Source organism: Channa argus, chromosome 20, assembly GCF_033026475.1.
Source record: "Channa argus isolate prfri chromosome 20, Channa argus male v1.0, whole genome shotgun sequence".
Taxonomy (NCBI): Eukaryota; Metazoa; Chordata; class Actinopteri; order Anabantiformes; family Channidae; genus Channa; species Channa argus.
In genome coordinates this window covers 3,373,750-3,490,173 of record NC_090216.1, presented here as the reverse complement: position 1 = coordinate 3,490,173, position 116,424 = coordinate 3,373,750, and the positions used below count along the sequence as shown (strand labels likewise).

The 116,424-nt window shown below is 42.4% G+C and overlaps 4 protein-coding genes across 8 annotated transcripts; 1 reads left to right on the top strand and 3 right to left on the bottom strand.

Moving 5' to 3' along the window:
* Nucleotides 1-2,700: 2,700 nt before the first annotated feature.
* Nucleotides 2,701-25,720, bottom strand: LOC137105268 (vesicle-fusing ATPase-like). Its single transcript, XM_067487221.1, has 22 exons — nucleotides 25,609-25,720; nucleotides 23,344-23,429; nucleotides 22,926-23,022; nucleotides 22,157-22,196; nucleotides 19,396-19,562; nucleotides 19,112-19,225; nucleotides 18,803-18,878; nucleotides 18,091-18,246; nucleotides 16,137-16,336; nucleotides 14,316-14,481; nucleotides 14,083-14,157; nucleotides 13,132-13,319; nucleotides 12,041-12,136; nucleotides 10,876-11,032; nucleotides 10,573-10,706; nucleotides 9,636-9,702; nucleotides 9,418-9,497; nucleotides 8,051-8,185; nucleotides 7,561-7,674; nucleotides 4,462-4,517; nucleotides 4,190-4,262; nucleotides 2,701-3,211 (listed from the first exon to the last, which is right to left on the bottom strand). The coding sequence occupies exons 1-21, from the start codon at nucleotides 25,618-25,620 to the stop codon at nucleotides 4,232-4,234; spliced, it is 2,247 nt and encodes a 748-aa protein (XP_067343322.1). The 5' UTR covers nucleotides 25,621-25,720; the 3' UTR covers nucleotides 2,701-3,211; nucleotides 4,190-4,231.
* A 1,150-nt stretch (nucleotides 25,721-26,870) lies between these two features.
* On the bottom strand, nucleotides 26,871-35,212 carry psmd11b (proteasome 26S subunit, non-ATPase 11b). Of its 2 annotated transcripts, none has more exons than XM_067487223.1 (13): nucleotides 35,071-35,212; nucleotides 33,924-34,025; nucleotides 33,621-33,817; nucleotides 31,451-31,508; nucleotides 30,935-31,129; nucleotides 29,833-29,977; nucleotides 29,659-29,723; nucleotides 28,780-28,838; nucleotides 28,505-28,630; nucleotides 28,303-28,338; nucleotides 28,163-28,214; nucleotides 27,911-28,053; nucleotides 26,871-27,830 (listed from the first exon to the last, which is right to left on the bottom strand). In XM_067487223.1, exons 1-12 carry the CDS (start codon nucleotides 35,159-35,161, stop codon nucleotides 27,911-27,913), a joined length of 1,269 nt encoding a protein of 422 aa, XP_067343324.1. In that variant the 5' UTR covers nucleotides 35,162-35,212; the 3' UTR covers nucleotides 26,871-27,830. The 2 variants fall into 2 exon arrangements, with proteins under 2 accessions (XP_067343324.1, XP_067343325.1); XM_067487224.1 differs by having other exon boundaries at nucleotides 26,871-27,825.
* An 845-nt stretch (nucleotides 35,213-36,057) lies between these two features.
* On the top strand, nucleotides 36,058-41,665 carry cdk5r1b (cyclin dependent kinase 5, regulatory subunit 1b (p35)). 2 transcript variants are annotated; one of them, XM_067489011.1, is made up of 2 exons: nucleotides 36,058-36,401; nucleotides 37,582-41,665. In XM_067489011.1, exon 2 carries the CDS (start codon nucleotides 37,822-37,824, stop codon nucleotides 38,728-38,730), a length of 909 nt encoding a protein of 302 aa, XP_067345112.1. In that variant the 5' UTR covers nucleotides 36,058-36,401; nucleotides 37,582-37,821; the 3' UTR covers nucleotides 38,731-41,665. The 2 variants fall into 2 exon arrangements, with proteins under 2 accessions (XP_067345112.1, XP_067345111.1); XM_067489010.1 differs by having other exon boundaries at nucleotides 37,579-41,665.
* A 1,881-nt stretch (nucleotides 41,666-43,546) lies between these two features.
* myo1d (myosin 1D) lies at nucleotides 43,547-111,578 on the bottom strand. Of its 3 annotated transcripts, none has more exons than XM_067487305.1 (22): nucleotides 110,967-111,578; nucleotides 95,689-95,897; nucleotides 95,243-95,336; nucleotides 93,957-94,122; nucleotides 93,789-93,842; nucleotides 93,396-93,491; nucleotides 92,807-92,923; nucleotides 92,098-92,301; nucleotides 91,554-91,699; nucleotides 91,341-91,455; nucleotides 91,000-91,170; nucleotides 83,784-83,854; nucleotides 82,720-82,794; nucleotides 81,252-81,384; nucleotides 80,620-80,786; nucleotides 78,053-78,260; nucleotides 69,437-69,660; nucleotides 68,613-68,751; nucleotides 67,532-67,636; nucleotides 67,204-67,317; nucleotides 60,901-61,055; nucleotides 43,547-47,218 (listed from the first exon to the last, which is right to left on the bottom strand). In XM_067487305.1, the coding sequence occupies exons 1-22, from the start codon at nucleotides 111,059-111,061 to the stop codon at nucleotides 47,062-47,064; spliced, it is 3,015 nt and encodes a 1,004-aa protein (XP_067343406.1). In that variant the 5' UTR covers nucleotides 111,062-111,578; the 3' UTR covers nucleotides 43,547-47,061. The 3 variants fall into 3 exon arrangements, with proteins under 3 accessions (XP_067343406.1, XP_067343407.1, XP_067343408.1); XM_067487306.1 differs by lacking the exon at nucleotides 110,967-111,578 and adding an exon at nucleotides 103,432-103,712; XM_067487307.1 differs by lacking the exon at nucleotides 60,901-61,055 and having other exon boundaries at nucleotides 47,083-47,218.
* Between the last annotated feature and the right edge of the window lie 4,846 nt (nucleotides 111,579-116,424).

Below are 116,424 nucleotides of genomic sequence, written 5' to 3'. Positions count from 1 at the left end.
ACCAGGGAGAGAGATTCATATGTGAATTTATGCATCAGCCAAGCTTTCGCATGCCTAATATTAACTCCGGTCTACTTTAGAGTTTTTTTGGTTCTTTTATTACTGTAGAACGACACCAAGGGGGGCATGTGACGACATGTGGAGACCAGGGGGCAGAGTAGGTTCTGATGGGCATTCACCAGTCACGTCCCTCTGTCCATATTTCCCTTCACCTGGACGCTTTGGTAAACGTTCACTCCAATGGCTGAGGCGAAAAACGGGAAAGTAGCTGTGAATTTTTAGAGTGGACAGTCCGTGTAGATGCTAACAAAAATAGTCGTTAGGTCATGAAACTTCATCAGGAGCTGGATAGCTTACGAATGCAACATGTGCATGGAAAAACAAATGGACGGAGGGATGGATGGCAGGCAGGCAGGCTCTTCAGGACGATGGAAGAAACTGTGAGAGATTTCCACACAACATGTTCTGACAGTCCCACCTGCTTCCTATTAATTATATTCAACGACAAAAATACATGTTACCCAGTAGTGTATAGGCTCTCTGTCCGCTCTCTGTGACATAGCTTAGCATTTGCGTCATCACCTACACAGCCCTCCCTACCTGGGCCTATCATTCTGTGTTCAGTTCCCCCTCCAACCCTCAAGCCCTACAACACCCCCCCCCCTCCCCCACCCGCTATATCCAAAGTTTTGTACAAATGTTTTAAAGTGAATAATTCCCTTTTTATTTTATAATCGTAAATGTTATGTTTTTATAAATATTATTTATTATACAATGTATATATCTGTATGACTGAACTAAGATTATATATTTGAAGAACAAAACCGTCTCATGCTTGTTTTGCTTGTTACTTACACACACACGCACACACACACACTTCATACCTATAACTGGTCACGTTGACCTACGGGGGCCAATAGGTCCAAAACACAAAAACATTTTACAAAACACTACATTTCAGAAGAAACAACAAAACCGGAAACACAACGGTAATATGTTCAAAAATAAAATGCTCCCGTTGGAGTAGTGTTTGTTAAAAACTACAGTGCCTGGGATTTTTTATGTCTTTAAACTTTTTTTTTCTCCCTCCTTTGGCCTATCACATAAGAACCAGGATATTGATTTGGCAGTTTTTTTATCCTGGAGGAGGGGAGAGGGGGAAAATCAGTGTTAACAATAAAAAATACATGAAATAATGTCATCTCTCAGCTAATATTTCTATATTGACAGTTGGTGTGAGAGCGAAAAACTACTGAAAATGCAGTGGATTACTGTTACATTTTAGAGGAAAGTACGAGGCGAGAGAATCCTGGTGAGCAAAAACAATGGTCAAGATCATAAAAGATCTGCAAGGACCATGCATACACACAGGAGGAGTAGCAGACACCTAAAACAAGCTTTTTGCTACTATGAGTCACATTCATGGAGGACTGGATGAGGAAATCTGTAGCCAAAGCTTCCTCTGCAGCCAACCCAGACGTGCTGCAGTAGCAACTTGGTAAATGGCTGACAGTGTTTTCTTGCTGAATTGTACAATCATTGCTCAACATAGATGTTTTGGAGGTTAACCTCAAAATGTCTGAGTAGGTTCATGTCATTATGAGATGCCACATTTTTTTTCAGAATCAGAATCAGATTTATACATGAAAGTACAGAGAATTTAATGGGGCCCAACCTCAAAATAAAGCTCAACATCAGCAAGTCAGTGAAATGCACAGAAAGTAGTAACAGTAACAATAAAGAAATGAACAACAGTGGACTATCTAGATTCAGTGGAGTGGGGGGTGACGTGTGTGCAAAGAAGAGTGTGAATGTGCATAGTGTAAGCAGAAGCTGCGCACCGATAACTAACTGTGCAGGACAACTATTCACATTACAGACATTATGGGAACAATATAGTGACGAGTGTCGCAGCCATGTTTCAAGATGACAAAGTGGTGGGTGGTCACTGATTTGGGGGCTCTCAGTCTGTCAGAGAGGGGTTTTTGGAAGAGGGTTAGAGATGATCATTAACACTCGCTTCCCAACCACACAGGGGTCGACGTTATACAGAGGAGGGGTGATGATGCAGAACCGGACCAAAACAATAATGGAGAAGATGAGATATTCAGTGATACCAGTGTAAAACTACTCCAACGTTACTTATGACACTGAACTTTTTCAGCTGCCGTACAAAGTGCCAGACCATCTTGGTGATGGAGGATATGCTCATGTCCCATTTGTGGTCCTGTTGAATGGCGGATTTCCTAGGAATTTGTGGGATTTTGCTCGGCCGACTCTCATTCCGTAAATCAGCAGTGGAAGGGGAGGAGAGGGCTCGTTCCTCCCGAAGTCCTCTCCACAGTTTTCTGTGTTCAGCTCCACGTTGTTCTCTCAGCCTCTTTCTTTCCAGTCATTACCAGCCGCACTTTTTAATTATTTATTTCAACATGTCACAACATAAGACGAAAACCTGAAACTAAAAGCTTTCTTTCCTAGGAAGTTGCACAAGCACAGTCCTACTAATCGTGGTAAGTAGAGAGCAAACTGAACAGCATTTCGACTAAATCACACACTAAAGACCCACCATGTCCCTGTGTGGATGTGAGAGATAAACCAATGAAGACGTCTTTCAAACCGCACAAGCCCCAGCTATGCAAGTAACGTCCCTTTAAAGTGTTGTCATTCATTTCCCATTAATTCCAGACAATATAGGGCCTCTCGTTAGTAATAGAATTAATTTATTCATACAAATAAAAAGGTCAAACCAAAGGAAGTACACAACATTATAAGACCTTCAAGAGATGGAGCCACCACGTTGTGGAATGATCAGATAAATCTGTGCATACAAACAAGCTTTATATAAACAGTTTCAGAATTAGTGTTTGTGCATGCACATCCAATTGCCGTAGAAATTAAGTTTTGCCTCAATACTTTTATATCTAACATTTTAATGGACTGCTTGGAGCATCACATGGACAGTGCAGCACTAGTCTTCAGAAAGCCGATGTGCACACATACCACAAACGGCTCCCATTGCTTCTATTTTACATGTTCACATAGTGCTGAAGAGGAGGAGGTTGCCTGCTCGGTCGTGCTGCAGAAAGCTGCAGTGCAGAGAGACGCGTGCTGAGCTTCAGGGATGGGAAGGAAGGAAGGATGCAGAGAGATGGAAAGTGTCTCTCGCTTGCTTCCTCCTGCCAGCTTCTTTCAGGCTTCCGTTCCTCAGCAACTGAGTGAAGAGAGACAAATAAAAGTGAGAAGAGACAGGCAGGCAAAGGAGACACGCTGCCACATGAGAGCACCTGTCTAGTCGACCTATTTTTAGGCACGCTGTGTGTGCCAACTATACCATGAGCCTCTGAGGCTGCGATGAGAAGCAAAGCTCTCGCTGCAAGTTGAAAAGTTGTTCCCCTTTTTGGTTGTTCATCACCGTGGGCAGCCTGTCCTCCTGAGGTGCGTTTCCAGACTTAGTGAGCAAGTTTGGCAGACGCCGTCGAAAAGGGTAATATTATCTGAAACTCTGCCCTTTATTAGCCACTTGGAAAGTGTGAGAATGAATTATATGAACAACAAAAGCAGCGTGAGATAGAAAAGAATCATTTCACCTTTACCAGAAAAGTAAATGTAAATTTAACCAAAGCTTGTCTCTTACACTGAAGCAGAGCAAGATGCAGTCGGTGTTTTTACTCAATTATGGTTTCCAACATCGACGCCACGGTGGACATCCACGCCATTTCACACCATAACCATTTGTATTCTTGATTTGCTAATTGCGCTCGATTTAACAGCAGCTTTTTCTTTTCTGTTAATCTTTCGGATTTGAAAGAGCTCAGTTAAAGGATACAAAATGACAGCAATAAAATAGACAGCTTTTCGGATCTAGTGGTAGAATCCCAATTGCCTAAATGTATTGTAGATTCCTTGTAGATTAGCTGCACAGTGAGTCCTTTGACTGTGCAGTTCACAAACACACTGGATGATGACTCAGAGCAATTTTCTTGTGGCTCCTACCCTTTATGACTAAACAATTTAATAAAGCTCACATTCTGTTAGCTTTTATCATGCTGTGGTTGGACTTCAGCTTGACATGACCTGCACTGAATAACGCTCACTTGGTGCGTTATGAATTACTGCATGAATACACCGTTTACAAATTTACCATCGCCCCTGGTGAGCTGAGCACCATGTAGCCTGATGCCTGCCTTACCAGTGAAGGATTCCTCTTTCTCACTACGTGGCTCCGCCGGGTCTAGATGGCCATCAATTTATTAAAACCAAGTCTGCAGGAAAGAAAGACAAAATGTCCATTATTAATCACACTTGATACAATAATCAAAACATTGTGTGCTTTGCTTCTGACTGGGTTTTTCCTTCCTTTGCTACACACAAGGGACAGATGTGTGCGAGTGTGTTCAGTGTCACCGGTGATCCCACTTTGCTCAAAGAAGTAACGGGGGAAAACAGGAAAAGAATACTTACGCTCTTTCATCCTTCAATAGACTCAGGAACTTGGTTACTCTGTAGCCAGGATCCATCTGAAAAGGCAGACACAGACAATTTTTAGTGCCTGCATGCATAGACATTTTTTGGTACAAGTATTGGTTTCATCTCAAAATCCAGAAGTGTTGAAACACTGAGCAGCTTGAGAATCGTTACAGGTCCACGACTTTATGGTTCAGTTTATACAAACGGGGCTGTAGAGAGAGGGAGGGAGAGGAAGTCAAATTAATAGCAACCTATGCAATAACTTACAGTATGTGTCTGGAGTTGCCTGTAGCTACTAGAGTGAAGACATGAGAGCAGTCAGAAATGTTGGAAAGAGAGGAAAAAAAGATAAAGGGACGACTGAAGACCAAGTACGCGTGTGCGTAGCTGTGCGGCTGTTTGCAGCGTGTCTCGGCAAACACAGGTTCATACTTCTTGTGGCTGTTGGACGAGTGTGTGTGTGTGTGGTGGGGGTGCAGGGTGCAGAACATGGCTGCATTTGTGCATACCACAGCAGTTACACAGCATCCAGCCTCAACAAACAGGCCGTACATATCACTGACATACCACAGACACACAGTCGGGGGGAGAAATTAACACCAGCCTGCAGCCAGATTTAGCTCAATTTCTGCTGCAAGTCTGCCACCTGTTTAGTCGGTTAAACATTATTTGGAAGCTACTGGAGCAGATTTCTGATGAATTAACCGCTGTGGGCTGCCGAGAGAAGACAAAAAGGTTTTTGGATCTCTGACGAAGAAGCTGCTGTGGACCAAAGGAGCTTAGGATCAGATAGTTTGTATGGCACAAATGGACATTACTGTAACTGTTGGAGCCAAAGTCATTCCAGAAAAATTAAGCATTTGAAACATTAGTCCAGCAATGTTGGATTAAAACAAGACTGACAATAATGACTTTCAGTGGCCTATTTGGGTTTTCTAAAGGTTCAATGCCAATTAAAAAAAAACAACAACACGTTGTGCAACAGACTTTCAGTCACGAACAGTGTCTTCACCTATGAGAGCAAATCAAGTGTTTGGGAATCATTTGCATGCAATGAGCTCTGACTCTGCACCGAAGAATTACAGCACTTGTTTAGATGGAGGATGCAAAGATAACCACTGACTCCTACTGAATACAAGTACTGGGTTATAAGCCATCCAGCGAGCAAGCTTGCTTGCACATAAAGTAGCGTTACCTCTAAGAATCCCTGTCACCGAGCTTTTGACTCAGACTACGTAAAACTGCAGACCTACAGTACAGCTTCACGCAAAGCTTCCTGACGAGGGAAGAATGGCTGCCGTTTGGCTGCAATGGCTCAAACTGTTCATGTTTGCAATTATACTCACCTGCTTCTAGTTCACCACACACAGGAAGTAACTCGGCACAAAGTGGCCTGAGATCATCATATTATGATGAGCATGTGTATCTGACATCTGGTCTTTGTTTACGTCTTTAGACAAAAAAGGTCATTTGTTACTTTTTTTACGTTTGATATCCAAGAGAACCGAACCAAACAATCCACATGTCTGCAGCTCTGTGAGGATGCACTTGCGTTAAACCCCAACATCTGATCTTTGTTGAGTATAAACCTCTTTGGTGATAACGTTCACACTTGCGCTGCCACCTCTGGATCCCTTTGTTCCCAATCTGCCGCTGAACTAAACTCCGCTCTTCTTTTGCACTGCACGTGCTTTTTATTGAGGAGATGGGAACTGGAAGAAAGCTACTGTGACCACAGGCTTGTTGAGCAGATGCTTGTGACGTAATAAATGACAGTGAATGAGTATTTTCAGGAAGCAGCAAATGTATGTGTTGGTACACGTAAACAGAAGCTTCCAAGAATCATTCATTGCCTGTAGGAAACTCAGGCCTTCATCAGTCTTTATGAACCCTATTCACTATGCACGGCCTCCCAAGATTACTGCATTTTGGAAAGTGATGTGTGATCTGCTTCATAAAACTGAAAATCTTTGTGGAAATATAGCGGTCAGGGAGCCTACGAGGGTTTCATTTAATTTGGGTACAGAGCAAACAGCATCAACATCAGTTTCAGCAGTGACTCTCACTAAAGCACAGTTCTAAAGACGAATCCCTAAAGACGAAAGCTTAGTTTTTGCTTCCACAGTTGCACTGGGTTTAATGTACGTGCCCCATCGATTGGCCCTGGAATGACTGATCCACACTGTAACTACACCAAAACTATTAAGTGCGTGTGACTGATGTTATGACCGTCTTCCCTTCGATTCAGAACGTAACTTGGAAAGCTATTCTAGAACATTGGTTTCATAAGGATGGATCTCAAGCGTTATGCTGAATGGTTTGTGAACTACAAATGTACTGGATCCTTCTGCTCAATAAATCATCAGCAAAGCCACAGAGTTTTTCACTCCAGCTGAAAGATGACAGTTTTTTGTGACAGAGACGGATTCTGTTGACTGTTGAGAATGCCGGCCAGATGTGAGGACGAGGGGGGACAGGCTGCTCGAGCTCAGACCAAGCGATTAGAAAAACAATTATACAAAGGCTGAGCCAATTTCAAATGTGTGTTTTGATTTAAAAATGCGATGAGCCAGAGAGAGACGAGTCTGTCACGGGTTCAACGGCCTACGTACCTACACCCAACTCTGCTCGCCCCTTTTCATCATCTGACAACACCAGTACTGGTATTATGTTTGTCATAAGACCACAGAGTGAAAATCTGATTTGAACTTCTACCGACCAACTTTTGTTTCAGTTTTAATCCGACTTTTAAAAAAGGAGACTTAAATTTGAGGCGGCATCACTCTTCTTTCACTCAGCATATCACATACCAACATCTTACTCTACGCTCTTGCCCTCTCTGCAGTCTTTTGTCCTGCACATTTGCTCTTGTAAAAAGCCGACTGGACACCTCGTTACATGTATACCTTGCAAAGAAATCTGCAGTGTTCAGGATAAAGCTACCTGAGGACATCACGTTTCCCACTCCCCTCCCCAGTTTCAGAAATCTGGTTTCCTGTCTACATGCCAGTTAAGAAATCCCTACACACTAAAAGTTCCAGAACAGGTCAAGGCAGGCATTCTGCTAGCACAGCCAACATCTGGATTTCTCACCTGTGCGGACCTTTCAATCAGCATGAGCAACTTTTTTATGCCGATGGACAGGGACTGGCCCGTCACACACTGGGATATGGTGGCCCGCTCGTTCTCCTGGAAACTGCCCAGCAGCTGTCGGGATCAGACAGAAAAAGGATGCACATGAGATTGAATCCTTTGAATCGGAAATGCACTCAGAAACTGTCAGTGAAAATGGCTCAAAGCATGTTCACACAGCAGAAATGCTGCCCAGTGTGAACATTTCTAACCATATTGCTGACAAAATAAAACGGTGATTAAGAATTTTGAATTTCAGAGGTGTATTTATGCACTAGGTCACATTTTATCTGACAGATGCATCTCCACTTGGATATAGAGTAGAGTACTTTGGAGACATCTATGTGTAAACATCTATATGTGGATTGGCATATATGTTTATTATTAACTAGTTTTGGGTTTAAATGTGCTGCAGAACTCATTCTACATATGCAGGTGTGTGCCTATTAACCTCCAGGGCCTCGACCAGGTGCTCCACCCTTGAGATGTTGGGAATATGGATGGTGGTGCTGAAAGCATCTAACATCTCCATCTCCTGGAGGACATCTTTACGGCTTGTGGTGCCGATGATCAGCAGCTTACGGCCCTGAAAGAAAGCAGATATTAATTCTAAAGAACTAATGCTTTCCCTTTAACCATGTATAGCTCAGATTCTTCTGCCGCCTTGTTCATCAGACTCAGAGAAAACTGGATTAAATCCCAGCATAGTTACGTTATTTATTATGTCAGGGACCTATAGTATAAGCTAATCATATCTCCACTCAATGAAGAGTCTTGTTCATAGTGTAATTTTTACCCAACTCTATCTGATTATACACAAGGACAAAAGATGGTAACATGAGCATGAAAATTATAAATAAACTTATACCTTATAAATGTATCTCATAAATAAGATAATCCTGAAATTCACAATATACCTTTCAGTTCAGGGTGTGGTTTAAGGAGCTCACACAACAAAACAAGACCTTGAGAAATCACATAAGTACACTAGACCAGGCTGGAAAACTGTTTGGGGATTTCTTTAAGTTAGCGCGACGCAGATTATGGAGACAATAAGGAAAGAGGAGAGAGAAAGGGAAGGAACAAGGAGAGAAAGCTACACAATAGGAAACAACAGAAGACAACAAGAGAGACGACAAACATGAGCAGAGGAGAAAGAAGAGAAGCAAAAGAATTGGAGCTCCACTAAGCCGATGAGCCGGGGAAGGACCAGAGGAAGAAGAAGACGAAGAAGGAGAGGCAGAGGAGTGGCGAGTAGACAGGGGGATTATGGCTGCCGGCTGCCCCCCCATGGCGTGGGGGGTTGTGATGCTGCATGCAGATGAGGTGCCACACAGGCGGTGGTGCTGCCAGGTCCTGGCTCTCTCACAGAGCCCATTCTCTTCCGTGTCCCCCTGGCCTCCCCCGGCCCCAGGCACCCCGCTGGGCCCAGCGCTTTACAACCCCAGAGGAGCACTGCAGCCAGGCATTCAACACCAGGCCCCGTGCCACTTCTCATGCACATACAGCCATATAGTGGGCTATACTCTCATTCACAAACCCATCAACAACAGACACACAACTACAAGCAAAGAAACTATGAGAAATGGCTCTCTACCACCACCATTCAGTCTGAGCACAACGGGCCTGGACTAAAACACTAGCTAATAACCAAACACACACACACACACACGATCCCACATGCCAGTCGAACCCAAGCAGACCTCCAGCAATTTCTAGCAAGACTTTGCACTGGCATCTATAAGATCTGCTGCCCTCTTTCTGCCACATGAGGATTGACAACAGTAGGAAAGAAAACCCCAACAAAGTGTTTGTCACCTTCGGTGGAGGTTTCTTCAGCAGCACCAGCAAAGCTTGTAACACCAGGTTGGAGAAACGAGGCCCGATTGGGACATAGTCTGAGGAGATGGATGATATTTTGTTATCAGTTTTCTCATTTCATATTAAGATATATTCACTTTAAAAAACAATAATTATTAGGTATAACTTAAAAATCTGTGAAACTATACTGCGCTCTTTAAAAACTGCCCTCTTACCCAATAAACGTTCAATGTCATCCACAACCACACAGCTCAACTGGGACTTGTAGGCATCTTCAAATATCTATCAGAGGGGAAAGCAGAAAAAACAGGTCCTAATCAAAAGATAATAAGAAAACAATAAAACAAATGATTGCCTTCCGATGGTATGAGTAACTGACAGTCACTCTCAATTTTCAAATGACCGGCATGTAAATCTTTTAAATGTTTTTAAAGCTGTTAAATTGAAATTTAACTCAAACATTCCCGTTCTACTTAATTTGGGACTGAGGTGTTAAAATCAATCCTGTTAGAAGACGGAGAGACATTTTGGATTTACAATATATCATTTTACAACCCTACATTTAAGAAAAAATGTAGATATAATAATAATAATAATAATAATAATAATAATAATAATAATAATAGTTTGTTTAGAGTCATTCTGTGGGAATACATTCAGGTCTTCACCGACCTATATTTCTAGTTTATACAATTCTTGATGTTTTTAATTTCCCAATTTGTTTTTGTCCAGACGATCCTTTACTTACCTTTAAAGTGAACGATTGTCTTGTTGATGTATTTTTGTTGATGTATGTATTTCTTGTTGATGTGTTTTTTCTATTTCTTCTATGGTTTTCATTTAACTTTATTTTGTGATATACACTTATTTTGTCAACTCGTGATTACAAAGGCAACATCCTTTAAACGTTGGCCATCTATGTGTCCTGTTAACTACCCTGAAGTTGAAACACACTGATATAATAAAAGAAAATCCTTCCATTAATCAACGAGTGATGCACAGTTCTTTTTATCTCTAAAATTAAAATGGCTTCCACCTTTCTTCAGTCAGTTTGACATGTGTTGTATGCATGTGCCCTGGCAGGTACATGGTGGAAATAATAGAATCTATCCTATATCTCAATTTCAGGATGTGGTCAATAATTATTTTTACCTTTTTGATGGCTTGGCATTTGGCAATCTCAGAGTATCCAATCATCTTGTCAGGGGAGCAGATCTTGATGAAGGGGAACTGGGAGTCTTCCGAAATCTTAGCTGCCATTGCTGTCTTCCCACTGTTGGGTGGGCCTGAAGGGTTGGGAACAATCACAAATTGCTCTGATGATGCTAAATATCTGGACAAACTGTGCACTTTATATTGGGCTCTTTCAGCAACTGTGTGTTCAGCTTTTGTACAATATGCAGACTGAGGATGTTTGGCCTTCAGTGAAGGCAGGTACATGTGTATGACTCCTACCTTCCAGAAGCACAGAGACCAGTGGTGTGCGGTCGCTGTCCTTCGTCTGCTTCACCAGCAGCTCCCCATCCTCTAAGACAGCTGACACCGGGTCGCCCCACCGGATGATACCGTTCATGATGTAGCTAGCATAATCCTCCTGGTTGGTGCCAAATGCCTGGAGAAGAAGGAGAATGAGATAGAGAAGAAAGAAGCAGTGAGCTTGACTGCGAAAGATTTTCCCTGTGCTTTCTGTGGAGGACATAACATTTTTGGAAGCAACCTCCAAAACCTTTATCAGGGAAGGCTGCATTTAAACAGTTTAGTTTGTACATTTGCATAGCTGAAACAGAATTAGGGTCGATTCAAGCAACAAGTGCAAGGAACAAAAACCATTTTCATTTACGCATAATTTCAAACAGAGTATAAAATGAAAAAGCTACATTTCTGTTCAAAGAAGTAATATATTCACGATATATCCACGTGAAACTCACGGGTCAAGGTGTTAGTGCAAAGATTGGAGTTTAAACTTATTGGTGCTGTGCTGGCTGCTACGTTCAGAGCAAAATAGTTCTAAACATTTCTAGCAGGAATAATTATTGTGTTTTGGTAAGTTTTCTGTAATGACAAAAGAACTACACCTCTTAATCTAGTTAACCCAATTAGGAAGCTTTTGTAGCTCCCGGGCTTTGTTTCTACTGGCCCTGTGGTTGCTCATCACAGCACACACGAGTTCAGCTAGATGGAGTTGGAAAGGCCAGCAAGAGCGCAGACCTTATTCCAAAAGCTGACGTTTTAGCACTAGCATGCACACCGTGCTGTTAACATTTAAATAATTGAACCTACCTAACGGATACAGTCTATGTAAAGCCTTTGTGTGTGAAACTGGAGTGTCCTGAAATCACACTTTGAAGAGGTTTTAAACCAATGATCATTCAGTGACTGTCGAGGGCTGCAGTTTTAGAAGAATGATTTGTGTTTTCGTGATCTTTTATACGTCTGCTGATAGTTTCAAGAAGTTGGAGGTGGGAGTTAGGGGATGTCTAGCAAATTGTAAACTCTGAACTAGCTTTTACATATTTTACAGCCTATGCATTTCACATGAATTCACTGTATTTTGTAATTTGTGATTTTCCTGCCAGAGTAGCAGAAGATGAATGGAGGACAGATATATACGGCAACTTACAGGTTTGATGTCGTTATTCAGTGAGGTGATGAAGTCAAGCCGGCTGACCTGCAGCATCTCTGCTGTCTCAAGGTTTACCTCCACTGTGCTGCTTGCCTATGACAGACACACACACACACACATGCACACGCACACACACAAAGTTGAGAGACAGCAAATAATGAGTTATTTTCATGACTGGATGAACTCCATGCCCCTTGCTAGTAAAATCCATTACATGAGATATTGCACATTTAGGTTGCACAATGAGACGGGAGACAATGTGCTCCCTCAGAGCAGAAAGGTCAGACGCAGAGAAGGAGGGAGAGAAGAGTAAGTGCTTAGAGGAGTGAAGGAAGCGTCACAGCCATCAGACATGTGTAAGGCCCCTTGTTCGTCATTTATCATCACCCTGCAATATCGGCTGCTCTGTGTGTGTCTGTGGGGGCAGAACATTTAACAGATAAGAACTTCGCCTTATCTGAGTTATATACAGATTTGAGACTAGGCACCTGATAAAACATTTACTGTACGTTAGGGTGCACGCATACAACAAATACATACACACCATACGGATCTGTAGGCAATCCTTCTTCGCCTGGGTGGCTAGTTAACCTGGCACTCCACACAGTAATATATCATGTTCACCTGGTGTGTGTGCTACACCTTGCACCAAACAAAATAAGACACCATTTCTGTCAACCTTTCATATAAAACATTTCGAACATGTTATAATAGAGTCCATGAATATTACAAGATAAAACATTCAAGTTGTAATTCAATAATTCGAGTTATTACAAGCAACCACTGAAGTTTTGAAACAATTGACTTCAATGCATTGACCTATTAAGGCAGCAATAAATCCTGAGTCATACATTTTTCATTCACAAAGATTCCTCTAGTGAGACAATGGTAATTTATTAAGGTAAAATCCCCAAAATTCATTGCTTTATCCTCTCACGTGTGGGGGGGGAAATGTAAATAACAAATCTTTAGGCTGGGGACTGTTGGGGCTGTAAGGTGTTGGAAAGGGCAAAGACTAAGTGGAAAAAGCAGCCTGACTAATCCTAACTCAGAGATGAACTCTTTTCCAGTTACAAAGAGTAAAGTACCTTAATATGTCTGTTCATCGCAGTAGACTGTGCAGCCCTGACTAGACCTTCCAGTTCGGCACCACTGAAATTCTTCGTCTCCACGGCCAGTTCGTTAATGTCTACGTCGGTGCTCAGCAGCTCATTCTGACGCATCCTTGCTGTGTGGATGTTGAGAATCTGAATGCGGCCCCTTTCATCCGGTAACCCTGACAGAAGAGAGGGAGGTGAAGAATTTAAAACACCCTAAAAGTTGGAAAAAAAAACAAAACAAACAAAAAAAAAAACTGAAAATGTAATTTATTTCAGTCTGTAAAACTGTGCATAGAACAAAAGCAACTTTTGAAAATATTTTGAACATGAATAACACAAGATCGACAAAAGGAAACCATACTGTTAGATCATGTTTTCTTAAGTTACTTTCTCGGATTTAAAACATTTTGGATATTTTATTGCTACCGTTTTACTTTCATTTCTAATATTTTCATTATCTACTGAATATGATATGATAACAAGCATATAAGTTCTTTATCTTTCTTTGAGAGTGAAACCAAGATTGTAATAGTGCTGTATACTCAGAGTGAGCAATACAATGTATGCACGTAAACTAATTTGGGAAATATTAAATTTACAATACTATAAAAATTAACACATGGTGGGTTTGTTATAAAGGTTCTGTACACAAAATAGAAGTGTGAAGCAGCCAAGTTGCGTGGCTGAAGTGCATTTCTTAAGGACACTAACTGGAACGCTGGATGGAGAGGATAATGTCATATGTTTACTTTGCCTGTCTAAACTTCTATTTGATTCCTAATTGGGTAAAAAAGGGCATCTGAATAACTATATTGTTAAATCTACAAAAGACAAATTAAAGAAGTGGTATGTTTTAATAAATCTTAACAACAATAAAGCCAGAGATAAACTGTGAGAAGGGCGTGTGAAATCTTATCTTCCTGTTCTCTCCCTTCTTACCAATCTCCATTTTCACCTCCAGTCTTCCTGGCCTCAACAAAGCCTCATCTATCAGGTCAGGCCTGTTGGTCATACCTGAGGGAGGAACAGATGCACAGATAGTGAGGAGGAGGGAAAGCAAAGAAAAAGATGAATGAGGGAGATGGAATGAAGTGCAGATGTAGAGGGATGACACTAGAGCGTCCGATTTTACTTTGTGTAAACAGGAAAAAAAAGGGGAGTTATGTTTGCACCTATGACCAAGATATTGTTGAGCTGTTCCACTCCATCTATCTTGGACAGCAGCTGGTTTACTACAGTGTCGTGGACTCCTGTGCTGCCTGCCATGCTGCCACGCTGCTTACAGATCGCGTCGATCTCATCAAATATGATAATGTGAAGGCCACTGTTGGCGCCGAGCTGTCAGGGAAAGAGAGGAGGAGAAAAACGAATTACAGAAAGAAAGAAAGGTGAATCAGTACCTGCTAGAATTTACCTGATTTCATTATAGCTTTTTTAACAAATTGGGATGCTTGTTGCAAAGTTTTTACGATTTTTTAATTTGCAAGGTTTCACAGAATTCATGGGGGCGCTGGTTGGTCATCATTTGCCAACACTTGCAGTCACATTGTCTTGTCTTCCATGATGCCAGTTCTGCCAGTTCGAGAAGCAGTGGGAAGAAAGGACCATATGGAAGTGGTGTGGCAGGCAAACCCAGGTACAGGCCAAATGCCAGGAGTTGGACGTAGGCCTCACTTATCCAGTCTGACACCTGGCTTTATGTAGAGTCCTGAAGTTTAGAATTCCGCATCATGTCTACTTATGCTCTACACCAGGGACACAGTGTTGGACCACGGAACCACTCTATCCTAACTTAAGACACTCTTTTTGTTTTGTAGTCTCAAAGGTTTTTGGGACTATTTTTTGGTCATTTTATTTAGTTTCAGTTTGATAGATGAGTATTTGTATCAATTTTATTTAAGTCTTTACAGTAAATTTGGTTTATTTTGATTTCAGTATATAATTAATTATTACTTGATTTTTGTTTCCTTTAACCACAATAAGCTTGGTGATGAATGTGAGAGAAAATAATTTGTATAACTACTTGTATTTTTAGCGTAGTTTGTCTGCACTGCCTTTAAAAAAAACTTTTAACAACTTAAATTCTTAGTAATTTTTGGCCCACAGTTCGATAGGAAGAGAACTGGGAGACGTTACACATGGACCTTCTGGTTTTGACATTATAAATCAACAGAAGAAACAAGATCAGTAGCAATTGTTTCTGACATGCTTTCTTAAGCAAGAAATTCAGTTTGACACATGGACCCAGTATCCTTCTCATTCTTTGCATTGGAGCAAGCAAACACTGCAGATGCTCCTCATTCATTGAAACATCAGTACTGACCGTCGACAGAGAGACAGATGGAAAAAGTGACAGAGCAGCAGGGTGGGGGGTTATCCCTCCATCTACAGACCTGTCAGTCTTAGGCGAAGCATTTAAAGCAGGTGTGGAGTTGTCCTTATTACACACTGGATGGAGTGTGTGTGTAGGGACATGTCATAGGAGAGTCAGAAACGTCCCAGCCCCTCATTAGGTGGTGAAGAGTGAGGCTCAATGCTAGTGTCTCACTGTCCAAACCAACCAACATCAACCATCTCCCTCCCTCCCCCAATCACACAGAAACACACCAGAACTTTACCAAAGTTATTACAGCTATGCCCGACTAAAGGGCAGATCTCTCCACTCCTGAAGAAATGAGTTTTTGTCTGTTTAGATAGACGGAGACCTTATCTCTGTTTGGTGGGGACGAAGGGAGAATACCACCATTGAGAAGAGACTCTGAACAAAACGACCTTTTTTTACCTCACGTGTAGATAGTAGGTTTAGCAAAGTTGGAGAGTTACATGTGGCAGTAACTTGTAATGGAGCTATTATTTATGTGTTAATGCAACAACAATACGGTTTTAAGGTATCATAATAAAAAAGGAGACTTTAATTTTTTTAAAAAGAAGTTATAAAGGATAAACCCTTGTAATAATAAACCCACATGTACTGTAACACACCCTGCACTCACCCTCTTCTGTTCTTCCTCTGCGTCTGCAAAAAGCTTCCTGACGTTAGCCTCAGACTCTCCGACGTACTTGTTAAGAATCTCGGGGCCATTGACAATCTTTGGCTCCCGGGCCTTGAGCATCTTGCCAATCTGTCGTGCCATCAGGGTTTTACCACAGCCTGGAGGTCCAAACAGCAGGATTCCCTTCACATGTTTACAGCCTGGAGACAGTCACACAACAAGAAGGAGCAGAACTTGTGTTAAATTGAATAATTTTTACAGCATGGAGATATATACACACACACACACACCGAATACGCTTCTCCAGGCTCTAAAAGGTTTAAAAAAAGAGGGTTTAACCCAACATGTCAAACCTCAACAGTTTTTTATCTCTATTGCCAATAGTGATCCAATAATGACCATGGCAGAGCACACAAATAAAGTCACCAGAGCTTTCAGCCAGTGCATTTGAAAATGAAAATGAAAAGACAGGAATAGACAGAATAGTCAGCAGTTTGTCCAGCTGTCTATATGCACAAAAAAAAAAATCACCTGACTGTACAACACCAGGCTTATACATTTTCTTCTTTTATTTCTGTCTCTACAAACATCGAATATGCCAAGTTCTCCACTAACTCCAGTTTTTGTTGTCGCTCTTTTAATTGACTTTTGCACCTGCTTAATGACATTTAGCCCAGACTAATTGAGAGGCCCCAGATAACCATCTGAGCTGCCATTTGGGCGTGCTGAAGGAAAAGCAGCCAGGATGACAGGTGGGGGGTGGCTTCTCTAGCCAGACTTGGAAATGTAAGGTGTGTTGTGTCAGGGTTTGGGAGAGAAGCACTGGAGCTTCTGTCTGTCTGCTTCACCTCTCTGGTAGCAAAGGGGAGATGAGGTGAAACTTTTAAACGTTTGCTGCAGCACACACACACACACACACACAAGCCGCGCGATGTACACATACACACTCCCTCTCTGTCAGCACTTGGACTCCCTGCTCATCCCGTGCCTGTCAATTATACCTTTGCCTTTCGCTGGATGCTCTATCAGGGCATGCCATCTCATTAAAGCCACCAGCTGGCCACAGCCAAAGGCCGACTGCTGCGAACAACCACCAGGCTAAAGGTCAGCTCACACACTGCAGAGCCACAGGCCCGCAGCACTTTGTACCACATTTAAGTAATGTGTGTTTATGCCAAGCTCACATTTCCTTACAACAGGTTTTCACAAGACTTCTACGTCTGGGAGCAGGGATTAGGCCCGATGTGAATGTGTGCGTGTGTGTGGGAAGAGAAGGCTTTGTGTATGAGTCACAAACAAAAAAACCTACCTGACGGGCTTTCATTAGACTGAACTACTGCCCTTTGAAAAGCGGATCATCGTTGTCGTCTGACAGCTGTCAAAGATATATTAATGACTGTATACAAGGATCACTGGCAGGGGATGCCTGAGTTTTTAGTCACAGTCGAGGCACCACAGATGAAAACTGCATTGGCTGTTAATTATGCGTTTCTGATACATATTCCACAGCCTGCAATGGCATGTTGACTTAAGGACCACAGGCTGAATAATACCTGGAAACAGTGATTATATTTGGCAGGTATTAAAAATACGTTAAACCTTCAAAGAGATACAACAATGACTGCATAGGGCTCTATGAAAATGTGCCCATTTCAATATTTTCACTCACAAAAAAACTAAACTAAAAACTAAAAATTTTTTGGTTAATGAACTGCTGGGATTTTCATGTTGGTCACTCTGCGATACAGGCTGCAGAACCTGCAAACCATGAGTTGACGAACACTCATTGGTGAATGGTTAAACAGCTCTACTATGAAGTGGAAACACACACGCGCACCACAAATGTAATCCCCACCACACTCTCAGCAAGATAATAAAAGTGGGAAGGTAGGCACCAAAAAAACGGGATTAAAAAAGTGATGGCGCCAAAGACAGAGAGAAGAGTAGCACTCACCCATCTGTTCTACTATATCTGGAGGGAAGACTCGGGAGGCGAAGGCTCTACGGAAGATGTCAGAAAACTCTTTGTCAAGGCCGCCAATACCCATTTTCTCAAAATTCCAGTCTGGGCTGATGATGGACTGCCGTGACCCCCCGGTCTTGGCTTTCCCTAGGAGGGTGACATACAAGCACAAACACAGAAAAAACACATAAGAGCGGTTTAAAGCCTGGTCATCTACCATTATTTCTACAGTGGCGCCGTCCGGCTTTCTTCGAATTCTTTTCAGAGTTCAGGTAAATACAGTGCTCTGAATAAACACACAAATATCCTAAACTCCAGCTCGCCAGATACTAATATAACAGAATTTATCACATTGCATGCGAGGTGACCACCGGATTTAAAAACTGTTCCTCTACCATACAGATGTGAAAGGGAAAGCAAGCCGAGCAAAATGTGTGAAGTGTGCCACCTTGTGGTTTTTATACAAAATCGCCGATAAGACCGACTGAAGTAAAATCATTTTGGTCTTTTTATACATTTGTGTCAGGTTGAGTGATGCTGCAACAGTTCACTAGCTCTCATTTTATCAGCTTTTGCAGCTGTATTTTCGTTTGCAATCACTGGTAAACGGAGATTACACCAAAAGATAGAAAACTAAAACCATTCCATGATTACACGAGGCTAATTTATTTATACAATAAAATAGCAAATAGCTGACACTCACCAAGCAGGGTAATGGAGGAACTTTCTGACTTTTCAAAAATCACCTGACTGTTTGCCAACAGCAAACCGATGTCAATCTGAGAAAAGAAGATAATCAGGTGGTGTCACAACATAATTAATACTTATGTATACGCTGTTGGCTTGAAATCACAGAGGAATTGTTTAACATTTAGCACTTTGATAGCACGGTAAAGGTTTATGGTAATATACATATATGTTTATTAATAATATCCACTTCCCTGCTTTATACGTAATCATCTGATGGTAAAGAAGCAAGCTGTGAACTTCATAGCGGTTATTCTCCACATACCTTTGGCTTCTTGCTAGAAGCAAGAGGCTGTCCTCCTCTGAGGATGCTGGAGTCCATGGCCTCAATGTCCTTTATAACTAAGCTAAACAGCTTTTCACCGAAACTCAATACCAGCTAGAAAGAAATTGATTTTAAAGATTTTAGTGGACTGACAAGCACAACCACTCAAACTCAACGCGGCAAATTTCACTGAGCTTAGATGTTTTTAATTTAATCTATCATTAGTTCTTGCACAGTGGAAGGGAATTTTTGGATTGGCACATTATAAATAAGGCCTAAGTCACCTGCTGGCCGACACTGAAGGCCTGGTTGTTAAAGTGCTGGACGAACTCATTGGCCATCTTGTCGGAGTCATAAGGGTTGCTGTCCACATTCTTCTTCTGCAGGAAGTCTATCTCCATTGTCATGGTGCTTATACATTGTTTGGACTTGTCAAACTTGTAGTTTGTCACTATGTGTGAGAAGAAAATGGCAGTTAGGTTTATAGCTTAGACAGCTTCTCTCACTGAACAGGGTCATTGACTGTTTCAGCTTCTCATAGACCAGCTATCTAAAAGATCAACGGCTTTTAGCTTGTCCCCTTTAAGGGGACAACTTGTTCCGCACGTTGATTGGCATGTGTCCCTGCTGCAACCCTCCCATTTTTATCCAGGCTCGGGACCGGCAGCGAGGTTGCCCTTGGTGGCTGGGTGGAGCCACACCTGATGGGGTGGTGTTGCGAATCCCCGGCCATCTGCATCCAAACCCAATGCTCTACCACTGATCCACCAGGCCCCCTAGAGCCCCGCTATCTATTACACAATCAAATTATACCGTGTGTCCTCTAGGTCCTCATTTGAAGCTGTCAAAATGAAATTGAAACTGCACTAAGTGATTTATGTGGACACAGGTGACGTGAAACAAGCTTCAGGGTAATAACCTTAACAGTTGTTACAGTGGGTGGGGTATCAAACTTATTTACCCATACAGGAAAGAACATATGTGGTTTTGTAGCGTGTCCATCCAGTTTATACATAAGGTACTGGCTATCCAGTTACTGTCTGTCTGTCTGTCTGTCTGTAATACGGTGCTGGACAGGTTGTGTACAGTGTGTTTTAGGCCAGAGGAGCTACAATAAAATGCTTCATACTGTGGAGGGGATGAAACTGCAGAAATTATTAACATTAATATTTTTGTGCAGTCATCTCTATTTTCAACACCTTTCTTGTGATATTAGTGTAGCCTTAAATATGATTTTTTTGCAATATGCATAAGTGTGCAGTGTTAGGGGAAACTTAATCCACTGCACCTTTTCCTTTAATCAGCTGGGATGAGATCGGGCGTGTTCAGGGTGGTATGGCCGTAAGCCTTCCTTTAATCAGCTGGCATTTTTAATAAATTAGGGCATCGTTTTCCCCTTCGCAAGAATACCTCCTTCTACTGTACAAAACAGCTGATTATCACAGTGTCTCTGACATGCACGGCCTGCTTATGTTCAATTAGACACCAACTAAACCTCAGGGTCTAAGCTCATCAGTATATTTGGACTGGTTACCAAATCAATAAATGCCTCATTACCAAGCCATTATAATTGAACAGTGACTCAATTTACCGTTAAATGTAAGAAATAACATCTGCAGCACAGTAGGCAGCTTCTGATTTGGACATGATTTGTAGCGTCTCTTCATTACTCAAATGATCTGCATGTTTTCAAACCTCTGCTAATGCCTCATTATGGAAATGAGATAAACTGTTAAGTAGCTTCCTTTCAGATTGAGCTGATACTTCCACCGCTAAAATTGGACCTATTATTCAAGTGAAATGTAATATTTATTGCATCTTTTCAATGGCAGGCTTAAACATGTGGACAGGGCAGTACGACCAGTTATAATAATAGTGACGTATAATAGAGTGGCCTTTATTTTGGGGATCACCTTGGCCTAAATGAGCTGAGCAAAAATCTTTGTCTCAAAAAATAAATCCTCTCTCTCTTTCTCTCTAGATGTTGGCCAGGTTCTCAGACATATTAGCCATGACATCCTTTCAACCAAATTGTAATGCAGTCGCTCTTGCTGCTGAGCAACTGATGGTCCCTACACCCCCTCATGACTTCTAAATAATGGCAAAGTGCCCATAAGCTCCACATATAATTAAGAATCAAAAGTCAGCATGTGATGTGTGTCTGTCAGAAAGAAAGACTACAGCTTTTAAAGTCAGTCACACTAGTAAGCTGCATGAATCTTCAAGAGTCTGAAAGTTGGGTTTAACGTCAGAGACTCTTGTGTTTCTACTTTAGTAGGGTGTCTGTGACTGAAGAAGCCTTCAGTGATTAGAGAGAAGAACTGTCAAGCACTGCTAATCTAAAAATGTCAAATCAATGGCAGTCATCACAAAAAACTGAATGGAATTCTGTGCAGCCTGTAGACACATGTGAGACACTGCTAACATATTACCAACCAACCGTGAACATAAATTAATTTTTCCTTTAACATCCAAAAACCTGGTGAGGTTGGATCAGACTCATTACTTCTGTAAGCTAAAATATCTGTAGTTTCATACGGTACATATCTACAATTCACCACAGAGCAATCCATTAAAACATGAACGCATCAATCAGTTCAGATGCAGCTGAATATTAAAGGGTTGTGTTCTCAAAATGTCACCACTCAGTGTGGCAAAGCACTGTGGGGAAATTGTATTGTGTGTGTTAGCCCTGCCTGAGATCATCAGCTATAAATCTTAGCCCAGTTGGTTTGGTTGACTAGGGCCGACCCCCAATTGTGCCAGCTGAACATGCAAATTCTTAATGCAGGTATCACAAATATGCATTTTCAGTAAATATAAATAGATAAAAACGGGTGGGCAGTGCAATGGTATTCAATCAGGAAGTAATAGGACATTTGTCAGCAAACATAATTCTTGAATAAAAAATTATCAGGATTTGGCTGCACAAACAATTCTTCTTCTTTCAGAAGAATCTGTGAACTGTTGCTTTTTTACAGGATTTGTTGTGAATAACACAAATATAGAAAATTACCAGTCATATGCAATCAAGAAGAAACTTACCTTCAACATCTTGTCCGATCAATAGCCCCGCCCATTTTCTCTGTAGACATAAACCGGATTTAGTTTAAATGTCTCATCATTTTCTTTGCATTAGGACACAATATATTGGAAGAGAACAAAAAGAGTGTATCTTCTTCTACAAGACAAAGCACAGCCTCACAAATACCACTACACATTTCACAGAAACATCAGTGCAATGGTCCTCTGTAACATGGTCTTATTTCACAACTTTTCTTTACTCCGAAACAAAATTTACATCTAAATTTAAAACTTCTTGCATGTCCATACACAAGCCGCCTTTCTGAAATGGCTAATATGAGTCAATATGGAAATGTTAATTAATGAATTACTGTGGTAAAATAAGACCATCTTGAGGAGGGCACAGTAGTACCTGTGTGCCTTTGTGGCTGCCAGGTTTAGAGATGGAAGAAGAACATCAGAGACAGGCAAAGAGGAGAAAGCAGTAACACAGAGATTGAGACAAAGTTTTAAAGAAGTCCATGCAAAGAGGTAAATGGTCTGCACCTATATAACACTGTTCTACCCCCCCCCCCCCCCCCCCCCTTTAATCAAGGATTAAAGAATAATGATAACTTACATAGGTCAACAACATTTGAATTATTTTGTCTAACAAAATTTTATAAATTGTGACAACATCTGCAGGAAACAGGTTAAGAGCGATGCAAAGCAATCATCAATCGTCAGCAGGAACAACGTTACTGAGAACATGGGGCGGAGGCCATTTTGTTCACACAACACTGAGGCCTACCTGTGGCAGACTGAAGGCGATACTCCCGATGTTAACACTGGGATGCCTCTTCAAGGTGAACACATATTTGTGGGCTAAAATTCGTACAGTCACGTGTCTTCAATGGCATAAACAAATAGGAGACACAGAATAGGATTAAGTGAGTTGCAGACCAAGTGTTGACTTGACTTAGATTTTTGCTTGCCTTGTACCTCACTTGTAAGTCGCTTTGGATAAAAGCGTCTGCTAAATGACTAAATGTAAATGTAAATGTAAATGTAAGTGTGAACCTAGTTGTTTGCCTTGTTTTAGTGGAGCAGGTAAATGATAAATGTCCCTTTCACATCCCTCCTGTAAAGCCTTTTGCATTTGCTTTTACAATGCTGTTTTCTACAGTGCTGTGAAGATCTACAGAGTGATCAGGGGAAATCTCACTTACTCTTCAAACTGTTGCTCCTTCTCATTGATAACGGCACAGTTGGTCAATGACAGGTCATCTGTTGGGCATTTCGCCACTAGCATATTCTAAAAAGAGAACGAGAGAAACGGATTATCTATAAACAGTATTTGAAGTAGAGCTGCATCTAATTGTTATTTTAATTATTTTCAATTATTATGTGGCACTGACAACTGCTCAGGCCTCAGTAATGGGTTCAATGGGTTTATTTGGTAAGATTTGAGAAGCTGGAACCAGAGAATAAACATTGTTACTTGAAAAATGAAATCAATTAACTGAAGGGTGTATGCAGCTCAATGTTTCATTAAATTATTTGATTTGCAATGTAGGCCAAATAGGAAAACAGTACAGTATATGATCTGCTAGTGCTACTGCTGAATTACTATACAAGCCATTATTGTGGAGTAATTAGTGTTCGGGTCTAAAACAGTTGTACAGCAACATGCTGTAAGTAGGCAAATTGCACAGGTCAACACTCGTTGGGTCTTTGCGCTAACTCCCTGTTCGTAGAGAGCTCAAACCCGCACCAAAACACCATTACATGCATGTTACTAAGGACAACTCTTTACCCTGTCTAGACGTTTAGTAAGGCTGTGTAACTGGTTCCACCAAGAAAACTCCCACCAGATATGAGGCTAAATAGAAATCGGAACACTTTCTGAATGATACTGCCAGCAGTGTATAAAAGGATGATATTAATAAATTCATAGCAACTGGCAACCAGGGTTTCCTGGTTACACTTATGTATAAGTGTATGACGATATCATCAAGGACATCACATGGCTTCCTCCGAAGTTTTTTTAACTGGTTGTTGAGAGAAGAATGTAGATAAAAGGTTGGTTACGAAAGATTCAGCTATTGGAGCTAACGGGGGGAACTGACTACATGGTTGTTGAGAGCAACAAGGTAGTGGTGGAAAGTTAAGTGTATGGGACTCTGTTTATTCTTTAAAGAAGAGTGACTGTTAACGTCTTAATGCTTGATTGTAGGGAACTTCACATTGGTTTTCATTACCTGTTAATCTGATAAGTTATTAGAAGTAAAAACACTATCAGGTCTTTAAACTGCTTATTGTTATGGCTGTGCATAACATTATTCTCATTATCATAATCTTAGTTAAGTTAAGACGCCTTGTTCGGTGAAATTGATTTGTGGGACGTGTACTGTGCAATGACTGTTAGCAGCAAGCAAACAATCTCTGGACTGAATCATTTTTTGGACCACCGGACACGAGTAAACCTATATGTACAGATAAAAACTGTAAAACTGTACCCCTGTGTATTCTAAAATTGGAGAACAAACAGATTATGATAATGACAATAATGTTATGCACAGCCATAACAATAAGCAGTTTAAAGACCTGATAGTGTTTTTACTTCTAATAACTTATCAGATTAACAGGTAATGAAAACCAATGTGAAGTCCCCTACAATCAAGCATTAAGACGTTAACAGTCACTCTTCTTTAAAGAATAAACAGAGTCCCATACATGGAGGTAAGCTCGGCGAAAGTTTCCTTGTTGACTCAAAGTCTGCATTAAGGAAAACACAGAGAAGTAAAAACTCATTTTTTGAGGGAGGGGCTTTAAAGATGTCAGCACTAATGGCAGGAGTGTTGACATTGTCTAAATAACTTTTACTTATAGGTGAACCTAAATGACCTATGTTTATAATTAACTCGTATTTGTAACTTATATATATATATGCAGAGAACGGATATAAATAAACGTGCACCTGCAGCTAGTGGAAACAGCCACTGGGTATCACCACAGTTATTATCTGATCAGTATTGTTCTTCCTTTTTATTATTCACTGTTGCTACACTTCCTTCATTCTACCCAACAGCCACCGTTGATTTAGCCTTTAAAACTGAAGCTATATTTACAACTTTTGGCAGCATATTATAATTGAAGTCAGTGACACTACTAATCCTCGCAATTTAGCAACTGTGGCCCCCCCGGGGACAAATTAGCCTGGCTGTTAAATAGATTGTCTTAGAGGCAGAACAACAAAAGTAAAGCTGCTACATGCTAGCATCCTCAGAGTGGTCATAAGATACTCCGTTCCACTTCCGGGCTGTGGACGACGTTTTGAATGACACTTGATTCTGCCACAGAGGCTAGTGCCGCGCTAGCTCGCCTAACGCGTAAAAAGAGCCTCTATTCCTTTAACTAGACACGAGGTTTAGCATTGTATATTTTTCGCTCTTAGCAGACATATGTTTAAGTATCAATACATGTACACTCACCCGAGTAGTCATCTTTGTATTTTTTTTTTACTCGGTCAAGTGAAAATCAGCATAAGCGCTACGTTGACAGAAGAACTCCAGAAATGAGAAAGTGCTGAGACGTGGGAGGCGGGATCTGCTGACGCGACGTGATGTCATCACGCACTGTATGCGTAGCGCATAAGAGAAAACACGACTTGTGAAAATACATTATATCTAACAGGGAACTTTCGTTTAAATAATGTGGATGAATTTCACATACGGACATTTTAAAGCTAATTTAGTATTGTTCAAAATGAGAGAGTCTAAGAATGTGGTAAAGACAAGGCAGAAAGCCTCTGAAACAAGCCAATCCTTGAAGTAAAATTTTATCAAAAAAGTAGGTTTTATAAAATATAATTTATCAACTTCATGTTAACTTACAATTTTAAGGGACTTAAGGATTAAAGCTGTCAAAATTCCTCTACACACAGTTTATGTTTGCAGCTTTGAAACAGTTGAAAACTTTAGATTAAATTTAGTTAGAAGACTATTATCTTGTATACTGTGAAAATAAGACTGAAAAACTTTACTTGCACAGCAGAAAATATCTAAATCATGTCCAAGCATGACAGTCATAGTAATAAAAATGTTTCCTGTTCTTTTCTCGGTACAAGACTTCTTACAATTCTACTTTATGCATTATCATACTGACCACTTTAGTGTTTATGTTTGTATTTATCATAGCTAATCTTGTCTGTGTTTTGCCAAAAGTTGATTCACTCGAACATTTAATAAGACTTTTTGTAGGATTATTGTAAAAAGAACCAATAAAGAACCTTCAAATATTTAAAAATAATTTCTCACTGTATATTTGCGTATTAAAAAAAGGAAGCAAGTGGACAGCTGAGCCCTATCAATATTTACTAAGGTACACTGTGGATAGGATTGGAAAAACCTCAAGTTTGAATATTAAATGCTTAATGCTCAGAGCGAAAGGCTATAAGATGCCAAAGATGTGTTGGTCTGAAATTTGAGAGTGATTCGTCATTGCAGCAGGAAGAAGAGACTTGAGTGAATCGTGTATCTTGTTAACATATATTTCTGTGGACTACTCCGAAATATTTGGATCACTTGCCATTGATGTTTTCTAAGGACAATGTCAGACATACTTCCTCCATATTACTGTATACAATTTCTGGGACATTCTAATCAATAACTGCATTTCAAAACACTCTTTGCAACATAATACTCTGAGTTCTCTTGACTTCACATTTGTTTTTACAAGACTCAAGACAAAATCCTTAAAATACAAAATATTTATTTTTGAAAATGTATTTATAAGAGAAAACCAAAAAACCAAATTTAAACCATACAAATTGTTTGGTTACTAGCATACCACACTAGTGCTAGGAACTAACAATGGAGAATTGCTCACTCAGGGATGAATCACAGACGCTAAGAGGCAATATCCACCTCTGCCGTTTGATTTTATATCGCACCCAAACACTGAGGCAAACTCAAGCGCCAAAACAGTGGCACTAGTGGTGAAATGGCATCCTGTCTGTTCTAGTAACTTATTCAAGCAAAAGGGGCAGATATGTGGCAACCATTAAATTTTTCTTTTCAAACAACACAAAACAAAAAGAGTTTAATACATATCTGAAATACAGTGGGGTCTTAATTGTTGGCATTGATATGGTAAGGAAGAAATAATAATAAAAGCTAGAGGGAGCTGCATGACCCAAATTCAGAATCCCAAGGTGTATACCAACGTTCGCAAAACTGAACAGTGTGCTTCTGAAAGATATGAAGAAGAAAGGAGAAAGCCTCATGTCTGCTTCCACAATTGGTAGCAGAGTCCAAGGCTACAGAGGTCAATGTTGCACCTTTGAGGTTGCAGTGGAGTCAGTTTAAGGCCTGGTAAGCCCAACCTTGTAGCAGATATAAACATATATGTATTCTTAAACTTTTGTATCTTTTTTATTGTGGTTGTACAATATTCCCTGATGGCCTGATTTGGCCGCTGAGTGTTATACAGAATCCTGAAGAGATATCAAAATAAAAATGAGGAAAACACAAACGAGACAAGTGATGAAATTGTCCGTTGAAGGGAGAGGAGGGGGGAGTTTGATGGGAGGGGGATCCTGTTTGTTGCCGTTTGTGGGACTTCTTGTTGCTCTCCCTTTGTCCCTTTCTTAAAATATTAAACACGCTGGTCAAAGACACACAGTTCCTCCATCATACTGCCATGGGAATCTGCTCTGAGGAAGAAAAATAAAAAAATAAGCACAGAAGAAAATGCAAATAAACTATGCTTCTTATCTTACAAAAACAGTTTTACCTATGTCAGCTTCTTGGCTTTGTTGTAAAGGGAATCCACGACTTTGCTCATGTTCTGAATTGTTTCCAAGGCTGCGTCATATGTCTTATCCACTGGGGGCTCTTCAAATATGATCAAGACGCCTTCACCTTGGTCAAGGATTCCTGCAGCAGTACCATAAAATATGTATTACAGCACACTGAAGACTCTTGCTCTGCCAGTGCACTGCATGTGTCTGATATTTGTTTTTACTGGCAAAGACAATGCAGTTACCATGAAACTTTTTGTCCAGAATCATCTGTGATAATTTCCTCTCAACATCCCCCTGTTAAGAAGAGAATGGCAGATTAATAAAACCCACTTTTCATAGAAACAAAAAACACAAAAAACTAGATCAGTGCAAATGTATTTACCTTTGATAATTTGATTAGACTCGATATGTGTTCCATCTGAAAACAGGATCAGAAGATTGTCAAATAAATGTCAAAATAATGACTTCACAAAAAAACAAAAAACAAAATAATGCTGAGGTACGAAAAATGTAAAGATTTAGCACTAACAAATTTCTAGAAAGTTTCCTAAGGAGTGTAAACCTAGGCTCCAGTGGGTCCTTACCTGTACTCTGGAAAAGGGTTCAATGACTCGAATGAGGTTTTGTTCCAGCAGATTGTCATACAACTTGGCCAGATGAGTGTTAATAATTGGATCGTCCCTCAGTTCTGCTCTGTAATCTGTTAGGGCCTGGAAGATACAGAACTTTGTTTTCAAAAACTTCCAACTGTGAGGCAGTGTGGAAAAATACCAAACATCATCAAAATGCATTACATATCTGTATGGAAAAAAAAAAAAAACACTTACACAGACTTGATAGTCCCTGACAGGAGTCTTACCTTTTCAAAGTCTGCTAACGACCTGTTCTTGCAGGCCAGGGCAACACATTTCAGTGCATCTGTCTATATGGATAAAGACACAGAGAGACGACCCTGAAGAAAATTTCTATGCACCAAACATACATACAGGGTCCTTTTCATTTCAAATGGTCACAAATGAAGTAGACAGATTGTTTAAAAACATCAAAACTAAACACAGGTCATGTCATAAAATCCTAATATCAAGCACAAAAACATAATAAAGCTAAAAGCTTATTATAATTCTGGTCTTCCCAAGGAGAAAGGGAGACAGATGGCAGAGGTTAACTAAGGCAAGACAGGTCAGAAACACCTTTAACACTAAATACGGAACAATACAAGCAAAATCCAAACTTAAAACTAATTGTTCATCAAGCACTTATTTAGATCAAAAACCCGTCTCTGCTGACTGTTACTTTAAATGTCCTGAGAAACAGTTCTAAAAAAACAGTTGATCTTTGATATAACTAAAACAGGTAAATAAGCAGGTTCAATCAAAATTACTTTAAGGAGAAAATTACATATGATATCATGTAATATACTATGTGCTTGGATTGAGCCACTCTGCAAAAACCAACAAAAGTAAAAATGTAATTTCAGTGTGGACAAGTTAATGACTTTTGTTATTCACAAATTGTTTCAGAAGGTTTTTGTTTTGTTTGTTTTTACACACAACAGGAGCAGTGGGGAGCAGCTCTGGCCTTCCAAAGTGGTTTGTATTTAATTTAGGTCTAGTGATACGCATCACTGTTCAGGTCTCCTAACCAGACCTCCTGCGCAGCAGGAGCAATATTCAGGAAAATTCAAAACGCTTGATATTTGCCAAAAGTTAAAACATAACATGTCCAAATTGATTAGTACTTGCCTGTCTGCCGGTGTACCGCAAAGCCAACTTGCCACTGATCAGGGCTTGTACCTCCTCTGGTCTAATACAGAAAAGTTACAGAGAAATAAATGGATCACATATATTAATTTTATACTTTGTCATGATTACAAAGATATGAATGCAATAGCAGAGTTTTAAGCTCTACTCACAAATTGAGAACAATTTTGCACAGAAGCATGTATTTGAGTGCTGTGATGGCTCGTGGACTATCAATGGAGTCATAGCCTTCAAAAGCCTCATAGAAGTAGGAGTAGGCCGTCTTCCAGTCCTTCTCCTCTGCTGCATGGATGATCCCTGTAACAGAAATTACACAGCACAATAGTTACTACGTATGGCAAAGACCACCACGTCAAATTTTCTCCTCTTCAGACGCAGTTCAGCTCAGCTACTGAAGGCAGCAGTAGAGACACGATAACTGGAGCACAGGAACTAACTAAAAGATAGTGGGGGAAAGATACAAGGTAGAAGTGAAAGGTTCCGTGTGTGGCTGTGGAGGCACACGGGTTCTTACAGAGTTCTGTGGGTTCAGCCATACTTTGGGAAACGGGTTTAGCTATACTTTCAGAAACAAGTTCTGTGGGTTTAGTCATACTTTGAGATGCTTGTTTGATGAAACTGTTTGTGAGATTGCTGTACTTAAACTTCTACGTACAATTGGTCCGTCGTCGGCTAAGTTGAGAAGCAAATACAATAAATGTTCCATGTTCATCAAACAACGATCTCCGGAGTTGTACAGAATACATTCAATAATTTGAATAAAATAAAGAGGGCAGATTAAAACCCATTCGTAACGTGCGTGACACCATCAAATCTACACATAGATTTTAGGCTGGACGACTCACAGTGACAGCATGGACAGTAATAACAGATATGTCATACTTCTTTCTTTGCTCATTGCGGTATGGCAAAGGCAGTTTCCTCATCAATAGACCCAACAAAATAAACCTTTTCTACCATTGCCTTGAGAAAATCTCTACTTTGTTCTGGACCACAGGCAAGTCACATAGTCTATGAATAATTTGCAGGTGTTTTTTTATTTTCTCTACCAATAATAATAATAATAATAATAATAATAATAATAATAATAATAATAATAATAATAATAAGTAGTAACATAGTTCATAGTGTGACTGCTAAATTGTCAATTTCCTTTATGTAATAAATCATACTCCAGTGCTTCTCTATACAATAAAAGTTGAAACAATTTAACCAATGTAAGTTGTGGAAGTGAGAACAGCAAACAAATCTGACCTGACTGCATGTCCAGTGCTGCCTGGAGCTTTGGAGGACAGTAAATGGCGTTGGCGGTGGTTCTGGCTGAGGTGAGGGCAGCACGGGCCTTGGGCAGGTTACTGAGAGCATGGTACGTCTTACTTTCAAGCAGCTGAACCTCTACCAGTAGAGCTTTGTCATCCATCTTTTTTAGCTCCTGAAGCAACTGGGAACCTGAATGAATGGTAATAAGGTTGTGTATCATGCACATTAATTATTCCAGTGACTTTTTCCAACACTTTGTAAACAGCTAGGGAGAAAATGTAAGACTACAGTCCTGGTACGTGCTGTTATATCTTCTCTCTTCCTAATCAACTGCTTTATAAAGCCTTTGTTTAAATGCTACCATGGTCATATTAGATTAGTTGGTCTGACAGGCAAGTCAATTATCAATTTGTGGTTTTCCTGCATAACAGCATATAGTAATATCTGCCTATATGTAATCTTATTGATGTACGATGTACTGGAGGAAAACCATAGTTTCCAAGCACTCACCAAGTGCCAAGGCCTCCTGGTACCTTTTGGTGTCGAAATAGAGGGAGATGAGTCGTGCCTGAAAGAATAGACAAGCATAGAACACCTGTGTCAATCAATTGCTTCAGAAGAGGTGTATTAAGTAACACAGTCTCAACATAAATTTAAAAAATGGAATCTTAGCTTTCATGAATTGTGTCATTGTAATCTGTCTATTCATTCTCACTGCACTTCTGATCAAGAGATTATCTGAATGTTTACAGTTTTAGAATATGACTTAATCATATTTCTACAGTTCTACATTATTTTGCCACAATTTTTAATATCGGCCACATACAAGTGCCAATTATTGTAGTTGAAATGTAGCATCCTCAAACAGCACTACATTATTCTCTTATCTTTTCTATGAAAGGTTTAAGTTTGAAAAAAAAAAACTTTTGGTCTTTGTTTTTATGCGGGTGGGGAAAAGAAATGTTTAGCACAGTCGATTTACCTTCCATACTGTGAAAATATCTCAATTTAATTCTGCCTTTAAGAAAAATTCCCCCAATCGTTGCAGAAATACAAATATATTTATCCCTAACAGCAGTTCTTCAATAACGGGGTTTGAGGGTTGTTCTTTACTTTAGTATGTGGCGACTCCTGAGCTGATGATACACACAGTACTTTCTAAACAGAGTTTGTCATTTTTGTAACTTATGCCACATAGGTAATTTGACACAAGGCAAGCTGTGTCCTGTGGCACTCATCTCATCAGTCACTCATTTATACATACCAGTGTTAATACATAGTATACATCTACATTTTATATGGAAAACTAATACATCATCTTTTTCAATCATTACTGTGTACAGTATTACCAGCGTGCAACGTTTTCCACATTTTGTTGTGTTACAGCCATATTCCAAAATCTCAAGGATGAGCAATGGAAACAGGATGCACCAGAGATCAATTTTGAGTGTCATGGCAAAGGTTATGATTACTTATGTACATGTGATTATTTTTTTTATTTTGTTTTGTTTTTTTATTTAAGTTTGCAAAGATTTAAAACAAAGTTCTTTGTCAAAGTTCTTGTTGTTATGGAGTATGGTTTGTAGAACTTTGAGGAAAATAATCAATTTTGAAATACGGCTGTGACATAACAAAATGTGGAAGAAGTTCAGTGCTGGGAATACTTTCTGGATGAAATGCAATTGTAGCCACAAAGAGCATTTTGGCAGCTATATCAGGGTGATGTCATTATAGATAATACAGTAGAAATAGTGGATGAAACTCCGATTGTGTGTTTTTTTAAAAGAAGTTGCTTTACTATGTTCATCAAGCTTCTTATTTTTATTTTTGTTTTCACCAAAAGTAGATATTTCCACTTTTCACTGAAAATAAAACGCTCCAACATAATCTGTGAAATCACAGCGTCTTCCACGCTATGGATCCAAACACATTTTCAGCACAGACGCCATTTGTGTTTGGGGATATCACTTTTGCTTTTATTATCATAAGAGTCATAAAGGGCAGTTACTGAAAGCCAAGTAAGGTCGGGTGAGCGAACAAACATCATATAATCAACTCAAAAAGGGCCTGTTTTTTGACCTCTACAACCTCAATTGCACACATGGTTTTCTACAAGTTGTTATGGTAGATTTTTTTGGCTTATTAAGCTTTGCCTCTACAGCGTCATCAAACTCCTAACTAGCACCTCTTCAGAAGATCTCATCTGAAACCTCTCTACATTATGGTTATCCACATGTTTTCTGTTCTTATGTTGTACATGGCAGGAAGTAGGAAAATTTTGATCTACTGACCAGTGCTGTCAGTTCTTCAATTTTCTCTGTCGTTATCTCAACATTAACCTCCTCAAGCGTTACCACGGCTTTTGTTTATGTTGTGAAAAAGAAGAAGTTCTTAAGGAAGAAATGCTGTTGGTCGGCCAAGAATGATAAAAATAGAGTGGGGCCCCCCCTTGTGGAAGACCTTTTATTTCCTCTAGGAATACACAAAGTACTAAGTACTACAAAAGTATGTGAACAACAATACAATATGAACATGAATGATGCTGCTGTTTTCTAATGCTACGTATAAAAACAGCAAGATTTACCAACATCAATGATTGAACATTATATATGTTGTGAATAAAATTATATTTTGTGGGACTGTGCACTAACACCCAGAATATATTTGTAATCCTCCTTACCTCCAGAGCCTGTCGCAGGAAGGTCCTTTTCTCAGCCTTGGCCCACTCAATGCATTCAAGACACAGCTCTACCTCCTGTCCTGTTGCTGCCTCCATGTCAAGAAAGAGGTCTAGCAGAGAACGGACCAGCCGAGCTGCCTTTGCCTTACTGATAGAAATTAGGAAGGGCCTCACAAATTTCAACAGACCCCCTAACTCTGGAGATTCAGCATGGAAACATACCAAGAATTAGTTATATTATAGTATCTTATAAGTCAGGCAAGAAATAATAGGAGCATAGATCAAAGCCAAATTGTACAGTACCTGCAGCCTGTCCTGTCTTGGCCAGGAGTGACCCCAATTCCAGGATGCTCTGCTCTTTAACCCTGACAGCTTCCTCATCGTTCTCCTGAACATCTCTCCTCACTGTAAAGGAAGGTGACAGCTTAAAATTAGAATCCATCATTGAAATTCTAACCATCTGTGAAGAACCATAACGAGCCTACTTTACTTTCTCCTCACGTTTTCAGTGATCTTAATATTTTAAGAGCTTTATTGTCACATAATCCGTGTAACGAACAATATCCCAATATGACCTTAATAATATTCAACATTTAAATATAAGAAAAAATGTTCATTGTAGTTCATTTCTGTGTTGGGTTGACAAAAAAAAAAAAAAAACGAACCAGCCAAAGCTTAAAGATTAGCTACACGGATTTAAAATTTAAAAAAGCAGCCAATTGTCACGACTGTGATGCAACAACCAGTTTAATATATTACCTACATCATTTTGCTAGAATCACCTTCTTTATAACTAATAACTTTAACAATTTACCATTTCATAACAACTGAGAAACACCTGAGGGGACCGGTAAACAGCTAGGGGCCTGGTGAGACAAGGCGATTTTTGGACAGTGGAAGACCTGTTTACATTAATCCCATTTTCTATTTTTGCCCACGTACATATGCCCACACAAGAAAACCACGGCCAATTTCTCATCACACTGATGATGAAATTAGCACCAGCTCTGTTCACAGTCAGAAAGCTGCGTTTTTACATTGTTGACAAGACATGTTAGATGCTTTTGACAACAGGCTAATGACGTTAGCCACAGCATAACCCTGCTAACATGGAACACTCACTTTAAGCTAATGGTAGTTAGCTTGGAAATTACAGCCATAGACGCAAGGGCAGAAAACACAACTGTTCACTTAAACACACAGCATTAGTGGTCCCATTTCTTAAAATTTCCCCCTGCGGCCTGACGACAGCAGAGTGGCTAAGGAGCTAACTAGCTAACAACCACTAGCAGACACCGTTACCCACCGTTCAACAGTGAGTCAGCACCGGCTCTAGCTAGTGAACGCCACGGGCTAGCAAGCTAGCACCGCTACCTTCTACTGACTGAGAAATAAACTACTGTGGACGGAGGACTGGTGTTCATCTACAAATCCCGAACACAACACCTACCTATTGAATGGAGAATGTCGATAGAGGCGTTGCGGTCCGTGCTAATGAGAGACTGCGCTCTCTGAAACTCAACCACTGCTGCAGCCGCCATCTTCGTTATTCAAATGCTGCTTGAATGAAAATTACGTGCGGAGATTCTACGTTGCTACGCGTGGGTGACGTCAGCGCATCATTTGCATGTCGGGATTTAGAACATTAGGGAAATGTAGTCTTTTTGTAATGAAGGCCCTACACTGTAAACATTTCTCAGCATCCCATCTCTTACACGTTGAAGTTACATTGCGTTTTGTATCATTAATGTGTAATTTCCCTTTTCCTCCTTATACTAGAACAAAGCAGGTTTATACTAGCTGGAAACATTCATTCTCAATTAGACAAAGAATGAATTTGGACCTAATAATTGACTAAAATATAGTAAGGTAATAGCCATATGGAAAATTAACATAGGCAACACTTTTAAAGTGGCTCTGCAGAATATAACGTTTAGAATTTTGAAGGCTAAACTCGTTCATTACAGTACACAGATGTTTTTTTACATTTCAAATATTGTTCGATTTTATATTTAAAAGGTGTCACAAAAATGATCAGTGAAAATAGGCTAATTAAACACTAAGGGGAATAACAGGATCTATAATTGTATGGTTCTAACCGTAAAAAAATGAATTATATTTTAAATAATAGTGCATAGAATTGCAAATTGTTGTAACTAATAATTCGAGTTTTTTCGAGAATTTGTAGCCTAATGGAAAATTATTATCTGACCATATATTAGATGCCACAGACACAGGCACAGACTGAAGTGATGCTATACACATTGATATGGCTCCTACACTGAGATGAAATAGGACAATCCTTTGATGCAAAGGTCCTTAATGCAATGTATAGATCTATAGATTTGCCTAGATACCGATTTTGGGTTCCGTTTGCATGATGGCGTGCAGTGCGTGGCCACAGGTGGAGCTGTTTCTCAGCAGAGACAGCAACGCGCACAGAGCGCAGAGCGGCGCCCCACCACCGCCTTTGCGTCAACCGTCCTCACACAGCCGTCGCAGCATCCGCATCTCGCGGCCAGGAGGACCAGAAAGCACATCCTCATCTGAGCATCCATTCCACAACTGCCCACCATCGTCTGCGCACCGCCGACACCAGGCGTGTTTTATCCGCAGTTTGCTTTTTGCCTCGGCTCGGATTATTTTTCTTTGTTTGTTGCATTTACATCCACCGAGATGGTTTTATGCTTCAATCCCGTTTAGTAAGGAAATAAAACTGCCTCGAGACGCGGAGCATCATCTGGACAAGTTCGATTATTTTCTCATTAGGCTGGAGATTAGGTAAGTTTGAATTTCGGCTGTGTAGCAGTCTACTTTAGGTTGCAGCTTTATCCATTATATCTGCAAATGCGCAGCTACGAATAATGAACGAATGAAAATAATACATTGAAAAACACTGAGATGTGAAGCGGTTGTGATCAATATTCACTGAGATGATGTGAAATAGCAATAGACAAGGGGGGAAAGATGAGGATTCTCTTTATTTTTAAGCCACCGCCTATTATGGCAGCGTTTTCATTTCGACGCAGACGGTCAGTTTCAGCACCATGGAGAGCACATCTCCTCATCAGAGCAAAACGCTCAATAAAACCTTTTAATTACTCCAGTAAAGTCACAGTGAAAGCAAATCATTAGAACTTTCCCCCACATTTAACCAATTACTCGTCGGACTGTTAACAAGGTGACGACGGATCGAGCAGCTTGCATCCTGCGCAAGTGAGCAAAGTCGATCCATCGACCGTCTTTCATGTGCACAACTACTGCAGTGAGAAAGAAGATATAGGTCGTGCAAAGGAAAAGAATTGATGCCATTGTTTATCTAGATTTGGTGGAGCTAAATTGAATGACCTTGGCTTTGTGCTTCAATATGCCGAGTCCTGAACGCATCACAGGCGACCTTCACCTGGTAATATGATGTTTACGTTTCAATCTTCCATTTTAGTGCAATGGTGGCGCGTGGTGCACCGTGGCTTCCCGGCCATAGCCCCTAAAATAGGGCTCTCCCATCGTAAAATGTTCACATTTTTACCACAGAGAACCCGTTTTCAACAGATGTGGGCTGACATTCCTGTTTTCCTGTGCGCTCTGCTGCGATTGAGCATCATCTGCAGCACAACAACAATTTCAGTGTCGGGGTGCTGCCTGTGTGTTGCTTGATTGCAGCAAACGAGGGTTTACACTGTTCAAATTCGTTAGAAGCAGCTACAGGCTGATCCATTCCACCTCTTACTGAGTCCAATCAATACTGCCAACAAGCCTGAGCTACTGCTGGATAAACCACTCAGGCACACGTTTATGAGCACATTACAGGGGTGAGACTGTGATACTATCTGCTGTAAGCTGAACAGCAGTGCACCGAACATCAGATCGTTCCGCTGTCTGTCAACATGAGTGGATGATTCAAAGTCAGTTGATCCTTCACCAATTATTTCTGATTATCGATCTTCTCTGTTTCCAGCAGTGGCCATCTGGAGACGCAGAGGGTGAGCTGACAGAAAAGAGAAACCGTTCCAGCGATTGTTATCCGCTCAGAGAGCTGTTTACAGAGCTTCCTCCTCCTGGGCTTTACATGCTTAGAGGCAGACTTTAGCCCAGGACTCTCCCAGAAGCACTGAGGCTTTGAGACCCTCAGGATCTCCCCTGGCAGACGTTCTTCTGACCCAGTGCGGCTAAAGCCCGTGGACGCCTCTACACAGTCACCATGGGAACCGTTCTGTCATTGTCACCTAGCTACCGAAAGGCAGCTCTCTTTGAGGATGGACCGGCCACCGTGGGCCACTACACAGCTGTGCAGAACAGCAAGAACGCCAAAGACAAGAACTTGAAGCGCCACTCGCTCATCAACGTGCTCCCGTGGAAGCGGATCGTAGCGGTGTCAGCCAAGAAGAAAAGCTCTAAGAAAGTGCAGCCCAATGGCACCTATCAGAACAATGTCACCCACCTGAACAATGAAAATCTGAAGAAGTCGCAGTCCTGCGCCAACCTATCCACCTTCACCCAGGATCAGAGCACTCCATCTCTTAACAAGAGCTCAAACAACACAGCATCGTCCGTCAAGAAGGCCCCCCAAACCAACTCCAGCGTGGCCCCAGGGACCCCTAAGAGAGTGATAGTCCAGGCCTCCACCAGTGAGCTACTGCGCTGCCTCGGGGAATTTTTGTGCCGGCGTTGTTACCGGCTGAAACACCTGTCACCCACTGACCCAGTGCTGTGGCTGCGCAGCGTGGACCGCTCCCTCCTGCTCCAAGGATGGCAGGACCAGGGATTCATCACTCCTGCCAACGTGGTCTTTGTCTACATGCTGTGCCGTGACGTGGTGTCCTCTGAGGTGGCCACGGAGCACGAGTTGCAGGCCGTGCTGCTCACCTGCCTCTACCTGTCTTACTCCTACATGGGCAACGAGATCTCTTACCCGCTCAAGCCCTTCTTAGTGGAGAGCTCCAAGGAGACCTTCTGGGACCGCTGCTTGTCCATCATCAACCTGATGAGCGCCAAGATGCTCCAGATTAACTCCGACCCGCATTACTTCACTCAGGTGTTCGCTGACCTGAAGAATGAGAGTCAGAAGGAGGAAGAGAGGAGCCGCCTGCTCATCGGCCTGGACCGGTGAGGGGATGTTTGGGGGTGGGGGGGTTGCAGATGGGTCAGAGGAGGTACTCCAGTCTGGCATTTTGAAAAGTTTGTGATGCATTTATTTATTATTGTTCAAACTGCAGTGGGACTCAGATAATTAGGAAATATTTGACAAGTTCATATCTAGTAAGACTGACGTCAAACACCTGGCGGGTGTTCACTTCAGATGTTTGCATTTCTTTTCTTGGCCGGTCACAATCAAGACTAAATTTAAATTTCAACCGAGCAACGAATGAACCCAACGAGTAAACCTGAGAATGAAAGCTTTTTTGACAATGATATCTAAACAAAAAAATGCCAGACTTGGGTAAATCCTTAGCCAACATACAAATATATATCTTTATGAAATACTGTAAAGTTAAAAAACTAAAAAAAAACAATTCAGAGAAAAGACAAAACAAACAAACAAACAAAAAAAAAAAACATTAGAAAACGAAGCATACATCAACAGCAATGAATGTGGACAGGACTGAGGCTGCAGCAGCCTACCAGTGACCTTCTGACTGACAATGTGATGTGCACTGCCTACTGCAGGAGGGTGAGGGCCATCGCCTGACGGGCTTTCTTAATGCATCATGGATGAACAGACATCCCTGGCTACAAACCTTGGCTCTTTGGAAACGCCAATACCCACATCCCCCCCTCCACTAATGTGGATACAACTGGACACTTTTTGCTGCAATGCATATCTGGCCATCTAAGGGAAGAACACCATCAGTGGGCTGTCAATGCTGGATCCATAATGTTGTGGGTTTCTGTTTGTGGCTCTATGAGACTTACACACAAAACAAGGGCAGATTGGACGGACATGCTAAAAAGAACAGCCAGAGGACGTGGGGGCTATGACGAGTGTGTGTGTGTTAAGAAAGACCTGCTTTATTTTCATCTAGAAAAGAATAAAAACAAGTTAATGGATGTTTTACTCCCCAGAGGTTTACACCTAGGGGAGCTTATTTATTGCTTTTCCGGAACAAGTTTTCTTTGATTCTTCTTGTTCTTCTTCCTTTTTTTTTTTTTTTTTTTACATAGAAATGTAATGTTTTGCACGTGTGCCATGCAATTTTACACAGTTTCTGGAAGTGCTGGAGCAATGATTCCTTTTCTTCTTTTTACTTGATTTGTAAACTAACTGCATCTGCATTAGAGAATGCTTTGAACAAAGTTACACTAGTTTATTTAGCTATGCTTGCTAAAATAGGCTATTTGTTTACCAGGGACTTTCTTTTTGTACTTTTGTCAGTAGGTTGTGTTTCACTCTGGAATGATGTTTGATTTTGTGCATATGATTCAGCAAAGAAAATGTTACAACAGTGCCATATCTTTGATGGAAATCCCACAGGCGGGACCTCTCTGAGATACTTTAGGCTACTGTTTAGGCTACTGTCCAGCTGTTGAATGATGGGGTGGATTTTCATCTACTACGAACTACTTGCAGACACCTAATTTATTGCCATTTACATCTTTATTATTTAGGCACATTTAAAGTAAATGAAAGATGTCGACGAGAGATGTTAAAAGGGGAAGGACACAAAGAGCAGGTGGGCTAATCTTTGGTGGGAATGAAGATTGATCTGGTTTATGCAAATTGCAGGGATTCATCAGTGAACATCAAATTAAAAAGCCCTTCGATCAAAACCAATGTTAAATCTGACCAAGTCGCCAAAGTGACACCATCAGAGACATCTTGTACTTCGGGAAATGCCCTGAAACGTTTGGTTTTGCGTCCAGCCGCACTGTCCTGCATGCGGAGCTAAACACATATCAGAAAGGTAACATGCACACGTTTCCAAGGGGAATAAAAAAAATAAAGAATTCCCACGACAGTCACTGCAGAGAAGCACAGCTTCACCTCGAGGGGGTTTCCTTCAGCATCACCTCTGTGCAAAGATGAGACAACTTCCACCAGGAGTTTTCACATCTGCTAGATGTTTCAGTGCGCAGAGAGAAAACCCAACAACAACCAAAACAGAAGTCATGCATAGCAACTAAGACATGTAGCTTTTTATTTTCCTTGAAGAATATCTGAAGCTCCTTCACTGCAGTCACTGTGATGACCGCAATCACAGGAGAAGCGACAGTATTTCCACTCAGAAATGCAAAAGAGAAATGTATTTAGCGGTCTTCACATCTCATGTCGATACAAACAACTTTTCTTTGCAGCAGTATTCTGAAAATGTGTCTAAAAAGCTGAAAGGACTGCTAGTGCCAACGGGAAGACTTCCGTAGTTTCTCAAAGAAGTTCCCAGGTCTCTCTGCCACTGTGTTGGCGTGGCCCCCTCCGCTGTGGGATTTTAAAGAGTTAAATCAGCGGGAGACAGTTCATTTGGAGTGTTTGTACTGGCACAATAGAGGGACATGCACTTTGGATGGGCTCCTGCTCCGGCAGGAAAAATAAACCAGGGAATCGGGGCTAAAAAGCCTCAAACAGAGACCCGGAATCTTTTTTTCCTCTTTGTCCACTTGCCCCCCGACACACTTGACATGTGCCATTTTTTTCCACTTTGCATTATTAAGTAGTTGTTTGAGAAAGTACTTTCAAAAGATGATTAAATATGATAAAAAAAAAAAAAAGACTCAAGTGATCGTTGCAGATTTCTGTCAAATTATTTTCTGTATCTTGTTGCGTACTTTGTAGATTAAAAAATGAAACAGTGGTTCAGAATTTCAAAAAGAGAGCTTGATGGCTGCATGTGTGGGTGAATGAGTGTGTGTGTGTGTGTGTGTGTGTGTGTGTGTGTGTGTGTGTGTAAGGCAGCATTTTATTTGTACAGATGAATGTGAGACATGTTGTTTTCTTATGAACAAGGAGTATATACCAACCACACCGGTATAGGACTAAAGAACTGGGGTGAGGGAGGGCTGTTGAAGTGGTTCAATAAAAATGTTCTTTTTTCGAAAAAGACAAAAAAACATGTTGCTGTAATTGATTTTTTTCCCACTTCATTTCTGCTTATTATTTTAATTTATTTTTGTACTGTGATGGAAAAATAAAATGCACTGATCGTTCCAGGCCTTCACCTGTCTTCTAGTGCCTCCAGCTGTGGAGTGACGTGCACACGCTTCACCACCTGCACTTTGCAAACGCAAGACTTTCAACATGTGTCTTTTGAAAAAAACAACAACAAAAAAACAAAGCAAAAGAAGATTTATCATGGGAAGCTGCAGAACTGGCAAACCAAAAAAACAAAACAATTATATATATATATATATATATATATATATATATATATGGATCCCACCCAAAACTTTTTTACGAAGACAGCTACAGTTTATATGTCCATAAACCTCACACAGAGTCCCTATACAGTACAACCCTGCAGCCCCCAAACCCTCTAAAAGAAGCCCCTTCTAGCTATTGTATGACATCTGAACTCTGTTAGGGTCTCATCCCACAGCGTCACATAATGATAATTCGTAAGGCGACGCCATGGTAACGCACAAAAGCTGCTTTAGGGTACGTTAGTGTTTGGCACAAAAATGTTAAATTACAAGATAAATGACATAAAACACACACACGTCCTTATTATGGTAACGTGAGCCACATTGAGCCACAGTCCTCATTAAAGCGCACATCTGGTCTCCTGTGTCCGGTTGTACCAACCACCAGACCGTCCACCTCCTTACGATACCTTCTCTACATCAATGCTCCAGGCGTCGACTATTGAAGCGTCTGTACTACGCTGAAAACTCAGAGTGTCGATAACCGACGCAAACAGGTTCCCTGAGCGTCAGCAGGTTCTCCTGGCCAGATGTCCTCCTGCACTGGGAACAGAAGTTTGCAGCCCTCCTTCTGCACTGCCCCTGGATCTCCTGCTGCCCACATGCCTTTGAAGAATGACACCGAGACCGTGCACCGAAATGTAGAATGTGCAGGTTAAGGTCAAATGTAGTGGTGACTTTGGACATTATGCTTGAGATAATGGTAATAGGATTGTTACTGAAATGTCCAGTGGTTCTGCAATGTCTCCTAAGGACCCTGCTCTCTCTCTCCCTCATTTTAGGGTCCTAATAAATGCCAGACGTCACCTGTAGATGACTTGTCTCCAGCTGGTTTCCATTTTACTGATTGGTGAAAGTGTAATGTTCTGTATGTATCTGTTGGAATCAAAGGTTAAACACCGTCATTTATTGCTTTTGATGGCACAAGGCTGAGACTAATCAAAGCTCACAGTCAGGTTCATTCATAGATCCCGAAGACACAAACACATTTGGACATTCTCCGGTCTTAGATCCTCAATTTGGAGAGAATGGAGACCTACTGTGTGTTTTGGTCAACAGTCTTTGTCTGAAGTACCTTCACCAGCACCACTTGTCAGGTTCCAAATGGTATTTAAATTACTTTTTAAGAGAGTTGATTTGTTTATTTTTGCCATTTTTGGATCATTTCATGTCTTGCATACCACTTCCTGCCCATTTATTTAGCCACCAGGTTACTCAGTGAGTCCAGTTCTCTTTAGTCACTGCACTAGAGGAGTCATCCTTTTCTGCAACAGATGATCATTCATCAGCCAGTGGATTATAAAACCCCTGCTGGGGTAGCTGAGCACGACTGACACAGTGGCAGTGGGAAGCAGCGTGGTCATGCCGACTGCAGGGGTTTCAGCCGTCTCGACGTCACCCGTCGAACCAGCTGTTGGTGGGTGGATTAACACACAGCACTACCCAGCTATTACCACTTCGCACGTTAAGAGAGTGGGACTGGCCTCGGGAAACATCTCAGTCAACAAATCATCCGTCTTTGCATTGATTCACTGAATATCACCATAACACACACACACACACAGTCTGAAAAGGACACTGGAGCAAATACATTTATTAATAAAACAATTAATGGAATATATTTCATTATGGAACATCAGAAACTGTATAACCTGCATTTATATAGAATAGCGCTACTGTTCCCTTTAGACTTGTTCTGGACACATCAGTAAATCCATAGCATGTATTATTGTATTAATACACAAATATGCAAAAGAAAAACTTCATATATAATAAGGCACATACTAAATAAACGGAGCATACATAGAGATTTTGCTTAAACATTATAAATTATGGAACGATAACGGAACTTGTTACCCTTTGGCTATTATGGACAGGCTGGATACTGAAGCCACATGTCTAAGATGATTGGAACAAAAACCAAAAAAGTATAGGAAAGTGCAGAGAATTTGAAGAGCACAATGGCACAAGTCTCCTTGGACTAACATTCATATTTGACATGGCTTTATGCCCATTAAAAGGGGTAATAAAATAAAAAAACTATTGATTTGCATTGCAGCTGTTAGTCAATATAATGAGATATGATCATTGATGAGTGGATTTGCACAAAACCCACAAACCCAACTGGGACTTGCTAATGAGGATGACGCCATCATTGAAAACCAGGTTTTCAAAGCACAATATTTACATTTCTTTTAATACAGTAAATTGCATCTCGTTTTTTTTTTAAACTCGAGTTTCTCAAGCTTGGACAGGAAGACAAAGAAGATAAACAAAAAGCAGAAAACCAAAACCTTCACTGCCCTGCAGGATGGTAGCATCAGCCTAGACGGGTGAGGAGCCAAGTGATTTGGGGGAGAAGACAAAGAGGAAAATGAGGAAGGAGAAACAAGGCTTTGTGTGCACCACCCACATCCCCCAACACCCCCCGTCTTTGCCTTAAGGAAGCAATGAGAGAAGCATTGAAGTGAGAAGCGACATGCAGTCCATCCTAAAGACGAGCGGGGAATAGCTGAGCAGAGAGGAGAGGAGAGGAGAGCTGTCCTGTCCTGTGGGACATTGCCATGCTGGAGGATATGGAGGGCTGCAGTGCTGTAGTTCTCTCTCTCTCTCACACACACACACACACACACAGACACACACTCAGTCTGAACTCCACTGAAAACCGTCTAATAATGCTACCAGTGTCACGTCCTTAATCCACACTATGAACGCACCAATTTCCCCCAAACAAGTCCTGTCTGAGTCAGAGAGCGGGATGAGGACGTCCAGCACAGGAAAGAACAGGGGCCTCTTGCAAACTAATTAAGATAAATGGCTCGTTCAGACAACACTCTGGCACAATTAGAGCCTGTGCTGCTGCTTTCAAAATGACCGCTAACACGTTTACCTTCCTGTTAAAGTGAAGCCTCCGACTAAGCCAGACACTGAGGGCGCTCTGATTCATAGCCGCAGGCTGACAGTCAGTTTCCCTCACTTAGGCTTCACACAGACAACGCAGAGACGTCTCCGTGGGTAGGAGGTGATGCAACACGGGTCACAGTGTTTAATGTCCCATCATCATATCTACCATAGCAACAATTAGTTCTGATGAGTTTTCACTCCGAATGCGCTTCCTGCCGCAACCTCACGTTTTTATCTGGGCTTTGGACCAGGGCCTGCTGCATCCCAACCCAATGCTCTACCGCTGAGCCACTAGGCCCCGTTAGTATTGACAACAGTAATAATGACAATCATACTGATTTAAAAAAAAAAAGAAAAAAAAAAAAGGAGAAACCCACAATCATCTCTGAATAGTGAAAACAAATAGTTTGCTTTGAACTTTTTTTTTAATCTACATACTGTTTTAAATATTACAGCAAATGAAAATGGCCCAAACAATAATAATAATCACATTTAGCCAATTTAGATTGAAAAAAAAAACAAAAAAACAGCACTTTTCTTTTCCTTCAAACACCAAGTTATTTCAGAGGCCATTGCGAGTCTTTTTTTGTGTACACTACACAAACAAAGATAATTTATGTACCTCCATTTTCTTCTTCTCTGATTTTTTTTATTACTCAATTGTGAGGCCAGGTCTCTTCATCTCGTGATCCTCTGTGCTGCCACAAATCCTGCATTCGTTTTGAAAGACAACATATTGCCACGTGTGAACAGTTAGTGAAAACTCGCAGCACAGTCGACGGCCTGTGAGAAGTGTTGGTCGCGCGATTGGTGCGCTTTGGCTTTTAGCACTGAGGAAAGTAAAGGGAACCAGCAACACGAGATGGAAATCTAGTCTCAGACTAGTTGGAGTTCATGTTAAAAAGAAAACCATGAAGACAAAAAACAAAAAAAAAAACGAGTGATTCCCATCAGGAGGTAAAGTAGGACAACAGGCTGGTCCCAGATTTCCTGCACCTCCGTCTTCACTCCCTCACTGTGGCCACTAGCCAGGCCCTCAGCCTCCGAGCCAAGGAGTGAAGAGCTCAGAGAACCAATCAACACACGTACAACACACACACACACACACACACACACACAGTCACTCACACTCTCTCTCTCTCGCTGATGAAGGGCGTATTTGTCAAGTGGAAGCGTATTGCAAAGGACTTCCACTACAAGTCATTAGGCCAAAGACACGTAATGACACTATGGGCTTCACATGGGACTTTACAGTACTGGCCAGCAACACTTTGCTGCTAAGCTAGAGCATAATATTCTACAGTAATAATATGAACTATACTGTCTTCATGTTTGCCGTCTACAGGAGTAATCGACGTATGTGCGGTGTTACTGCTGCTTAAATACAATCTACTCTTGTTGTGTGTAAGTAGTGTTAGAGTATTATAAAAGTATAGGTCAGTACAAAGTAGAAGATGCAGGATTTAAATTAATCGATTTTAACACTTTGTACAAAGCAGGTTGCAATGTTCAGGATATGTTCAACACATCCTCCTCAACATCCTGTGACTAACAACGACTTGCAATGGGAGCATCAGACACTGCCTGAATCACCGAGTCCCATGTTGTCACTTGCTGTTCGCACATGTGATTGTAAAAACTCGCGGAACTAAAAGGTTGTTTCCATTTATCGTCACTGTAGCTTTAAACTACGGTCATTGTTGTTCCTTAGAACGTATCTCCAGCAAGTGTTCTTACGGTTTAAAGCTGATAATCAAATCAAATCAATCTTATTTTTGAAGGCTTTCACTTTGGCTGCGGCGCCGACACCGAGCTGCAGGGATCCTAAATTCCTATTGTGCAACATCAGCTGCCGCACAGTTTTCACTAACGAAAACGAATCAACAACAAACCTATTATTGCACAAAGCAAATCATTTGGAAAAAAGGAGGCGACAAAACTTTGCTGGATGATCATGTAGTGCACATTATACATCTCTTTGTTTTCATACTAATATTGCATAGAAATCTCCGCACCAGGTCAAATTTGGCTTTGCAATTTGTGGTTTTAAGTCATCTAATTTTTCTGACAAAGCTGCTTTCTACACCATCACATCATCATCCCGTCTGCAAAGGACGAGAAGAAGCAAATCACCATCATCATCATCATCACGAGAGGCTGTCGCTGTTTATTCATCTCGTCCACTTCAGTTCCCCGGAACAGAGAGGATGTAGCCAGACCGGCTCTTGGTGAAGTCTGGCTGTGACTGGTTGATCTTGGGCTCGACGATGACAGTGCACTTCCTCCCGTTCATGCTGCACTGGATGGGACTCGTGATGTTCACCTGCAGCTTCCTCTTCTCACTACAGTGAGCAAAACAAAGGATGGAGACACAAATTAAAGCATTTCACATGCAATCTAATCGATTAAGCTCCAACTGATTTTAGTCTTGATTTTTAACTCACATTGATAGCTCATTCCACTAGTCTAGGCTAAGACTCAATCCCAAGTTAAACCTAAGTTACCAACCTGCTGCCAGCTTTATTTAGAGGGGTGTTTAAATGGATGCTTCCTGATGGGTTTACACACACTCTGGCAGGGTTAGAAACAATTAGGCTACAAGGAGCATTTAAATGAAGCCATGAGGATGTTTTGAGATACTTTCCGTCCTACATACATCGGGAAAGAGTACAAAGAGGACGTACAGGAAGCAGGAGAGTACGATGCTGCATGGGTGTGAGCAGAGCATGACCGTACAAGTGAGAGAGTACAGCAGTGTGTGGGGGAGAGAATAAAAGTGTATGTGCAGGATTATGGTGCTGCATGCCCTAAAACCTGCTCTTAGGGGGCGAATACTGTGTTGGTGTTTTCATGTTTCAGCATGAACCTTAAGTAAATTAAGATGAATAACAGGGAAGAAATCGGGCAGAGGCGCTGTTGAAAGAATGATCCATATGGCATAGCTGGGCCGCAGAGCAGCACAGGATTGGCTTTTAGTGCGTGTCACATCCACTTAGACCTGTTTCTGCCTCGTTCGCTCCTAAACAGGAGCCATGATGGGAAGGAGGAGCGAGAAGAAAAAGGAATAAAGTGTAAAATGTAAAGAGGGGGATGAGAAGATGGCTGTGTGATAGTCGCGGCCTCAGCGAGGAGGGGCAGTGACGGGAAGCTACAAGTGTGATAAACAAACTCGCATCTCTTTCTGTTCAGTCGAGGGCGGGTTTGTGACACACTTTCTCTCTGGCACCCTCCCCGACCATGGCTTCCTGTGCCAAATGTAAACAAATCCATTCTCTGCAATTACGGTCGCCAATCTCTGTCCCTCCAAGCAAAACTTGGGAAGCGAGTTGTGAACCCGGTAACACCGACTTGTTGTGCAACAACAATAAGTCATAAACAAGGAGCAAAGCGGCTCCTTCTGCCCACGCTGCACTCCTCTGCAGACCGTGTGCAGCTCTCGGTTTCAGCCGATGCAGAGAGCAGAAAGCTCAGGGTAGCGCTGATGCTGGTTTCCATGGCAACCCAACTTGTGAACCGAACTCCCCCATCTGTCATGGCTGCCAGCCAGCAGTTCTCTCTGTGTGTGTGTGTGTGTCTGTATGTGTATGTGTTGTGGTGTGTGGTGATATGTCTCTGTCTCTGACCATCCCGCATCCCGTTACTCCTCCATCTTAGTGAAATGCCACAGGGGATGCTGAGCTGTGCTCCTCGTGAAGGGCAAACACACACGCACACACACTTTCTCTGGGTACAGAAAACAGGTCTTTGACACCCTTCTGATCCATCAGCACCAAGTCTGGCTCTGAATGAATAATCTAGCAACAGAAAAACACGATCAGTTGAATCTTAAGGTCGCTGGCTGGCCTTTTTCCCCACCAGGAGCTGAGCTGAGCCAGTCACAGCCCTCAGGGCCGACTTAGTCCTTCATCGGATGGCCTCTCTGACTGGAAAATCAATTCTTTCCTTTTCCCAACCCCCCCCCCCCGTTCTCATTGTGTGTCTTTGCCCTTCACGCCATGTGACTCCACGCTCACTTGCTCCCAAAAGCACCTCCTCTTTATTTGCAAGGACGGTTTTTAGCAGGAGATGGGGGAGAGGGTGAAATAGGAAAGGTGAGAGGAAAAAAAAAAAAAAAACACGACACAAGGAAGAGTTTGAAAGTGAGCAGCAGGCAAAGAAGAGGAGGCATATGCAGAAAGTACAAAGTAAAACAGTAAGTGTGCTGAAAGGAATCAGAGTGAAGAAAAGCATTGCGAAATGAGGACGGTCCAGGCTATTTTCAAGTCGAGGGGCCAGGATTACCTTCAGTCAGTGACTGAACTTGTGAGTCATCCCTCTAATAGTGTACCTGGCTCTGCCCCAGGCTTTCTGCTGCTGAAAAATATATGAGATGAGGTGAGGGACTCTGCAAAGCTGACTTGCTGTAAAGATTCAGGGCTTTGAGGAGCTGATCATTTCTCATTATGATTACGCAACCGGTTTATGATGTAAAATATCCTGGTGCATTACACCAGCTACACGAGGAGCTTAAACACTGACACTGATGAACTTCCACGTAAGTCCCTTGGAATTCCTGAGCTGTTACTAAACTTAGTGTGCACGATGATCTGAATTACATTTACAAACCTTGCCTCAAATGTGCAGTTGTGCATAAGCACAGCGTCCAACTCTCTCTGAACATAATTAAATATGCAATATCTGTTCTTGGTATAATCATATTGAAATTGAATATCGAGGAGATAAATGCAGGACAAAAATATTTGCATTAGTGGGAAGGAAGGATGCTCTTATTATACTGAGAAAAATGATTGACTGAGAAAATATGAGCCCGGTGATTAAGAAAAGTGATGCATTTCCTTCAAATAAATAAATAAATCAATCTTTCTCCTCACATCAATATTTCAGCTTGTGAGACAGGACTGAGGGAGTGAGGAGCATGCATGTTGAATTTGCCTGAATTTCATAAACACATTCTCTTGGTTTGATCACACAGAGCCAAATATGACAAATAGTCTATTTAAAGTTTCTGCTTTTACATACTGTACTGCAGTTATTATCAAAAATCGTCTGTCCAATACATTCAAAGACTTTGGCCGTTTAGAGAGGGTCAGGTTTGTTCATACGTGCTCAAGGTGCACTGAGCCACCAGTTCTCTCATCCTACCACTCAGTGTGTCTGTGAGGCATTCAGGGACCATACAGAGCATCACTAGGTCAGATTAGTTTTAGAAGATCCTTGAGCAGAACGGTCTGCCAACAAACCGCATCATGTCAAGGAAGTGAATTTTCCTTTCAACTTTGTGGATAATTCCAAATGGACCTGACACAGCATCTCTTCCACTCGCTTTCACACAGTTTTCTTTTCTCACACATCTCCCGTGCTGCTGTGCAATACAGTCACGCTGGTGAGGAAACGGAAAAGATGCCAACAGAGCACGGAGGCGCCAAAACGTACCCGACAAGGACCTGAGTGAAAGTTATTCAGAAAGCTGGTGATCCCAAAGAGAGAAGGTGACATGCGGCAGCTTCAACAGCCCAGGAGCCATTCTGAGAGTCGGTCTTTATTTAACATCAGTTACCAGCTTTGATACCTTGCTGCCTTCAAACTCTTTTAAATCGTTTACTCCGCATTTCCACTTTTACATCTAGGCTACATCTATTGTAGTCCTTTACAAGACAATTGCAACCCACCGAGAATAAAACAGTTAGAGGCAATGGAAGGCCCCACAGACTAGATCAAATGCAGCACTGAAAGCTTTCTGCAACCAACATCTCGAGCATCTCGAGTATTTTAGCAGGGTTACTGCATCAAATTACACAGTCAGGGAGGCTTTTGCTTCCAGCGTCTACTAAAGAGGTAGAAGTCTCTCCTTTAATGGCTTTTTTCAAACCTTCATCTCCTTGCATCGTGCCTTATCTTCTCTTCTGCTACAGCAGAAGGAGCTGTACTCGCAACGGAGAGATTACTACAGTAAGTAGGTCAAGAAAAAAAAAAAACAGGTTGAAAATGCAATGGCAGCAAAAATGGTTGTGATTAAAATATGTATGGAGGGGGAAAGAACCGAAGGGAAGAAGGAAGACGAGCTCGATCTTCAGTGCACACGGAGAAGTGGGGTTCAGAGGTGAAGCTGCCAAAGTGAGGCTTACATCAAAGCGCTCAGTCCCGCATCAGGACTCTGCACAAGACAAAGGAGAAGCAAAGCAGGAACCAGATTACGCAGTTATTTCACAGGTTCTCAAACCCTCCAGATGCATTACAGTCCCATAAGACACATTAGACTTCACAATATTGCAGCAACTAGTCCTCAAAAATCTCAAGAGGCTTCATTTGGACTCGATCAGATTGCTAAGCTAGTATTTCTGCTTCTTTGTGCACAGTAAATGAGATCTACAGTGCTGCACTGGGACAATAGAGACACTGACTATTAAGAGCCTTAAGGGCCCCTGAAGTGTCTGGAATAAAATGTGATTAGTTCAAGTGAAATGATGACTATTTTATACTTGTATTCCCCCATTGCTCTGGTTTTTGGTTGATGTCTCTGAAACCAAAAACAAACACACTGCAACTTTAAAAATGGAATTCGGCAGATGTTCAAAGCTCGGTGGGTCGCTCTCGTCCCTACACAAACAGCTCTAAGGCCGTCCACTAATCGTGGGGTTAGTAGTTCAGTCCCCGGCTCCTCATGTAAAGTTCAGGGGAAAACAACAGGGGATGTAACTACACGTGTAATTTACAAATAGTGATTCAAATTGTGGGACTGGAACGATATCTAGGAGATTATTATAAATAATTCACAGCATTCTGGGGATTCAAATTCCGATTCATAATTCCTTGAAACAGCCCCTGCAGTGAACATAAGACGGAGTAGATGGCAACGTGTGGGCCGATCAGTAGGAGGTTGTCCACATGACATCAGGAGACACACTCTGGCGAACAATAGCCATCAATAAGAGCAACGTGTGCAAGCTGTTCCCGGATGCTGCGGGTAAACAAAAGGACACACTTCTCACCTCCGTGTACTCTGTTTAAGAAATCAGTGTGAGATAAAACCAAACCGGAAATGTACGGAGCACTCGCCTCCGTCTCTGGGGGATACTGTAGTTGATCCACAGATGGTGGAGGCTAACACACACCGAAGAGCCATAATAGCCAAACAGCAGGCGGGTTAAGCGAGTGTGTGTGTGTGTGTGTGTGTGTAGGAGGTCAACTCCTTTGTTGACTGAAAGCTGCAAGTGACCTAAAGCTTCGTCACCGATCAGCTGCGTCTTTCAGAAGAACTCTCAACCATCTCAAGGCTGAATGAAGATGCCTTAAAAAAAACTCATTAGGTGAATCAATGCGCTGCCACCCAGTGTGTCACAACAGAAAAGAAAGACAGGCAGCCTCAATTAGTTTCTCATTACTGCAGGAAGACGGCTGGACTCGAAAGAGTGTGTTCATTAAAGGCAGTCAATGCTTCAGTCAAAGGTTCATCTGTGCTCATCTACTCATATTGTCACGTTCCTGCATCGTGACGTGAAGTTTTGCTTTTACACTAGTTGTAAAAGCAATGTTTGTTCATGTGTATCAAGTTTAAAAAAAAAAAACAGGCCCCTATTGAAAAACAAAGAGCATAATCTCACCTTTAATTATTTAACCCAAAAAATATTAATGAAGTAAAAGTTTCACACCCAGTTACATCCATTAACCATTTACCATCCTCTATGCCTGAAACATCACTCAAACCGTCTCCTAACACGAGAAAAATGAAATTTACCAACCCTGTTGTTGAGGAGGCTGAGGAAAAGCAGTTGTAGCATCCGAATACAATCTGCATTGAATGTGCTTCGTGAAATGTGCTGGAAATTTAAAGTACTACTTTAAGCTAGTAGCTCATAGCCACGTGTGATATTTTTTAATACACTGAACACATTCAACTACAGTCAGGAACAAGACAGATTGGTGATACTAATTATTATAAACATTTTTTTGTTGTTGACGACTAAATGTGAAGTCCTTTCCGCTTTCAAAGACCTAACCTGTTCCCTTAAAGTCAACATGTACTGGTTTCCTAACTCCTTCTGCTCGATCTGATCTGCTTGCATTAGATCAAAGTCGCGGTCTGTGCAGCTCTGTGCGAGCAGCTTTGCCCGAGGCCTGGACATTACATATAGTAGGATGAAAAAGCAGATGTTATCTTACAGGAGGTGAAACATGGTGAGATGCAGGTGTAAGGAAAGAGTCATTTGATGGAGATAAAAGACAAGATGAAGAAAATGTAGAATGATGAAAAGAGGTGGAGAGATTTAATGTCAGGGTGAGAAATAAAGAAATGAGGGAGCAACAGAAGATCAATGAAAGGAAGGGGGAGACATGAGGGAGATGGAAGACAGGAGGAGGGGTGTGTGCTGAAGCTGGCCAGAATTGGCCTGACAGATTAAAGTGTAGAGGTCACTGTGGGGAGGAAGTCCATAAAATACCAGGACTATCAGCACATGTCCTATGCTGTACATGCACTTCAGCATGAGAGGAGCAGACTGAATGTAGCTGCGTCTCAACAAACAGACTCAGCACAAACTCTGCACACAGCCTGAATAAAAAGGCACCAGCAATTACTACGAACGAATAATAGTATTATTTGTGTACTCACCCCTCAACCTCACCCATCACCCCTCCACCACCAACACCTGCATGGCCGGACAGATGATCTATGCGGCACTGTTTATGAAACAGTTCATTTTAGCTAATCGGCCATTATCTCCAATAAAATGCCCAGCGTCTGTCAGTCTGTTACAGACCTGCAAAACACACCAGCCAGACATGTTCCCTCATTGGATCACATGTTTCTAGAGTCCAAAATGCATCACTGAGAACATAAATGCTCTGAGACACCATAATCCCACGGGAGGTCTTAAGCATGTGCAGCTGACTAGGTTCCCTCAGATCATTGCACGAAGTCATGGTGATTCAGGGCATTTGGGCTCTGAATCACCATGCTGCTTTTAAGGAAGGAGAAAACACGTTTAATATGGACACACAGCATCAAAACAGATCAATTACAAACTACAAAACTGTTATTATCGCTGCAAATATTCAATACTGAATCACCCTTTTATGGTAAAAGCTAAAATAAAAACCATTGTTACATAAAAATATAATAATCATGCAATTGAGAGCTGGGGCCGAGCTTCTGAGAGATTCGCTATGAAGAAGGAGCGAAAAACTCAGAGTTTACGGTTGAGATTTGTCTGAGATCAGGAAGCTCATTTCCAAAGCAACTGCATTCCACATCATGTACCGAGGCTGCGGATAAACGTCAGAGGCTGCCGTGGCGTTCCCATGCAAAACCGATCCCAGCAAACTTCACTAAGTCCTCTGACATTTATCTCCGCTCGTTAGAATGCATCCGAAATGAGGCTTAATAAACGAGTCCCCGAGAGCGGAGTGTGTCAAAGGGTCAGAGCTAATTACAAGGGGGCGATTTTGCTCAGTCCATGAGATTTCATGCATTACAGCAGGACTCGGCTGTGTGGACGACTTCTGGCCTCTTGGATTATTTAACAAACGCCGTAGCCTATAAAATATCAGAAAATTTCAGAGCCCTAGGTAACAATTGGTTTCACATATATTCAGTTTGCAGTGACATCATGGATTTGAAAAAACTGAAAGGAGCAAAACAACTTAAGTGATTTATTAGCAAAACAGGTCATTATCTAGATCAGCTTTATACTTCGACGTGACCACCTCTTACCCCGTGATATAAACAAGGTAAGTGTTTGGCTTGTGTTTGTCCTTGTGTGTGTGTGTGTGAGAGACACAGTGTGTCGTGTGCACTTACCCCTTCAGCACACACAAACACCTCCTCACAGTCACACTCCTACTTTCTGCCTGGCCATTTGCCATCTATCGCTCCACCCGGCCAGCCTCCTCCCCCAGGCTGCAGCACAGTGCCAGTGAGACACGCAGGACTCCCCAGTGGCCCACATAACGACGACTCTGGAATGTTTGCACGAGTGTAACAGAATCTGTCAACTCGCAGGCAGTTCGCCTTTAAGAAATTGGAAATTGATATAACAGCTATGCAGAGTGTTTGGTGGATGCACAAGTTCGACACAAAGAAATATTTGTACCAGTGCCAAAACTATAGTTGGTGTTTTTGATTAAAAACACTTTATTCACACGTTACCGAAAATCAAGCACCATCGACCCAAAAATGTTAAAATTGGCATTTTTTTAAATAAATCTAACTTAGCAAACATTAGAGAGGCTTTACTTCAGACGTACTATTGTAGCAACAACGTATAGCAGGATGATCTCGGAGGGAAAAGCTAAAATAAAGCTGATTTTCTCTATATTTTCATTGCCTTTTGTATCTTTCAGTCTAACCTTTAGATTCTTCTTGCTTGTTTTCCTTTTTCTATAAAATGTGGTTTTATTCACGTGTCTGTACTCCACTGTCTGTGGCCTGGGACCAGATCTACTGTTAACATCTTCAGACTGCAGGGTTATTAATGGATGCCATACCTATCAGACAAACATGGATCCAATTGTTGCTATGGGAACTGCATCCGCAGCGCCCCAGAAAGGAGGGGGGGCGGGGAGAGGACAGAGAGAGAGAGAGAGAAAGGAGAATGAGGAGGAGAAGTGGAATGCAAAGTGAAAAACAAGAGGGGGAGGGGATGGAGTAGCAGCAGGGATGGGTGATGGATGATGGAGAACGAGGAAATCGGGAAGGAGGGATGGAGGGAAAGAGGAGAAGAAAGAAGCCCACTTCTATCAGCCTGAAATGTTTGATTCAGCAGAATGCGTGACCTTGGTAAAGACGAAAAAGGCAGCTAAGCTCGAGTCTCTCTCTCTCGCTCTAATTCTCTCACTCTGTTTTGCTTCTCCCTGGCACCCTCCGTCTCATCTTACTGTCACAAATGATGTTAGTGCCATCCCCAGATATGAGAGGAAATGCACTTTGACACATTTATCCAGGAACAGGTTTTAATGTTTGTTAAATATTCATCAGTCTCTGCAGCTGAAACAGAGAAAAACATGAATGAAAGGCCCAGCTGTGTACTTTCCTACTGCAAACCTTCCCGTCTACACATTTGGACGACTTTGTTAAGGGAACAGCTTGTTAGCCACAATCCACCTCATACATTGTTGCATTTCCTCCATGAATATAAAGACAAAAACTCACTCACAGTTGGTAGGATGTGCACGTTTTCATGTCACGGCCCTCGTTGGCCTGGTGTTACCTGATTTAAAGAGGGATTGGAATGAGATTCAGGCGAGTTATGCACATTTTCAAACGTCCATCTCATTCAAAAAAAAAAAAAAGAAAAAAAAAAAACACATTAAAAACAAAGGGGGGGACGATGAGTGATCACTGACGCCATTATGTCTGAAGGCTGATGACAATAGCATGCTCCTGCAGACTAATGGGATTCTGGACGTGCAACTAACCCAGATTTAACTTCAGCAGATCAATAAGACTTCTTTTTCATACCAAATGTCCTCTGTGTCTTTTTCTCCTTAGGACAGAGATGGAAGATAATGTCTCGAATCATGTTCCACCTCCTACTTTCACTTCACACGCTACATCGTTTACAGAGATCTCCCCTCACTGTTCCTGACACTTCTGCACACTCTTTTTTCCTCTTGCTTCCTTCTGGTCTGGGTCCACTTTTTTTTTAACCTCCCCCCCCCAGATCCCTTCTGCAGTGTCAGATACAGACGGGGCTGGGGAGGAGACTAAATGATCAGGGAAGGGGGCAGGAGCAAGGGCAGGATACGAGTATGACCACGTCACTCTGACAGATCAGTGGAGGGCTGCGTTCTGCACCTTCCTGCTGACTCATACTGTAGGATGGGAGAAGGAAGAGTGAGTGAGTGAGTGGGAGGGTATGAGCAAAGGACAAAGAGGGGCACTGGAGGTTAGAGGAGAGTAAACCAGAAGGTGTGAATGGATGTGGCCGTGCTTGAAGACAAAGGGTGGCACATCACACAGATGGATCGGGACAAGTTAAGGTGGACAGTAGAGGGACACAAACTGAAAATGATGTCCCCTTGCTCACTGTTGCAATAACTCTACAACAAACCACCAATGGCGGCAACAGTATTGATTAATCCAGTGGTTCCCGACCTGCGTGCCGACATTTCCACAAGGTACTAGATGAGGATTTAAGCGTCTCAAAATGAGAAAAACGATTTACTCTGCAGACTTTGTCGCTCTGTTACTCAATTCACCATTTTGGCTCAGAATGAAATATTTCTACAACTATTAGATGGATTTCCCTGACATTTCCTCTTAGCAGAAAAAAAAATCCATGATCACTTTGGTGATTTCCGTGACTTTTCCTTCAGGATCGCCAAGGCGTTTGAGTCTTATACCAACAGTGAAAAGCAAAAAGTCTAAAAGATTGCTACAACCACAAATACAATACATAATTATAATAAAAGAATTCAAGGTTCAAGGTTCCCTGTTCGTATCAAGACTTGAAAAACAAAAACAGTAAAACTGTGCTGATACAAAGCACAGTTTTGTTGTTTAGTAATTAGCAACTAAAGCTGTGAGATAAATGTACGGGGTAGAAAATAAAATATTTTCATCGAAGTTGTATTAAGAGTAATGCTAACATAAAATGATAGTATTTAAATACAGCATTTGAGTAAATGTACTCAGGGGACTTACCAGCTCTACAGCTGTTTGTACAATGTTCCTACCCATCAATCAATCATTTCCACACCACCTAACACAAAAGAAGTTCCATCAATGACCTCCACCCCTCACACCAACTACACACTTTTGAGGACCATTATGTAGAAAAGTGCTATAAAGGTGCAGAGCATTAAACATTTCCGCCATACACACAATCCCTCTGCTATGCCGGGTTGTTTTGTCCCTGTGGCAACAGTTGGTGAAGCTAATCCAACTGCTACTACAGAAAAAAATCCACAGAGCTTTAAACAAAAACCAAAAAAAAAAAAAAAAAAAAAAAAAAAAAAAAAACAATTACACACACACACACACAACTGGCAAACACACACACACTTTGCTTATACCCAGCAAGAACATATCCATGTATGTACGACGCTACTCTGCATTTGATGGAGTGAAATCTTTTAACTGTTGTTTGTCACCTGTGAGAATTGAGGGTGTGGATGAATAATTCAGCAACAGGTTATTTTTAAAATCAAGAGTCAAAGTGTGAGATGCAGCATTGACTTAGAAACAAAGCATTAGAAATGCAGAAACGATGAAGTACAAAGCCACAACAACTATTGACCCTTAGCAGTTACCACTGCTCAACGTAGGTTGTGTTCTGAGGCTCACTGACAGTCCACTGCACGGAGAACAGTGATTATGCATTGTTCATTTCTACTATGAATGAATGTTGACTTAACTTTCAGAAAATGTTTTCATTCTGCAAATAATTAAAATCACTTCAACTTGGCTATTTAAAAAACGTTAAGCTACTGTGAATAATAACAGTTCCTGCACATATTTTACAATAAAAGCATGTGGCACCGCAAGGCCTTTATCGTGAAACATCTGTACCAAAATTCCCACAGCCGAGTAAAAAAATGTGTGCAAAAATTTATGAATGAAGACAAAATACTTAAAAGAGTTTGAATGCAGTTTGCAGTGATTCTAATGAAATTTGTGCTACGGAAATGTAGATGAACCCAAACACGGTAACAGCGCTAAACAGCAAATTCAAAGATGAGCAGATGCCAAACAGAGACGCGTTACAAAAACCTGTGTAGATCAGAATCTCAAATACAGGGCTGGTTCTCTTTTACCACTGCAATAATCAACGGAAGAGGGTGGAACAAAAAGTAAAGTCTTTTGGATGTGAATCATTGATTTTGCACTGTGTCTGTTTTCCTGGCAGTGCTGCCTGGGGTGCATGTCAACACACACACACACACACACACACACACACACACACACACACACACACAGAAAGACAGAGAGGAGATCTCCGCTCTCTGTCTCATCTAAATATAGGCTTCAGCAGCAGCAGCAGCACAGTTTTAAATATTTCATTATCTCCTCTCCAAAAATAAGAGGGTGGGGGGAGCCAGGGAAGAAAAGGGAATTACTGAAGGAGAGAGAGAGAAAAGTGAGGGAGTGAAGGGAGCGTCTAGAGACACTGAGATCAGTACAAAGGGATGTAGTCAAAAATAGGAAAAGACCTGAAACGGGGAGAGAGGAGAAGGAAGGAGGGAGGCTGAAAGCATGGAAAGCTAATCCCCCATCCGTCTTATGCAAAATAAGAATGAAGCATTTCGGAATTTCTCAGGCCGATAAAGAGGGTTATCTTCTTATGTGTGCGAAATCTCACAATCACTTCAGTCTGAGGCAACTTGGTGCAGTATTGATAAGTTCTATTTTCAAATTCATAAAAACATGTAAAAAGGAAAAAACAAGACAAACAAAACAAAACAAAAAAACAAAAACACTGATTAATGCCAAGCAGATTTGCAAGCTGTCAAAAACAAATCGCACCTCACAGAAACTCAAGAATCCACACGCAGCCATGACAGGAAGAGTGCTGATACCCAGCGACTGTGTCATTCTGCTTTGGCCTCGCTGTCACTTTGAGGAGGATAAAGTGTTGCTTTGTTGCTGCTGTAAGCTGCTTCTCCCTGCTTGCTATTGTGCATATTGTGCACTGTGCAGCATGTTGAAGAAGAGATAAAGGTTAAAGCCCCATCTACAGGGAGCTGCTGTAAAGGGACAGTGCATGAATACAATCATACAATATGGATAACATGAGCACAGTCACATGCAGACTGCCTCACAGGAGTTCCTGCTCATGCAGGCAGGCCAACACGCATATCTCCACATGCTGCCGTGCCCTTTGTTCTGTCAGTGCTTCACAGTGATGGATGAGTCGGCATGTGAAGCGCACGGAGGGTCATTACGCGAGGGCCCGGCGGAGGTCTTTCTCAACCCCACACCTGCAGAGATTCGGGCTCAGCAATGAATAAAACCAGATACCGTCACAGAGAGGGAGCACGTGCACACCTCCCCTGAACACGCACGCACACACAGACAAAAATCAATGCACATGCCAGACTATTGTGCAGGAGTCAATTCAATGATCAGTGGGATGAACGATGACTTAAAAACAGCCTTGGCCAGAGCAGTAATCATAGCAGCGAGAGTCGTAAAAGGTCCCGGTTTCTTCAGAAGATCATTGTAACAGACCTTTTAAAAACATCAAATAACACTAAATTAATAAAGAAGTGAGCTGAGGACTGGAATAAACTGCAAAAGCAGGCGGGTGGGTGCCTGAGTTTCCTGATGTTAATGGAAGACAAGCAGATCCGCTGCAGTGAGAATAACCTCAGCTGAACTGAAAACAGAGCAGCACACACAGAAGCCTCTGCAGACGTTCTACCATGTACCGAACAAGACACACAATGTTCTGGTTCCCTGCTGGATGTATGGAGTAGTAGGCATTTAGTTTATAGCCGTGCCTATTTTTTAAATGCCCTAAAGTGACAAACACATACTGCACAGTGGGTTTCACATGTGCAATTCGGGTTTTGTAGTTTCAGGCAGAGAGGAATATGAAAGGACATCGTGCTGCAAGGAAAGCCACTGCATTAGAGCCTGTAATCTATATCTGTGTTTTTCTCTGCTTCCATCCTGGGGAGAGATTAATTGAGCACTAGGGTTCAAGTCAGGACCGCAGTGACTATGCACTCTATCTGCCCCATAATCCTCCTGCAGCAAGTCACATTGGTCAATACCGCACATCTGGGCCACTTCGATTTAATCTGCAGTAATGTTTCCAAATGTCAGTTATGGTTAGTTCACCTTTAGCAAAATTGTCACCGTCCAAACATGTTGTTCCGCAGTGCTGCTGGAAACAAACTCGGATGGAGCAGAGGAACAAGTGCAACGAGCACGAGAAATGAGTTGGGCTTCGTCATGGCGGCCCCCAAAGGTCTTTTTGAGACATTTTGAGGCAACAACAGATGAAATCTCAACAGCGATATGTGAATAACGCGCCTTCCACTGCCACCCGCTGTCCACTGCCCCCCGTCCCCAAGCACTCACCTCTTGAAGTGGCTAAGCAGGGTTCCAACCAGCTCCCCGATGCGGCTCTCATTGGCAGGGACCATGCCCTGCAGGCACACCACTAGATCCCTGCTGTCCTTGGTGTGGAACACAACCAGCTGGTCCTTCCCAGGGGACACGCTCACTCCTGTCACCTGGGACAGACAGAGACATGTACAATTAAACGCAAATAAACATAACGTCTAAAAAACAAAACAAAACACAATCATGCAACCGCAGGAACGTGTGCTGAGAACCACACACCATCATCAGTAACCACCAGTGACTTCTCTATACTGTAGATACTTATGTTGAGTGTTGGTTAGATTGGTGATATTAGCAGCAGCTCACGTAGCCTAGAGTCTCCAATCTGTGATGTAGATGAGGAGAAGGCTACAGAGGCCTGCTCAACTTTTTGACTCCAGGTTATGTTCATTCTCAAACTTGTATATCCAGCTCCAGCCAACACTGAGCTGAAGACTTTACCATCCTCATACACCCACAAAAGACCTTTTACAACTAGTTTAACAAATTATTATTTAACAACATTATGAGCACCTGTGCCATCCAATACAGCCATGAATCCTACTTTTACAATGTTATAATTTCTCAGTTTTCAGGTTGAAACTGTCGGAAAGGTGATAATTCTACTGTGTGTTTATGTCGTAGTGGGTGGTGGAGTCGTACTGAGGTGGCTTTAATGTTTTGGCCCCCTCATTCATTTTAAATACGGGTGGCCAAAACATTTGAACCACCTCTTTTTCTAAAGCACTGCAGTACATATGCATTAGGGCTCTTTAAGACCTCTGAATAAGAGAAGTTAACCTTTATTCATCCCACAGGGGGGAAATTAACATGTTACAGCAGTAGCAAAAGTGTGCGGCGAATATTTCTGCACAGAATTAAAAAACCAAACATTTGTATAAAATAAATCTATTTAAATAAACAAAGAATAGACTCCGACATTAGTCAGATTTGCAGGGTTTCCCTTTAATGCCATTGCTTTTTCCATTTAAAACCCTGGAAAGGCCTAATGAGCCCGATTATAACGACATGAATAAATGTAAATAAACTTTTTTACCTTTAAAAAAAATGAAGTGGTTTCTTTCTAATTGTCAGCATCAGACTGGGTTTTTGAGGATAAAATGTACAGGCCAAGTGTCTAATTCTATTATAATCATGAATAAAATTCAGCAGGGAACATGTGCAGTGATGTGATTAACTCGATGCGTTACAGTTTCCCTACATCACTAAGTTATATCTCAACAAAAAATGGAATCAGAATATATGGACAGAGCATTTGCTGCCCAAACAGGAGGAGGGGGTGGGGGGCTGGGGGTTGCCTGTATTTGGTCTCTATTAGTGAATGAGATTTCTCCCACTCTGAACCCTAATCAGCACTGGAAGCGTGGAGTAAGAGCTTATTGATCAGTGCCCCAAAGGTCCAATCAAATGTCCAATCAGAACTCTCCAAACCTTAACCAACAGCAGAGAGGAGCAGCTCTAAAAGGTGAAATCCCACCGTCGATGTCGGACTGTTCCTGGGCGGCAGTGGCTCAGTAGAACGGCCGCTTACAGACCACAGGGTCGGAGGTTCGTGCCCCGCTCTTCCCGACCACATGTCGAAATGTCCCAGGGCAGGACACTGAACCCCCCCAACAGCCCATGCCCCACCCCCAGCCGTATAGTGCCGGTCCCAAGCCTGGTAGAAATTGGGGAGGGTTGTGTCAAGAAGGGCATCTGGCGTAAAAACTGTGCCAAATCAACATGCAGACAAAACGATCCACTGTGGCGACCCTGAGCTCACAGGATAAGCTGAGAGGACAACACTGAGACAAAGTCTCCATCGGCGGAGGGCAGCCACCAATAGGTGGTTTCAGGCAGCTTACACGTCTCTGACATGACACTTAAGAAACAAACACTTCATGTAATCACCATGAATTAAAGCCTTAAGCCACACGCAGTTAATTACATGAAGAGGATTACATTTACATTTATATTAAAGGCTTAATTGATTGGAACGACGTCATTTTTTTCAATGAGCTGTTTAATGATGCATTCTGATCCGTTTCCTTGTCTAATTTTTTATAAACACAATTCACCAAACCATGTGAGGGTGATGATGATGATGCACGGCAATGACCCAGTCCAACAGTAGACACTTACACTTATTAGATCAAGAGTGGGGAAATGTATTTATTTTCTGATGATAAATTAAACATGTTCGTTCATCGAGCTGTTACTAAAAAAAAAAAAAGGGTTCCACCGCCACACACACACGGTAACTTTTATATTTGCGCCTTAAGAGTCATAGGAACAGTTGGTAAGAGTTTGGTCCGAACCAATCACAGAATTCTAATAAAAGCTTTGTCAAAGGTTTGAAATGCCTGGGTCACAAAGCATAAAGCTGTTACTGGTGTCAGTGGAGACCAGGAAGCAATTATTTGGGGCAAATTGGGGCATGAGCATCCCAAACACTGCGATAGTTTTCTGTTTGTGTTCCACTTTTTTTGCAACATAAAGTTTGGCGATGCTACTCTCATGAATCCATTCTTTATCTGGTTCAGCCCAGATGTGCACAGTGTTTTAAACTTACTTTATACAGCTGCAGCATCTCACAGCTCGACAGACTGGGACAGGAAGGACAAGTTAACATACAGTACGTTACTGTTTGAACCAGGCGCAATTTTGAGGGACAGCTTGTCTGCTGATGTATTGTCTGCATTTTTAAATGCCACGTTCCCACACAGTAACATTAGTGGGTGTAATTTGGTGAAAACAGGACTGAGGAAACTTCTGCTGCACAATGTGTACAAGTTGGGAACATGCAGGCAGAACTACAATGGTTTCTGTCAGGGGCTCTCTTCTTGCCTGATCCGCTCTGCACTGTGGTTGTCATGAGAACATAATTTAAACAGCAGGTTCTCCAAGTGTGCTCATATGGAAGCAACATGTTGGTTATATAATGCTTCCCAACAGCCCGTAGAGATAGAAGAGGGACAAAAAGCACTGAGAATGGGGGGGCGGGGGGTCCTCTGATTATATAAATATACAGCTCTATGATGTGCATATGTTTAATGCTGTAAAGCCATTCAACTTTAGAGCACCAGTAATGTTTCTGATATGTCCTCATGTATTAATACATGAGCATTTTGCAGAGCATGGCCACTTTTGGCTCAATGCAAATAGTCTCCGAGCCAATCGATTAAGAATAGCATGTCACGGCTGCATCTGAGGGTGCAAACAAACTCACACAGTACGCTCACACAGCAGCTGTGGTGGATGGTAGGAAAAAAGAAAAAAAAAATAAACAAAAAATTCAAGTAAAGGATCAACGGGTGAATGGGAAAAATAATAAGGCGAGAAAGCCGGAGGGATCACAAAAAAAAAAAAAAAAAAAAGGAAAAGAAACGCGAAGGAAATAAACGCACATACAGGGGACCGATATGTGCACATGCCTGAACGACACCAGACATCAGCTGATCTGCCCTGCTGGTCGGTATCCATGACAACACTGTCTCCTGGGAAGTTGGCATGACAACAACGGGAAGAGAGAAGCGGCAGCACAGAGAGGGGAGCGCGGAAAGACAGTACTGTGATAGGGAGAGCGGTGAGGTGGGGATGGGTGCAGGAGGAGGCAGGAGTGTGAAAAGAAAAAGATGCTGGAGAGAAGATCACCATTACTTTAACGGTATTTGCTTAATCCGATGAGAAACACGCTGTGGGGTTCCCAGTTTTGTAGCACAGGCAGCGATTGTCCTTTAAATCCTTTGGCTGACACTAGCTAACTCCTCACTGTAGTACTCACCACCTATCAGCTCGGTCTTTCCCTCGAGCTGCCCTGCAGGTAAATGCTGTGGTGTTAGCCTATCAGTGCTAATTAGCCGTGAGCTAACTGCTTCCACCTCTGTTTGACCTTCACCAATCGATAGCTCAGCATCACCCTGCTGAGGCTCTCAACCAACCATAATTCTCCATCTCTATCGCTTCTTCTTCATGTTCACTCCCCTTTGCAGGTTTTATGGATGCTTCAGAGCAGTGCTTAAATTCAGTGATAGAATCATGACTATCATCGATTAACGTTACATTCTAACTGAAACTCACTGAATCTGATGTGCCTTGTGTATAGGACTAAACCTCATCTATCAACTCAGTGCGACTTTCTCTGGGTGAACAATATCTAAAAATCTCCTTAACTCACGCTGCCACCATCTGTCTCAGCGCCATCTGCCCATTTCACATCCAGATGCAGCGATATGGGCTTTGGGTGTCCATCTCCAGGCTGTTTAATTCGGTCTTGTCACTTTGTCAGATTGAACACTGGGGCATCTTGTCACTGTTGTCACTGCACACAGGCCTCATATCTCACTCATTTCACCAGACGATGGGGCGTAGCCACCTCGGAGATTACTGTATTACACCTTCACTTCCTCCCCCATTTCTGCCTCCCCTCCAAGGTCAGTGGTGCAATCAACTGTGCAAGCAGTATTTGGATCATGGCAGAGCATGAGAGGAGAGAAATCAGAACCATCATCAGTAGTTTGGTTATACATTCTGCAAATGTTTTACTGTGAAATAAAACATTTTGTAGGGCATCGTCAAATTAAAAAGCTTCTTAGCCATTCAGCTGTTTGCTGGAATTGTTATTGAGACAGGAATAACCGTAAGGAAGAAGCAACTGGAAATCAATTCAATTCAATTCAATTTTCAATTCAACTTTATTTATATAGCGCCAATTTACAACAAAGTCATCTCAAGGCACTTTACAGAATAAAGTCCAGACTACACAAGTATGTAGAAGTAACCCAACAAATCCCCCTTGAGCAAGCCCTAGGCAACAGTGGAGAGGAAAAACTCCCTTTAATGGGAGAAACCTCCAGCAGAACCAGGCTCAGGGTGGGCGGCCATCTGCCTTGACCGATCAAGATCAACGGCTTTTGGCTCGTCCCTTCAGGGGTCACCACAGCGAAACATGTTCCGCATGTTGATTTGGCATGTGTTGGATGCCCTACCTGCCGCAGCCCTCATGTTTTATCTGGGCTTGGGGGGGCGGAGCCACGCCTCGTGGGGTTGGATTGGAACCCGCAGCCTTTTGACTCCCTAACCCAATGCTCTTCCACTGATCCACCTGGCCCCCCTCTAAGAGGGAATAACCAGTGAACGAAAGCAGTATTGCTGTCAGCTCAGGCCTTGTGCCAGTGCTGTGGAAAGTGCTGAACTGTTCATCGTGCCGAATTAACCAGACTACAACAAACTGGCCACATCTCGGATCCCATTTAAAATCAGGTGGATACTGACTTTTTATTTAAGAACCTGGAGTATTCGGTGCTTCTCGGGAGATGAGAAAAGTTGCTTCTTACAGTAATACGAAGCAGCTAAAAGAGGATTAGCTTAGTTTACGGACACATGCGTCTGCCTGAATGCACCTCACACTGTCAACAGGACACCAATCAGTCTCACTGAGCTTGTCTGACTCTCAGCAAAGACATGAATACGCATCATTCCCCAAGGGTTAAACCTTCAAGGCTCCTTTAGGTTTGTGTCACATGCTGATGAATGCATTGTGTCACTGAGCTATAGTAGGTCAAACATGGCTCGAGAGGGTGTGAAATTCAACCGAAATTCACCCTCACATGAGACACATTTGGGCAGTGTTTATGTCACACACACACACACAAAACAAACAGCACAAAGCCAATACACACACAGGAAACATTTGCCATGGAAACAGCCTCATGTGCTGTGCGCATGTAGCAGGGTTAATGGACCTATCGCAGTGTGAATATGAATTAAAATAAAACAGCCAACTGTAGAGTTGAAGGAGGTTTCTGCAAATTGACACGCTGCCACAGGTCAACAGGCTCCTATAGCACAGAAGCCTGAAGCCACTCGGATCACTTGCATGTTGTTGTTGTTGTTGTTGTTGATTTTTTGGAGATCACACATGAAAAGCCCAACTAGAAAAATTCCAGTATATCCAAAAATCTATGTGAGTTTATGTATTTAGCTTGACCAACGAACCAAAACCTCTAAAATATTCAATTTAAAGTAAAAAGACAAAGCAAATCCTCACGTTTAAGTAGCTATTTTAACTGATAATACATTTCCAATTTTAAACGATGTTAATTGTTTAGGAAACTAATCCAATAATTCAATAATCTCAGCACTAGTCTGAACTAATCTTCCACTGGATTTGCATCTAGAAAGTCTGTTCTTGTTAAGCAATATTGTATGTCAAGCCTTCTCTTTACCACCCTGTCCCCGTAATAAAGGGGGCAGTTGTAGGAACAGTGAGTGCCATACATTGTAGAGGGGGATGCTCTTCATGGGTTTATACTGCTTCAGGGGGTCCATCTTGTACAGGTGGCGGTCAGTGATGAGCACCGCTCGGTTCTCTGCCTTGTGGAAACGGTTGATCTGGGAAACACAAAGCCCCTCATTAGTCACCCCACAGGATGCAGTAAGTGCCCACAAACACACCAACATCCAAACACCCTGCAGGGATATTGTGCAAACCAGGAACAGTCGGGTTTTATTTGTGTGCACACAGACACATGTTGTGACTGTGTGCATGAGGTTAGTGGTGAACAAATAATCCAAAGGCTTATTTTTTTTATTTTTATTTTTTTACCTTGCGTACGTTGCAGGAGAACAGAACTCTCATGAATTTGTCTTTTCTCTGCAGCTCGCTGGAGACGAGTGTGAACGATGCAGCTGTGTCAGGGCTGTCTTTCTTCTGTGAGACACACAAAAAACACAGAAAACCTCTTCGTCACACTTTAGCTCGTCTCTGAAAGCAGCTGTCTAATAAACAGTCACAGAGCAGGACAATATACATTTGTCTGATAGTAGTGATTATCTGCTAGTAGTGATAGTGTAGTTATTGAATCCAGTAACTACAGCCTCCAATGACATTAAAATAAGGATTAAACAAGCACTAGAGCTGTTGTTCAGTCCAGAATAAAACATACACATAATTATACTAAAAACACACAAAAATTACAATAAAGAGACCAAAAAATCATTTGCTGAGGTTTTGTTTCTCTTTCAGTCTGGGGGTCCTACTCCTGTACATAGGAAGAGGGCTGGGGGCCCTTTTACCAGTCTGTGCCCATGAGGCCATTTGTTCGTAATCTGTCCATGACAATAATTAGCAGCAATTACTATCCACAACAAAGGCATCTTGTATGTTTAGGCTTTTTATTTTTACACCGTTTACTTTGTTCCCCCCCCCCTTTTTTTTTCTTTTTTGCTGCTTTAAATTCTTCCCACTGTAACAATGATGTTAACTTGTGTTCGTTGACACAAAAAAAAAAAAAAGTGAAGTAAAGCAATTCCATAAAAACACAATAATAACAATGTTTATCGCTATTAGTGGATTGTTTTGTTCCCGGGGTGTGTGAAGCGATTCCTGAAACATTATGCATTCAATACATTGATTAAAAAACAAAAACAAGAGAGATCTAACAAAGATCTAAACGATGTAATCTTGTCTGGCCATAACCGCCCAACAACTTGGCTACAAACTGGACGACATGGTCAAAGTTTAGTTTAAAATTCATGAACTCTCACTTAAAAGAGAGTAAACACAGGTTACGCATTAGACCACACATTTGATGCCAACATTCAGCGCAAGACAAATATAGCTAGAAAATACATTACAAACGGATTTTACTGCATATTACTGCAGCCCCACACATCCACCTACTCACCAGATAATTTCCTTCCCAGGCCCTTTGTAGCCCCAGGTCAACCCTCTGGCCCTTCAGGGCCTCCAGGCTGGCTACCTTGGCCCTCACCTGCAGGGCCTCCTCTGGAGAGAGGCCTTTGATTAGAGTCCACGCCCACCACCTGCAGGGAAACACATCCAAACACAGACAAAGAGGCAACTAAGAGCAGAGGAAAACCAACTGTCTCCACGGAGGATGCTGCACTGGTAGCTGGGTGAGTGAGGGTGTGGAGGGGGTTTAGCAGGACTACAGTAGACTCCAGCTGCCCTTTCACTCACATATCATGACAGCCAACATCATTCTCTACGAAGGCTATTTCCCAACAGTTCCCCGCTTCAAATAGAAAAAAAAAGCAAACAAACACACGTTGGGATGAAAAGAGGTGATGAGCCTTTGATGGAGGAAGAAAAATCGATCTTCAGTGTGAGCCCAAGGCAGAAGGAAACATGTGTAAGTTGCTTCAAACGGACTCATCTGGGTGTAAAATATCACCCGAGGCCACATCCAGCGGTTGGAGTCTGATCTACTTTTCGTTCAACCAATTAAGAAAAGAGTTTTTTTTTTCCAAATATGGCAATTTAAACACATTTTCTTTGAAAAGGCTGCTCTCATAATAGAGAACAGATGTTTCAATGTAGAACATTTAAATGCGGTTTCCCATTATATTCATTCTAACTGGAATAGACATGAATCGACTCAAAGTATCAGCTGCCTCTTAGCAGCCTGACAAGCTTTATCTGAATCTTAAAATAGCAGGAGCTATCCTGCAATTACATTTGAGTATTTGGGAGTATTTGTCCTCGTACCTGTTGTAGATGCTCCTGAGTGCCTCCTCAAACTTGCGCAGGACTTTGGGGGGTGTCGGCCACTTCACATGCCTGCCATAATCCTTCATGGATCCAACATTTCTAAAGCGACGGTGGACCTCGCGGATGTACGACTTGACTTTGTAACGTCTGTAGGCCTGAAGGATGACGAGAGCAGCTCGCATCCGCCGGTATCGCAACCTGGCTATGGTGCCCCTCCACACCTGCAGACACACAACAACATACAGTAGAACAACGTAGTCCAACAGTCTAAAAGGAGCTCACATCCGACCACTGGACGTTTTAAACCCAAAAATCCTGCAAGATTGTGGAAATTCTCCCATGTTCTTAAGCCAAAACAAACATGGCCCCAACCTGAACTAAGCAACAAAGGACAAATTTGGTGCGAGATCCTGGATGGAGAATCTTGGACAACACAGACTTTAGAGTCTAAAGAACTTTGTAAACCAAACTTCAGGTAAAGCTGAGGTTAGTGTGGATGTGTCTCGGTTGTTGCTGACGTCAGCTGTAAATATTAAATGTGTTAAAAATAATCTTTATGAGAATGACTGTTAGCAACTGGATCTGAAGACTTTAGCTGAGCCGAGCCTGCAGTTGGCTTTACTTTTGCTTTTGTGACTTATCGTAAACCAGTTCCAGACCTGCTAACATTTACGTAGACATCAGACCCGATAGAGGCTTGACATATGTAAATGTCCACATGTGAAACAGATAAAATTTCAATCTTACACATTAGACTCAATTCCCTGTTTCCTAGAAGAAAATGTCACTGCTCTGGGACAAATGTGTGATTCTCAATCTAACCTCATTTTAGTTAGAAATTTGTCTGATATGTTTCTGTTCCTGATGTTTGTCCTTAAAGACAATAGCAAATAGGTGAATTCACTTTTCAATCCACTTCATGTTAATACTGTAAAATATTATATTGAGTTTACCGTATACAATGCTCACATCTGTTCTTCAGTTGTCAGCAACACCACATATTTGTCACGGCTGTTAGACCCGTGTCTAGGTGGTAGGAGGGCAACACACAAGAACAAGGCTGTTGCCTCCCCAGTCCCCAAACCAAAGTCCAGATTCCAAAATTGCAATTAAGTGTATAACTTTTTATTACAACTAAGCAAAGGTGATGCAGAAGTGAACCGCTATAACTCAGGGTCAAACAAGGCCAAAACTACAACCAGAAGAATCTAATACCCAAAGAAAGTGCTAGCTAGCCCCTGAGAAGAAGCAAACAAAGAGACATTCGCTAACTCAAACTCCCTATTGGGGAGAAAGAAAATGGCAGCTATTTACAGGTAGTATGTACAAGATAGAGATGGTGATAAGTAATACGTATTACAAAATATATAATAAATACACAAGACTATGGCACAAGACCCAACAATCCAATAATATGTAATTAATTCATTCATTGTCACATATTGTTAGTATTTTTACCTTCATACCATATTATTACTGTCAGTACCATATTCAGCTCTATGTGCCATATGTGATGCCAGTTTCATCTAAATCTAATATTTTCCCCTTAGAATTCTATATTTTTAATTGTTTTTTATTTTAAACTTTTAAAAATTTACAATTTATTATCATATTGTTGTACATTATCGCTACTGCTGCTCTTCGTGCTTGAATTGCCTAAAGGACAAACAACGTTTTTTTTTTTAGTTGAACTGAAGGTGTCACGACCAATTATTTAAATGTACAAACTAAAAAAAAAAAATAAAAAAAAAAACACAAACTTTTTTTCCCACTCATTGTTAAAATTCATTACAGTTCTATGTTTATGTTAAACATCTGTGCTTGTTTTGTTTTGAACAACACAGATTCAGACTAAAATAGCGACTCCATGATTGCCTGTAACCAAACATGGGTTGAGTGGCTATCAAACCCTCTAAAACATGAATAATAGATGTAAGTGGGACCCCAGGGACCCGTAACTCCTGATCCACCCTTTCTAAAATCGCCACCATATGCTCCCCTCTACACTCTATACTCTCTCCCTCTAGTACACACAGCCTCTCTGTTATTTGCATTATTTACACATTTATTTGACGGCACTGCACCGTAACCACCCCCCCCCCAAATAATGGGTAATAAAATGCACTTACAGTCACAAATTAAAGGAAGCACTGGAAACTGCACTGGATATCAGCTAAGAGTAATGCACTGTAATCACGGAAAGCATTTATATTTAATCTCTCAAAATGTGTGGGTGCCAGCAGCAAGAAAATGATTTCTCATATTTGCATATTGTGAAGGAGGCAGTTTTCACCTTATCAGAGTAGTGGTGTAATAACTGGCAGAGAAATAGACAAATCACTCACCCCTGGAATATGGGAGCAGTAGCAGCTTTAACCACATTAAATGTGTGTTAAAGTTGTACCGACATTAATAAGAGTTTAGAGCGTTGACTTGTTCACAGCATTACTGTGAAAATAGACATCTGAAGAAGCTGAATCACAGTGAGATGAAGGAAAGAAAACACACTGAAGGTTTAATTTGGATCCTTTAAGCTCTGCTGTTGACGTAATGGCGCGTTACGTCCAGTAAGCCGAGATCAGAGAAATCTGTCGCCAAGTGGCCAACTGACACAGACCAAAGCCTTCTGGTCTGCTTTCTCTGCATTATATAAAACAGAAGTTAGAAATAGGAAACCAAAGGACTCACAAGTGCTTTTAAAGGCAAAGGCTGTGTATTCTGTCATGTCCATGTCCCTTGAAAAATAGCTGCAAAATGTGGTGATCTAAATCTAAATAAAGGATTTAACTTTTTTTTTTTTTTTTGTGGATTAAGAAATCACACACGCCTAAAGCTAAAAGAAAAAAAAAAAAAGACTTGCCTGAAAATACAGCAAACAGGGCTATGTGTTTCCATGTTACATCCAACTTAATAATAATAAAATAATAATAAAAAAGTGACGAAGACTATATTATTTATGACTGTATCCTGATGTGTGGATGCTCATAAAAAGCAACAAACATCTAATCAGAGACAAAAACAGCTTCTCTGGCACAGTGTCAGCTCAGGAACATATCTCCTCCACACTGCATTGTCTCTTATGCATAATGTATGAGAGCGAGAAAAGAGCATATTCATCAGCATCATCGACCTGTGCGATGGCTCTCCCACACGTTCAGGATAATGGCGGTGGGGGGAATGAATGGTTGTGCCTCTTTGAACAGGGCTAACAGTTACTTTCATTTAAATTCTGCTTGTATTCAGGTGGTTCCAGAGCAGGAAGTAGGTCAAACATCATTGTCACTTTTTTTTTTTTTAATTCATTCTACAGTATTCACTCCTCTATCCCCCCAAACCGACACACTGTCTCATCCCATATGTGCTCATAAGATACACTCAGGAAAAAAAAGCAAGAAATGGCCAAATTAGATTTTCAGTGGGAGCTCTAAGATGTTGCCTGCCTAATATCCATATGGTGCAAAGGCCTATGCCAGAGCAACAACTGTGTTTGTCTTAGCTACGAGTCGTTAATTACATTGTTAATGACTGGGGTTGGAGGAGAGATGCAAAGGCAGGACAAAACGAAAGCAGCAGACATAAACTGTCTCCGCCGTCTTCGGAGCCTCGTTAGAGTGCGTGACAGGTGGAAAAGAGCGAGAGGTGAGAATTACGATGGAGTCACCCAACCTCCCACACGGGCACAGACGTAAACACATTTTCTGCCTCTCAACTAGTGAGGCCGACTGGCTGCGATGACGGTGGTGAGCTGATGAAGATGACACTCGGGGGACTGTGGATAAATCAAGCCAATAACAAGGCCCCTTGACGGTCTGTGCCCCCCACCGCCCTCACTCCCTTGGCCAATAAAGCCATCTGATCATCCTTTTAGAGACTCTGCCATCATGGAGCCTGCCCTTGCCATGCTCCAGGGCCCTGGATTTATGAGCTCATCAAAGCCAGATTGGGGAGCTTTCGTCGCAACAAAGTGGGACAGATTGCGGGGGGGGGGGGAGGTATTTGGGAGGTTGGCTGGTTTGTGGGTGAAAGCAAAAAAACAAAAAACAAAACACATGTGCAAGGGCAACTGGTGAGAGCTGGAAGGTTTCAGTTCAGATGCAGAGACCGGGACCATTACTGGCTACTACATGTGTTGGGAGTGTAGCTTTGACAAAAAGGACATTAACGGAAAGGTTGGATCCAAAAGACACAACAACCCCTCACCTTGTTGTCACAGACAGAGACAGAGAGAAATTGTGACATGAAAAGACAGACAGGCCGGTCTGCACCACTGACACACTTCACTGCAGTCCAGTGCTGAATGCCTGAGTTTCCACATCCTCTGGGGATATCGAGCTGGCTTTCCTGTGACATGCTCGATGTGCAAGGCGGGTGGAGGGAATGTGACACAATTTGGTGAGGCTGCAACGTGCTCTGAAAACAGGCCGTCACAGGGAGACAGTGGGCAGAGGCCTCGACCAGCTTTCATCATCGTACATCTGTAAAGTGCCTGGGTGAACGGCACTACACTGATGCGGATTCCTCATTCCTTCAATCACGACTCCTGGTATTAAACATTTTTACGATTCTACCTCTGGTCTAATGTACTTAAATGATAAAACCAACATGTTTAAACTGATTTCCAACAGTACAGCCTCACTGAAAGAGACAGTATTGAAGTTAAAATTTAACAGATCTGGATGCTCCGTCAATTAATTAGATAGGACTGGAAGAATGTTAATGGTCAGCAGTACCAACTTGAATTCAAACAAATGTTTGAAAAAAAAAAATTAAAAAATAAAAGAAAATCAATACTGCCAAGGAAGAGGGTGCAGATACGTCTGCACACATGATTGCACTACAAAACTGATGTGATGACTATGTGTTTTGGTGGGGAAGTCAGGCATGGAGGCTGACAAGTGGAAGCAAGATCTCAAAAAACTAAAATAAATAAATAAACAAATAAATAAAATAAAATCAATAAACTATGTCTGTGAGCCAACCTGCCCGTTGCCATGGAGAAAGGCCCGTGGTTACAGACTTCCCTAAAGTCCTGCAGAATATTTTTAGGCTGCAGCAATGAGTGTTATTCTGAAGCCTTTTCCTCTAAAAAACTGTTAGATGGTAAGAAGCTGTTGACAAGTAAGATAAACATAAATAAATTCAAAATATGCTGTAAGTTCACAAACTAACCATTATTTTACTATACAAGAAACGACATGTCAGGCCAACTTAAAGAGGTTATGGTCCCTTTTGACTCATTTTTATAAATACATAGTGTATTTTAAACATATTAATGGCTTGTTACTCACTCAAAGTTGTTCATATTTCTCTAAATCCATCTTTTATCAGTCCATTTAGAAGCCGTCTACATATAATATGCATTATTCATGGTTCCCTGGTGGGATTGGCTGGGGATGCCCGCGAAGGCCACGCCCCCACCCAATGGGGACACTGCCTAATGAATAATACATGTGCCGCTAAGCTAAGGCTGCAGCTTCATAATGGTGGCTGATCTGTAAACGACTAAGGGTCATTTTAGGGGCTTATCCTCAACTATCCCCAGTGTGATGTCACAGTGGGACGAGCTTTAAAACTGCTCAAATTCCAGGTGGGAGATTTCTTTAAAACACTGCAGAGACAGAGTTTGGTCATTTGAAACCACAAAGGGTTCCTACCAATGCTTGATCCACTCCAGAGCTCCTTTCCCCCCCCCCCCCCCCCCCCCCCCCCACTCTCTTTAAGTCGCAGAATCAGTGGTAACAGAGCATAACAAAAGAGTGTGAAGACACAGAAGAACATAGAAAATGGGAGAACAGAGCGAGCACATTTCCTCTTGTACAACTGCTAGAAAAAAAGTTAAACTGTGTTGCTTTGATCTGCTACACTGTGCTTTGTGGAGGTGATCGCTTCGGATGACGACTTAAACACTTTTGCGGGGTTCAGAGGGGATCAGAGGATTGGGGAGGGAGGTCCAACCGGAGACAGATCAGTTGTGGACAGTAAGGCAGAGGAGGGGAGCAGTGCTTCTCTTGTTTTAAGCAGCCTGCTATACACAGGAGAGCTATCCACAGATTACCCGCTTTTCATGTCAGTCAGATCCTCCCAAAACAAGAGCTGAGTCATTACTGAACAATTTATTGCCTCAAGACACGAGCTACCCATCGGGAAACCAGGGAGAATAATAAAATACAACTCCGTTATAGATGTTTTCATTTTGTTCCTGCCCAGACAAGCCCCCCGTGGCCATGCTGTGAAAGCTGACTACCCAAGACATAACACTCGCCACGTCTGATAAACCCACCCGCTACACAGAGACATCGTAAAGCTTTAGAAGCAATTAAGGCTGCAGCTCTGAATACATGACGGGGTGAAACGGGAGGGGGGGTCTCACGTCTCGTCAATGTTGTTGCTCTGACAAAGGGATGGCTTAGTTTGAATTTATGAAATATTCATTTTGCCACTGAGAGACAATGGGGGTGGTCTCATTTATAACTGCAGTTTTTTTATTTATTTTTTTACTTACTAACTGCCCATTTTTAAAACGATATCAACTGCATTGGTGGGTCCAAGCTAGAGAGTTCAGCTTTGTCAGTGCACAGCTGCAAACAGGAAGAAACAGAACAATCATTAGTGATGCACCCAGGCCTGAACGCAATGCATTTCAGTGTGTGTGGTGGGGGGGTTTAGAGGATGTAGAACAAGACTCGAAAGATGAGGAGAATGTGGGCACAGGAAGAAAGAGAAAACAGCAGGATTATTGGAACTGTGTGAGGAGCCCCTCCTCTTGCCCCCTTGTTTTCCTCCATCCACTCCGCCTCCTCAAAGGAGGGGAGGATATGGTAATTTTAAAGGGCTAAAATAAGAGCAATGCTACAGAAAAACACTATGTTCTCCCAGTGTGGACAGGCAGCGGCACCGCGAGGAGCCTCTCAACCCATCTGTGGGGCGTGTGCAAATTCACAGATTGCGTGTTGTAGTTATTTGAGAGGGCAAACTAAGTGGGGATTATTATAAATCCATGAGCCAAATGGAGGGACAAGAAGTGTGTCTGAGACATTCCTGGCACTGTGCTCTCCTGACTGGCATAAGGCAGTGTGGTGTGCCAGGTGCTGATAAGGGGATTGCTTGGTGCAGCAGATCAGACCCAGGCTGGGATGTTTGTTGGGAGTAACAGCACGATATAGATACAGGAGTCAATTCTGCTGTCACACCACTATTTGATTTTGTGTGTAGCTGAGCGTGTAACACCACGAGTGAGCATGTGTGTGCACTGACTGCGGGCAAGTTTAAATACACCTGCTCCGATACCTATGCCACGCTGCGATGTTTGTTTGGGTGGAGAAGCTGCTCTGGGCTTTCCCGCCATTATCAAAGCCTGGTTATCCGGGGAGATACAAGATAGGAAGCTCCTGTGGGAGAGCTTGAAGGAACACTCATCTGGTATGTCTGTGGGAAAAGCCTGCACAGGGTCACACAGATCAATACAGAGGTCAACCAATCAATCCTTTACAGAAGTTAATTTGGCTGGATCAGCCTTTTATGTCTGACAGCTTGGAGATTCTCTTAGAGAAAGGCGGACATAAAAGCAACGTGGTGTGGAGGAATCTGCACACATGATCCATAATGTCAGTTTGACGTAGACGTATAAACGTTGACCACATGGCTCCCAGGTGAAGTGTTTCAAGTGTGTAGTGACGTGATGCAGTGTGCAGGTTCTTTCTGCACAATACACCTACACAGTGCTGACAATTGAAATGCAATTTGAAGCACCCAGGTTATTTGCATAGCGTGTCTTTAATATGACTGACAGCGAGACAGAGCACTGCTTCAAATTCATAAACCAGTCGCTGCATCTGTCAAAGTAACAAAGTGTCGCTCTGCATGCCGAGCTCACATACATGCAGCATAATCACACAGAGACACTGACATTCGCGCCTGAAGGTGTCAAACCACTGACGCATGATGAGCTTAACAGCTACTGAACACACACACACACACACACACACACACACACACAAACAGCGATGAATATTCATAGCCATTTTAAAACCGGGCAAAACCGAGCAACAACATGTGAAAATTACATGTTTCGTCTTTAATAGTACAATTTCCAACATGATAAAATGCTTCATATCAGGGCTGGGCAGAAAAAAAGTGCACACATTAGAGGGCAAAACACGTTGTGTTGTGTGTATTTATGTTGGATATGTGATACAATTATGATAGTTCTCCTGGATTAACCAGTTTTTGCCACTTCAAAGCCAAAACAGAAAAAGGAAAAGATGATGTTTACACTTGGTTTGAAAACCATTTTAGCCCTCACTGTTCACACCTGTCTAAATGCTGTTTCTTCAAGATGTCCAGCTTAACAGTGTTCAGATTTCACCACTGACGCGTCACACTTATTAAGTCAGTCTGTTGCTTCACAAGCTCCAGATTTATATCGAACGCAACTCTGGCTGAAACTTTAATTTCACCAAATACTAAGAACCGACTTCAGTTCACTGGCTTAAATTTGAGGCATTGTTGGGGAAATGAAAACAATGAAATGTCAACTGATCTTCCGATGACGTGCACGGCATCCGAGCAACAGTTCAAACTGTCACGTCAGTATCGGAGTTCAGGTGGGCTCACCTTCTGGAGGAACAGGACGATTCTCCGGACCATGTCTGCTCGCTTCTCCTCCAGGCTGAAGAGGGTACGTGGCGTGCGAATGAAGACCTTGGTGTTGCCGTAGGCCACGTCGTGGTCAAATCCACATCCCTGCAGGAGCCTTTTCACTGCCTCTCTGTCGGATGGCAAGTCGTGGTTTGGCCAAGTGAACTCCGAGATCATCTTATATCTGGTCAGATGAGAAAATGCAGCACAGAGGTCCACAAGATAGATTTAGATTACTTCATATATACCACAGCTACAGCAACGTTCTGCACACAGCTCATTTGTTTTGTACCACTCTCTACATTTATTGTATATTAATTGTGTTGTTAATTCAAATCCTTAAATGACAAAACATGGAAACATGATTGTTCCTATCGTGACTAAACTAAATACAAACATCTTAATGCCAAATACTGTGTGTTTCAGCGGTGTAATCGTAGCTGATCAATTTTCTTTGGAGTAACAGATTGATTGAGCTTTTCCAATGTTCGACTTACGAAAGATCACATAAAAATGTACTATTCGAGTTAAACCTTGGATTGAGCAAGACAGCAGAGTGAAACTCTCTGGTCAGCATGTGATGTAATGCCAAGTGAGGGGGGAGGGGGATACTCGGGTGCCTTGTTGGCGTGTTACGCAAAAGACTCATTAACTAATCCTCCGTCCATGGTGATGGATCGTACGAGGGCAGTGGGTGAATGTGACAGCTGGGTAATAAGTATGTGTGTGTGTGTACTGTTTGAGACCATCAGTAATGTCAATGCGTGCATGGAGGGTTCAACGTGTAGCCAACAGCCCCATCACTCATCATTAAAAAGAAAAAAAAAGAGCAGAGTGCCATGTGTGAGTGAGGATTTCTGGTCTTATCAGATGTGACTGAGCTCCATCGCCCTGCACGTCCTCCGCAGAGAAACATGAGGTGACGTTTGTGACTCCAAGGACACACAGCTGTCCACTGTTAAACTCCGAGGTCAAGCTTTAATCTGACGGACGCTAGCTTTGTGCTTACAACAGGAAATTCTCAAGAAAAAGCTTGTGTTTTTAAGAAATAAGTCCATCGCAAGTAGGTGTGATGAAGCTTTTCATATCCATCCCAATCCACGCGATTCTTAGTTCACAGAGCGTAAAACAAATATTCATAACAACTGCTTTCCAACATAACTTGTCATTAAAGCAAAAACACCCCCATGTGGGGGAGAATAATTCCACATCTAGCAAATTTAATACGACGAGGACTGGGACCATGAGAAATGGAACTTGTTCCACTTCTTCAATGGTACCTCAAAACTGTGCTTACTGTGCTGCAGTGAAATCGTGACATTGGAAAACTTGAAATTTTAAATCAATCCACTCTGCTCCACCCTGCCTTCCCTCTCCCTGCTCTGCTCCAATCTGCGGTGTTCTGCCACCAATACCGGCACAGGTATGAGTCGTTGACAAAGATTAGGATCAATATGAATCAAAGAAAGTTCTCTGATTGGTTAGAAAAATGAATTTTGCTCAAAAAGCTTTAGGAGTGAAAATGCCTTCAGCAACGTCGGATCTGTTCTGACTGTGAGATGGAGGGAAGCTTTGACAGCATGTGTCCCCATTAAAACAGCTTCCACAACTGCAGATGTGTACGGTAACTTGCCTTAAACCTGACTAGCTATGAATCCAAATTACAAAGCCAACCATGAGCACTTATTATATAAATTGCACTTGACTTAGTTAATATTCATCCGTTTATCTGCTCAACTTACAGTCTGTTTAAATGCTTTACGAACGTAGTACAAACAGACTTGCAACCGTTAGGCTTCTATATGTGTTATTAATGCAGGTCAGGGACTAGCAGTTGTTTGCTGCGTCCCCACGTTTCAACATGATATTTCAGCTTATGCAACGTTTCACATCAACACCTCTCTGTAGTAATTACAAGCTGAGAGGACAAATGTATTACGTATTATGTAGGTGGGAAAATGACGGTTTTAATGCAGTGGGAACAAAAGCTGCTGCTGCCGATGAAGATGATGAAGAGACCAGTGTGTAGTATATTTTGAAAACAAAATGTATCATATTATGTGAGGTTTAAGATTCATAGTTTCTCTTTGTTCTATATACGGTACCTTTTTATCATACTTTTTGTATTTGTATTATACACAGTATCAGTTATATAGTAATAGTTTTGATGACCTCTTATGACTAAACTAGTCTGGGTTGCACTGTCTCAAAATTTGGATGTGTGCACCCATCCAGCTAGTCTAGCAACGCCTGAGAGTGGGGCTGAAACCAAGTTTTCACATTTGTAGGCCAGAAATATTGAATTGACAAAGCAAACAACGACTTTCATTGTTTTTTTCAGTCAATTTTTAAGTATAAATATCTCAAATATGAGGTCATTATAGCCATGAGCCACATGACAGCCTCTGCGGATTTTAAAGAAATTATTTTCGGATATTTTAGAAAAAGTGTAATCAAATTACTCATATACTGATTAATGATTAAAGAAAATAATCATTGAGCAAAGGAGGAGGAGATGTAAGTTATTATTATGCCATGGGTACCTCTGAAGGAAGCGAGGGTAAGTCTGTCTGTAAGCAAAGCCGGCACGACGCACTCGGACGTTCTCCAGCAGCCCGAGATACTCCACCTGATGGCGGCAGCGCTCCTGTTCGAAGAGCAGAGGGGACTTGACGTCGTTGGGCTTGATGCAGCGGACGTAGTAGGGCTCCTACAGAGGGCGACGGTGAGTTAACGACATGCAGGAAATCTGTATTCACCGTGCAACGATGATCTGCGGGACATTCTTATGCACAGCGACACATTGGGGAGCAGCAGATGTTAGCATTCAAAGCCTGGAGCTGCTCGGCACCAAGACACAGTCCTGTACTGTCAAACACAGAAACTCCAGACTTTTTCAGTTGAGATAATTAACCATGCAACCTTGAAGACATTCAGGCCATTATTGGACACTTGTACTTGTCTGTGAGCTTCATCTTCCATTCTCTTGGTTTAGGATTTTGTTTAGAAGAATTAGACAAACTTGGTTGAATTATTAATTATAGTGTAGTTGAGATGATTAAACAACCAGTAGAATTTGTAGGTAGAGTTCTTCTTACTTTTCACCTTGATAAATCCCCCTAAAGTACACGTGTACTGTATGTGGGTACTGCACAAATGAATGGACGGTCCTCACCTTGCAGGCCAGGTTCTCCACCAGTGAGATCATGGAGTTTTTGAAGAGAGTTGCAGCTGTCAGTGGCCGTTTGGTGACCTCTGTGATGCTCAGTTTACCCTCAGGCCACATCCCCTTCAGCACTGGGTTAGAACTGAAGGACAACAAGGAAAAAGTAGAGGTTATTGTGATAATAATAATAATAATAATAACTACACAATCTAATGCAGTGGCCATAACAACCACACGCAGTGCTTCAGGACAAAAATAAATCTGTCTTTTATAACAGGAGTGCTTTCGTCCTTCAGGTGATGTAAGACTTGCACCAACAATGGCTAAATGATTCAATTCAGGGAAATTTTTTTTATTTTTCACCTCTTTTCACATTGGTTTGAACCCTTCAAATTCACATGCTAAAACATATTGTGTATGAAATGTAAAAAAAAAAATAAAAATTATAATGTGTGTGCATGCGCACACACACACACACACACACACACACACACACACACACACAGCATTACAGTTACTTGGATACTAGTTTTAATGTTTAATGCTCATGTTTAAGTTCATTGATTAACATATAAATTTAGTGTAAACTTTTTATACAAGAGCATTTGAAGAGTCATCTGTATTTGTTCCCTGCTTTTTGAAATGTTTATACATGTATAATCTGATCCAACCCTCCCTGATTTCTACCGGGTTTGGGAATGGAGCTGCACGGCTGGTTATGGGGATGGGCTGTTGGGGGTCCGGGGTCTTGAATTGAGACACTTCGGCATGTGGTCGGGAATAGCGGGGCGCGAACCTCCGACCCGATGGTCGGCAAGCGGCCACTCTACCAACTGAGAAACTGGCGCCCCCAATTTATGAATGTATAATCCGGATGCGCTTTGGACGCAGCTGTGCCAGATGTAGAGCAGGTTGTCCATCAATTTCAGTCAGTGGTTTAATTCCCAGCTCCTCCAGCCCTTATGTCAAAGTGTCCTTGAGCAAGACATTGAAATCTAAGTTGCTCCTGTGTGTGTGTGTGTGTGTCAATTGTACGGCACTTTGGATAAGAGTGTCAGTTAAATTAATGATGTTTTCATTAATTTATTAATATCTGTGTGTTGATTTTGCTGTGGACAAATACCATCCATAATATGAGGACTGAAACCATCTGAATACCGGTAACATGTCACACACAAGAATCTATGTGAACCCCAGACAAAAAACACAAATATAGTTTCACTCATTAAAACTGCTTTTATCCTGTAACCAAAATACTGTAAATTGTATTTTGGGCTAAGAATGCTTCCATCGTACAGGTGACCACGGCCATCATCACTCATTACTGTCGTACTGGAAGCGCAACTGGTGCTGGAGTTTAAACCAGAGCAGATGAAGCATGAATATCAGTTTTGTTTAGGCATTTTCACATTTGCCAAAAGGAAGTCATCTAATTAATTTGTTATATGGCCCAGTCCTGCAGCGACGAGTGTGTTACCTGTTGTACAGCAGTCTCTTGAAATCCTGGAACAGAGTGTCTTTGTTCTTATCAATAAAACCCACCACTGAGTATCTGTCAAAAGAAAAAGGCAGGTGAATACAGGTGTTGTACTGTTGGTTTACTCTCCTAAATTCACAACATCATAAGCTGAGTTACACCGAATCCTACTCAGCCACAGAGCTGCGTTGTGCCAGTAGCCTTATGGCCCCATTTTACCGTTAATGTGTTACCTGCCATTAATAACACAGATGCTACACTCCATGCTGTGACACGTGAGCTGCACTCTGCCTCCTGCCAGGTCTAAGTGGCTCAGAGATCAATCAAGTCTGCCAGTCACTGCTCATCTGGCCGCGTTCTCCCCTGGGTGGCAGACACTTAGGCCTAACAAATGGGCTCAACAGGTTTCCCTGAGAGCACTTTTTGGGGGATTAGCGTGTGCGATTTATTCATTTGAACAACAGTCCAAGTACTTTAGGTAACGTTCGAGTGTGTGCAGCAGTGTCTGTGAGTTTCCTAAAAGGCAACTTCAGCCATTTCCAACTTGCTTTTTATGGCTTTAGTTTAGGGTGTAAATGTACATTCATGCTTTTAAAACGTCCTTCTATTGAAATATTTTTCTGCTTCCGGGTGAAATAACCCCTCAAGATGACATGACCTGGAGGAGCTGTGGAAAAGCATGTTCCTCCAAGTGATGTCATCTAGAGGAATTTTTCAGCCAGAAGTAGAGAGATGTTTTGATACGGGGAAGTCAAAGGGAAGTTTAGTGGCATTTATGGACATGTACTACCCAAACTCAGCGAAGCTGTTTAATCAGCGCAGGCGTCATTTTAAACCTGGACTAGTGGCAAAAATTAAAACAGAACAGACCAAGAAATCTAGTCGGAATGTGTGAATGAGCAGTGACCTGAACGAGCGTCCCATTTCATTTAAGTCCCCATTTTCTCCTGATGTGGAGCCACAAAGCTCCGGAGCATGAATATGTGAAGATGTACAAATGTGGAAAAGAGGATGAATCACCAGTAAAAGCTTTTCCTGAATAAATAAAAGCTTAAGATACTTACACCACGTCTCCAGCGTAGTGCCTAATGCGAAAGTCTCTGTCAAACTCCAAACTCTTGTCAGTCGGTGAGAGCTGCAGGGAGAACGAGCATAAAGGAACAGGAACACACATGTTTAGTTTAATTGTTGGAAGACTCGCCAGCCTGAAACATAGAACCTGCAGGTCACATCTCATACCCAAAAGAAAAAGGGCATGAATTTTTATGACAAGTACTTTTTAAGACTATTTTCTACATTTAGAAAATGACAGACAGCAGGGGTTAAGGAGGCATCCTGCACTCTCATAAAAACCCAAAGAGAGTGAAGTCATCAGTATACGGCCAACGGAAGGCCAAGAGTAGAGGAAGCTGTGAGATTAAAGCCAGGACGAAACCCCTCTCAATCAACACAGGACACAACGTGGACGCCGCTGTGCGCAGACATTTATCTAGACTGTATGAAAATGGTGTCAGAAAATATCCAGGCCCCATCACTTTCTGCACACACTGATGTGAAGAGTGAAAACGATTTGTATAACATTTAATAAAACAAAACAAAATCTAAACCCCCCAGAATAAATCTCCAGGAGATCCAAGTGAAACTCCTCAGCCACAAACGAATGCAGCAATCTTATTACCAAGTTTGGCCTCAGATTCTTGTCCAAGCTCTTGCTCCTTCACTCTTTTTCCTCATCCCCACTTCCTCCATCATCGTCCCTCTTGGAACTCCGTGCTCCCTGTTCTCAGTCAAACTAAGAACACCTGTCATTATGGACGAGGGGGTGAGAAACCCTGTGTTTCTCATTACCTGGACTTCAAGGGTTATCCCTATGGATAACCTGATCATGGACGCTATGTTACCGAGTTTTTTGTTGTGCCTGGAAGCGAAGCGAGTGGGAGCAGGCGCATTGTTTAGCTGCATGACTGTCCCCCTCACTAAATTGCACAACGTACTGTGTGTTATTTTATGTAATTTTTCACCTTAATGGATATTTTATCCATCTAAAATAGAAATGGCTTGGCCATGTAGCAGAAATTAGTCCTCCGCTTCGCCGAATACAATCTAGACAAAGGTAGAACAGAGCAGGTGGGGAGGGGGGGGGGGGAGGCAGCACCATACATTAGACCCAGCTGTGGAGAAAAAGAGGAAAACTGAGCAGTGGGAGAAGTGAGGCGAGAAGCAGAGTGCAAATAACAAGAACATGGTGGTCTGACTCAGGGACACACTGTATCAGCACCGAGCGCTAATGTGACAGGAACTAAGACGACGCAACGCTTTCTCTTTCTTCTCTTTTTACTGCGACGCATCCCGAGACTTTGTTCGCAGAGAAAAGCCACAATGGCACAAATAAACTGTAGAAACATCGAACAGCTGTGACACCTGAAGGCTGTGCATCAGGGGCTGAAAGCGTGAATGAAAAGTGCATCTTTACCCTCAGTAGATCTCAGCCTAACCAAACATCTGCAGCTAGACTTCAGAATAAGATCCCACTAAGACACTTTGGTCGGGTTTTCTCTTGATTCGAGACCCACGTTTTCCTCGCTGGCAGTACTTAACGCTTCCTTCACCCCGACACGAATTCACACGTATTTCCAAAAACCGATGAAAGCCTGCATGAAATCCCACCACAATTCTCTGCTTGCATGGCATGTTTGAAGCAAAGTATTTAACTCAGGACAACACTCATTTGTCGAGCATCAAAGATTTGCAGTGCTGTACTAGTGTAGTAGTGGTACTGCAGCTCTGGCTGACTTAGCACTGTTTTATTACAATATTTGGTGAAACCTGTACAGTTCACCCACATGGCAGAGGGGAGGTCCTGTGGGCCAGATTATCTACATTATCTACATTGTTGCTCGGTCTCTGGACGGTTTTTCTTATCAGGTTTGAGGGTCAAAGGTCAGAGGATGTCGCTGAGCAGATTGTAAATCCCACTGCGGCAAAATGTGCGATTTGGTTACTGGGCTGTAACAGACACTAAGATGTAGTTTTTTTTAATCTCCAAATGGTTTTGCCAGTGAATGAGATGTTTCGATACATATTCATTTGGTTGAACCATTTGAACTCATCTATGTTTTTAATTATTTATCTATTATGTTAGAATGACTATAAAGACACAAAAGTCAAATCAGAAACTGCACACTGGCAGATTTTCTCACCGTTTCTATCACTGTTTCCTCATCAAACACACTCCTAACAAACTACTGTACACCTCAAACTAACTCCCACAGCCTTCTGCAATGCAAGCGTCCTGTTGTCCTGCCTGTGTCCTCTTGCTCTGTAGCCTGTGCACTGGCTGGAGGCCTGGCTGGTGCCACTGACGAGTGCGCCAGCCAGGCCTCCCGATGAGCAGTGTCTGACAGCCTCCAAACCTGTCAGGACCTCACAGTGGGTGCGACGAGAGCGAATCCAGGCGGCAGATGAGGAGATGGAGTTTGCGCTTCATGCCCGGTGCACAGAATGGCAGCTGTCACGGTTCTAAAACACCGTCTACTGAGCTACATCCTCACTCTGATCAGATATGTCTGAATACAACCCCATCAAAGTGTCCTGGTGCTGTACTTGTGGTTACTACACCAACTGCTCCATGCTGCTCTTTCCACAGCAATTCGACTCCTCTACACATCCTTTCAGCTACTGCCGACCTCCTGCCTCCTGGAGCTAATGACCAGAGCATCTTGGTGATTAGCATCAGTAACACATGGCCCATGAAAGCCTTACCACATGGTCCCCACCCCCCATACATGCATTCATACATGTGGCAGCAGGCAAAGTACACACACACACACACACACACACACACACTATAGCATATTAGTATGCTGCACCTGTACGTGCCATGTACTGAGATGCTTTTGAAAAGTCCCTTTAAAAAGAAGAGAAAAAGCTACAACAAAATACTGAGGCAGAAAAGACAGGATGACGTGTCAGCAAAATGATTAAGACAAAAATGTATTTCATTCCTTTATTTTATTTATTATTAAAAATGTTTTTAAATTTAAAGTCAAGGTCACTTTCCCCTGCAGGAGACTTTTCAGCTGTGTTCGTCACAGTCGTCAAATACAAGAGATAAAAGAAAAATCAATTTACTTCAATGTTAAATGCCTCACTTAACTCCTCCCACTTGATGTCGGACTCCAACCGTTCTAATTCCTTTCATAAGTTAGAAACACGTTACAGCAGTTTTGCACAGGTGTTTGCTGAAGCCAAGATAAAAATGGCACCGACCGCATATTTCAGTGATGCATATTGTTTTACAGCTAACATCCAAGACAGCAAAAGTCTAATTCAACAGCCGGACGTGGCATTGTGCATAGGACAACTTCATCGATAGCTGCAGAACTGAGAAGGAAAGAATTGTTTTGCTGGTCTCGTGCTCGATGATAATGATGATAATCAGTATATAATCAGCGTAGATCAAATACTGTTAATGATAGGGTCGATAACTTCCAGAAAATGCTAAAAGGCCAACTCCTGCCTTAAACCTCATCTGATCAGCCTGCTCTACAGCCGTGCACCTCCCCGTAGAGTGAGGGCGGGGGAATGGCTTTTCGGTACCTTTTTGGGCAGCAGTGGAGCTGAAAAAGTGAGAATAAAGACCAGCCGCTGTGAATGTGGTGCAACAATCTAAAAATAAAAAGCCGCATGAGTCGAGTAAAACATTTATGAACGTGGTTATATTTCTATGTGATGAAAGCGCAGGGTACGGCCAGCAACCTGCTGGAAAACAAGTGGAGACTTTACTGCAGCAAAAAAAAAAAAAAAAAAAAAAAAAAAAACAACCCATGAAATTGAAGCATCAGATTCCAGCATTAGTGTGCAGGTAAGACGGAAAAGCCTGTGACTCCCACGCAGCAGCCAACTGCAAAGCAAAAGGCACAACAGTTGTGTTACTGCAACATGTGCTTTTTAATACTCATGTATCACTAAACAGGCGCATCCTCCAAATTTTACGCACTCATGCCGCATCTGGTGACTGAACGAACGAACAGTGGGAACAGATCTGTGCGTAAGTCAAGAGACAGAACACAGATTAAAGACAGGAGGTCCACCCTCACTGAGAAGTGGAAGGAGGTTGAGGACATAACTGTAGACACAATGTGGCGATTCGTGTGACGTGAACATCTCCTGGAATAGATCTCTGACTCAGTCGCTTCCTATGCCTCTCTCATTTCTGTGGCCTCGGTTCTTGGCAGGAAGGCCTGTTTACGGCAGCTGTTTTCAATGAGAAAAGCCCACTGTGCAAAAACTCACTGGCCATTTTATTAGGTACACCTGTGCAATCTAAAGCAGTTTTTAAAGGTCATAGCGGGTGACAGAGTCCTTCTGGAGCACATTATATGAAGAGGTGGTCCTAATGTTTTGGCCTCCTCCTTCATTTTAAAAGCAACTTCAGTGCAACTCCACCACCCACTGTGACCTCAACAATAAACACATAGAATTATCACCTTTCTGACAGTTTCAACTTCTGAGATCTGAGATCACATTTTGGACTGGAGGATTCTAAGAGGGAAGTGCATGGCATGGAACCTGGATCCGCTGAATCCCAAGCAGGATCAGGCACCAGACACGATCAGGTCATCAGGAGATTGATGCATCAACTCATGTTCAATGGGAAACAGAAAACCCGCATCATCACAGATACAAAATTTTCTGACCGAAGAAGATGCCAGTTGCCGATTGGCAAAACTACCGTCAAAGGAAGGATGTCGAGTAGTGGTTTTAGACAGGTAGCAGCCCGTATAAGCCCACCACAAGCTTCAGCAACTGCTGCTTATCCTCCTCCTTTTCTGGACATTGTCTCCCAGAAATCCTACTTCTTCGTCTGTAAAGTTTATACGGACCTTTTCTTTTTTCTTATCATCTTTCTGCATCATCAGTGTGGGTCAGGACGTTTACTTTGAGTCAGACTAATATACACACAGTATTTCTAGTTTTCCATATTTACAGAGAGCCGTAGAAAGACTGTATTCCACTCCTGAAGTTAAGAAAAAAAGGCTCTAATACGAGTAATACACAAAGGAATTAAAATAACAATTGCACTTGCTTTAACATAATTTACAGGTTCATATTGTGAGAGGTGATGTCACACTTAAAGTCAAAGCATCACATGACATCAGTAACAGTGGCTGTTTACTGTAAGGACACTAAGGAGTGAGGGAAACTGGCTGCAACTATGACACTGACCAGTAGGTGGTGCTGACAACAAAATGTATTTTTAGACATGCAAGACCTGCTGCTAAACATTTACGCCTGATGTGCATATGCAGATGAAGGAGCTTAGATATGCCTTTGTGAATAATGCATGCTTGAGAACCTGTAAAGGGAGACAATGAATGACAATCAACACGCACTGTGCATTAATTTCAACCACATGTCAACAGTTTGCTATATGTTGATATTCTTTTAATGAAGTGTTTTCTTATGTCAGTAGATGCTACTAAAACGCAGCATATGCCCGATGCAAAACAGCCACGTTCTGCTTCCCAAACAGTTTTACTTTAATGACTTGTTAAAGTGAGGTGCTCATTCCCTAAACACATAAAAATTCTATTATGTTAACATTGCCTGGCAACAGGACTCCAGACAGCACAGGAAGAGAAAAGAAAAAGAAAAAGATCTCCAGCTAATATTGAGAAAAATACCAATACTGGTTGTAGGAAGTAACAGCTGGATCAAGCGTCAGGAGTCTGTGTGCAGAGGAGCAGGTCAGAGAGCAGCACAGCACTGAAGGCGGGGGGCATATCGACTCCAACGTGATCGGAGGAGCTTGGAGCTTCAGCAGTCAATACACCCTGCAGCACAACACAATCCTTTCCTCCTCTTGCCTCAACCTTGATTTATTCTGTTTGTCCCTGTGTACTTTATTCACCGTGTAACAGGGTCTACAGGCTTCAGCACCCACTGGATTTGCCCGGTATTCATTTCTTTGCAGAGGCCAGGAAGCCTCTGGAAAGGCTTTTTAAATGTGGTGTCGGACTTTGTAGTCTGTTGCTGCAAGTATTCTTTATCAACATTGACCTGAAGCATACATATGGTTTACTTCCAACTGTCATCACTCTTTTACTCATCTCACTGCATCACCGTCGCACATTCCACTCTCTCCGCCTCAGTTCTGCTTTTCACAAATGTGTAAATACATCGCCTCCACTACCCATTCTAGCATAGCACCACCATTGGCAAACAGTGACATCACTCCTGCAAAGTGTTGAGTCAGACTCCTGCTTGCTGGTTCTCTGACAGCTGATGCCCCCTTGTGTCTGCACAGAGAACCGCAACTATCCAAATGAGAAAACAAAAACCCTTCTGCAGGTTAACTAACCATCGGCACACTGACCCCCAGATCAGAGACGTTCACAACATTTACTGTGAGACCATCTGATCCCATCCACATCACTGCATCGTCACAAACTCAAATATCGCCAGATCTTTATATAATGTTTTGTTGATTTGTTTATTGTTCTAGCTTGTACATACACTCCCCTCCAAAAGTATTGGAACAGTGAAGCCGATTCCTTTATTTTTGCCAAACACTGAAAACAATACGTATATGGTAATTTATCCAAAGCGCTTTACAATGTTGATTCTCATTCACCCATTCAACCACACACTCGCACACCGGTGGTGATGGCTACCATGCAAGGTGCTCACCTGACCCCCCGGGAGCAACTTGGCGTTGAGTGTCTTGACCAAGGACACTCCCACATAAAGCTGGAAACGGGGGATCGACCCCGTGGTCCGTGGACGACTGCCTTACCAACTGAGCTACACGCCGATATGATTAGAGGGGAGTGTATAATTTGCACATCTGTGATTTAATCAGAGAAAACCACTAGTTGTACAAGAAGACATTCTAGTTGCAACTTCTTCAATACAAATACTACATCAAATGTTATATATTTAGGAGTATTCTGTCAAAGTGAACGTATGATGTCTAATAACAGATGTATATTACTGAACAGGCCCAGGACCCTTTTTGGCCCCTGTGTCAGAACCTCAGTGCAAACTGATCAGTAAAACAATACTACAAATACTGCAGAACACCCAAGAGGCAGACACCGAAGGACCAAATGCATAAATACATTTTAAGAAACAGTATAAGAACACATACACACAAGGAAATGCACTGATGGAGCCTCTGGAGTAAAAAAAATAAAGAACCATGCGGTGCACAGATATTTCTCATCTAAAGGTTTTCACTGACCAATCAGAGAAGACCGTTACAGCTGCGTTTCCTACCTTGCGGCTTGTGTAGTGGGCGTGCTTGGCCAGCTTGACATTGAGTCCTTGGAGGAAAACCTCATCCGTGACTTTGCCCACATTCATACAGGCTTCGTCCAGCACAGAGAAGATGCCCTTGTGCTGCTGCTCCACTAAGTCCACGATGATCTGGTTATTGAAGTAGTCGATCTAACAACAAGGGACATCGAGGTCAAAATGTGACATGTACGAGAAAACAAATCCGTGAAATAAATCACTCGCAAGAGCATGCAAATAAAAAGAGGACATAAATGCTCATAGTTTTACTTCATCATTTATTGAGTGGCAGTAGAAATAGACTAGGATCAAAAATTCCATACATGTTTCCAGGGGATGCCTTCTCGCTGATACTCCTCCTGCTCCTGCTTCAGCACTAGTTGGATGAACAGCTGCTGCAGCTTCTCATTACAGTAGTTGATGCAGAACTGCTCAAAGCTACAGCACCAGAAAGAAAAGATGAAATATGATGTTAATAGTGTAATTACTATTGTTCCACTCACAGTGAAACGTTTCATGTCGGGACCGGAGCGAACCTGTTGTTCTGGAAAATCTCAAAACCGTAGATGTCCAGCACGCCGATGACGGTGTTCTTCCCGTGGATCTTGGCGTCGTAGTTTTTCACCTCAATGATGTCGTTGATACGCCCCACAATCCAGCAGAACAGACGCTCGTACGTGGCCTGACAACGAAACCACATTAAACATAAAAAAGGGTGCAGGGGCGGACGAACTGGGTTTTAGCTGGTGAACAAGTGCTTTGCTCAAGGGCACAGGACACAAACACACACACACACTTAAAGTTCCAGATGTCTCACTGAGAGTCAAAGGTCAACATAGTGAGTCAGCGCTGTTCTTCCAGCTGCCTACATGCATTGCTTCCTCCACAGTCTCCAGCTTCTGTCTGGAGTCACAACATTGTGACTCATGCTTGTGTGAATCAGTGTGAAAACACAGTAAAAATATCACCAAGTACTTATCACAAGCCTCCGGGCATCAATATTGTGCTTTGTTTCTTTTTTTTGTGTGCAGCCCACTGCAGTTGTGTTAGCATATCGTTTTCAACATGCACAGAAATAACCTTGGCAAGAGCGTCCCGTCCGTAGCCGGCCTCCTGCGCTGTGTGCTGCTTCTCGATGACATCTCGACCCGTGGCCACGGTGCGGTACAGCAGAGCCTTCTCCACGTTTTCCTCTTTGGTGGACAGCAGCTCCCTGATGATGGACACCAGCTTTGGGTTCTCTATCAAGGTCACGTCACCGTCCACCCCAAATGTTAAGTTCCCCTGGGGTAGAGAGAGTTCAGCTTATGCCTTAGCGCATTGTTTTACTGTGCATACACTTGCATTCCTACATTTCTATTTGTGTGTAAAACTTAAAAAAAAAAAAACAACTACTAAGTAATTCTTGGTAGTTTATTTCTCATTGGATTGGATTATTGGAAAGGACGTATTTCATGGAAAATGGAGAGAAAGTGGAGACTTCTAAGAAATTACTAATATTGCCAGAGTATGTTCCACTCATCAAACTGCAGTTTAGCTGCAAATATGTGAATTGTTTTCTGCAGAGAAACATAAGAAAAATGTTCACAGTAAGCAACTGCTGGTAATACCTGTGTTAGAATGACTTCCACTTACTCTACACTATAATAATATTTCAGGGAAATGTATTAAGGTTAATTACAAGTTGTATCTGCACTGGGCAGAGCACACAGTGATACACATTACTCCAAAATCTGTGCACAGAAATCCCCTAAGAACCGAGCCGGCATTTGGTTTCATCAGTTCGTACCAGATGTAGGATGGTGGCCAGGATCTTGTAAACCGTCTGAACCTCGTCCCCCGTGAAGCCGATCACTTTCATGGCATCGGCCACAGCTTTGAAATCGGCTCCGTCGTTGATGCAGGACTTGGGACGGAGAAAGGAGAAGTGACAACATGAGAGCTTTCAAAGCAGCATTCTGTTTTTTTAACGGTGCATTTTCTCTCTCTGTAGCAAATATCAATCTTAATGTACTTCCTGTCTTTCCTTCAACCGGCCCTGCTGGGATGCCAAATTAAATTCCATTTAAAATTGAAACTGAATTATGACGTGTGGCCATCAAAACAGGGCACACAGTGTGCAGGAGCTGCTGTTTGGATGCATCAGGTTCCATGACGTCAGGTTGTTTGTTTCTCAAGTGGTTTTGTTCCTGCTTATTAAGCTCCCGCAAAGACGGCAACTGCACAGCAGAGGTCTTAATTAAAACACCTTTCAGGCCACCACACCTACAGTACATGCAGAACCTCATACGTACAGTGGTATTTATTTTCTCCCTGATATCCTACACACACACGAGCTAAATCCTCATAGTGTGACTGTGCAGAACTGTAAGTAGTACCTTCAGTTGGCCTCCGACTTTGATGTAGTTGTAGGCTGTTGGGTCTTTCTGGATGTGAAGGGAGCGTAATAGGGATTCTGGGGCTCCTCTGAGCAGCTGGTGGCAAAAAGACATGGACACTTTATTCACAATACAATTTTGTTGTGTTTTTTTTTTTTTTTATGTAGTGCAAAGGTCTTTCCATCATTTACGTTCATTTGAGATCTCTCCGAATTTCTCAAATGTCCAATACAAACAGAGGCCTCATTTTCAACTCACTCTACTCCTACACACAGGAACAAAAGGTCTGCTGACTCAGAAATGTGGCGACAGTCACGACCCTGCTCCTGAGCTCACTCACATGCTCAATTGCAGAAATCAAATGACGAGACACGGGTGCACACCAACGTTTACCTGGTAGAATGAATGAAAGCTCCTTTCTCCCTCCTGCTGGAAGATCACTCTGGACTGTGATGGGGGGGTGGGGATGCACACAAACAGGAAAGTTAAAGCCATTAATCATTTGAACCAACATTACGTGCAACGCGTAAGTACAGGTAGAACTCTTTCACGTGGCTTTACCTTCTCCAGCAGGTAGTTGTTGATGTGGCCCCCGATGGGGTCCCCCTTGAAGTCGAAGTTGATGTCCATGTATTTGCCGAAGCGGCTGGAGTTGTCGTTGCGGTTGGTCTTGGCGTTGCCGAAGGCCTCCAGGACACAGTTGGATTTCAGCAGCATGTTTTTTACCCTGTGAGAAGCCAGGATCCCTTTTAATAAGGCATCGCGTGTGTGTGTGGTGAAAACACACCATCTACAGACCCACACGTGCTAATACAGCGAGGCAGGAGGCTGCAATCAAGTCTGCTGGACCGCGAGTCCTGCTTTTGTCAATTTCTCAGGCCTATAAAAAAAATGCTAATTTGACTGGGCTCAGCAGTTTGTGATTTGCATTTTTGCAGCATGCACTTCTGTTAACAAGTGATACTCAGTGGTACGTCTGACACCTACTGTCATGATAACAGATGCAGATATCTGATCCACCTTGATAACAGACATGCAACAACATGCTGGGACCGACCAGGAGAAGAAGATGGGGTGGAATGAGTCTGTCTGTCTGTGAGAGTTCATCATTTCACTCCTGTTTTCCCAGATGCAACACATGACCGAGACTTATTTTAATCAACTATAAAAATCTAGAGGTGCTTGATTAGCAGCTTTCGCACAAGCTGTAAAAAATAGAAAAAAACAAAGGCGCTATGGCCTCAGTTTTATGACTAAGGCTAATGACCGTCTCACACAACACTATCTAAAGTTATAAAGTGTGGTGACAAACATCAGCAAGTTCTGATGATGATTCCAAGTTCTATTTAGTTCAGACCGCTGAAGTTCAACCCGGCGTTATTAGGCCTTCTGCTGCGTTGAGTCCGTGCACAGTGGCAGATGAGGAGCGGTGCACGCTGGGTACATGTACATTTTATCTGTGATGCCCTGGTTGACCTGTTCCATGCACTAAACTCCACGATTATCGCTGAACTGCTTTTTGCTTTCTTTTCCTCAAAGCTCATCTCCTGTTATGCTTTTTATTTCCATCCGGAGGATTTCAACCCACTAACACTGACAGTCTCTCAGCTGGCCCCGCCCCCACTGACACACTTATCAGAGACTTTATCTGACTATCATCTTTATGGCCAAACATTTGATTATTTCCTGGAATATGACTTTTATTTACTTCTATCAATAAGTAGCTGTGATAAGACAGAAAAGGTGACCTTTGTTCCCCTGGTAGAAATTCTATACTTTTCACTCTTTTTACACCATAAAGTAGAATATCGTGTGAATGTGGCACCTTATTAATAACAGCAGCTCACCTTTCAACTTCAGCCCTCTGATTAGGGTTGGTGATAGCAGCAATGTATTGCATTATGTACTTGCTGGCTTCTGTCTTTCCTGCTCCACTTTCCCCTGCAAAGGAAAACAAAAATCTCTACTGCGTAAGAGAAATATTCAAATCATACCACACACTTTAGTGACATCATTCTCTAGTACGCCGGCATATCAGGCTTTTTTAGCCGCTCAGTTCCCCCTCTGACCACTGAGTGGTGCTTCATCCTCTCCTCACATGCTGCCACACATCTTGTAACTACATGTAATACTTGTTTCAGAAATGAAAAAGCAGGTGAACTGTTTCTAATTGGTCAATATCTTTCTCCTTTGGAGTTTCAGGAATCTTCACAGGAATTGTGAAACAAATGTTCATTGAAACATGTAAAATGTACAAATGGGGCTGGGGGGGTGGGGGGTGGGGGGGCACTACCTGAGATGACAATGCACGTGTCTTTGTTCCTCCTCTTCATGGCTTTATAAGCAGCGTCAGCAATGGCAAAGAGGTGTGGCGGCCTCTCGTACAGCTCGCGGCCCTTGTACTGCTCTACGGTGTCGCGGCCGTAGATGTTCATGGCACGGTACGGATTGACGGACACGACCACCTCGCCGATGTAGCTGTAGATCCTCCCCTTCTCAAACCTGAGCACAGGAAATGGGCTTTATTTATGTGAGACAATGTACCTACTGTAGGATGTGATTTCTTTATCAATAATAAATATTTCTTTTTTTTGGGGGGTAAAAAATTACTTTAACTACACACGTACGGGAGGAAGAGAGCAGAGAGAAACCAGCTAGACTCAAAATGATGCCTTCACCGATATCGAACTTGCTTCCTTTGGGTCTAGTTCGAGTACCACATGTATATGAATGCCATTGAAGTTCTCTCTGAATTCCCTTCATTAAGATATCTCCCTACTTTTATCTGAAAACCGATGAACCTTCAGTTCAGTTTATGTTATCTTGTTTTTCACACTGCTTTCCCACATCATCTGAACTCCTAATGATGAAAAGCTCCTCTGGGTGATGTCATCTGGAGGATATTTCCAGCTAGAAGCAGAGGAATCTTTTAATATAAGGAAGTCAGAGGGAATGTACATTTACTCGCTAAACACTCTTCCCCCTTTAAAAGAGTCTTTTAAAATTGCAACCAAAAGTTTTAATACCTTCCTCACTGTAGGGATAGTTTAAAAATTGGACCGTATCAGTCTAGAACTCTAAGGCCTAGTGATAAATCAATAATCGTAAATCATTTCAAATTAGGATATCACAGCATTACAACATAAAAATGAGCAAACACTTGCAATATATGTGAAAACTCTGTATTGTATTGGGAGGGGCCTGCTGTCATTTAAACACTTGCATACCAGCTCTCGTGTTTAATCATTATGCAGGAAATGCAAACTGACATGAGTTAATAGTTACATTTATTAACAGCACGTCTCAGTGTTTAATCTTCAGAAACGCAGAACCATGAAATCTGCATGCACTTTACAATCAGCTAAACATTATATATTAAAGACTTTGCTTATACTGGATATATGTGACACTGACATCTGTCCAGTGTTGGACTGTTTGTGTGTTAGAAACTCACTGGAGACAGGTACTTTTTTCCACACTTCGCATCACTGTCAACAAGGAAATAACTGTGACACCAATGATGTGTCCAGGGTTGTATCCTGCTTCACTTTCTCTTTTGCACTATTATCTGTATCATCTGGCGTGTGCTTCTATTGCACAATGTATGATTTGTCTGTGTCCTTTTTCACGTGTTTTGGTGTGGAAGACACAGCTACGTGTCACTATGTATAATGCACATGTAGCAATGTACTAGCTGAGAATGTTACATGTTCCAAGAGATGCTCCAAACCCTAGCGATCAAGGCGAAAGAGCTGAAATATTCAAAGTGAGGCCGAGTCGTAGGTCGTAGCTTTGAGTTCCCTGTTGTACAGCAAGTGGTTGGGTTAGAGCTGCATGATGCTTGAATGTCCAGACTGTGAAATCAGGGTCACTGTAAGTTAACAAGTCTTGTACCTTCATAATGAGCAGTCCCTATTCACCTTTGAGGTATACGGGCCCACTGCACGTTACAGGATAGGAGCGCTTGGTTTGTGAATCAACATCCACTCGGTGCAGCACCTCTGGCACGTACTACGATATCAGCGTTAGCCATCAACAATGCTGGCTGCTGGGAGCGAGTCACTGCAGCCCGGCTTCAACATCGAAACCAGAACAATAAGGGCGGCATCATGGTATCGCTCCCGATTCTGGGTGTACTCTATCGTTCAGGTGGCCAAATGCTTTCTGCGCCCTCCTCTCACTCACACACACACACACACACACGTTTCTATCCATGTGTCTCGCTCTGCCTAAAGCCGCCTGCCCGACTTCCTTCCTCTCCAAACAGGACTCGATTCAGGTTTCTCTGCAGAGAAGAATGAAGGCTTTGTTCACTGCTGCCAAACCTCTGCTGCCTTGCAAACAGCGCCAAAAACACGTTATTCCAAAAGAGGTGCATTACGCCTATGTCAAGTAGTTGTGGTGGCGGATTTGAAGCAATTAAACTCTAAGTGCTCGTGTTTCTCTAAAGACTTGCCAAATATGGATCAAGCACGTAAGAAAGATGCAGATTCCTCAATGCTCTGATGTTGTCGCATAGATTGTGTTAAGGAAAACAACTTTAACCTTTAACCGGTGTCTTAGACCTTTGACTTTTTAAAACAGATATGTGCCTATGTGTCTCCTGTAAATGTTTTAGGTACATCAAATGAAAGGTTTCCAGTACAAGCAAAAATAGTCTTGAAACTGCAAAGTGCTGCTGAATGAACGGACGTTATTTTAGATCAGATCTGTAAAAAGTCACATTCCAATAAAAATACAAGCTAAACGCTGGTACATGGTCGTTCCTCCACACACCAGAGGAAGACGTAACCACACCTGGTTATTAAAGCTTAAATCAGACTTTCAGCTGCTTGTTTCGTATATCACACTTTTTTTTTCACATTGTTCAAACACAACAAACAAAGGAGGGCTTCTTCTTCTTGTTGCTACTGTCATCACGTTTTGTAGTGAGCATGTGAGGAATGTGTGCACCTCCACATAAAAAGGTACGAATTAGCCTCGAGGATTAACTCTTCCTCCTGTGTACTGATTTGCTCAACAGTATTTATACTTTCTGTTAAGCCTTAAAAACACTGGAACAAAAGAACAACGGGAAACTTGTGTCTGCTGGACAAGGTGCTAAATGTCCCCAAGCATTGTGGGAAAAGAGAAAACAATTTAAGTTTTGGGTTTTTTTGTTTTTTTCTTTCGGCTTGTCCTGTGAGTTCAGGGTCACCACAGCAGATCATTGTCCGCGTGTTGATTTGGCACAGTTTTTACGCCGGATGCCCTTCCTGACCCAACCCTCCCACCGGGCTTGGACCGACACCGCACAGCTGGTATGGAATGGGCTGTTAGGGGTTCGGTGTCTTGCCCAGAGACACTTCGACATATAGCTGGGACCGGGATCGAACCATGGACCCTGGGGTCAATTAATTTATCCATTAAGTGTGATGGGAAACTAGTAAGGATGTCCGAGTACTTACATTTGAATACTTGCTGGTACCAAGTACCAATACAAGTGCTAAACTGTTTTTGCGTCTACTATGAGTGGCTGGACAGTAAAAACCTCATCAATTCACGGCAGAGAGGCAAATCCCACGTGAAGGGAAATTCTCGCAAATTCTGCCGCAAAAACAAATATGGCGGCAACCAGTGTTTAATAATCTTTTGCAAAAAATAACAAAAAGAAAAGACAAAAAGGACACACAGCTTTAGGGTGAGATCCTGGACAACATGGACACTAGAGTCTATACAGGAAAAATAACAAAGCAAACTTAACGTTGTAGTTACTTTGTAAGCTTCGGATGTCACCAAATATGACATTTAAAAAAAAATATTCTTGAGAAGCACGAGTACGACTGTTGGTAAGTTGGTGTTAAGACCTTAGGAAAGCAAAGTTCGGGTTCTGCTTGACTTTTGTCGTCATCAATGATCTAAAAACACTTTTAAACCACCTATGCAGGTAACGTGGTATTGGACACAGCATCTGAGAACTTTTCTCAATCCCTCACAACTAGATTCATTCCGGTCTAACAAGCTGAACAGAATTAGATTTTAAAATGGCTTTTACAAAAATCCAACGAAATGACCCAGCAAGGTATATAAAGCAGCCACCAGCCACAGTTACACTGAACATACTGCACATGCTAGTAAGAACTGCAAAGAGGCAGAAGGTTCAAGGTACTTTCTACACTGACACGCTGGCTCCCTCCTTGAAAACGACCCATTGTGCCCCCCAGCTCCTCAGTCAGGAGGCTGCTGTGCGCCCGCTCCATTGTTCACACATCAATCGGAGGGCTTTGTCTGAGGCAGGCCCTCCGTCTCGCCCGTGCACGGGCCGGCACGGCGAGCTGCCCACTCACCGAACATGCACAATAGCTTCTGGGGGACTGTCCACAATGGTTTACTCAATGCGAGGGTGTGTGTGCCATCCAGGTCCAGAGGGAATGTACATGTATTTTACACTGAGAAGGAGTTGAAGAAGACGTAAATAACAGAGGGTAAGAATAGCTGGTGCCACTGCACAAATGCATTATACGGCGATACTGTCCTTCTAGTGCGGGTGATATGAAGACATGGGGACATTTTGCGGTATTGCAACTGTGGACATTGTTTAATCGTAAATCACTGTCATCAAAACACCAAATTAAAGAGCAATTTTCTTTTAGCAGAGCAGAGGAGATGAGCTGGAGCGTGCAAGCTGAGAGACAGTGTTGGCTAATCCATCTGTTCCACTCTCATTTAGGAGGATTTAAAAAGACACAGGACAGAGATTAGAGAACCTTATGTGACATTCTAGTCTCGTAGAAAACCTATTTATTGGTACATGGAAACTGAATAAGATTTAACATCTGTTTGTTTGTTTGTTTTTTAATTTTCAGACTGTGGATCAACTGACACCACAAAATTAATTAAAGTCTTAGATTTGGGTTTAAAGACAAAGTCTGATAGTCCTCGAAGCTTGGAGACGGTTAATAGTAGAAAACTTCTTTGTCCAGTTGCCCCTTTCATCTTTCTGTGCATCCTGCAGTGAGGGGAAGTGTGTCTAAAGTGGTCTGACCTGTGATCGCTTTCCAAAAGGAGCCCCCCAAAGACATGCCAGGAAGTGAGGGACAGAGACAAGGAGACTGAGACAGGCACGCAGAATAGAGATGAAGGGTAAGAAAATCTGATGGTTTGTGTTCGACTCTCACCAGGGCACAGTGCACACCCCCATCCCAGGCTAACCCTCGAGGAACTATGCAAGAGGTGCCCACGTCTTGTTGCAGGACGTTTCTTCTTGACCAGTAGCATAAAATGCACGCAGTCTTCAGTAAAAAAGAAAAACTCTACAACATGTGCTCCAAGCTCCAGAAGCCAGTGTTAACATGAAGGTCCTGACCTGCAAACAAACACTGATCACAGTAATAGAAAGTGCTTGGCATCGCCACCACACCATAAAACCCAGTTAGCTGCCCCAACTTACAGTATTTGGTTAATGTCACTCAGTTATCAACAATGTGCACTAGTTTTCCTCAGGTTAGAGGTTAAACCCCCTTAACGTATTGTTTGTGAGTAAATAAAAACAAGTGTTAAAACTAGGTACATTAACACAAGCAGCAACAAAAGAGGCTCTTTCAACAATATTTTACCTTAATTACGTCTTCAAGAACTGTGCAGTGTGTTTTTGTTGTTTGAACTAACTTGATAAACCTTTCCACTTTTCTTCAACTTCATCGCTTTGCATGCTTTTTGAAATGAGGTTAACTAATTAGAATTTGCAGTGCATGTTTCTGTGCATGCAAACACACAGTGGCATCCACTGCAGCTCAGGCACATGCACAAAAACAGCTGAGCCCTGAAGTTAAAAAGTGACTGTAAGCATTCATCTTACACCAAACTGGGTTTTTTTTTTTCATTTTTCTTCTCCCAAATAACTTTGTCTGCCCTGAAAAAGCCAGAAGAGCTGTAATGCCATCCACACACACACACACACACACACACACACACACACACACACAGAGTGTGTTTAACTGTACGTATACAGACATATGTGCACACTGCCCTACAAAGGGAATTACAGAGCAAAGTCAAATACAACCGCTGTCTCCAATCATGTCTGGGTGGGTCTTTTTTAATGGTTAACTTAGGGAGGAGCACAAGCACTTTATGACATTTTCTCACAAACAATCCCTCCTCTTCCCCCCATGCAAACTTGTCACAGAAGAGAGTCATAAACTAAAACACCCAAACAGTCAGAAATGTGTTGAATCCAGTTTTCCAGATAGTAGCAGAGACATGTGCTGCTTAAACTAGAACCAAAAGCAGCAAGCTCAATATGAGTGAAGATGTTGATGTACAGTAGTCGGATGCAGTGAGAACAGCTCTGATTGGACAACAGGAAAACTGCTACAAATGCAATTTTAAACTCAGCCACACGTAAACATTTTACACTTCAGTATGACACAAACACACACACACACTCTAAGGACACCACTCTGAATGATTCTTAAAGTGTGCAGCTTTAGCTACCTGCTCGGAAACTGCTCTGCACTGCCCTTCAGGCAGTCGTCATTACAAGGAATCGGCGGCTGCAAAATTCATTGCTCTTCTCTGTCAGAAACATGTAGATTCGAACATCTCTGCCAGTGTTGTCCAATGCTTTGTACGTCTATAATAAAACACGTGAAAGATGCGGCACACTGTAGCTTTAAGCATCACAATAAGCCGGCGACAGCTGTCTGGACGTTTGTGTGTTACATGCAAGCAGAACGGCTAAAAGCGAATTCAGCACGTTGTTAATTTGGTAAAAACAGATGTGGCCTAAAAGCTGAGGCTTAGTTTGTCACCCACAACTCATCTCACTGCATCCACATGACACACAACTCACATCACGCTGTACATTAGGAGACTTTTGTAGGGAACATGGGTAAAGAGGCCTCTGTCACAGTACAGAGTCACTGCGACGTGTAGCTGTCCGTCTGTGAGAACGGCTGCTCGACTCAGATGCTGTAGTCTCCCCGTCAGGGGCCGACCAGGAATGCTCCGCTCCACCTTTCCCCTCCACTTGTTTATTTACAGTGTGACGGGCTTGTTCACGCTCCGCAGCCATCAGACATCCTGGCTGTGCGTTGGGGGATTTTCCGCTGGCTGCTTAGCGATAAACAGCAGCTCCCACACCGTTTGTATTAGACGCAGCACATCAGAACAACAAATCCACCAGCCACAGACCCATGTCAAGCTTCTCCCAAAATTACAAGAGGTAGTTTGAATGCTCCCAGAACAGTAGCTCTGCAAAAGGCCTGAAGCGAGGAGGCACATTGTGTCACAACTGTCTTCACACTCAAGACTTAAAAATCCTCATGGTAAACATTTAAATAAACACAGCTTAAGAAAACCCAAACCAAAAACACACCTTTTTAATGCCACTATGACCTTGATCTTTTTTTTTAAAAATCAGATAGAAAAAAACTCTCTAATCTAATCAATGATCTCCAATCTGAAAGAGAGAGGCCGACCCTCTCTCCGTCCACACAAGCATGTGATAAAAAAAAAAATGCTGTTGATGTTCCCGTTTTTATTCCTCTTATTCTACTTCATAATGAACTTTATGGCCTGCGTGTTTCCAACTTCTCTCTGCATTATTCACTGCTCATTATTTGGGTCAGGTGTGTTCAATCAATCAGATGCTGGAAGACATCCATTCACTTTGTCTTCCCCCCCTCCACCCTCAACTAAGATGGCATCTTCCAGCTTCTGATTGACTAAAAACACCTGATCTGGGTAATGAGCAGTGGGCAGGGAAACACACAGCAGAGCCGGGGTCCCTGAGGAACAGGGTGGAAAACCACTAAAGGCTACATGAACATTAAAACTGATTAGATGTTGGACAAAACAAGTTCAAAATGTCCTCATCTTTTTAGACCACGGTTTGAGAAGTGTGCACCGACAAATATTAAATCACACAAATAGCTGCATATTGTCAACTGCTTATTCCATAAATCATTTGTTTCAACTCTTATCACATTTGTAAGTTATTAGCAGAAATATGACAAAATGTTGATACAGACTTCATACAGCTGATGATGGTTACCATGGTCTCCACGGGATTTCCGTCTATCGGACCAGGTACTTTTCTGTAAAAGCCTCTTCACCTCTGCATCCACTTGGTGTGTTCAGCCAGGATTTAGACATCGACATCAACTATCCCTGCACAACGATCATCTTCCAGCTTCTGATTGACAGAACGCACCTGATCCATGTGATCAGAAATGGAAGCCAACCCGGATTTAGACATTTCATTGGCATTTATAGCAACAGGGGATTATTTAACTAACGTTAACACGTGTCCTGCATGCACCCAGCAGAGCAATTCTTCTTCAAGTGGTAGCAACAGGCACAATTACATGAGGCCATGCTTGAACGCCACTTGTGTTCCTCCCATTAACACTACAGGATGTTCTCATGAGGCTCACAGGTCTGGGTGCTTTGGGGAAATGAGAGCCATGTGTAAACAGCCAGTCTGGTCCTCCTTTCTTTGCGGACTGGGATCACAGCCACGCAGCACACCCATTTACAAACACACACACACTTGTACTTTTATGACTAAATGTTTGCGCGCACTGAAATGACGCACCCCCTCGGCCTCTTACCTCAATTTTAAGCTGAACCGTAAAACCTATTTGTAACCCTTAAAAAGGCTAAATGTTCTAAAAATAAACTAAACTTAAAGCTCTTTACACACACACACACACACACACACACACACAGTTACAGTAAGATTTCCAGACTGAGAGGATGACTTCACCGATTCATTAAAAATATCCTTGTAGTCAAAGCAAAAAAAGGACCAAAAAAACAAAAGTGGGGAGATGGTATTGGGGTTTTGGACCTTGCCACTACTCCAATGCCGAACCTGTTCAAGCTCTGACACATTTGCCAGCAGCGACTGATGTAAAAACTCTAAGTAGGCTCGGTTATGAAAAGGGATGACGGGTTGGATTTGGGGAAAAGGAGCATCGGAGGAAAGAAAAAAAGAAAAGAGCCAGACATTACTCACTTTGCTATTTCAGGAAAGTACCATGATTTTCTTCAAGGCTCAGAGCTCACAAACACAGACAGATGGATAATACCAGCATGGCGAGACAAAAGGAGGAATATGAAGCAGAAAACATTCTCTCTGTAAACACTGTGCATTCAACAGTGGCAGCAAACAGTCCAGCCCCATGTGTGTGATTGTGTGCACTGCCTGTGCCACATGTGATGGGAGGCTGTGGTTGTGAAAGTGAGTAAAGCTCCTCCACCCACGCTGCAGCTCAGGGCACAGCTCCAACAGGTGGACACGAGAACAATACCACAGTGTACTGCTGGAAGCACAGAATGACATCACAGGCCCCACAAAAACAAGAAAAGCAGCCGTGACAAACACACACGCACTCGACCGACCAACCAACGTGAGCGCAGGGCATCATTAGGGATTCCCAGCCGGGACGCCACAACGGTGACTAGGGCTCGGACAGGAGAGAAGAGTGCGGCGTGGACGCGCTGTGTCTCGTTTGTTTGTGGGTCAGGGAACAAGGCGTCTGGGGGTAATATTGCAGGCTGCTTCTTTTGATGTTGCTCCTAACAACACGAGATCCTCGACCGAGACGACAGTAACGTGGAGGGTGAGGGTGCACAGTTCAATCACATACTTATCTGAATACTTTCACAGAGACTAAAACCTCAATGTTCTCCACAAGTTCAGCGAGACCCGATCGGACGAATCAGCATCAATACGTTAAAACCCAATCACCTCTAATAAATGGATGGTACCATGTCTACAGATTAAAGGCCGCTTTACTAAACCTCACATCATTAAGCTAATGAGAAATACTGCGATATGCATGACACACATACTGCATATATTACTGTAGTTATGAAGAGAAAGTGGTGATGAAATGGAAAGAAACTTCTTGTGCTAAACGCTGTGGTCCCGACCCCACCAGTCCACAAATGAGACGTCTGTGAGAACTGTTGGACTCATTTCAGAGGGGAAGAAAGCTGCGCGAGCACAGCCCCCGTTTATGTAGCGATGGCAATGTGTTTCAGATTACAGACGCTTGTATGGAAATTCTTGTGGCGAGACTGGACTTTTCACTGCTGGACTGCGGGGGAACAGGCCTGCGAGGCATTACTCAAGAAGCCGCCTATAAATCCAGCCGTTCGGGGGGAGACTTTCAGTGTTTTTTCTTAATGATTAGCAGGAAATCCCCCGTCTCGAGCCCTGATGCCGCACTTTTCATGACAATTTAACTAGAAAAACATCAAAGCAACAGTGTTTTATTGTGCAATTAGCCCATCATCTGCCTGAGATTCTGTGCCCCTCTGGGCCCGATTGTAACCATCATCCGTTTGCTGCTGGTCTTGGCTACAGCCAAAGAGGCAAGCAGAACACGATCTATCTCAGCGCCCATCTTTTAAATATTTCTCTTCCAGTCACTGACCGCCGCAAAGAGGGAAAGACTTTAATAAGCAGGATGGGATCACATATTCAGAGGCATCTGCTGCACACAAATGATGACTTTCATCTTTGCTGCAGGATACGGATGCGTCAGCCAATGAATAAAAGGCATGAAAAACAAAAAGCAAATAAAGGAAGGATCTGGATACGAGAAGGTCCTAAAATCATCTCTATACCTGATCCCAGCACTGCTTACTTTAAAGGGGCCCGTGACATATTAACTGACATTTGAACATCCATGTTTTTAGTGTCACTGGTTCTTTCACTGAATGGATTAGCCTATTTCCTGGACCGTATCTGACGGGAGGGGGAGGAGTACAAAGTCTAACCCTTGACATCAGGTTTCTCTCCCTGGCAAGCTTTACTCTACCTGAGTCACATCGGGTACTTTGATCCCTTTGTTTGCTCTGCAGGAGAAACACGAAGAGTGTCGGTCCGACCGTTTCTGCACCGCACCTCTTCTGTTCTATCTGCAGTTAGCCACATACTTTCCAGGTGATATCCAGGTGAAACACTAGCTTTAAGGTGACAACTTTAACTTTCGGTGCCTCAATTGTCTGCACACACACGCAGAGTAGGATTTTTGTGCTACTGTGGTTTGAGGTAAAAGAACTCCAGGAAACATTGAAACGCGAGGAGGAAGCGAAGGGGAAATGCCGGCTTTCCTGCTTCGCCGGCCTGCTATATATTATTGGAAACTTCCTGTTCACAGAGGGGAGGCCCAGGGTCCTTCCCTCATCAACTCCACATTATGGTTCAAAGGTCAAATCACTCAGAGAAGGTCACACTGTCAAACAAACTGGAGCGTTCAAATTTTTGCAGCGAAACAGAAAGTGGTCCTTAGTACACGCGAGGCCTGACTCAGCCTCGGCCTGCACAGGCCGTGTATTATACGCAGGAATCATGTTCTCCAGTGAGATGAAAACAAACTCCTAGTCCTGCAAAGCCCGTCATGTTCCACTTGACCAACTTTCATTCGTCCACACAAAAACAGTCAGTCAAGCTCAGGCACGGCTGCATGTTTTTGAATATTAAAAGTCATTCCAACATTATTTGGGAGACAGCGGTTTTGCAGCAATATCTCCTTTTTTCCTGGATTCCTACATGCTGCCATATAAAGACATTTAGCAGCAGCAAATCTGCGACTGACTTGTGGACATTTTACAGGACGGTCAAACCTACAGCACTCACTGCTGCGAGTATTAAATAGCTTCCTGTGATCAAACCCCTGTGGCATCAGTGCTGCCAGAAAGGTCTCTGCGGGGCTTGTGCCTGCAGGGATCAGTTAAATATAAAGTTACAAAAAAAGCAGAAACCAAAATGTATTTTGATACTATAACTCCCTTCACTCTGCAGTTTGCAATATTTTTTCCATCATGAGTCATTTTTAATCACATAGCGGTTGATTATCCTACATAAACATATGGTCCAATGGGCTGTGCTGCAGAGTTTTGGCCCAACCTTATCTGCTGCCTGGTCAATTCAGGCTAAATTCCCAAGACCCTGCAGGAATTCACTGTGAGCCATTATCCTAGCAGACATCTCTGCAGAAACACTGGGCATCTGCACAGCTCTATTTACAGACTGGGAGGCTCCGTGGAACAGGCCACGCAGTTCAACCTCAAGTCAAACAAAGTAAATGTCAACTTGAGCGACCATGTCTGGCCGCGCTCGGGCACAACAAGCAATCTTTTCCAGATCACATGCACCCGCTGGAGGACTTGACACAAGTACAACGCCACCACACAGCAACATACAGCAGTTCAGCCACCTGCTAGTCAAACTTAACACACTGAGGAAGTCTGAACACGCGTGGGCAAAAGTTGGGCCGAGACAGTGAACAGTGTGTGTGTGTGGCGATGGTATAAAGAGGCACATGCATAATTGCCTTGTTTGGTCATATCCTAGCTGTAAAAACTTCCAAATAATTGTGTTAAGTGGGTCCAGAGCTGAGCTGTGGTGGGCAGCAAGCACTCTGTATAAAATACCCAGGAGACACTGTACACTACTTGTTTTGGATAACTGCACTACGACATCTCTGTTCCAAGGGATCCACTCCTATGCAGGCAAACACACTTGCATAGGCACACGTGCTCCACAGGCCACACAGGAAAAGAAGCAGAAAAAAAACAAAAAAAACAAAAGGAAGCTCTGGCTGCTGGTCACACCCTTCACAAATAACAATCTGCACACGCCATCTCCGGACCGAGCTGCCTAGCTCGAGGGAAAATCAACAGAGAGAGAAAGAGAGCTGGGAAACGGGGCCCAGGTGCCGTCTGGTAGCCCTGAGGCTTTATGCCTGGCTGCCAGAGCTACTGTTCACACTAAAGCTGATCTGATTAAAGACATATGGCTTTAAAAAAAAAACAACAAAAAAAACCCCACCTACATTTATACTCACATTTTCAGCCTCACATTTATTTGGATGCATATATATGCACATTTAAATAAGAGGCTGCAACTCATGATCACTTACACTGATTATTTTCTCAATCTTGGTCAATCAGAAGACACAGAGTGTTTTCTCTGACCAACAGTCCAATTTTTTTATTTACTATAGGAATAATACTATCTTTCTAAGGAAATGAGGTAATAATACAAATAGTATCAACAGCACTGAGTTGTAATTCCTGCCACATACTGCATGTTAACTCAGAGCTTGTTTACATCTTAAGTTTTACATTGATTCAACTAGCAAAAGCCTTTATAGTAAATGACTCGCGAGCAAGGAACCAAAAATCACAGATTTGAAAAATAATTGAGTGCAGTTTTGGAAGAGCTCCATTTTGAATATTGGGAGGGCGGCTGCTGAGTGTGGAGACTAGGCAGCTTCCCCCCCCCCCCCCATGACATCATTGACTGGGTTTACATGCACTTAAGAAATCTGCGCATATGTGCAGCAGAAGAGTAGCCTGATTTCTCCTCCTCTTCCTCCATGTGTGACAGAAACGGCTACTTTCTGACTTATATTTTTGTGTGTGCGTTTGTGTTGCGCGTTTGTGTTGCAGCAGGGTGATGGCACAGGGGGAGAAAAATCAGATCCACAACAGGAACCGTCTGAATTTAAACGATCTGCGGGGAAAACTTCTATGAGGAACTTTGTGCGAGACTGATTTAAATATGAGGAGGCATCGCCCCGTTCACGTTCTCTCCCACGACTTCATGTTCCTGTCTGCAGCCCGTTGTCGCACATGCACAGGTGGCGAAGGCTGATTAGAAACAGGATTACGCGTAAACATGGCAGAGAAATCGGCGTTCTCCGACAGGAATCTACCTGGGAAATCAACTTTCCCTAATCCCCAACCCCAAATTCATAAATCAGCTTCTGTTGTTTAGATAACGCGTAAGATATCAGCTTTCCTGAGAAAACAGACTGTACCCTGGTTACTTAAGTCCATGTCAACACACTGACTGAGGTGAAGAGCTTTGCTGTGGCAACAGGGACTGTAGACGTGGATAAGGGAGTCTGAGCTTTTACTCTGATGGGAGCAGCCAATAGAAGCCAGTGTACAGATGTGACCAGTCAGTGGTGTGACAGGTGAATTTTTTTGGCTGACTGAATATTTTGAATCATCTGGAGAGGTTTGAGTGGTAGTTCCATCAGTAGGACAAGGTAGGACCATTGCCGGCACGAGGCGGTGTGTATGTGTGTGTGTGTGTGTGTGTGTGTCTCTCTCTAAATACAAGTCAAAATGCACAATGGAGTCATCGGGTGAAAAAGACGGGAAGAGCTGTGTGTCATCAGCATAACAACAAGAAGCCATGTAAGCAGATGACTGAAGCCAGGGAGGTGGTGGAGCTGGAGAAGAGAAGTCAACATTTTGCCTAATAAGTCTGAATAGTTCAGAAAACAGAAATAAACATTCTTAGCCTTTGAAGACCAGCACTGAGTTCAGAATCAGAACTAAAAGTGAGTGGCTTTGATGCCAGTAGCCAAACATTTGATATAATAGCCAGCATGAGATTTATCTACAAGCGATCATTTTGCCTACGGGCAACTGGTGCCGAAGCACGAGGGAAATGTAGACCTGCTCATTTCCATAGTGAAAGCAGAAAACTTGTTTGACCATTCAACTAAGCAAAGAACAGTTAAAATCTATTGATACTCAAAAAGGTAACTGCTGACTTTGAAGACAGAGGTAAATGAAAGGTCGCCTTTTATAAGCTGCCAAACCTCAATTGTGATCTGTATCCTAATAAGTTCAGATTTACAGGAACTCTGAGGATGTAAGAAATAAACACACACACACACACACACACACACACACTGAATGTAAATACTGTGTTAAGTAATAAACATAAAAGCTGGAAAAAGAATCAGAAACACTTTGGTGTGGACGGCATCTCTTCATCTAAAGGGCCGAGCAACCTGCATCCTCACATTCCTTAAAATGTTTACTCAACAACCGATGAAACCTGTTGAACCACTTGGTTGTTTTCTTACCATGTACGTCATTGTTAAATCTGATACTGAAGAAAAATCACCAGGACATTTTACTCTACTTCAAAGGCATCTTACATAACTTACTTAATGGCGTGGAGTATTTTGCACCTGCGTGCACTGTACCATCATTTTGAACATGTACACGCACTTATTTGACGTTTCTCCTGCTAAAATCAGCCGAACAACACTGTCTGCAACCACAGGGCGCTGCAGAGGAAAATGACATTAGTTGGCCCTTCATGTAAAATGCCATGTTATCGCCCCCTTCCTCCTCCTCCTCCATTCACAAAGCGTGTCTAACATCGCGCTTGATGCGCGGCGCACGCAGCTTGGGTGGAGTCTCACTCCGCATATTTCCAAATGGATTAACCGGTTTGGTCGAAAGAAGGCATCGTAAAGGAATGCGGACTGTTTTACATGGGCTCAGCGACCTCCCGTTACTACGGACGCGTTGTGGCCGCCTCGCAGAGATTTCCCACGTGGGAGTGAAAACTAACACAGGTGCAGTGATCGCATTTGCGTAAGTGCCACGCAAGTCCTGTCCGCTCATTTCAAGCGGTAACGGGACGATGCACCTGTTGAGGAGCTGAATGAGAAAGGAAAGACACATTGCTGCTCATGTACAGTTATAATACCACTCTCCGACTGGAACAGGTGAACGGCCGCTGCACGGGAGACTCACCTGAGTTTTAAGTTGGCCATGAAGTCTTCCATGGACACGTTGTCCAGAAGCACAAAATCGGCTTTGCCAAACTCCAGGCTCTCGTGTTCGGCCATGTTTCGACGTCCGTCTCACCGAAAGTCGTGGGAAACCACTTTCACCGAGGTGCTTTGAAGTGCTGATTAAAGGTGAGCGCTGGCGGCTTCTCCGAGCTCCTCCTCCCCCGTTTTCATCCGTGCGCTTCAAGTCAAAGTGGACTTTCGCTCATGGTGAAACACAAACCCCCTCGGAGCTTTTGGGAGTGGAAGTACACGAAGGCGTTGCCTCTTAGAAGTCCAACGTCCGTACAAAGTGTCCTCGTCCCCTCACATCGTGCGCCAGCGGCGTCCGCTTTTCCTGGAGTTTGTCTCCTGTCGTCCACACCGACCATCCACCAATAGGAGTCGAAGCCCCGCCCCTCCGCCGTGTGGAGAGGTGCTGGTCAGACCGGCCCCGTGTGTCAGCTGGAAAGCATCGCAAATATGCGTGAAGACCACCGCCTCACTCTTTCGGATGCATATTTCTGCCATGACGAGGCCACCTCTAAGTTCGGAGGAAAACCGCAGGGCTCGGGCCGCGTTCCCATGATGCCCCCTGTTTCCATAAAAGGCAAAATTAGGGCTCGTGAGAGTTTTCCCAATGCGTTTCTCAGTGTGAATGAACAGTGTTTGGTTCTGACAAGCAGCCGCTTCACTTGAGCGGCTCCCGAACACTGAGAACACGCTGATGTCGCTGCGCCACCCAGTGGATGACACGTGCACGTACAGCGGGAATCACTTTCTGAAGGCCACCGCACGTCAGTGGTTTATTCCACAGCCTTCATGTGAACTCATACTTTTGGTTAGCAGATATCAGTGACCCTTTATTTATTTATTTATTTATTTATTTATTTATTAAAGGCAGTTGTACTAATTTTTCCCTCCTGCATTTACTTGTCCTACATGTTATAGAGGAAAGTAAATCCACTAGACCGATTACTTATTTCGTGTAGCCTGTTGATGCTGCTAGAGATACAAGTTAAGGAAAATGAGCTTCTATGCTTTTTTTTTTTATCATTGACACAGTGTCTGAAGGCCATAATGTTCCAAGGCTACATTCTTACAGCACCAGTCTACAGTCTGGCCTGGATGGGGCCTATATATATAAAAATAAACAAATGTTTTTATTTTATTGTTACTATGTTGAATTGAATTGATGGGAGTAAACTTTTCATAAACCAGTGAAATGCACTTCCCATTCGTTCATAAACAATATATAAAATGAATAAAATGGCAGCATGTTTACACACTCAGCAGGCAGTGAGCCTCCAAAGGTGATGTCACGGAAGAACACCACGGGCCCATGGCCTGCCTGTGTGTGTGTGTGTGTGTGTGTGTGTGTGTGTGTGACAGCACTGTGGACCCTTTGATTCACCAGCAGCCTGCTGCGTTTGATTCTGTTCACTTTGCCGGTTAATAGACAGACATAAGAAGCAAACTAGTGAATCGGTCTGAAGGCACATAAAAAAACACCGAATGCTGTAAACAATTTTATTTGATGCTAAAACGTTTCTGTTTTAGTGACTGGTGGGCTGATGATGGCTTTTCACATGCAGGTGTGAAGGAAGAGGTGACACATTGAGCATGGAGACAGGTGCAGGGGAAAAAACACAGAGGTTACCTGACTCAGAGAGTTCTGCCGTGGGTGAAGTGTGGTTTGTTCACACCTTGGTCTCTCCATCTCCTGCCATTCAACAGGACTGAGCATTTTTAGCACAGACTGACGTGTTGCTAGAATATAGACATAATAGAGAATTAGTCAGATGTTTGTGTGCGTTTGCGAGAATTGACGTTTCTTTCATAATGTGCAGTTTGTAATATCTGGCAATGCACAAGCAACTGGCTTTCAAACTACATAGACTAGATAAAATGTACAGTGTGACAACATAATTAAAAGAATAACTTATATGTGGACCTCAGAACATCTTTTAAACTTTTTCCATTCATTGACTCCAACTCTGGATGCATTGACGGTCTGATGATAAATGTGCCAGTACAAATTCCCTAAAACCTCATTTATAGTCGGCATTTATTACACAGATGTGCAAGTCATCTTTTAATTACAGCTGCATCTGACAATTCTTTCAAAACAGTTTTGTCTATAAAATGAAAACACGGACGTGTTCTTCACAGCAAATGCTCCGATGAGTTTGGTTAAAAACGGCCGGTGCAGCTACATGTTGTTCTACTTCCCTCCAAAGCTTCAGCTCAGTTCAGAATAAAAGAAAATGGATCTAAGTGTCAAAGAAACTTCAGTTTGTCCGACAACTTTGCAAGTAATTGGTTTTAATCCAATGCAATGTTCTATTCTCTTTATAAGCTCGGCACAGATCTGTCTCTGCTCAGCAACATCTGGGGAAACTTTTGCTGCATAATGCATGAATTCTCCATCTGCCGTATTGCTTTGTGACGATGAACAAAGCTCCGATCCCCAGAATTTGTGTTTCCTGCGACAATGCTACCAACATGCGGCAGCAAAGACGACCATCTGTGGAAAACAACATCTTATTAAACATGACTTTTAGAGGCCTTGTTACTTATTCATAGTATAATTACATAGAATTACTGCATTAAAAATCTCATTTCTTCATCGTTTTGTCTAATACTACTCCTAATGTTAATAATACTAATACTAATAATAATAATAGGTATTAATAGGTTTATTATTTCAGCAAAGATGTAAAGATATGACTCCTCATATCTTTATCTATTATTACCTCATATTAATACACTGGATTTGTTTACAAAATATTAAACTCCATAGTGAATACAATTAATCACAACGTATATTGAATTTAGTGCTGTTCGTGTATAACTGTTACTTGGTGCTTGTGCACCATAAAGCAAAAGCTCAGGTCAAATTATGCTCAAATGTATGTCAACGTTTCTGCGAGAAAATGTTCTATTAGTGAATGATGCTTTTTTATTTAAAGAAATGTATGTTGATAATCTGCAACATTCCTTAATTATGTGGTAACGATTTATTTTCCAGCTCCTATATTTTTTTCTAACTTCTAGAAAATTCTCCACAAAACGTAGGTGTTCTTCAAAAGGACACGGGAAACAGTTGTTAACTATTAGCTTGCTGTATTTATGGCAAGTCCAATATTTAGTGTTTTGATCCAAGAAGGACAAACAGTAATTTTTACTTCATGATCTGGCAGGAAGTGTGCTACACTTTATATTATTTCTTATATCCAAACATTTAGTAGAACTATATTTGCAGAAATACTGACGTTTTATAGCATGAAGTTTGTTTTAGTTGTTGAAATCCTAGTGAGTAACAGCTGAATAGCAGCAAATGTTTAGAAGACTATGAGGAAAAGTTTGAAAATACGGGATCTGAAAAATGAACCATATTGTTTTTTTAACATTAATATCTGTGATGATTTATAGAAGTAATTGTACCTTGTTACATGGCATGGTGGACTGAGCCGGGTGCTGACTGGACAGTTCCCCAAACTGGAGTTATGCCTGCACTGAGAGAATGATAAAATCATTAAAATGAAAAAAAAAACAAAACAAAACACACACATGCTTTAAACACACACAGTTTTAACAATGTGAGTTACACCTACCTCTTCATGTCAGCATGAGAAGCTTAGCCACTGAAAATGACACAGAAAGGCCCAAACAAAATGGAAATTACAAACTCGAACGTTTACTTTCACAGACCTGAAATTACCCACCGTTAGCAGTTCTTCAGCCTGTATGTTCAGCAGACAGTGGTAACTGTAAAGTACAATTACTCCACACTATTATTATTATTACTCCACAGATGGATCGACCAACCAAATCTTTATTGTTCTATTTTCTCATTGAAGTCCAGCTTATTCCCTGAGTTCTGGGTTGCCACAGCGGATCATTGTCTGCATGTCGATTTGGCCCATTCTTTATGCCGGATGCCCTTCCTGATGCAACCCTCCCCAATTTCTACCGGGCTTGGGACCGCCACTGCACGGCTGGGGAGGGGGAATGGGCTGTTAGGGGTTCAGTGTCTCGCTCAGAGATACTTCGACATTTAGCCGGGACCGGGTGCGGTGGTCTGTGGACGCAGGACTTATATCGTCTTCTTCTTTTCCTTTTAGCTGCTCCCTTTCAGGGGTCTCCACAGCCAATCATGTGTCTCCATCTAACTCTGTCCTCTGCATCCTCTTCTCTCACACCAACTAACTTCATGTCCTCCCTCACTACATCCAGAAATCTCCTCTTTGCTCTTCCTCTAGACCTCCTGCCTGGCACCTCCAACCTCAGCATCCTTCTACCAATATATTCACAGTTTCTCCTCTGAACATGTCCAAACCACCTCAATCTGTCCTCTCTGACTTTATCTCCGAAACATCTAACATGAGCTGTCCCTCTGATGTCCTCAGTCCTGATCCTGTCCATCCTCGTCACTCCCAAAGAGAACCTCAACATCTTAAGCTCTGCTACCTCCAGCTCTGCCTCCTGTCTTTTCCTCAGTGCCACTGTCTCTAAGCCGAACAACATCTCTGGTCTCACCACCATCTTGAACATCTTTCCTTTCATTCTCGCTGATACTCTTTTATCACACAACACACCTGACACTTTTCTCCACCCGTTCCAACCTGCCTGCACTCGCCCCTTCACCTCTTTTCCACACTCACCGTTGCTCTGAACCGTTGACCCTAAGTACTTAAAGTCCTGCAGCTTCTTCACCTCTGCTCCCTGTAACCTCACTGTTCCACCTGGGTCCCTCTCATTCACACACATGTATTTTGTCTTTCTGCGGCTAAGTTCATTCCTCTGTTTTCCAGAGCAGACCTCCACCTCTCTAGATTTTCCTCCACCTGCTCCCTGCTCTCACTACAGATCACGATGTCATCTGCAAACATCATATCTTTATTAACTCAATTCTTATTTCTATGTTTCCTTAGTTTGGTTACACCCCGGTCTTTCCACACAGTTGGGTGCAAAGGTTTGCATGCTCACATTTTGGAATATTAAAAAGAATTAAACAAAGATTTTTTTATATCATTTTTTTTATATTTTAGAAGTTTTATATCAACATGATAGTTAATGCACATTCAGCTCGTACAAAAGTTCTTTCGTCAGAAATGAAACAGTTTCATCAATCAGAATAAAAGTCTTGCAATTTTCATTATTTTACTCAAACTTTCCGTGACCATTCTTGTGATTTCTGATGATAAAAGAACATTTTTACCAGCTGAACATGCATTGTTATTACTGTAAGTTAGGGTTACGTTTGTGTCCCCCCCCACACTGAAATGCCACTAAAGCCACTACACCGATGGAAACAATCTGATACAGGATGTGTTGAATTGTATTTGTACACAGACGCTTCTTGTTATGAAGACATTGTAGACAGGGACTGTAAGAATTCCAGAACACCTTAACATGCAGATACTGGAGTCCGGTGC

Excerpts from the sequence above, each read along its gene's own strand:
- psmd11b (XM_067487223.1), bottom strand. The coding sequence starts at position 35,161 with ATGGCGGCTGCAGCAGTGGTTGAGTTTCAGAGAGCGCAGTCTCTCATT. Across the intron at positions 28,839-29,658 it reads GTACACCGGCAGACAGGCAA|ATGCACTGAAATGTGTTGCC; the intron begins GTACTAATCAAT and ends CCATATAGACAG. Across the intron at positions 28,054-28,162 it reads TCTGGACAAAAAGTTTCATG|GAATCCTTGACCAAGGTGAA; the intron begins GTAACTGCATTG and ends GTACTGCTGCAG.
- myo1d (XM_067487305.1), bottom strand. The coding sequence starts at position 111,061 with ATGGCCGAACACGAGAGCCTGGAGTTTGGCAAAGCCGATTTTGTGCTT. Across the intron at positions 95,337-95,688 it reads CACGTGCATTGTCATCTCAG|GGGAAAGTGGAGCAGGAAAG; the intron begins GTAGTGCCCCCC and ends TTTCCTTTGCAG. Across the intron at positions 91,171-91,340 it reads AAGGCATCCCCTGGAAACAT|ATCGACTACTTCAATAACCA; the intron begins GTATGGAATTTT and ends CCTTGTTGTTAG.
- LOC137105268 (XM_067487221.1), bottom strand. Across the intron at positions 18,247-18,802 it reads TTCCTCCATTACCCTGCTTG|GGAAAGCCAAGACCGGGGGG; the intron begins GTGAGTGTCAGC and ends TCACCCTCCTAG. Across the intron at positions 14,482-16,136 it reads CAGAGGAAGAACAGAAGAGG|CTCGGCGCCAACAGTGGCCT; the intron begins GTGAGTGCAGGG and ends TTTCCCTGACAG.
- cdk5r1b (XM_067489011.1), top strand. The coding sequence starts at position 37,822 with ATGGGAACCGTTCTGTCATTGTCACCTAGCTACCGAAAGGCAGCTCTC.